Source organism: Pogona vitticeps, chromosome 2 (genome assembly GCF_051106095.1).
Source record: "Pogona vitticeps strain Pit_001003342236 chromosome 2, PviZW2.1, whole genome shotgun sequence".
Classification (NCBI taxonomy): domain Eukaryota; kingdom Metazoa; phylum Chordata; class Lepidosauria; order Squamata; family Agamidae; genus Pogona; species Pogona vitticeps.
The window spans coordinates 245625746-245769924 of NC_135784.1; the positions used below are offsets into that span (position 1 = coordinate 245625746).

The following is a 144179-nucleotide window of genomic DNA, read 5'->3' on the forward strand; positions in this document are numbered from 1 at the left end:
ATGCAGAGAATCTTTCACGATATCAACATCTCACATTGTGTTTCCATCCTGGGTTCTCTTCAAACCATAAAATATGCTTGCTTTTTTAGAACAGCGCTACGTTTTCGGACAGTTAACGTGAAGTTTCTTGCTTTAGCAGCCGTAGAGAAGCCTCTTATTCGGGAGTCAAAGAATAGTATCTCCCCCAGGAGGAATACGGGGCAAGCTTACCCACAACGACTCACTCTGCTACCGCCACCCAAGGCGAGAGATAAAGACTAACGCTACGTTCTCTTCATCTCCGAAAACCGAGGTAGCAGGCTGAGCCCGCGCAAGCGCGTTAGGGCTTCGCGGCCAACGGTGGGAGGGAGGTGAGCGAGGGAGCTCGAAAGCTCCGCTCTCCTGTCGCAGTTCAATAGACCAAGTGCGCTTGCGCGCCGAGGACCCGAGGCAGGCGGGGCCGCATGTTTGGAGCGGCTCACTATTTGGCAGGAAGGTGCAGAGGCCTCTCTCCTGGTAGCGGCACCAGCGCAAGCAGAGGGGAGCTCCCGATGTGGCAAGAGAGAGGAGGGCTAAATAGCAGCAGCGGCGGAGAAGGAGGGGGCCAAGGGAGACAAGGGGAGCCGCCGCAGCAACCGCCGCCGAGGAGCTGAGAGGCCTGGCCGGGCGAGCGGCGGTGGCCACGCTTCTGCAGCACTGGCACCCCCGCCGACGCCACCCCCCCGCCGGGCCCCTCACGCCCGCCCGGGTGGAGGCGGAGGCGGCGGAAGAAACGGCGAAGGAGCCGCGGGCAGCAGGTGAGAGAGCGCGGGCGGGGAGGAAAAAGGAAAGGCGGGAGGGGAGAGAAGAGAGAGAGAGAGAGGGTGGGAGGGGGGAAAAGAAGCAGGAGCCGGAGCTGCCGCGCCGCCCTTGGCCCGGCCAGTCAGTACCGGCCACGGCCGAAGGGAGTCGCTGTGGAGGAGTCGCTGCCGCCGCCGCCACTCCGCTCCCCTCCCCTCCCCTGGGGCTGGCAGTATTTATTATTCATTCGCAGCAACCCCGCGTTGCTGTTGCTGCTCCTCCTCCTTTCACCCCCCCCTTTTCATTCCTCACAGCATTCTCCCCCCCCGCCGGAAGCTGTTGCCATGATGGAAAAAGGGAGTGAGGCCGGAGGGGAGCCCTGAGTAACCTGGGGGGGGGGGGAAGTGGCAGTTGACCCTCCTCCCCTCCCCTCCCCGGGCTCCCTTCTCTAATTGCTCCACCTCGGGGGAGGGGAGGGGAGGGTGGCGCCAGGCTCTGCTCAGTCCCTTCTCCACCAACCCCCCCCTCCGCCACAACCATCACACACACACACTCACACACACGCCCTAGTCTTTTCGCCTGAATGTTCTGGTTTCCTCCCAGCTATTGTGTGTCGGGAAGGCAGGGGCCCCTGCAAAGGGTTGCCTCGGTTCCCCTTACGACCAGCTCGGCTCTCTTCCCTCCCCCTCCGCCCCCTTTTCTCCCTTGATAGTCCCAGGACTTTAAAAAAAAGTCTCCTTCAGCGCCGCTGGGGGAGGAGGATTCGGTGTTGTTCTAGGCGGGGAAGGGAATCTGTTGCTACTGGTGTCTGTGAGAAAACTCTTTTCCCTCCCACCCCCTTTTCACTAGATGGCTGAATAACATAGGAAAGGAACACACTCCACAGTCCCTGACACAGCAGCTGTGTGTGTGTATGTGTGTGTGTCTCTCAGGCTTTGCTGAGTTCCTTTGTCTGCTGTTGCTGCCTGTCCTCTTTTCTTTCAGCTTTTCTCCTTTACTTCCTTGTCGCTCTTCCTTCCCCTCCTCCTTTCCCCCTTTTTCTCTACCCCCTCCTCCCTCTCCCCCTTCCCTCCTCTTCCTTCACAGACTCCAAGAGCTGCTGCAGCTGCAGGTTTGTAAATATTGGAGACACACACACACACACACATTGGAGACAAACACACACACACACTCACTCACACACTGGAGACACACACACACACACACACACGAGACACACACACGAGACACACACACACACACACACACACACACACACACACACACACACCAAAACATGGCTGACGCTCTGCTTTTTTCCCCCCTTGCCAGAGCTCATTCTCTCTCTGCAACTCAACCTTTCATCCACTTGTGCCTTTCCCTCTTTTTAGTTTCCCCTCCCCAAAAGGAAGGAAAGGCAGCTCTGCACCTTCCTTGATGTGTTTTCTGTTTCTGTGTGGTTGCATATCTAGGGTAAGGATCTTTACTCTGAAGCTTTCTCCTTTTTTGATTTCTTGTGCACAGGGTGATAAACTAAAAGTCCAAAAAGATTGTGGAAGCTTAGTGAGGCCTTGTGGAGGGGGAGGGGGTGAGTGGGGCGACCTCTACTGAGAAGCTTGACTGGAATGTGCGTATCTGCCTTTCCTGGATATGGGGGCAGGGAAGCTGATGCACCAAATGGTTGCTGATGATTAAATAGGTATTACATTAGCAGAATGCTCAAGACTATCTCTTTCCTTTTAGGATATGCTTCATTACCTGGTGTCAGGCAGTGTGTTCTCTCTGAACAGGCTGCAAAACTGCAATATTTTTATAGCCTGAACCATTTCTCCTAAGGCTGTATCTGAATTTTACATAGTTCTTGCGCTATGGAAAACAAAACTTTATGCCACCAAACAATATGTTGTCCTATTAAATGATTCGCCCAATTAATGACTATGAAACCAGAAATATTTGTATACAGTACTGTAGAGTCCTGTGTGGTTCTTAATGGTTTCAATGAGTGCAGAGATCAGATATTCTTAAGGGGCTTCTGATCCAGTAACCTGTGTACATGTGCAAAATACTCAAAAGCTGAATACTTTTCACCCGGGATATCTTAGTCAAGAACCAGCATCCCTTTCTGGCTTTCACAGAACTTCAGAAAACAGTTTTGAACAGCATGCATGGAGATCCTTAGGAGGCAATTTTTTTCCTCTCAACATATTTCTGTGATAAAATGACCTTGAATATAGTTGTATGTTTATCTCTGAAGGATGATAATATGCAAGAGTTTTCTTTTGATTGTTGCGGGTGGTATAACCACTGAAAAGAACTATTTTCTTATTGTACTTCTGTCTTACAATTCATAACTAGAAGGTATTAACAATTCTTAAAGTCCAGTGTATGTGGTGGTCTTCTTTCATCCCAGTGTTTGAATACTTCTTTGCTTTTTGCATAATTCATTATCAGTAACATGAGTAGGATCCTTGAAAAATATGAGACAACCATTAGGAACTTTATAAAATTGTTTTGAAATTGTAAAGCAGATTGAGGGATTAATAGCCATGGTTTAGCAAAGAGAATTGTTGGATTAGTTATGAAATGACAAAGTGGTATAATCGGGAACCCTTGTTAGAAATGTTGATTACATATTAACATAAAAATGCTTTCAAGGTGCACAGACTGGAAAAAAGTTTCTGAAAATTAAGCACTGCAACTCTGTTGAAATGAATGATTGATTAGTTGTTGTCTACCAGTGGGGGGGAATGTGAAATCTGTTGGAGGCCATGACTACACTATGGAGACTAGTTCAGTTCCTGTTAGGCTTCCTACCCAGCATTTGTGCTACAGTGCTATCAACCAAACCACTTGTTGAGATAAATAGATAATGCTCTGCACTCTGTTCTTCCTTCAGTGTAATTAAATCTGTGAGCTCAATGATCAGGGTATTCTCTTTGCTACCACAGTTAATAGCATTCTACCTGAAATATATATTTTTCTTTACATAGAACTGTGCTGTAAAGCTTAATAACAGACATATTCAGATGGTGGCTGTTGTATTACAATTACTTTAATGTGCCCTTATAAATTTGTAAAATGTAGACTTGTATGCACAGGTAAGGACCTTTACTACAGTTGGAATAGTTTGGGGTTGCTTCCCCCCCCCCAGAGAATTGTTTGTGAAATCTGCATATTTCTGACAAGGGTCAAATTTAGACTGGGAGTGTTCACGAAAAGAACATTCAACTCCTAAAACTTGAAAGAAAAGACTGACCTGGAAGCCTAAACCACTGGGCTTTTTTGTGCATGGTGATTAGCAATGATTTGTTCTGATGTCACAGTTTGGAATTAGGTTCCCTTTTTGAGACAGATAATTTGATTTGATGATTACACTGGCAGTCCAACCCAAAGATCTTTAATTAGCAAGTGTTGGTTTACTTTGGTAACAAATCCTGGTTGGAAATTGTGATCTGAAGTCATCACTTGAACCCTAGTTTCTTTTTAATCACGTCTTCAAACATTACTTCTCACCAGGGTGGATAAAAAAATTAATGATTTCAAAATCAAATTGATTTAAATCCAAAATTAATTTTTTTGATTTAAATAATCAAAACTGATTTTTTAAAAATTTAAATTATTATTTAAATCAATTTATTTCAAATCCATCCTGCTTCTCATACAGAATCATGGATTTATTTTTGTGCCCCATCTAAGCCTCTCACCAATCCAGGAATGTGTATAACAAAGGGAAGTGTCAGGTTAAACTACTGCTGCATGTTTTTTTCCTGAGCCACTCATCCCAGTTGCTCCCTGCGTACAAGCCAGAGGTAGAAGTATGACTTCCAAATTTAAAACCACATACAGTGGTGCCTCGCTTAACGACGATAATCAGTTCCAGGAAAATCGCCATTAAGCAAAAACATTGTACAGTGGTGCCTCGCACAGTGAGGTTAATCCGTCCCGGATTAACCCTCGCTGTGTGAAACATCGCTGAGCGGGGCAGAAAAGCCCATTGGAACGCATTAAACATCGTTTAATGCATTCCAAATCGGCTGAAAACTCACAGTTCAGCGATGCTTCCGGGGTCCGGCAGCCATTTTCGCGCCCTCGCCTCGCTGAATGAGGGCATGAAAATGCTGCGCCCGGCCCTTTCGGCTGTTCCGGCGGCCATTTTGAAGCCGTGGAACAGCTGATCGGCGGGTCGCAAAGCGAAGGTCGGTAAGCGAACCGCTTACCGACCTTCGCTCTGCGATTTTCGCCCATTGGGGCCATCGCTGTGCGATTGCATTAGCGATCGCAAAAGCGTCCTCGTAGAGCGAATTCATCACTCTGCGAGGCGCTCGTGCAAGGCAACACTGTAAAGCGAAATTAAAAACCCCATTGAAACGCATTGAAACCTGTTCAGTGCGTTCCAGTGGGGTAAAAACTCACCGTCCAGCGAAGATCCTCCATACGGCGGCCATTTTCGCTGCCTGTATAGCGAGGAATCCATCCCTAAGCACAGCGGGGAGCCATTTTAAGCACCCGGCAGCCATTTTGAAAACCCGACGATCAGCTGTTTTTGATTGTCGTAAAGCGAAAATCAGTTCCCGAAGCAGGGAACCGATCATCGCTAAGCGAAATTCCCCCATTTAGACCATCTTTTTGCAATCGCAATTGCGATCGCAAAAAGATCATCGTAAAGCAGATTCGTCGTAATGTGGGCCAATGGTTAAGCGAGGCACTACTGTATTTGTTCATCTGCAGTATTACCTGCAATATGATATTTTAAAAATCAGAATTTACATGTTGTAAACTCTATTCTCTTTTATGTTTTATAGAAGAGAAACTGGTGGTGCCAGAGAAGTCCATATAGGGGAAAAACAGCCCACAAAAAAACTCATCCATCACATCAAAAAACTCTACAGATGCACAGGTAAAACATACCTGACTGAAAACTATTAATACCAATTCATAGGCAAGATACACAAACACAGAGAGCAAACAAATATCACAGTGTACTGTACACAATAACCCCAGAACACAAAACCCACAAAATAATAACAAGCCTTACAAAGATTTCCTAAAATTCCATTTCCTTTCCAAGTTCCCATAAACATACAAGCAGTCACCTATGAACAAAAACGCTCATGGTGACCAGCAGAAAGCTAGAATGGCTCTTTATTATTATTAGAGCATTTGGAATAACAAACTGGGCAGAATAAGATGGTGGAAAACAAGACTAGAATTGGCTGAATAAGCCATGATGGTTTGTCTTGGCCATAAGACAGACTCAGCCTTATTCAGCAAACCATGATTTAAACAAATCTTAACTTACCCTTATATGTGGATGCAGCCACTAGATTTGAAGGGGCTTTAAAATATAAAAATCCAGTTTTGCGTATCCTGTCAGTCACTATAGGCAAAGAACAATGAAACTTCAGATAATTCTGGGAACAGGTTGAGAGTAGTATGTGAGCTGAGAGTTGCACAACAGGATTTGGGTGAATACTGTCTAATGGACTGCTTTTGAAGTTACAAATGTGCTGTATTTGATAAAGATATTTACTGTAGATTTATTACTTTTTATATGGATTATTTGTAAGCAACCTCTTGTAGAAGGGAGAGATGTAGAGAGGTTGTTCTAAACTGAGGCAAATGGAGAAAGGTGTGTGGTATTGTTTTGGCAGAATTTATCAATGAGAAAGAGAAGGAGTAGCCTTGGTAGCTGAAACTATTCAGTGGTTTTTGGTTTCACATATCCATTAGCTCTTGAACCAAAAGGAAGGGGTAATCAGCAGTTCGGGACTGGGCATGCATAGCTGCTTTCTTGGGCTCATCATTTCTGTGTCTGTAAAACAATGTGCTCAGCCAAGAAATAGCACGGGCTGTGTGGGAACTGCTCTTAAGCCAGAACTTTTGGCATGGTGAAGGGCAGGTACTATCATGTAGAATACAAATCTGATTGCTAGAAGTACATGGCAAGCTAATTTGGGAATCCATTTCTTAATACTTTAGTATTTTGTGTTGCTCTTGTCATGATTTTTTCTGAAAACTCCTACATGGCATTATGCATATTTGCTTTGGATTGCATGAGGTGTAGCTTAGTTTTCAATACACAGGAAGATCAATCTGTTTCTAGAAAAAAAAATCATCTGTCACTCGTAAAGGCAAACTTTCATTTGATCAAATTAGGCTATAATTATTTTGTGCTGCAGTTTCCATCCAGTCCTCAGTTTGAGTCAGTAGTCCAATGCAGCGGTCGCCAACCTTTTTGGGGCCGCAGACCGGCTGGGAGGAGTGAGCTCCATGCGGGGGAGGCGTGGGCACCCCCGCACAGTGGCGTGTCGCACTCACGTGGGGGGCGTGTCGCGCTCATGCGCACGAGTGCGACACACCCCAACGAGAGTGTGACATGCCCCCCACAAGCCTGGCACCCCCCTGCACGAGCGATATGCCCCCTTGCGAGCGATACGCCTCCCATGAGTGTGACATGCCCACCGTGCGTGCGTGTGTGTGGGGATGGAGATCCGTATCCGCGGCCCAGTTCCGGCAGGGACCGGCATCGGGCCGCAAACCGGGGGTTGACAACCCCTGGTCTAATGTATTGCATGCAATTTCTGAAATTTCCAGTTGAATGCTGCAACATGCTTCACAATGGAGCATGTTGTGTACACATCTCTTCTGTGTCAGCATTCTTTTCATTTTCTTAGCCATCTTAACTTAGCCTGAAATGACCTAGTTGTATGTCACATCTCCAGACATTTTAAAATCAGTGTGCTTAATGCAAGAAATGCAGAGTTCTCATTCCTTGATGCAGTTTGGTCAGTGCTGGTCTATTCAAATGGTCAATCATTTGCACAGTTTGTTAATATTGATGCTTGACAAGTTTTGTAATTTTGCAATTTACTATAACTGCCACAATTCAAAAGAGGGCTGAATATAGAAAAAGAGAGATGAGCTGTGCAAAGAAGTTAATAGTTCCTCATTACTGTTAGAACCTTAAACTTCAGTGACATTCTAATGGAACTCACATTTCCAGATGGGTGTACTCCAAGCAAGGGGTAAATAGAAGTACTGTATCTAGTTTGCATGCTCAGACCCATCTGTGACTAATGCAGAATTAAACACTGATTCAAGGCTATACTACAGTAAGATCTTTCAGTATTGTAATGTGATTTTTTTAGTACATCTCAATAAAACACTGGCTAAATTGAGCTTCTGCTGAATGTATCCCTAGAGCAGAAGTGAACAACCTGTGGCTCTGAAAATGTTGATGGACTACAATTCCTTCACCATTGGCTATAATGCCTAGAAGTTGATAGTATTTGTTGTCCAAAAACATCAGGCATGTTCTCTGTGTTCCCTGATCACATCCTAGGGCATTGATCTCATGGGACCAGTAGTCAAGACGCTCCCATTCTGCCAATTTAGAAAAGTGGATGTGACAAGCTTTCTACCTGTTTTCTAACATCAGTTTATATTCTGGTTATGTTATCTTAGTTTTATATTTGTCCTGGACATTTCCACAATTAATCTGTACTATTTTATCTTCATGTATAATTCCTGTAAATTATCATTTGTTGCAAAAAATAAACTATTAATCATAACTTCTGTGCACTTGATTGGTGTCCTTAAAAATATCAGTAAAGCTAATTAACATGTAATCTGTTTCTTGTGGTTTAAATTTTAGTGTTAGGATTGTGGGCCAGTAATGTGCTGAATAGGTCAGTGAGATAAGTATCTGGCTGCAGAGCTAGTGGTTGGGTGTTCAATTCTCCACTATGTATCCCAGAAGAGCTTTTGGCAAGCTGCACAGTCCCAGGATGCCCCCAGAAGAAGGAAATGGTAAACCACTTCTGAGTACAGTACTCTATCTGGAAAACCCTGAAAAGAGTTGCCATAAGTCAGAATCGACTTGATGACACACAGTTATTATTTAAATCCACTGGAATACTTTAAAAAAATAGATGGGTTTTTAATTATTTAAATATTTTTTAAAAATTTGAATCAAATTAATATTTTTTTAAAAATTGATTTTATATCCAGAGACCAAAGTTCCTTAAATAAACAGCAGAGAAGGGAAAAAAAGACATTTTATTATGGAAGAGGCTAAGAAGTAATGATATAGAATTTTGCTACAGTAAACCACACAGTTGGTTCCATCTAGCAAGCTGAAGTAGGATTATAATTGGATAGCTGTCAAGGTCGCTACTAACCTTTACCTGGCTAAGGTAAAGGCTGCCAGTCGAGCATACTTCGCTAACCGGATAAGCGAAGCGTCCAACCAGCAGGCGGAATTATTCCGTATAGTGCACGACCTATCCGGAATTGGTCTGAGTGATGGGCCTCCCCCTAGTTTTTCACCAGACCAATCTGCAGCATTTTTAAAATCTAAAGTGGAGGCCATCTGTCGGGACCTCTCTGCTTTTTTGAACACAGTGAGTCGAGCAGAGATGTCCAGCGCTCCATCTTGCCCGGTAACTTTTGACTCCATTCAGCCTGTTACGCCTGATTCCGTGGCCAGGGCGCTTGATCGCTGCTGTGCCACCACCTCCTCCCTTGACCCTTGCCCGGCCTGGCTAATCAAAGCAGCCAGGCCTACAACAACGGAATGGGCCACTGTAATAATCAGTGGGTCTTTCCTTGAGGGCAGGTTTCCATCTGCCCTCAAGGAGACACTCATTAGGCCCATTAGGAAGAAACCCAGTTTGGCTGCGGACGAAATTGGCAACTATAGGCCCGTCGCCAATGTTTCTTAAGCAAGGTGGTTGAGAGGGTGGTGGCCGACCAGCTCCAGGCGCACTTGGATGAAACATATGCCCTGGATCCATTTTAGTCGGGCTTCAGGCTGCGCCATGGTACAGAAACGGCATTGGTCGCCCTGTGTGATGACCTATTGAGGGAGGCTGACAGGGGCAAAGTGTCTGTGCTGGTCCTCCTCGACATCTCAGCGGCCTTTGATACCATTGACCACGGTATCCTCCTGGGGATGCTCTCTGAGCTGGGAATTGGAGGCCTGGCACTGGCCTGGCTCTGTTCCTTCTTGGAGGACTGCCCCCAGAGAGTACAGCTTGGGGAGAGTGTTTCGGCCCCGTGGAGTCTCAATTGTGGGGTTCCACAGGGGTTGATTATCTCCCCAATGCTGTTCAACATCTATATGAGGCCGTTGGGTGGGGTCATCAGGGGGTGTGGAGCATTGTGTCATCAGTACGCTGATGACACTCAGCTCTACATCTTCTCACCAACCACAGGAGATGCCGTTCTGTCCCTTCAGCGCTGCCTGGGGACTGTACTGCAATGATGCAGGAGAATGGGCTGAGGCTGAACCTGGACAAGACGGAGGTACTGAGGGTGGGCACTCCACAGTTAGGGGCCTAGGAAACTCCCTCTTTTTGGGGGGGGTTGACTCTTCCCGCCAAGGATTGGGTCCGCAGCTTGGGGATCCACCTGGACCCGGCGCTCACTATGGAAACTCAGGTGGCGTCGGTGGCCCGTACCGCCTTTTTTCATCTTAGGCGGATAGCCCAGCTGCAGTCCTATCTCGATGTTGGGGCACTCACTACCTTGGTGCATGCGCTCGTAATCTCAAGATTAGACCACTGTAATGCGCTCCACATGCGGCTGCCTTTGAGGCTGTTGCGGAAACTCCAGATGGTGCAGAATGCAGCGGCCAGACTACTTAGTGGAGTGAAAAAATATCAACACATCTCACCCACTCTGGCTGCATTGCATTGGCTGCCCATCTGGTTCCGCATCGACTTCAAAGTGTTGATGCTTACGTACAAAGCTCTAAACGGTTTAGGGCCTCGATACCTGGCGGAACGCCTACTCCCACCAAGATCTGCCCGTGTCACTCGTGCGAGCCAGGAGGTGAGGCTGAGGAGCCAAACGCAGAGGGAGGCCCGGAAGGAAAAGACAAGAAATCGGGCCTTCTCGGCGGTGGCTCCTCGCCTCTGGAACAACCTACCTCCTGAGATTCGCGTGGCTCCCTTGCTGGGTATCTTTAAAAATCAACTTAAAACATGGATGTTTCGGCAGACCTTCCCTCCAGTCAATTCCTGATCTCCTTTTCTCCTCCCCCCCTTTGTTTGCCCCCATCTTGTTGAAATGTGTTCTACTATGTAAAAACTGTGTGTGTATTGTGTATTTTTATGCTGTTAGATGCCTAGAGTGGTCTTAACCGACCAGATAGGTGGGTTATAAATAAAATAAAATAAAATAAAATAATAAATAAAGTAGATAAAAGTGTAGTCTATTCTATAATCCCAGAATCTGGGAGTCCTAGCAATTCCATCTGTGTTGGAAAGGTTCTCCAACCTTCAAAGGACAAAAAAATAGACAAGCAGCTATGTCTTTTCTGTGACCTATGCAATTGTGCAGTGTGCTAAAACAGTATAACAGAAACCCAGTGCTAAATACATTAAAATGTACTGTTGGAAAAGAGCACTGTGCACTATGTTTGCTTCTGCAGTTTTCTGTGTCCCTCAAAATCTTGGAAACCTGTGGTCTTTGTGACAAGCCCTTTTGTTGCCTCTTTTATATTCTGATTATCTTACTTGGCATGAATGTGACTGGATTTCTCACTTTTGCATTCCTTTTTGTACAATCAAAAACCAGCCAGAGAATCAACATTTGTTTGATCTGTCCCACTTACAAAATATTGGGGTGATTCCTGTGTTTTCCTACTGTAGACCAAGGTATTTTTTTTCTTGTTGGAGACTTTTGATCCTACAGAGCATTTCCATTAGCAGACTACAGAGTTATCATGGGTGATTGCACCAGGTTTGGTAACTCAGGGGTCAGAATGGCCCTGCGAACCCATTGAATGGCCCTGCGAACTCCTCTTATTATTTCTTAAAAACTGGAATAGGCTTCCTTCCCTATAGTCTTTACATTTACCATGGTACTGTTATTTCACCATCTTTGCCTAGTTTTGGTATTGTATGTTCTATTGCTTTGTGATTGCAAGGAAGGCACATTGAATTGTAGTACTGTATATCATACATTGTTCTTCCATATTTTCCTTTGTTTCATGCCAGTGCCTTACTTCTTTCTGTCTATACTTCTGTGTGCTGTGGACAGGGCATTTGGTGAGACTGTCTCCATGGGGACAGGGGCTAGTTCTCAGACTCCTGGCTCCCAAGGGAAGAAGAAGAAAGGGAACCTGGAAGGGGTATAGTTTGCTGCAATCTCATTATTTTACATAAGAAAGCCACAGTCTTGGATTGTTGGCAAGAGAGTGGAGGCAACAAAGTATCAAGCAGATTCGTGTCCAGATTTTTGCCAAGTAGTTGTTGCCTGAGTTTTGGTGAGGGAAAAGTAAAAGCACCACATAGGAAAAGGAAAAAAATTGGTGAGGAAGTATCAATATTGACTTGAAACTATATTGTGGCAAAAGTGTCTTGTAGTTATCAGTAGGGAACACACAGATTTCCTGACTTGATTTCATATTTCACATCTCTTGCTAAAACCAGAAATATAAAATAAACAGATGCATTGCTCTATATATTCATCTTGATGTTCAATGTTCAGTGTGGGATCCTCACCCCAGGGGGTTACAGCTGAAACTGGAGATACAGTGGTGCCTCGCTAGATGATGTTAATCCGTTCCACTCAAATCGCTGTTTAGAGAAATCATTGTCTAGCGAAAGCATTTCCCTATTGGAATGCATTGAAACCTGTTTAATGCGTTTCAATGGGGAAGAATCGTCGTTGTCTAGCAAAGATCGGCCATAGGAAAGACGCTTTGCGAACCGCTGATCAGCTGTTTAAATAGCTGTCTTGTGAAGCTTAGGTCCCCAAAACACCCATTTTGTGAGCGCGGAGGGAGCTGTCAAAATCGTTGTCTAGCAAAAATCAGTTTGCGAAGCAGGGACCAAACATTGTCCAGCGAAATTCCCCCATAGGAATTACTGTTTTGTGAATCGCTCTAGCGATCACAAAAAGTCAATGTCTAGTGAAAAAACTGTCATGAGGGGTAACTGTCTAGCAAGGCACCACTGTAAACGGGTGCCAACTCCAGCTGCCTGTGTGCAGCCCTGATGGTACTCCTTACATGTGTGTGCAGCTTAAAGGGAATGCTGTTGGTGTTTATTTTGGCAATAGTGCAGTCATGTTGTCTATAACTAAACCCATCATTTAACGGAAAACTGTAAAGATCATAAATTCAAGCCAACGAGACTTTATTATCTTGTTTCTGCCTTTGCTCGACATGGAGCCCTCCAGATGTTTTGAACTATATGTTATCAGCCCATTTCTGCCATGTTCAGTGGTCAGAAGAGATAGGAAACAGATTAAAACATCTGGAATGATCTGAGTTAGAGAGGGCTGGTCTAATATTAAGTTTCTTCGTTGTTCCTCACAATTTTTATCAGCTCTATTTTACTTTACCCTTTCTTCTAGAATCTCTTGTATGCCTTTCCTGTTGCTTCTGTATGTTGTGGGGTAATTTAGATTGAAAGATAGTGATTGGCCTAAGGATAGTTGGAAGATTTGATATATCTCATTGGGCCAGGAGCACATGGTTGTGGAGCCAGAGGTTGGGACTTTGAATCCCCACTGTGCATTTTGGAAGGGGAACCAGCGAGTATTACTCAGAGTTCATCAAGACCATGTGTGGTTGATGGGGTTAAAAGGCCTGCCACCTGAGCAGCCTTAGGCAACCTGCATGGCCCCAGAGTACCATCAGGAGGAGATATTTGTAAGCCACTCCTAAGTACTTTACACACAAAAAGAGAAACTTGTACTACATTGTCTCCATAAATGTGACTACAAATTCAATTAGGCTCATTTAAAGAATTATCCTGGGAACTGACAAGGATTTTGTTGGTCAGAAGTTTTTCAAACTGTTTTTACTGTTAATCCTTGTCCATTTCTTAGCTTAGGTCCAACATTCTCAGCTGCATGCATTGCACTGCATCGATCCCACAGAGCAAGCTCAATTTGCTGCTGATCTGCTTCCAGTTGTGGGTGGAAAAGAGCCCTGAGCAGCACTAGCAGAAATTAGAGGGAATGTTTCTTAGGGCTGTTTTATGGCTGTAGTGACAGAAAAAAAAACTGTTTTGAAAATGAGAGCCCATGTAGTGAAAAGTAACACATGTTTTATACAAACCTAGTTTATTAAAATTACATATTATACCATGCAAGCCATCTGGTGGACAGTTAGCTTCAGGATCCTGAGCTAGAATATGCTCCCAATATGGATCCCACACCCATTTTAGTTGAAAATTAATTCCTTCTGGATGCTTTTTTGTCACATAAGGTGAGGTCTACTGTGCGGAGCACTTTAGCAGGGCAAATAGCATGAAGGCAGGAGGAAAACTATTGCAGGGCTGGTTCTCCAAAATAAAAACAGCCAAGATAAGCACACTTTTTAAAACATATGATCATGGTTGTTTTGGCACTGAGCTCAGTTCATTACAGGAACAAAAAAGTGATCTAGTTACCATAGCTTGAAATTTGTTTCCTGCCTAGTAGTGCACCACTGCAATCCCATTAATGTAAATTTTACTCTGTTGCACATTCACTCTGCTTAAATAGGCCGATCCTTCTAAAGTTCTTCTGTCTGTTATCCTCTTGAATACTAGTGGTATTTCCCCAAATGACAAGTATTAAGCCGCCTTTTTTGTACTTTGTGATATTTGATGCTGTTTGTCTTTGGAACTTTATTTTCTTATCCTTTTAAACTAATAATTATCACTTGTTCTGAGGTAAGGTCCCATTTTCTTACTGTAATTTTTCATCTCACTTTGAAACTTAGACCCTCAGGCCTGAATGATTATATAGTATTAGGTATACAGTATAAGAAATTATTAGAATATTAGACTATAGAAGATAACAATATTGCCAACCAAAATCAACTGCATTGTAATCACCCAAGGTCTTACTCAAGCCCAGAGACATTTTTTCCTAAAAAGAATCATCCATCTTTAGTGTCTTGCCCATATTTTATGTCTATACATATTGTTGGAACAAAATTCTAGTCATCCATAGCTGGTATGACAAATAGTAGTCCAGTTGTATTAAGCAGACAATGTTAGGGAACAGAGCAGCATATCTAAACCTCAGAGAGCTTGCTTGATGTATCATCCTGGATAAGGTGTTGCATAGGGCAGACTCTAATGAAAACACCTTGAACAGTGACTCTACCCACCAGAAAATCCCATATAAAGTAAAGGGTCAGCAGGGTCTTCCTGGAAAATGAAGTATGAAAGGATATGTTCTTTTACTATTCAGTATCTAGATGGTGTGAGGCTTTATTTGAAGGTCAAAACCAGCATTCAACAAGCAGCTGACTAGCATTATGGATTTTAAACTACAGTTATCTGCTTCTGAAAAGCTGTGAACTGGACCCATGTTAACAGTCCAGTCTTAGTGCATTTTTTAGCCTCAAGCAAACTCCACTTCTAAATATGTTTGTAGAGGATTGTAGTGTTATACTGTGTATATACTTACAATGACAATAAATTATATTATTATTATTATTATTATTATTATTATTATTATTATTATTATTATTATTATTATTATTATTATTATTATTATTATTATTATTATTATTATTATTATTATTATTATTATTATATTATGAGTGACAGAGTGTGTGGGTTTCAGAAAGACTAGCACCCCAGGCCTAAAAAGAAGATGGAGACTTGCAAGGGAGCATAGGATGGTGAGCCTGATACAAATCTGCAAAGAGTTGCAAGAGATAAAGTTTCTATATCAGCAAGAAACTGCATGCGTGGGCGGAAGGTCTAAATTTGGACTTGTTTGTCCAAACAAGGAAGGGGAAGCAGGCTGGCTGGAAACGGGTCTGTAGTAAAAGACGCAAACTGTACACGTGCAAGAAGCATTTCTGCATGGCAACAACAGGAGTCTGGACCCTGCTTGCTTATGCCCACCCAGTTTCAGCTCATAGACGCAGCCCACAAGGAAGATGGTTACAAGAAGGATGACCCAGGAAGAGACTGTAGGCTTCGAACAGCGCTGCAACGTTGCTTCCATTGCTCTTACTGAAGGATTGATCAACCATCAGGGAAGAGTCTGGTTTTGTGTGTGACTCTGGTGTGCGTGTGAAGTGTGAAAGAGGCCTCTTGATACCTTTGTCTTATATTTTAAATGAATGAAAATAATAAAAGTTACATGAATAGTGTTTGAGCTAAAAATCTGATGTACAATCTCCTTGTCAGTACCCTGGCTGGAGTCTCTCCTCTCCTGGTCCCTCTCCCCAGGATATAAAGAACATTAATTCCTCAGGGAACAGTAGCATTGTTCTTCAGTCTTGCTTGCTGTGGCTGCATTGTCCAAACATTTTCTAGGTTGCATTAACATTGTTTTAGTTGGCTAGTACTGCTGATGCATTTGCTTGCTCAGAAAATCCATGATTATCAGAAAGTTAAGTACTGTATGATTAAAAATTTTTTAAAAAATTAAAAGATGTTCATGTGTCCCTCTGACCATGCCATGGGTTGTAATGCTAGAGCTGTGCCAAAATATGTTTTTCTTTCATTGTGACATGCAGTCAAAGGGATCTGTTTTGTATCCCTTTTGTAGCAGTTGTTTCTGTGTTAGTATGTGTTTGTCTCTTCCTCAGTAGCACTGGGTTTTCCATATGTTCTCAGCTACCAAAGCTTTTAAAAGTATTTGTTCCATGGGAACAATATCATCATGAGTCATGTTGAACCATCAAGGTCTTCATCCACATGGATACAGAAAACCTTTGAAGGAAATATGAGGAACAAGGCAACTCGGGTTTAATCCATGAATGCAGGATCTGTTGTAGGATGGTAAATTACATCTCCTCATACAGTTCATTACTTAGTTTTCAAATTGCTTGGTTTGTTGCATATTAATAATAGCTGTATTCTACATATGAGAGCCTGTGGTAGAGTAGGTGTATTTACACAACACAATTTAGGAATTGCAGGATCCCAGGATTTTCATGAACAAGTGGTGTTTTTCATGCAGACTGCTACTTAAAGAAATCATGGAGCTTCATTCTATGGTTGATTTATTCTGTCTCCTGGCAGCGGGCAACATCCCTTCTAGTTTTTTTCAGAAGCTTCCTACCACTAGGTGACAAAATAAACCAGCCGTGGAGCAAATGGGTTGTTTAACTGGTCCTACTGAAAATTGGACCATCTGAACAATAGTGCACTGGCAGACTGCTTGTTCATGACAAACCAGAGCTTTTGTTAATCCCTGGCCTGTTGTGTCATGGGAATACTATACATGTAACAGATTTCAGATTTCTTTCAGGAACAAGAGATTTACTTTGAGGTGAAATATTAAGGCATACAAACGAAACAGAAGGTTGGGTGTGATTATGTCTGTTTATATGGAAAATCATATATCAGGTACAGTATTTAAAAATATATTCAACATATGTTCATAGTGTTTTTGTAACCTGAAGTATGCTAGTAAAATAGTATTCTTCTGCTGTTTACTGTCTTGAAGAAAAGTGCATTAAGTTGTATCTGTTCATTATGTCACTTTCATGAATAAATTAGGGAACTAAAGGGTCTTTCAAGTGATGGGAGACCAGGAGCTTGGCACACTCAGTGGCTTTTCAGTTTTGGAAATGAGCTTGAACGAATTAAGCTGAAGTAGCTGAGAAGTTTGTAAAGCTAGGGCAACTCCACAATTTTTATCCTGATTGCTATTATATGTGTTCAGTCTTGGCCATGTTTCTAACAACATTCACCAGTTTTCTATGAATATTTTCTCTCAAACCAAAGCACATGTTACTTAAAACAATTGCTTTATTTTCTCTTTTTGCATAAATAACATCATTTTGTAATCAGTAAGAATCTGGTTGCTTGTGAATTTTTGCATTTTTGACCTTCTGTTATCAAGGTGAATGGGGTAATGACTTTCCTTAAAAATATATTTGCAAGATTCTTAGAAGCAGGATTAATGATCAGTGCAACATTGGGATGAATCTCTTAAAACACCCTATTCGGAATGGGTGCTGTAGGGGGTGGTTCTGATTTTCTTTGCCAAGGGCCTTTTCAAGCCTGCATCTGAGAATCAGTAAAAAGCAGGACATTTTGGAGATGGAGGTGGGAAAGAGAAAAAAATACTTATTTATTTGATTGGTTGATTGTTATACCATCCCATTAGTGCAAGCACAACTCTGGGTGGCTTACAAGTTAAAACTTAAAAATCCCATAGATCCACATAGGAATACATACAACAATATGTTGTTTTTTAAAAAATCATGCAAAAAAGAAGAGAACAAAAAAGTTTTAAAAAATAACAGCATCAGGAAGACTCAGTTGTTGTAGGCAGCTTTTTCAACAGTTTCTTGAACATAAAGAGCAGGGTGGATTTGATTTAAATTATATCCATTATTAGTGTTTTAAATCAAATCATGATTTAAATCATGGTTTTCTATATAAAGACTCATTCTTGCTGATATAATCTTAATATTCACAACCAGATGAAGGTTTCATTTTTATAACTTCTACAGTTGTCAAAGTACTGATTTGGTTATACTATTAGAAACACGTCATAGATAGATACCCTGTTTCCCTGAAAATAAGACCTACCCTGAAAATAAGCCCTAGTATGATTTTTCAGGATGCTCATAATATAAGCCCTACCCCCAAAATAAGCCCCAGTGAAGTGAAACCCCACCCCCCACCATTGTGCCGCATTGTGCAGCGACCAGAAGAATATGACATGACAGTAAAATAAAAAAAGCCCCTGAAAAGCCCTAATGCGTTTTTGGAGCAAAAATTAATATAAGGCCCTGTCTTATTTTCGGGGAAACATGGTAACTATGAAGTTATTGTGAGGTGAACTATCTCTAGTTTAATAGATTAATCTTTCATATTTGGACAAGTTATCTGCTGTACTTTACTGAAGGAGAAAAATAATTATGTTAATAACAATTTGAATAGTTTTATTTAACTAAGTATATCACATGCTTTCTTGTGTTGTTAACTGATGTGGTTAAACCAAATATCCTTTTTAAAAAAAACACAACCTTAGACTATCAGCCCGGTCCACATATAAAAACCTTAAAATACTGTCCTCTGTAGCTCATTTATCTTCATATTCTTGTTTATTCATCTAGAAAAGAAACACTAGCTTTCATACTTTATTTGGTCCCAAACATTTTCTCAATTTAGAGTGAATGAGTCCAAAGGAAGAGAATATTCTTTCTGTGCCAGCAGAAGTTACTGCAATTAAAAGTGTTTCAGTGACTTACACCAGTTCACTGGTGTGAGTTTCTTTAAAACGTAATCAGCATATATTTCTTGAATAGGTTCCCCCTTAACTCTGAAGTTTATTATAGTTGGCATTACAGATGGATGATTGCTGGATATCCATGTCATAGCTGACCTTTGTTCCTCAGCACTTAAGGTTTGACCCTGGTACCAGATATTGACAATATCTGTAAGAAAATGAGTTGGAGACAATGCTTGCCCAATTTGTTTTTTTAACACTTGTAATCTAATTCTATCTTTCCAGCTCTGCAGTTCTAAGATGAGGGTGAGGATGATGGTGATGACATAGTAATTTCAATGGCATTAGTCTCTATTTCTGGAAGACTGAAATCTTTGGCTAGGAGGTGCGGCTAATGAGCACAGAGTGGGTAAAAATCAATGATTTTTTTAAAAAATCAAATTGATTTAAATCATGATTTGAGTAAAAAGAATTTTAAACAATCAGAAATCTTGATTAATGATTTAAATTGTGATTCTTGGCCTTTGGGCTAAGATCAAGTGTAGTTATTTAAAACAAATCTACTGTGACTGTAATCTTATGTTATTAGCTTAGTATTCCCTTTCCTGTTCTTCTAAATTTCTTCTTGCCTAGGACACATTTGCTGCATTGTTTGTGACCAAACTGTATTAGACATCTGAATTTTTTTCACATGTTGTTATAGCTTTTGCTGCCACTTCTTGTAAGTATTCTGCTATGTATACATGTTCTGTACATATCAATTGTTTTTGTAAGGAAGATGTTCCCTTCATCTGTTGTTATCCAAGGACATACAATAGGGTCATTGTAGACATTATTCCACCCATCAGGACTTAGGTTAACAATTTTAACCTCTAGAGCAGGGATCTCCAAACTTTTCAGAGAGCCACAACATATGTGTTCAAGATTTTCGAGGGCCGAAGGAAGACACATGCGTACAGGCGCCCACAGATGAAAAGGCAAGGCGGGCTGAATGTGGCCCATGAGCCATAGTTTGGAGACCTCTGCTCTAGAGCTATTGCACATTATTCCATTTTTCCATCCAGCAGTTTCCCAGCATCTGCTCTGCTGGGTGAGCTGTATCCTAATCTCTGTGGCTGATCCATATTAATGAAGTACAGTGGTGACTTGCAAGACGAAAGTAATTCATTCCATGAGTAGCGCTGTCTTGCTAAAAGCGGTTTCCCATAGGAATGCATTGAAATGCATTCCTATGGGAACCTTGCAAGATGAATGAATTATTTTCGTCTTGCGAGGCATCGGTCTTGCAAAAAAAAAAAATATATCTTGCGAAGCACGGCCATAGAAGAAGCCGTCTTGCAAGGCACCACAGCAATCACAAAAAACATTTGTCTTGCGGGTTTTGTGTCCGGCGGGGTGTTCGTCTTGCGAGGCACCACTGTATAGGTTTTCAATCAGACAAATAGAAGAATTTGATGCATAAACAAACCGGGCATTTTTTCCATCACTTAATTTTTTTCTACTGTTTTTTATCATAAACATATCTATGGTATTTCCTGCATGGTTGGATTTTTTTTCTCTTTCATACTTTGGTTGTGTGATATATATGACATAACTGAAACACTATCCTGGACAGATAACTCTGAAACTGTAGAACAGGAGAATGGTGATCTCAAAGCTGAATAGTTTCCAGAATCCTTTATATTGATGATGGCTGGAGTAATAAAAAAAGTCAATGCTTGCTGTTAATTTATTATTTATACAATTTTTGGTCACTTAGTATTATTCATTGTGTTCATTGCCACTCAGTACTGCCCAAAAAAGGAATATTTACTAGTTTCAACTCTTTAGTTCTTCATAGCAACTCTATCAAATGACAGTAATGTGCAGTAATAATAACAAATACAATTTTGCTCAAACATGAACAAACAGTTGCTCAAGGCAATCTTTTAAGAAATATGATGAAATGAAAACATTTACCTGCCTGAAGAATCCTGCCTATTCAAACATGTTGTCGTCTTCATAGCACATCTCTCAATTTCATTCAGGCCACCAGGTCTTGCATTTCCTTGTTCCAATGTTTGCATTTTGCACGCATACCTTAATGAAAATATTAAAATACTTAAAATATTCCCAAACTGAGCCTTTTTCCTTGGCCTGCTGCCCTTGTATGTTTTCTCCTCTGGGGAAAGAATCATATAATTAAACTCAGACTATACACAAAAAGATCCAAAGACTTGTGAAGTATTGTGCCCAAAAGGTTTCACTTTCATTTTTACGGCTTGCCCCTCCCTCCTTATGCTTAAATTTCTTCTGTTCATTGAATTTTTTTGAAACTTAGCTCTTAAGAAGGAAGGGGTTGATTCTGGAAACATACATTTCCAAGGAAACAATTGGATTAACGTCTTTTTTTCAACTCACTGAAGAGTAAGCAATATGCTAATAGCACTCAACTCTACCTCTTGTTTTCCACCAATCCAAGTGAGGCGGTTTCTGTGCTGAACCTGATAATGGACTGGATGAGGGTTAATAAATTGAAACTAAATCTAGACAAGACGGAAGTGCTGTTAGTTGGTGCTTCACCGGACAGGCTAGAGGGTCATTTCCCTGCCCTGAATGGGGTGCACTCCCTCTAAGGGACAGGGTCCACAGCCTGGGGGTTCTCCTGGACCCCAGTCTAACTGTGGAAGCCCGGTGGACTCGGTGGCCAGGAGCACCTTCCTTCAGCTGCAGAAATTATACGAGCTATGGCCCTACCTGCACGAGCAGAGTCTCATGACAGTTACTCATGCATTTACAGATGGTCCAGCAACTGCAGTTGGTTTAGAATCGAGCTGCACAGATGGTGAGTGGTGGGGCCATTATGGATCCCATCAGGCTGATTCTGTTCAAATTACATTGGCTACCAGTCGCTGCCCAGGCCCAATTCAAAGTGCTTCTTTTGACAAAAAAGCCCTAAACGGCTTGGGCCCTGGATACCTGAAGGACCTCCTCCTTCCATATGGACCTAACCAGCAATTAAGATCTAGTCAGGGGGTCCTCCTGAAAGAGCCATCCCTCAAGGAGGTAAGAGGGATGGCTTGTAGACAAAGGGCCTTTTCGGCAGCTGCCCCCAGACTATGGAACACCCTCCCGAGGGAGATTCGTCTGGCGCCGACGTTGATGACGTTTCAGCGCCAGGTCAAAACCTTCCTGTTCTAGAAGGCTTTTAATTGAAATAATATCAGCTGTGAGTCCTAATGGCAATTTTTAGAGCATTATATTTTAATTGTATTTTTAAAAATCTTTTTATTGTATTCAAATTGTAAGCCTCCCAGAGACCTTTGGGTAGTTTTGGTGGCATATAAGATAGATAGATAGATAGATAGATAGATAGATAGATAGATAGATAGATAGATAGATAGATAGATAGATAGATAGATAGATAGATAGATAGATAGATAGATAGATAGATAGATAGATAGATAGATAGATAGATACGATAAATTTTGTAACATTTTTGCTGCGAAGAAGGGGCATGTGATCTCTGCAGACACAAATTCAGTTTTGAGGAATGCAAAGCCAGGCATATGTGATATTATCTTCTAGATACAAGATTGCTAAATGGTCCCACAGAAATGTCTGGAAGACCATGGCATTCTAGATGGATTAATGGAATTTATTTCCAAAAAAGTGTAAACATTGCATGAAAATACAACAATCTTCTTCAGGTTGCGACCCCCTTTTAAAATAGCCAAGTAACCTGTGACCTCCCCATGACATTTGCATAAAAAGACATTTTTAATGGATAAAGTTATCTCTTCTGAGAAAGTAAAGACTTCTTTTTCCCCCAAAGGGCCTGCTTCTCATACATACGCATATACATTAACTTTAACATTCGGCTCCAAAAAGTCAAGGAAGAAATTATTTAATAAGTGGTACAACACGACAACACTCCAGATAACACTTTGCAACACCCATGGGGGGGTCATGACCCCAAGTGGGAAACACTGATATACAGGTTGATGCTACGTAATTAAAAATGAATCCTTATTTCATGATGAATCACCTTTCAACTACAATTTATCTTAAATAGAAAACTGTAGATAGATTTTTTTTTCTCAAAAATCATTGTTACAAAATAAATTTAAATAAAAATGGATTTTTAAAATCATTATTTTTTATCTACTCTCATAAGGAGTCTGTAATATCTTTGTTGGTAACCCATTTCAGAGACTGGGAACCACCACCAAGAAAGCCCAATTCCTTGTCTTTGCATTTCTAACTTTTCTCGGTGTGACCACTTTAGCAACATGGTTTGAGAGGAAGAGGTGAAGCTGATAGCTGGTTTCAGAAATACTTTCCAACAAGTATTGAGGTCCTAAACTATTAAGAACTTTATGAATAATTACCAGCACCTTGAATTGAGCACAGAAATTGACAGGGAGCCAATGAATGCATGCAAGAATCAGCAATATATAATCAAATTTATTAAGACCAGCAATCAGTCTGGCTGCTGCATTTTGGACCTGCTGAAGATTCTATAGTACTTTCAAGGGCGGCCTTTCATAGATGGCTGTTCTTCAGATTACCAATATGTGAACCACTGTTAGCAGGCATTTCCTATCTAGGTAGGGGTGCAACTGGGCAATTAACCAGATTTGATAAAAGGCACCCCTGGCTATTTGAGCCTCCAAATAGTGCCAAGTCCAGGAGCACTCCAAGCTGCTAACCCATTCCTTCAGGGGGAGTGTAGCCCCATCAAGGCCACGTATGTTCCCCTCTAACCTGCCCAACAGTCCTAATACTTGGATCTTCATCTTGTCTGGATTCAATTTCAGTTCATTGGCCCTTGTCTAGTCCACTATTGATGCTAGACAGTCCTCAAGAACCCGTACAACATCACCTGTAGATGAAGCAAAGGAGAGAGCTGTGCATCTTGTAAAAGAAAATCACTAGTCATTCTAATTTAGCTAGTTATGTATTACCAATTTGAATAGAATTTACATATGCAGATTACATTATAGAGGTCATGGTCTGACAGCATTTTGGCCCTCAGTTCAATGTTATTGGGAAAATGTGAAGGAGTGGCAAACATATATGGAAATAATGAAGTTTGTAGGGGCCTATAAGGTCATCAGATCCAACCCCTTGCTCAGTGCAGGAATACAAATCAAAGAATATCTGCCAGGTGGTTGTCTGAATTTCTCTTGAATGCTTCCAACATTGGAGCACTCACCACCTCTCGAGGTAACTGGTTTCATTGCTATACTGCTTTAACAGTACATTTTTCCTATTTAACCGAAATCTGGCTTCCTTTAACTTGAGTCCATTTTTATGTGTCCTGCATTCTGGGATGATAAAGAACAGATCCTGCACCTACTCTGTATGACAGCCATTCAAGTATTTGAAAAGTGCTATGATAGCTCCCCTCAGTCTTCTTTTCTCAAGGCTATACAAGTCCATTTCTTTCAGTCTTTCCTCATAGAGCTTTGTTTCCAGCCCCCTGATCCTCTTTGTTGCCCTCCAATTTGTCAGCATCCTTCTTAAAATGCGGACACAATACTCAAGATGAGGCCTAGACAGTACTGAATAGAGGGGAACTAGAACTAGCACAGTGGTGCCTCGACTTACGAATGTCCCTACTTACAAACATTTCAACTTACGAACAGCTCCAGTTGCAACATTTTGCTTCAACTTGCGAACGGAGCTTCCACTTGCAAACAGAAACAGGCAGGGAAAAAAGGCGGGCAATTCAGATTTCTAACTGTAGGTGGTGATGAGGCTGCTTTGTACTGTAGCGCTTTCACTTCCATAAGTTAGAGAGTGTGTTGTCATCATTGGCTTGGGAGAACCTCCTGCTTTGGAGTGAGTGCGTGTGTATGTCTGCAGGGAGTTAAGCTGCTGTTTTCTCATTTTTAAAAATACAGTGGTGCCCCGTATAGCGAGGTTAATCCGTTCCGGATTAACCTTCGCTATACGAAAACATCGCTGTGCGGGTAAGGAAAACCTATTAAACCTATTAAACCTAAGTTTAATGCGTTCCAATAAGTGTGCAAACTTACCCCTCCAGCGATGTTTTCGCGTCCGGCGGCCATTTTGGAGCCGCCGATCAGCTGATCGGCGGCTCCAAAATGGCCGCCGGATGACCCGAAATGCCCCCCCGCAGCGTTTTCGCGACCTCCGTAAGCAAGGGGAGGGCGCGAAAACGCTGATAGGGGCCATTTCGGGTCATGCGGCGGCCATTTTGGAGCCGCCGATCAGCTGTTCGGCGGCTCCAAAATGGCCGCCGGAGCCCCAATCGTCGCAAATATGGGTTTTTCGTTAAACGGTGCACTCGTTAAGCGAGGCACCACTGTATTCTGGGTGGGTTTTGGCTGGGGCGGATATGTTTCTGTGCTGTGTTGGTGGTGGCTTTGCTGTTTATTTTTGGAGGTTTTTTTCTTAAACTTCAGCAAGGGAGGTGGCTTTAGTATTTGTTTTTGGAATTTTCTTCTTCTTCTTAAACCTCAGCAACAGACCACTTTCCAACCGGGCTTGCTGTGTTCTTTTAATTTTTTTGGTGATTTTGTTCTTCGGCTGGAACGGATTAATCGGTTTTCAGTGCATTCCTATGGGAAATGGTGCTTCGACTTAACGAACATTTCGACTTACAAACACCATTCCAATACAGATTAAGTTCATAAGTTGAGGCACCACTGTACACCTTGTGGGATTTGAATACTATACAGTACTTCTCTTAATGCAGCCTACAGTAGCATTTGCCTTTTTCTGTAGACACATCACACTGTTGGCTCATATTCAGCTTGTGATCTATGGTGATTCCATGATCCTTTTCACTTGTATTGCTGAGCCAGGTTTCCCTATATTGTAACAGTATGTTTGGTTTCTCTTTCCTAAGTGCAGTACAGTGGTGCCTCGCATTACAACGTTAATTTGTTCCAGCGAAATCGCTGTAGAACGAAAACGTAATGCGAAATAAAAAAGCCCATAGAAGCGCATTAAAACCCAATTAATGCGTTCCTATGGGCTTGAAACTCACCGCCCAGCGAAGATCCTCCATAGCACGGCCATTTTTGCTGCCCGTGCAGCGAGGAATCCATCCCAGAAAACAGTGGGGAGCCTTTTTTTTTTTAACCCAGCGGCCATTTTGAAACCATTGATCAGCTGGCCGAAAATAATCGTTTTGCGCAAATCGGTTCCTGAAGCAGGGAACCGATCATTGCAAAGCCAAAACCCATTTATAACATTGTAAAGCGATCGCTTTTGCAATAGCAAAAAGTTCATTGTGATGTGATTTGTTGTTAAACGGGGCACTCGTCTGGCGAGGCACCATTGTACTTTGCATTTATACCTGTTGAATTTCATTCTTTGTTTTCAGCCCAGTCTTCAAGCCTGTCTAGATCATTTTGAATTTTGTTTGTCTTCCACAGTATTAGCTATTCCACCCAATATTGTGTCATCTGCAAATTTGATTAGTAAATTTGATTAGCATATCCTGATCCAGGTCATTAATGAAAATATTGAAGAGAACTGAGCCCTGGGATACCCCACTTATTACCTCTTCCCAGTTTGAGAAGGAGCCATTGATCATCACCCTCTGAGTGAAATTCTGTAGCCAACTATGTATCCACAGTTCTATCCAGCCCTCACCTATTCGGCTTGCTAATCAGAATATCATGGGAGACTTTGTCAAAAGCTTTGCTGAAGTCAATATATACTGTGTTCCCTCTGCCTGGAGGATTCCTTTGTAGACAGAGTATTAGCTAGCAAATCAGAAATTTGCCTTAATAACCCTGAACTTGAGTTGTAAATGAGTTGCCAAACTATGTTCCTCGTTGTTCCTGTTTTCTTCCTGCCAACCTCATCCTTCTTTGTCTTATTTCACTGCTTGCTATGATGCTTACATTTATTTTAAATACTTAAATTTCCCTTGTATTGCTCAAGAGGGCACCCATCCTTCCTTTTGCTAGAATCAAGGCCAGCCTTATTTGCTCCCACTGTCTGATTTCTATTCTATCTGCTGCCACCTATACCTCATGACAATAATGCTGTACCTCATTCTGGCAGTAGCTTTTCTTCTAGCTTATGCTGCCTTCCTATTATATGGAGGTGGCAGCTAGAACAATCAGAAACAGTGCAGCCCAAGGATTGTACAGTTTAAATTGAAATAGGGATGATAATGGTACATCATCGCTCCAACATTTATGCTCATTGTTTGGAGACAGACTTGTGGCTATGATATAGTATTTGTTTGATTAATTCTAAACTTTTCAGAAAATTGAAGAGAGATGATATTGTTAACTGTAGTTGTTAAAAGCTTTCAGAGGCTTAAAATCCTCTGTCGCTTATATTGTGTGCTTACCATTTCATGCAGTTTGTACTTTTCTACTAAAGCTTTTACACCTATTTACCCATTTCCTAGAAATGCTGAATCTGACTGCAAACAGACATTCTTTGCCATGTAATGTTTAGACTTCTGTAATAGTCTCTGTGTGGGCAATATTTAGAAATTTCAGGTCGTCGGTAACAAGATCATTGGAAATACTACAGTCTCTTATACTATACAGACATCCCCTGTTAAAGATCCTTGAGAGAAATCCTTTCTATTCTGTTGATATCTGAAGGACATCTAATAAGAATTCAGAAGAGGGCCTTCCTAGATGACTGTTCGCATTCTTTGAGTCTTTCGAAGAGAGACCCTGCCAGCTCTCTCTCAAAAGGTTATCAATAAATTTTTATCTTTACTGATATCCTGCATGCTTTGTTTTAAAATGATTTGTTAAAACATTTTGGTTTGAACATCTTTGGTTGGGAAAATGGTGTAGAAATATAACATACATAATGGCTGACATCCTTTTATGCAAACAATGTAACTTTTGAAAGTAAATTGCATAAGTTAAGACATTTTCATGAAGATTATCTGTTGTATGATGAATTTTGCAGCTTTGCGTGCAACAAATAATGCCTACAGAGATTTTTTTAATTTCATTCTAGAAGCTATGTCATTTCCATAAGAATGCAACAGGTTTTCATCCAGTAATTTAATCCAGTGATATGCACATTTTGTGCAGAGATCTTTGGGTTATTCTCTGTGTCATAAGTGACTCCTGTTTAGTGTACAAAAAGGTCAGTGAGGCTTTCGCTGTTCTGAAATGACTTGTGGCATATATACATTAAAAACCCCATGTATCTCTTGAACATTTTGTGTGTGCAGTCATTATGAGCTCCGTTAAACAAAGAAGGAGAAGATGTGAGATGAAGTATAAAAAAGGTTAAACTAAAGAGCAAAAACTGAGCAAAAATGAAAAAAAAGCAAGGCATACAGCTCATATACCGCCCCATAGCACTTCAAGCACTCTCTAGGGTGGTTTACAAGTTAACTATGCAGGCTACACATTGTGTCCCCCCCCCCCCCCCAGCGAGCTTGGTATTCACTTTACCAACCTCGGAAGTATATAAGGCTGTCAACCTTGAGCCGGCTACCTGGAATTGAACCCCGAGTCTTGAGCACAGTTTTGGCTGCAGTACAGGAGTTTAACCACTGCGCCACAAGGCTCAAAAAACTTGAGGTGTCTGATCATGCAGAATAATCAGATCAGCCAAGTTGATTGGCTCTAATAGGATTTCAAGCATCAAGTGAAATAGCTGTTGCTATTGTGCAATAATGAATAATTTGATGATGAACAAGGCTTCTCAGGAACTCTTAAGGAAGGATATGAAATAATAGTGCACTTTGACATAAATTAATTGCTAGGATGTTTATGGATTAATTTTGTTTTAATTGTATTTGTTCTGTTGTTAGCCGCTCAGAGTGGTATAATTATACCAGATGGGCGGGATATAAATAAAATAAAATAAAATAAATAAATAAATAAATAAATAAAATGCTTGGGCGGCAGTTTCTGTCATCTGGAGTAGGCAAGTTACCTTAAGTCATTTGAACTGCATTATAAATTATAAAAGTGTATAACCATGGTAGTTTACAGTATATCTCTCCTATATAAGTCTGTTAAATGCCTTTTATATTTGGTATATATGAATGTTGACACTTTCTTGGCTTCAGCATTTACCACAATTCTCTAAATCCAGGCAGAGGACTGTTATTCTGATAACTGAAAAGCGGTTCTGGTTAATCCCTCACTTTAAAATTTTTTAATCCATCAGCACCTGTATCGTTAATTAGATGTTTCTGTGTGTCTTTGTCTTTTCTTTCTAGTGTCAAATGACTTCATGCAGACCAGTCACCAGGATACGGTGTGGTGTCATGACCCAAGTATATAAATAACGTTTTTGATTGTATCTTCTGCAGACTGTTTCTTTTAATCACTTTGTTAAGCAGGCTATGTGCAAAATATCAATAGAATCAGAAATATGCAAAAAGGCCAATAATATGTACAAATGCAACCTGATAAGATCTGACAGGTGGATAGTTTTAATCTCCTGAGCAAGCAGCAGAATCTGTTCTCAAATATGTGAATCCTGCTGTATTCGTGAAGATGTAAAATTTCCAGAAATCTTGAAGGTGTGGAACAAATTGTTGTCTTTTGAAAGAAACTGAGATGAGGGTGGGGAGAGTGAAATACAGTGGTGCCTCGCTTAACGATTGCCTCGTTTAGCGATTAATTCGCATAACGATGTGTTTTTTTAGAAAATAATATGCACCGTATAACGATGTTTCCTATGGGCGATTTTCGCTTAGCGAAGTTTGGGACCATGCTTCACATAACGAATGCGATTTTAGGTCCCCTGCTTCACTTAACGATGTTTTTTTTTTCAATTAAAAAAGTGTCTTAGAAGGGTCAAAAACGGTTCTAAATGCTTGGATTCATTAGAGGACCCCTTAAGTCATGAGCAAACCTGATTTGGCTTTGATCTGACTTTTCGTTAATTTTTTGTGAATTTTTTTTTTGGCCCATAGGAACCAATGGACCTGTCAAAATCTGACAGCTCCATGCTTTCCTATGGGGGAGAAAACAATTTACAAAAAATTAACGAAAGTTCAGATCAAAGCCAAATCAGGTTTGCACACAACTTAGGGGGTCCTCTAACGAACCCAAGAATTTAGAACAGTTGCTGAGTCTTCATTAATTTTTTGTGAATTTTTTCTTCCCCCATAGGAAATAATGGAGCTGTCAGATTTTGACAGCTGTCAAAAGTTGGGGGAAAAAAATTCACCATTAATTAACGAAAAGTCAGATCAAAGCCAAATTAACTTTTGCATCCGTTTTAGAGGGTGCAGAAGCTAATCCAAGCATTTAAAACCATTTTTGACCCTTTTATGACACACTTAATTTTGCAAAAATTGACTTCGCAAAGCCATTGAAATGTATTGAGTCAGCTACAATACATTCCAATGGAGGAAACATTGTATCGTTTAACGATGTTTCCTATGGGTTTTTTCGCTTAAGGACGGCAATCCGTGCCTATTGGAACGGATTAACCGGTTTCCAATGCATTCCTATGGAAAATGGTGTTTCGCATAACGATGTTTCACATAACGTTTTTTTTGAACCAATTAAAATCGTTATGCGAGGCACCACTGTATATGTGGTTCTTATTTTCCTATCAAATCAAATACTCTACTGTTCAGTGTATTTATGGTTGTTTTTTTTAAAAAAGCTTCATAGAAGCAAAATTGGCAATATAATTTTACTATATTTTATACTTAAATTAAATAAGTTAAAATTTACTCATTACTAAAGAGAGAGCTTCAGAGTACTGTACCAGCTTTTGCTATTGAAATACATCTTTCTTCAGTTTTGTCTTTTGAGAAGTAGGGTCTGCAAACCAGACATGTACAATATTTGTTTGGCTGTTGCTCACAGAATTTGCCAAACAACATGACCAGTGACTGTCCTGCCTGGGAAATTTTGGGAGAGTTTTTTTGTAATGCAGAAACACAAATATGCACACCTCCAATAAAAAACACAAAACACAGCCTTTTTTGCAAACAAAGTGAACTGTATTATTTGGACAGAAACAGTGTTGCTTCTGCTCTCTATGTCTTCTCAAAGCTGATACTGTACAGAGGTCTCCAGAAGAATCTAAACTGGAACAAAGGTCACCAGAAGTATCCAAAGTGCCCATCATGCGGTTTTATGATGAAGATAGCATTACCTACTAAATTCACAGAAGTTTCTTATATTTAAGTTCTGTGTGTATTTATAATATACACAGGAATTGTTGTTATTGAACTTTGTAGACTATTTCATATATAAATCATCACACTATACAGTTCCTGGCATTTTGCACAGCAGTAGGTAAAAGTTCCCCTTGACATTTAGTCCAGTCGTGTTCTAGTCTAGGGCACGGTTCCCCATTTCCAAGCTGTAGAGCCAGTATTTGTCCAAAGACAGTTTCCGTGGTCATGTGGCCAGTGCAAACTAGACTTGGAACGCCATTACCTTCCCACCGAGGTGGTACCTATTTATCTACTCGCATTTTTACATGCTTTCGAACTGTTATTCAAACTGCACAGCAATATCTTGTCTTAAAAAGTATTTGCTGCATTTCAAAAGAGAATATTTTATTGAAGTATTTTTCTACATTCTCCAGATTTAAGTTTTCAGTTCATCCATTAGGAAAAAAATGAAAAGTTCTCCTTTGAAAAAGATCATCTCTCCCCCCCAAATATTTTTCCCTGCTTTTTCTTTGCTTTTGTTTTGTTTTTTGAGCCTTGATATTTTTGCCTGCCTATGAAGCAAAGAAGTATATCTTTGCAATAGATACCAAAATCTTCCTACATGCCAGATCCAGGTATGGCTTTCCAAAAATTGTGAGGTTTTCTATTGTCTTCTAAATAGAATCAGAGAAATGGAGTCAACAAAGGTATCTTACTGCTGTAAAAGGCATAGGAAATTGGAGGCTGGACTGACTAACATAACCACTTTGCAGTTTCTGTTGTGAACAAGGCTGCACTTCTGTGACCAAATAAGACAAACACAGCCAATGGTTATATACTTTTATGATCCGCATCTTCAGCAAGACACTCTTTTCTAATTCTAGGCAGGCAGATCCAGCATTATCAAGCTTTTGATACACAACCATATGTACAACCATATGTGGGCATTATTTGGGTTGGACTTGTAAGGCTTTTTGCTTCTTATACATTCTTGCTATAGTTTCAATTTTTAAAACTTCAGTTACTCATAGTAAACAGTTTATAACCAAGATGTCTTACCATATCATCTAGTTTTATGTTTGCATGTATTGCAACCACATATTTGTGTATCCATACTGATATAAGTCTTCCAAATAAGTCCATCTAGCATTTCCATGAGTAGATGATTTTTCAGATATGGTCATTGAGTGAAGGGTGTATGTACTATATATGTTTTCACGCTGCCATAGGAACATACTTGCTGATTGTTTTCTAAACCCAGTTTTTAGAAATGGTAAAAGATAGCAGAGGAAATGAATCTATTCCTGTTGCTTACATATTTTTGTTGCACTTTTAGGTTTTGTTGGCCAGAATCAAATTGAATATATCTAGTAAACCAATGTACATGCACTGGCACATTTTGGAGTGCAAATTGCTACTAGTTAATGACGCTCCTATTGAATTCCTAGTTTTGCGCTAGTTGCATAACCCAACATAGGGCTAGCAGTTCAATTGGGGATTAAACTATTAGTGGCTGTTTGCCACTTCAAGTTACAACATTGCACACAATGCCAGTGTAGAAATGTTTATTTGGATTCTGGCCACGAAAAATGTTCATCTGGAAGATCTAGCATCCATAACGTGTCTTTTAGGTGCCATAGGATAAATTATAGCAGGGGTGGGCAATTAATTTCTATAGGGGGCCACATGAAAAATCTGAACTGTGTTCGGGGGCCGAACCAACTTTACTTAAAAATAAAATGAAACAGTGATGTTATGATTGTTTTTATTTTAAACTTGTTAATCTTCACAAATACTAAAGAGGTTTTTTGCAGTATGTTAAAGATAAGCAACTGATCAACTTTAGACAATAAGTTATAAATGGTTGTGATGTTCAAAACTGTCTGCGGGACGGACAGGAGCGGCTCACGGGCCGTATGTGGCCCTCGGGCTGCACTTTGCCCAGGTCTGAGCTGCAGGCACTCCACAACCAAGTTCACTTCCTATGTCTGGGTCATTAAGTGAATTGGTAGATACGTGAGGAGCAATAATACTGTATACAAGAGTAATAAATCACATCTGAGCGGTCATTGAACAGGTAGGTTGTTCAGTGAGGAGTGCCTGTATTGCTTGGCAATAGAAGTCTTATTTCCCTTATGTCTTAGATTAGTACTGTATAAACCAGTATAGGCCACAGCATATATAATGAAATACATAATATAAACAGGGTGACAAAGACACATATATAATAAATTCCTTGATTAATGAACTTCCTATTAACAGATCTACACAATAAAGTTGTCTGCCTTTTTTGTTGGGCATGTTAGCATGCCATTTAGGTTTGGCTGTGGAGAGCCACAAGGTACTGCTCTTGCTGATGGTTGTAGAAGGAGGTAGTTTTCATGAAAAGAATAGCAGTGTCTGAGATACTGGTGGATGGAAGAGGAATGAAGCATTAAATGATTTCAAGAGGTACCAACAGCTGTGGAGGGGTTGATAAATTACGAACTAGAACTACAGAACTGAAATCAGAAGGCACAGGTGATTGAGGTTGTTCAGCATTTCCAAGGGTTGGGAAATCTTCCTGTAGAAAGGGACTGACTAGTCACTGGGGTTTCTTAAGACAAGGTGGGTCTTTGAAAGTACTGCATAGATCCCTGAATTTTTCTTTAAGGGGACATGGGACTCTTTGCTTTTGGCAAGGGTAAGCATTGCCAGGCAGGCTATAGTAGAAAGAGGAAGCAGTTGGGAAAGTAAGAGCTTTCACCATATGGAAAGGGAAGTCATTGGAAAGATAATAACTGGAGATGGTGATGAAGCACCAAAATGGTGCTTTGTTTTGGTTCGTGGGTCACCAAACTTGACAACCCACAAACCACGAATTGCCCCACAGTGGCTCGACAAACCACAAGTCAGTTTGTCAGTTCCTCTGGTCTTTTTTTAAAAAGACAGCCCATGGGGCTATCGGGGGGGGGAAGCCCCCGCCCCCGCCCCCGCCGCACAGCCTTCCTATGTTGCGCGTTATCGAAAGAGGCATGAAGGAATCAAAGCGATCCCCCAGCCCCGCCACCTTTGCAAAAGCAGCAGAGCTGCGGGATGGCTCATGTCTCCCTTTCCTCCTCTTCCTATGCCCACACTGCATAGGAAGATGAGGGTAGGGATTAAAGCGATCCCCCAGCCCTTCTGCAACACTTCTGAGTAAGTGGAGATTGCAGAATTTGAAATTGTCGTTATCAATATGAACTGTTGTAATGATGTATTACTAGATGTCTTCCCTGTGTGTTTTTTTAAAAACTTATCCCTTTTACTACTCCAGAGTCTAACACCATGTGTCAAAAATTATTCTAATATTAGTTTAAAAGGTGCTTAACACATATTTAGCCTTTTAGAGCAATCCTTTACAAAGCAGTACAATGAAAATGAGAAACAGAGTCCTTAAGTTCAAACTGGAACTGATTCACATGTTGTTGTTTTTTTAACTTGCAAAGTGTGATGCAGACTAGTCACACTGGATTCTTGAAGCTTCTGAGAGTTGGCCCTCTGGGTCTGTTTAAAAAAGACTTCTGCCCACTTGAAAGAGATCTGCCTGCTGACATGGACAAGATGGCATTATGATACAAAAGCTTTCTTTACTACTATCATTACTAAAGAGCTGCCCCCAAGATGAACTTTGACTTATTCATATTCATTTCAAATCTTCGTTATTTGCATAATTTTTGACAAGCATTTCCTTCTCACCAGCATACGGAATTGACAAGAGTAGAGTGGACAATATGTAGTCTGCAGGAGGGTGGATTTGATATCAAATTGATTTAAATCACAATTTAATCAAATTGATTTGCATCATAATTTAAATTTATAAAAATCTGATTTTTGATTATTTAAATAAATACTGATTTTTAAAATTTAAATCATTGTTTAAATCAACTTGATTATTTAAAAAACCATTGATTTTTATCCACCCTGGTCTGCATGTTATGTGTGCTCCCTCCAAAGGCATTTTGTGTAGATTGCCAGGTCCCCACAGAAATATTTAATTTTCATAAACACCAGCCTGGTGGCATAGCTTCCCTACCTCTTTCCTGAATTCAAAGCAGTTATTGAATGTTTATGTAAACCAACTTAGTAAGTAAACGTTTGCCACTTTTCTTCTGGGGTAAAATTACAGCCCTGGGCATCAGCGCAGTTGTATCAGTGACCCATATAATCGTATTCTAAAGAGACTAGAGTCTTGGTAGATTCACTAGCCGTACCAGAGATGTCAGAAAATCAACCAGATTTCCAAGATCAGACCATTAGAATAGGGTTCCTGTTGTTTTCACAGCAGTCCCTATAGGAGTCCAACACATTACACAAACACTAAGCAAACAGTGTGTGTGTGGTGGGCTTCCACATCCATGGATTTCCTCCCTTTACCCTTTTCAGTCAAAACAGCAAACCAAGTTCAATATTGTAGTTAAAGGAGGAGTACTGTAGCTGTGTTAGCCTATGCAAGTACTATAGGCAAAAGCAAAATACAGTGGTGCCCCGCTTGACGATTACCCCACTCCACGACAAAATCGCTTCACAATGAGGTTTTTGCGATTGCTATTGCAATCGCAAAACGATGATTGAATGGGAAAATCCTTTTTACAACTATCGGTTCCCTGCTTCGGAAATCGATTCTTCACATTATGACGATCAAAAACAGCTGATTGTCAGGGTTCAAAATGGCCGCCTGCTGTTTTCTGGACCTATTTCCGGAAGACAGTAACCGAAAATGGCTTCCCCTATGGAGGATCTTTGCTGGACGATGAGGTATTCTGCCCATTGGAACGCATTGAACCGGTTTTCAATGCATTTCAGTGGGTTTTTTTCTTTCGCTTGATGACAATATCGCTTAACAGCGATTTTAACAGAACGGATTATCGTTGTCAAGTGGGGCACCACTCTAGAAATAAAAAGTAAAAGAAGGAAAAAACTGTGGTAAGTCCAATATCTGTCATACAGCAAGCTTAGGGCTAGATATCTAGAGAACGCAGGTGGGACCCTTGAATGGGCAGACTGTTCCATACAGTGTCCACCAGTCTTAAAAGTCCCCCAGGTTTCACCAGCAGAGGCAGGAAGACAAATGGGCTAGACAGTATACTAACAGAAATTCAGTCCTGCTTCAAGAATCCAGTAGTGAATTGTAAAGGATTGGTCCTACCTGCTCTAATTCTTCCATTCTCATTTACTTATTTTATTTATTTAAAATATTTGTACCCTCCCTTTCTCCCTAAAAAGGACCCAAGAGGGTTTGTATCACAAAAAGACATTATTTAAAGCTAAACTCAATGTTAATTCAAGTCTCTAGCATTTATACAAAAATTCAAAATTGTATCAGAATGAACCCTTGTCCTGTGACACAATCTGTAAATATTGATTACAAACTGTCTACACCATGTCTCCACAACTCAGTTTTCTCTAGTAAAGGTAAAGGTTCCCCTTGACAATTTTTGTCCAGTCGTGTTCGACTCTAGGGGGCGGTGCTCATCCCCGTTTCCAAGCCATAGAGCCAGCGTTTTGTCCGAAGACAATCTTCCGTGGTCACATGGCCAGTGTGATTTAGACACGGAATGCTGTTACCTTCCCCCCTAGGTGGTCCCTATTTATCTACTCGCATTTGCATGCTTTCGAACCGCTAGGTTGGCGGGAGCTGGGACAAGCGACGGGCGCTCACTCCGTCGCGTGGATTCAGTCTTACGACTGCTTGGTCTTCTGACCCTGCAGCACAGGCTTCTGCGGTTTAGCCCACAGCGCCACCACGTCCCGGGCAGTTTTCTCTACCAAATCATGTATAGGGGGATTGACAATAGGCTGTACAGTGGTGCCTCGCAAGACAAATTTAATTTGTTCCGCAGTTAATATTGTCTTGCAAAAAATTCGTCTTGCGAAACGTGTTTTCCATAGGAATGCATTGAAGTCTAATTAATGGGTTCCTATGGGCAAAACAGTCAGAACAAAGTAAAATTTGGTTTACGAAGGGTTTATTAAGTGCTCGTAACATAGGAAAACATTTAAAATCACCAAACATGAGGCAGGAACAAAAAACGGAAAATATTCTTCATGTGAAGCACAGCCATAGGAGCATTTGTCTTGCGAGTCATCAATCCCATTGCCAAAACCATTTGTCTTGTGAGTTTTTTGTCCTGCGAGGCATTTGTTTTGTGAGGCACCACTGTAGTCTTTTTTCAAGGAATGAAGGAGGGTTACTTTCACTATCTCTTACCCATACAGTCAAGACTATCAAAGCTTGTAGACCTTAGTCCTTGTTGAAATGTTTGAGAGCTTATACACAATGGTTCAAGCACAGTATAAAAAACCACACAGACATTGAATGGTATTCCCACTTCTGTGTACCAGTAAATTGAAATAATCTTAATTTCGTCATGGTAAAACTTTAAGAATGTTTACTCCATAACATATATGTAGAATAAAATAACAGTGGTTGAAACATTTTTACTTGATATAGATTTGTACTTGACAGACTTACAATAGTTTCAAATTATATTCTTATCAGACATGTTGTTGTTGTTTAGTCGTTAAGTCGTGTCTGACTCTTCGTGACCCCATGGACCAGAGCACACCACGCCCTCCTATCTTCCACTGCCTCCCAGAGTTGGGTCAAATTCATGTTGGTAGCTTCGGTGACACTGTCCAACCATCTCGTCCTCCGTCATCCCCTTCTCCTCTTGCCTTCACACTTTCCCAATATCAGGGTCTTTTCCAGGGAGTCTTCTCTTCTCATGAGATGGCCAAAGTATTGGAGCCTCAGCTTCAGGATCTGTCCTTCCAGTGAGCACTCAGGGTAGATTTCCTCCAAAATGGATAGGTTTGTTCTCTTTGCAGTCCAGGGGACTCTCAGGAGTCTCCTCCAGCACCACAATTCAAAAGCATCAATTCTTTGGTGGTCAGTCTTCTTTATGGTCCAGCTCTCACTTCCATACATCGCTACTGGAAAAGCCATAGATTTGACTATACAGACCTTTGTCGGTAAGCTGATGTCTCTGCCTTTTAAGATGCTGTCAAGCTTTGTCATCACTTTCCTCCTAAGAAGCAGGCGTCTTTTAATTTTGTGGCTGCTGTCACAATCTGCAGTGATCATGGAGCCCAAGAAAGTAAAATCTGTCACTGCCTCCATATTTTCCCCTTCTATTTCCCAGGAGCAAAGCAAAGCGTGCTGCTTATATACTGGGCCATAGCACTTCAAGCACTCTCTGGGCGGTTTACAAGTTAATTACACAGGCTACACATTCCCCCCCCCCCCCCCGCGAGCTGGGTACTCATTTTACCGACCTCAGAAGGATAGAAGGCTGAGTCAACCTTGAGCCAGCTACCTGGGTCGTGAGCACAGTTTTAGCTGCAGTACAGCAATTTAACCACTGCACCACGAGGCTCTTCACGAGGAGGTGATGGGATCAGTGGCCATGATCTTTTTTTGATGTTGAGCTTCAGACTGTTTTTTGCACTCCTATTTCATCCTCATTAAGAGGTTCTTTAATTCCTCCTCACTTTCTGCCATCAGAGTGGTATCATCTGCATATCTGAGGTTGTTGATATTTCTTCCAGCAATCTTAATTATGGCTTGTGATTCATCCAGTCCTGCCTTTCACATGATGTATTCTGCATATAAGTTAAATAAGCAGGGAGACAATATACAGCCTTGTTGTACTCCTTTCCCAATTTTGAACCAGTCATTTGTTCCATATCCAGTTCTAACTGTTGCTTCCTGTCCCACATATAGATTTGCCAGGAGATAGATAAGGTGGTCAGGCACTCCCATGTATTTAAGAACTTGCCATAGTTTGTTTTGGTCCACGCAGTCAAAGGCTTTTGCATAGTCAATGAAGCAGAAGTAGATGTTTGTCTGGAACTCTCTGGCTTTCTCCATAATCCAGCACATGTTAGCAATTTGGTCTCCTCCTGAAATCTGGCTTGTACTTCTGGGAGTTTTCGGTCCACATACTGCTGAAGCCTACCTTGGAGGATATTGAGCATATCCTTGCTAGCGTGTGAAATGAGTGCAACTGTATGGTAGTTGGAGCATTCTTTGGTACTGCCCTTTTTTGGGATTGGGATGTAGACTGATCTTTTCCAATCCTCAGGCCAGTGCTCAGTTTTCCAAACTTGCTGGCGTATTGAATGTAGCACCTTAACAGCCATGCTTTCTAAGGCCCACTTGACTTCGCTCTCCAGGATGCCTGGCTCAAGGTCAGCAACCACACTATCTGGGTTGTCCGGGACATCCAAATCTTTCTGATATAATTCCTCTGTGTATTCTTGCCACCTCTTCTTGATGTCTTCTGCTTCTTTGTGGTCCCTACCATTTTTTTCCTTTATCATGTCCATCTTTGCACAAAAGGTTCTTTTAATATCTTCAATTTTTGAACATATCTCTGGTTTTTTCCTTTCTATTATTTTCCTCTATTTCTTTGCACTGTTCATTCAAGAAGGCCCTCTGTCTCTCCTTGCTATTCTGTGGAAGTCTATGTGACGATTGCCCCATGTCACTCCTGTCACTCATAGCCAAAATCTCATTTGCATGAGCCTATGAGAGGAGTGAAGGGGCAGAGTCAGGATATAAGAAGGTTTGGGAGAGAGAGAGAGAGAGAGATAAAAGTTGCAGAGTGAGAGAGAGAGGTAGTCAGGGAGATAGTGAGAAATATATTAATAGAGACAAGCTGGTCAAGGTTAATAGATAGAGCAGGTGGTGATTATGTGGGAAGATATATGATATTTTAATGATTTGATTGTATGCACTGAATAAAGAACATCTGTGATTCTGATTTAATTTAATACACTTCAATAAATAAGTTCTGTTGGCAGTAACCAGACAAGTGTCTGACTAAAGTATTTTATCTTGTAGATAAAGGAAACCCACTGGTGGCAGTGAGGAAAAGAGAGAACATCACAATTGGTATCTGCTGGTGGGATTACATTGTGTGAGCTCTTTGTTTGGTGAAACAAGCAAGGGTCACGTGGTAACTGTTACAGTTTTCTGTAACTTTCCCTATCTCCCTTGCATTTTGTCTCCCTTCTCTTCTCTGCTGTTTGTAAGGCCTGGTTGGACAGCCACTTTGCTTTCTTGCATTTCCTTTTTTTGGGGATGATATTTGTTGCTGCCTCCTGTACAATGTTACGAGCCTCCATCCAGTTCTTCTGGCACTCTGCCCACCAAATCTAGTTCCTTAAAACTGTTCTACAGTTCCACTGTTTATTCATAAGGGATTTGGTTTAGATTATACCTGACTAGCCCAGTGGTTTTTCCTCCTTTGTTCATTTAAGATTGAGTTTTGCTATAAAAACCTGATGATTAGAGCCACAATCAGCTCCAGGTCTTGTTTTTGCTGACTGTATAGAGCTTCTCCATCTTTGGCTGCAGAGAGTACGGTGGTGCCTCGATTTATGAAATGAATCCCTATTGAAACGGTGGCCGCATCTCAAAATTTTCATAAATCAAGTCACCATTTCCCATAGGAATGCATTGAAACCATTTAATCAGTTCCGGCTGTTTTTTGTTCTTATGTAGAGGCACCGTTCTTAAGTTGAAGCATTAGTTCCCATAGGAACTAATGCAAAGCCGGTTAATCCGTACTCTCCCACTAGGCGAGAATTTTTCTTCTTTTGACCTAAGATCAACTTAGGTAAAAAAAAAAAAGGTCAGGAAAGGAGGGAAGGGGGAGGGAACACCTTCTAAACAGAACACCTTTAAAACAAGCACCTTTTAAACCAAGCCAAGCACCTTTTAGATTAAAAAAGGCACAAGCACTTCATTAGCTCTGGAGCTACTTGTACTTGTCCTCCACTCTTCCTCAGTAGCATGTTGGACGCCTTCCGACCTGAAGGGCTCATCTTCCAGCGTCATATCTTTTAACGTTTTGTTTCTGTTCATGGGGTTTTCTTGGCAAAGATATTGGAGTGGCTTGGCAGTTCCTGCTCCAGGTGGATCGCGTTTAGTCCGAACTCTCCACTATGACCTGTCCATCTTGGGGGTCCCTGCATGGCATAGCCCATAGCTTCTCTGAATTACTCAAGTCCCTTTGCCACGACAAGGCAGCAATCCGTGAAGGGGATATCAGGCATGGTAACATAAAAATCTTATCATAACAGAGAGCCAGAACAAGCAGAATAAATAGAAGCCTAACTGTCACTTCTTTTTCTGTCTGGCAGTTAACCCCTTCAAACACCCGTTGGCTAACACCAGACAGAATCTGATTGGTTACTTAAATTCTAATATGTAAATTAAAAATCTCAAAATCTTATACAGTACGAGCATGTATATATATACATGCTGGGTTGCACAGTTACATATTTCAACAACTCACTCTTACCCATACAGTCCAAATAAATTCCTCCTGAATTACCTTTCCTCTTGAGTTTCAGGAGCTACTCCTGGTTTGGTCTCAGCCTTGTCAATTTCCTTAGGGTCCTCAATGGTGAGCCTTTTCAGCCCTTAAAAGGGGAAATAAAAATCCAAAGGAGAACTACCTTTGGATATTACAAAGCCAGCGTAAGCTGCAGGATTAGGCAGTTCTCCACTCTGGGACATCTGGCCAATTTTCCACCTCCTCTTCCTTTCTGTTGTCCCCACCTTTTCGTCAGTTTCTCTTTTATCCTCTCCCTGGTGGAAGTTTGTTGGCCCTTTGAATTGAAACAGGCCACTGGGGTTTTAAATCTGGTTGTTCCTTCATGCTTCTGCATCTGTTATGCTCTTTTGCCTATTATTGTGGGATGGGGGTGTTGTGCAAGTGTTGCTCCTGCTGCTCCAATTTTATTTCCTCAATTATTCTCTTTTTAACTATAGAGCAGCGGTTCTTTTCTTTACCACGGACCCCCTTTAAATATCTTTTGTTGCTGTAGACCACTGGTTCTTAACCTTTGTTACTCAAATGTTTTTGGACTGCAACTCCCAGAAGCCTTCACCATCAGCTCTGCTGGCTGGGGTTTCTGGGAGTTGCAGTTCAAAAACTCCTGAGTAACAAAGGTTAAGAACCACTGCTGTAGACCATGAAGACTTAAGATTTAAAACCCTAAAGTGCATCAAATATTTATTTAAAGTTTCTCATGAAGGGTTTCATCGACAATAATCCTTTCTATAATCGAGGCACTTTTTAAGATAACTGGAAGAAGCTTCATTTTGCCTTGAACAGGATGCTCTCTCATCAACATCAGTTCTTTTATGTTTCAAATTCAGCCAACAATCCATTCTGAAGCTCAGCCAAAATGTATTGTTACAAAATTCACTGCAATAATATTGAAAGTTACTTTACCCAACAATAACCAAACGTTTTTATTAGCCAAAATTGAAGAAGAAACACAATCGTAGTCCATCCAAACACTCACTTGCACTGACACTGACTGACTCGGACTCTCTTCCCACCACTTCTGACAGTCTGTGCAATAGCAAGAAATGTCACTTGCTGTCTCTCAGCCCCTCAGTGTCATTCACTTGTATGTTCACCGTGTGTAGAAATATCAAACAGTTACTATCAAACAGTTGTTTTCATAAGTGATTATTACTTTTGTTTTTTTAATGGAGGCAGGTTAGAAAAGCCAAGTTTTGCACAAACAAGCAAAAGAAATTAAGATTTTGTTCTACATTTCCTTTTCTTCTTTCTTTCATTCATTCTTTCTGTTTTAACTGCAAAAGATCATAACATTTCTTCGAACCTTCACTGACCCTTTGTGAGGACATTGCAGCACCCTGGGGGTCTGCACGGACCACAGGTTAAGAACCTATGTATTATATGATATTTGGGGGGGGGGTTGGATTGATTCAAGGCATCATTTTATCTCTTATATTTCTGTAGTAGATTTATCTTCAGTTTTCCTATCTATTCTAATCCATTTAGATACTCAAATTTCTTTTTGCCTTTCAATATGTCAGCAACAGCTCACATTCTCCAGAATTTCAGAGGGATTTATGGACTTGCCTTCCATTTTACCCCTGAATTTGAACATTTCCCCTGAATTTGAAAAAGGGAAGAAGTTGGATTTCCAGGAAATCTGTCCTAACTCAATATACAGTATAGATGATTTTCTGTTAGCCTGTCCAGCTGTAGAAGCTTGTAAGAATGTTTCATTGATTTTCTGTTAGCCTATCAAGCTGTAGAAGTTTGGTACTTTTGAAAGCTTTGACTGACAAAGGTCACAACATTTCCAAGGAAAAATTGCAGCTAGGCCAAACTTGTGTTGTTTATTTGGGAAATGATATTTCTGGTAGTACACAGCATTTTCTTCAGTCCAGGGTAGACACTATTTTGAAGCTTCCTCTGCAAACCACATAGAAAGAAATGTGTTCCTGTTGTAGTGGATCCTTGGTTATACAGCTCTAGTGCAGTGGTTCTTAACCTTTTTGAAAGAAACGCCCCCTTGAGCCATTGAGGAAGTTATCATCGCCCCCCTCCCCGCGGTGATATCTTATTTATTTATTTATTTATTTATTTATTTATTTATTTATTTATTTATTTATTTATTTATTTATTTATTTATTTATTTATTTATTTATGACACTTAAATCCAATGACCCCTGAAAACAAAATTCAATTCCAAGAAAATGAAATGCCCCCCAAAAGTAACATTTAATGATTTAGTTGCAAGCGAATTTTAAGACTCAAAAAGAAATATTAAAAGGGCATAAAAACAAACCGCAATGCAGGAACTAAAAATTTCAAGATGAAAACTCTGAAACTAAATTAAGATTGGAGGAAAATATATATTCATGCACATTGTAAAAAGGCTGCAGCCATCTTCACAGGTTTGGCTTGCTGCAGCACCCCCCTACCACCCCCTTCTCCTCCAGCGCCACCACGCCGCCCCTTTTCGTTCTACCGCCCCCCTGAAAAATGAAATCGCCCCCTGGGGGGCATTATCGCCCACGTTAAGAACCACTGCTCTAGTGTACCCTCTCCAGGTCCATACAGGCCTGATATCCCAGAAACTCTTCAGTGGACATTTGATGCTGAACAAGCTTTTGTTGCTCTTAAACAGACTGTTTCCTTTGGCTTAGCTTTGGACTTACCTGGTTATACCAAATCTTTGTCTTTATTCTACCATGAGAAAGATAATATTGCTCATAATGTTTCACCCAATGTTTTCCTCCAACGATCTGTGGCTTATTATTCCACAACCTTGGATCCTGTGGTGGCTGGATTTCCTCCTTGTTTAAGGCAGTGGCAGTTGGAATAGTCAGCAAACATTGTCCTTGGCCACTCTTTGATAATGGCAGTGTGTCATGCTGCAGCAGCTTTTCTGCTTAGAGCCAAAATTCAAAATATGTCTGGGGTTTGCTTGACCAGGTATGAAGCCATTTCATTTTCTTATCCATGTATCACTTTGAAGCATAGTCCAATTTTGAACATGGCTTCATTTCTTCCTCTTCCGTCTGATGGTGAGCCTCATGATGCTTTCATTCTGTCTTGTCTAAACCACAAACTTTCGTAGATATATCCATGTAGAATCCTCATTTAATTCTTTATGTTGATGGTTTATGTCTCCAGTACCATCAAGAGTAATTTGTTACTGGATATGCTGTTTGCTCCCAATTCAAAGTCATTGAAAGAAGGTCTCTCCCAAGTATTCATTCAGCTGAACTTGCGGCTCTCACCAGAGCCTATCATTTAGCAACAGGATGCACAGTAAACCTCTATAAAGATAATATATATGCCTCTGAGGTTGCCAACGACTATGGTCGGTTATGGAAATACTGGAGATTTCTCACTACTGAAGGAGCTCCTATTAAAAATTGCCCTTTTGTTGGGGCCTTTTAGAAGCAATTAGCTCCCTAAACATCTTGCAGTTATCAAATGTTATGCTCACCAGTTGACAGATGATGTTGCTGAGGAAATGCTCTGTTGAATTCCTCTGCTAAAACTGAAACCCTTTTCATGCTTTGGAGAACATTCGTTCTACCTTAAGAACCCACCTCTGTTGGCCCCTGTGGCAGATTTGATTCAGATTCGATCGTCTGCTCCTATGAGTGAAAAGCACATATGGAATAAGGCTAGGTGTTACAGAGATAGAGAGACTATATGCAAGAGTGCAGGTGGCCTATTGTGGTTCTGCACTCTCTTTTGCTTTATCTTGTTTGAATCCAACGTAGCCCCTCCCATGTTGGACAACAGGAAATCATATCGGCAGTTTGTAAAGAATGGTTTACTCTGGAGGTTTGTTCTCTGACTCAACAATTGTGTTCCATTTATGCCATATATTTCAATGTAGGAAAGGTGCTGTTGACTCAACAAATGTCCCATCCTCCTCCATGGTGACCTTTTGTTCATATACAGATGGACTTTATTCACATGCCAACATAGCACTTATTTGAATATATTTTGATGACAAACACACAAACACACAGATACATGCTCTGGGAGTGATGTTCCCAAGTATGCAACCAGTAAAACAATCAAATACAAAAAGTCACAAGGCCAAAAGGACATCTTTCCTGTATAATGGATAGTATTGATTATGGGACACTATATTACCAGGAGTAGGTATTAACATGCTATCGGAAGAGCTGTTTTTCAAATTTTGGCTAACAATAGAGAGGATGCATTAAGGAAAATTGCTTCTGAAGTGGAAGCCATGAAAGAGTTTTGCAGAATGCAGTTGCCGGTGATTTTTGTTGGCTCAAGAGGGTGGAGGCTGCAAGTTAATTGGTGAAAAGTGTTGTTTGTGTACCCCGATGGTAGTAAGTCATTTTTTTGAAAATGTGGGCAAGATTAAAGCAGAAGTGAAAAAATATGGAAAAAATACACCTCGATTCAAAAGTTTAGGTAGATGTTTTTTCCTCATAGTTAATCAGTATAGTAGAAACTATATTACAGTATATCATAATTATTATACTCATTTTATTAGGTATTTTCATAATTTTCAAAGTAGGTCAGTGTTGCATCAGAATGATTTTGAGGAAAGCAGAGCAGTTGCCAAATGTACTTATGGAAGAAATAACAATTATACCAGACTGAGAGGTAATAGACAATGATGACAGCTGCTCAGAAGTACCTTCCTTATGAAACACATGTCCATAGGAAGTGAGATTTCTAGTACAGATACCACATATGTGAAAATGAGAGATTGGGAAAGTTGGAGTGACACAAATAAGCATGACCAAACTAGATTTGTTTGAATTAGCAGATGCATATACAGGGAAGTTGATTGATCACAAAATACATGAAACAGCATTTGATATGGAAAGGAAAAAATGGAAAAAGATATTTTGGACTGGGTTGGATTTAATTTAAATCAGGATTTAAATTTTAAAAATTGATTTGAATTTTAAAAATTGATTGTGTTTTGACAATTTAAATTTAAAATGATTGTTGATTTTAATCTTGATTGCAATCAGTTTTTTTTAATTATTGATTTTTACCCATCTTGATTTGGGTATCACAACCTATTTATAACCCCAAACAGCAAATCTAACAAAGAAATACTGTATCCCTGCCGACTGACTAACTGAAGAAAAAAAAGAGTGAACATATAAAGAATTGCATACTTACGCTTGATATAACCAATAGTTAGCTTGTTGCACAGTTCTGCTCATAAAACTCCATTGTGCAATCACTATATAGTTATGAAAATGGACCTTCTTTAACCATATGTTAAGGATAGTTAATTGAGACTACATAGTGCACCATTTTAAATCATAAGTTAAAAGTTGTTTAGTGTATTAGAATAAATTAGTTTAAAATGAATGAGTTCAGGTATTTTATTGACAGCTGGAACCTGTGGGTAATAGAGTGGAAACACATCAAATTGACAGGTTGCTGCACAATTTGTACTCTTTGATATTTCACAATAATTGCAAAAAGGAGAAACTCTGAGAGAAAAATTGTTGAGAATATAAATGAGGAAACTATTACAAATGTCAAGGGCACTGTAAGAGAAGAAGGCACAACAAGATATACCCTAAAAAGAAGTTGTTCAATGATTAGGACAAATGAAACTATAATCTGTCTAGTTCTGTGTGCCTTTTCCCTTTGCACTCAGAGACTCAGTATCTCGTTGCTTTAGTTGCAGCCTAAATAAAGATTCATATCAGTTTTTATTACAGTCAACCCTTGACTTACGAATTACAAACTGAAAAAAGGCAGGGGGAAAGGGCGGGAAATTCGAACTGTTGGTGGTGAAGAGGCTGCTTCTTTGTAGCTCTTTCACCCCAACGGTTAGGAAAAGGGAGGCTCAGCCTCTCTGGCTTCCACCGCTGCTGCTACTGGCACTGGGAGGCAAGCCGTTGGGCCATCCTGGCTGGGCCCAGCCTCCTGGGCCGTCCCACTGCCGTGATCACCGCTGCCAGAGGCTTCCCCGGCTTCCCTGCTGCTTTTCTCCGCTACCGGGCCTGGACTTCTGCCGCCGCTACCGGGGCTGCTCCTGAGCGTGGGGGGGGGGGAGAAGGCTGGATCACCTTTCTGTCCCGCCCCATGACTTCTCCCAAAGGGCTGCTCCAGAGCATGGGGATCCAGCCTTTCTGTCCCCCCACGCTCGGGATCAGCCCTTTGGGAGAAGCTGCAGGGTGGGGGAGAAAGAGCCTGGCCCTGCAGCGGTAGCCCTGACCCGGCGGCAGTGGTGGAGCCCTGGCCCGGCAGTGGAAGTCCTGGCCCGGCAGCGTCGGTGGAGTTAGGTGCTGCTTTTCCTTTTTTTATTTTGCAGGGTGGGATTGGGCTGGTGGGGTTGTGTTTTGCAGGCCTAGGGGCTTGCAGTGTTTGGTGCTTTTTATTTTATTTTATTTTATATTTTTTTATTCAGCTGGTGTGGATTAACGGGGTTTCAATGCATTCCTATGGGAAATGGGAAACTGACTTACGGACTTTTCAACTTACAAATGCTGATCTGGAACGGATTAAGTTCGTAAGTCAAGTGTTTACTGTAGTTACAGGAACAGGTCCTCTGCCTTTCCCCTCTCAGTCCTATAAGGATGAATTGCAATTTTTAAATTACTTGTCACCTTGGAGCCCAGCTAGTTTTACTGGAATTCCTCCAGAGTCCAGGAGGGTAGGCAGGAGGAGAAAGCTTAGGTCTTTGAGAGAAAGCTTGTATAAATGAGCACAAGAACTCAGTCTCTGCAGCTTGTCTCTCTCTGTCCCTTCCCTCTCCAAAGCTTGGGAAGCATGCAGGCTAACAAGGCCTTGTCCAAACACATGGCTGAATTTTCCAATGCCTGGCTCCTGACACAAGCCAATAAACCTGGCAAGGATAGACAGGCCCTGTCATCCTCTTGTACAGTGGGGTCTCGACTTACGAACTTAATCCGTATTGGAAGGCAGTTCTCAGGTCGAAAAGTTCTTAAGTCGAATCTGCATTTCCCATAGGAATGCATTGAAAACCATTTAATCCATTTCTGCTCTTTTCGTCCATAGAAACTAATGGGAAGCTGCTATTCCACCTTCTGCCACTAGAGGGGGATATTTTTTTATTTTTTTCCTTTTAACCTAAGATGATTTGGCTTTTAAAAAAAGGAAAAAAAGAGTTCGTAACTCGAATCTAAGTTCGTAAGTCGAGTCCATATAGTCCTATGAGAGTAGTTCATAAGTCGAAACGTTCGTATGTCGAGCCGTTCGTAAGTCGAGACCCCACTGTACATCCTCTTCTTCCAAGATAGGTGTCGCGTCTACCCAGTGTCCTTTGTTTATTTTCCCTTAACACAAGTCCACCCTCTGGATGCATTTCCTCACTTCACACTGCCATCAGGTATCATTCCCTCAATACCAAATAGATCTTAGACGTGTGCTGCCAATACAGCAGATTTATTTATATTATAGTTGTTATGCAAATCACGGGAGTAAATCACAGATTTTTAGGATTATTCATTAAATATCATTTGATGTTATTTTGGTTTGTAGGTATCTTTATTCACTTTTACAATATTCATTGACTATTTATTCTCTATATACTTTTGAACTCATTCCTATTCTCTCTAGCATTCCAACTTTCCAATTTCTGACTTTTTTCTCAATTCAGTCTCCTAACTCTCTCTGGTTCTTCTGGTTCTGCCCCTCCTGTCCTCTCATAGGCTCCTGCCCTTGAGCTCACCATGATGGACAAGCATGACATGGGGGTTCCTCCACAATAGATGACAACAATTTCTTCCCAGTTCTGATCTTTTATTCCCCTGGACCCTGTTTCCTCCAGCTGTCTCTAATCTTCTGCAGCTGCAGGGAGTGTCTCCAGCCAACCTGATCCTGTGGAAACTCACCCTCCCAGCTGCCTGCTACCTGTGTGCTGGGGCTAAGGATGCACACTTGCACAACCTCACAGAGTTATTGAAGAATTACTTTGTTCTTAAGTAGATTTAATGGGAGGAGATTGTGTGCACTGGAAACACCCAGTTAGGGGAGGGAAGTGAAGAAGAAATATCCTTGGTAACCTGGACACTAAAATTGATGGAAGGGGTACTGCTTTCCTCCCAGTAGGTAGGTGAGAGCTAATGGTGTATTTTGTGAAGCCCAAGCAATGATGAATAAGAAGGGCAGCAGCAACTGTTATTTATGTTGCTAGACTGTGGCTAGTGAAGGGAGAGGTTGGAGGGAATTTGCACTGCTTAGAGAGAAAGGACAAGCAGAAAGCTTTTTCTGGTCCTTTTAAATACACAGAGGTCCCAATTACTTTCCTACAGTCTCTATAGGACTACAGATTAGCAGTCTCTTATCCCTCTCTCTTTCTCTTGCAGATTGTTGTAACTGAAGGCAGATCTGCTCAGTTTGGGGGAGAACAACAATTCTGATTTGACATCTGTACTATTGCATCTGTTATTCCAAGACTGGGAAACTTCACAACGGCTACTAGAACTGGATTTTCACCCTAGTTCAGCAGCTTTGCTGCTCACTTAAATACAGATGAATGAAGACCCCATTTGGGAAGGCACCAGGTCAGCGATCCAGAGCTGATGCAGGTAAGTGGTGTATTGGCACATCCCTCAAGTGGATAGCAGATGCTGATAGCTGAAGATCCATATGTTGCATTGTGGTGCTTCTAGGTGATGGAGGCCAGATCCCTGGACTCAAGAATTCTGCTAATTTCTTGCGCTTGTCACACTAAACTTCTTCTGCAAGTGTAGACTGGCACATTCATACTGCGAGTGCTCATTATGGAGAGAGGGACGTAAGATCAATTATTATAAAGGGTAGGTGGTGTTCCTACTGTACATTTGTTAGTTGCTAAAGAAAAAATATAAACTATATGCTCAGAAGGTCTTTGAAAACCATCATCAATTTAAGGCCTAACTTAATCTAATTTTTTCAACAATATTTCTGGTTATAAAGTTGTAATTAAATCAAGTGACTGTGTTCATCATCTTCAATTTCTTCATATATAAGCCTGTCTTACAATTTAGGCATGTCCTTAATTTTGCTTTATACTGATGATTTATTGGTTTGGGTTACACAAAAGACATACATAGATATGCTCTCATATTAAGAGTGGATGGTAGAGAAGATCACCATCATGATATCTCATTCCATCTTGGTGCACTAGGCATCCTTTTGTTAGAGAAACTGCATAGAAGCTTGTGGGTTTTTTCTGTAATTTGGCACATACACAAATTTGGGTCTGCTTATTACTGTCTCTTTGCATCATCCAATGTACACACTATACTTAGTATGTGTTATGATTTTCCCATCACTTTGTATAGTTCAGATTGTCTCCACAATGCTAAAAATGTCTGGTTTTTTTATTAATCTCTTGCCCCCAAACTAATATAATGTGAGTAGCATGATATATCTTGCATTATCTTTCCCTGCATTCATATGTTTTAGAAAGGACATATGTACATGAATACAAGACAGATCCCATCTACAGTATTTCTGTGCGTACAAAAAAGAAGGGAAGAGGGGGAGAGATTTGTAATTTTTTGTTAAATGTTTCATATTAGCATTAGTTCATCAGTGAAAAAACTGGTTGAGTATCAGCTTACTAAAGGAACTCATCTACTTTTGCACTTGGACTGCATTCTAGTTTTGATTTGAAGCTGATGTAAAATATCTATGCTATACTCCAAATGAAGATACTACCATGTTTCCCCGAAAAGAACACAGGGTCTTATATTAAATTTTGCTCCAAAAATGCATTGGGGCTCATTTTCACGGGATTTTTTTTTTCATGTACAACAATCTCCATTTATTCATATACAGTCATGTCATCTTCTTTTGGTTGCTGTACAATGCTGCACAATGGTGGAGAGTGGGGTTTCACTTAACTGGGGCTTATTTTTGGGGTAGGGCTTATATTATGAGCATCCTGAAAAATCATACTATGGCTTATTTTCATGTTAAGTCTTAATTTTAGGAAAACGGTATGGACCAAATTGAAGAGACTTCATTTCCAGAGTACACAAAGTCTGTGTTTATGCAAACGTAATCTGTTGCATTTCTTTATGTACCAAATTTTAAACCATAGAACATGAATTAAGAAACCACAGTTTAACCCAAACAATAGGAAGTGGCCCTAAAGTACAGATATATTCACTCCGGTGGAGTGGCAACTAAGCTGATTTTGTAAAAATGTTCACAACACCATGAGATCTGATGTTATTTTTAAAATTCTGATTTTAAGAAGAACATGGAATAAATTCACATTGACAAAACGTCTGGATCACTTAAGGTGCTGATAAGAGTGCATCTGTGTGATATCTGACATCAAAGAATGAATGCATTCTTGGTTGAGCATTACTGCTAAATTACATAAATGCAGTGATAACTTTCTTTTGGGGTTTTAGAACAGATAGATAATGGAAGTTTATGCAGCGAAAGATAATTGCTCAGATTTTTTATATTTTAAATTCATTTGAATTTAAACAAAGACACTGTTTTTCCTGATGTTTTCTGTATCTTTTCTCTTTCTTATGTTTTGTGACTTGTCTTTCTTCCCAGAAAATAACATTTAGCTCAGCCTGCATCCAGAGGTATTTTGTTTATGATTTAGAGATGAATTGTTACACAGTTCAGGAATGTTTGCATATAACACCACAATTTAATTTTTAATTGTATTTCTTGGTGGTTATAGGAACAAGAATATTGGTTCCTAGCTTCCCATGAGCATTGTCTGAAGTTTTAAGGCACTTTAAATTCAGTTCTTGACCAGCTTTGATTTGTTAAGAAGTTACTAAAAATGTGGGTGTCTACCTTCAATGTCTTCTGTAGGAGAGACAGTTTTGTGCATGTTGACTTCCTCAAGATATTTTTTTTAAACACCCAAGTAGAAGACAAATTCTACAGGCTTGGTGCTAAATGTCTCTAATGTCTCCAGCCACTAATCCTTATTGCTTTTCCAGCAACTCATGCCTGTTAAGTATGAAGAGAGAAGTTTTTTTTTTTCAATCATTATATTTATCAGTCATGTACAGTATATAAATAAATACTGGTACACAAGCAGGCAAATTCTTTTGATCTTTTTTAAGATAGAGACCCATTTAATCATTTTTACAGGTCCATTGTAAGCTCTATGGAGTTATTATTTGGAATTGTTTGTTACTTATTTTATATACATTTTAAGGATTTGAGCTATTTTATCAGCTTTATGGTTTACACACACACACACACACACACACACACACACACACACACACACACACACACACACACACACACACACACATACATACAGTGGTGCCTCGCATAGCAATAGCTCCGTTTAGCGATGAAATTGCTTTGCGACGCATTTTTTTGCGATCGCAAAAGTGATCGCTTTGCGATGTTCCCTATGGGGGAATTTCCCTTTGCAATGCTCGGTTCCCTGCTTCGGGAACCAAGCATCGCAAAGCTACAATTTTAAAACAGCTAATCGGCAGTTTCAAAATGGCCACCGGGTAAACAAAATGGCCACCCGCTGTGTTTAGGGATGGATTCCTCGCTTAAGAGGCAGCGAAAATGTCAGCGCTATGGAGAATCTTCGCTGAACTGTGAATTTTAAGCCCATAGGAATGCATTGAAGGAGTTTCAGTGCGTTTCTATGGGCTTTTTAATATCGCATAGCGACATTTTCGTTCTGCAGCGATTTTTGCGGAACGAATTAACATCGCAATGCGAGGCACCACTCTGTGTGTGTGTGTGTGTGTGTGTGTGTGTGTGTATCCAATTGTCTTTTTCTCTATTCCCATAACTAGAGTTTATGAAAGAGTATTTCACTACAGAATATATCAGCTATTTCTAAATAATTAAATATATTTGGCATCAGGTTTTTGTCCTTTTTCTTTGTGTGGGTTTCTTCCTTTGCTGCCACACGAAGATTTGAACCACACAAAAACTTTGTACACTGCTTTTAACACTATCCTCAGTCTTTCTCAGGTTGAATACTGCATTAACATTATGCCCTCTTTTAAAACAAGGGTATGCAACAGTTATAAAAGCATTTCCAAAACATAGAAAAGAATAGATTTCCCATTATACTTTCTTTGTGTGTGCTGGGGGATTATTTATTTATTTTCCGTATTACAGCAGTGGAAATTTCTCCCTGTATGTTTTTTCCTGTTATCATCAGTTGTTTTTAAACAGGAGCAAGACTCACACAGTCAAAATATCTGCAAAAACGGGGTTTGCAAGAACTTTTACACATTTTTCTATCAAAACTTTAATTGACCTACAGCAGGTCCATGAAGAGACGAAGTCTTATTAGCAGACATAATTAAGAGACACCTGTTTATGCAAAGCCATCATTATTACCCTTCATGGATTGCTGCCTTGTCGTGGTGAAGGATGATGCTGTTAAGGTGCTACATTCAATATGCCAGCAAGTTTGGAAAACTCAGCAGTGGCCAGAGGACTGGAAAATATCAGTCTACATCCCGGAGGCGGGGCTTTGTTGCGGTGCTGCCAGTAGCTCCAGAGAAGAGCTCTCTGGAAAAACTGGAACCCGTCCGGTCCGGGATCCCCTTTTTGAAATGGGGATTGAAAGAGAGTCTAGGAGAATTCTCTCTGAAGCAGATGGTGAGCAGCGGAAGGAGAAGAATGGGAGGCAAACCCAGATTGGAGGCGGGGAGCCATATTTGGCACTGAGCCGTGAGTAACCCTTTACTGGGGGAGAAGAGAACAACCAATATAAGCTTAAAATATATAACAACTAAATAAGCTGAAGCGTTTGATTTATGAAACAGCCCCATTAAGCTGAAATAAGAATGAAAATATTTGGCTGAAAGAAGAAAAGCAGCGGCGAGCCTATCTTATCAGTCTGCCTCAAAAGCGAAACTAACTCTTAATACAGCAGACTGATTTCAAAGCCGAGAGAGTGAGACGGAAAAATAAATCTTGTGTTTCTAGAAAAGAATCCCAGACAGTAATACCACTGGACAGGATTCAAGAGACTTGAGTTCTGTGAATACAGTTTGGTTTGGACGTATTTCTCTTTTCTCTTTCCTGGACTCTGTGAACATTTGATAATAGAATCTGGTGGTTTTCTGGAGAAGAAAGAAGGAGCTGAAGTGGTCGACTGGACTGAGGAGTATCAATGGGTTAATAGAAAGATCATAAGACGGTCTTCAAGGACAACTACTGGACAGTCTGAGATTCTGTGATTGTTGTTTTGCTTGTTGGACTGTGTGGGAGTTTGAGAACAGAAGCTTGCTAAACTCGGGAGAAGAAATAATTGTGCCACGGTTCTATTTGACTCTAAATTTTGCTGGGTTAAAAGCTGGTTTTTATATTATAATATTTGGATAAAGATTGGCGGGAGATCTAAGGGGAGGTTTATGATGAGGGGTTTGGATTGTTGATAAAATTGTGAAAACTGTAGAAGAATATCTAAAAGGTGATCACTGTGGTTAAGGGCATAGTATCATCTATACAAACCCCAAAGTCTGAGATGGCCTCCAAAAATTTAAGACAACAAATGGAGACTTGGTCTGTTCAATCCCAAAGTTTTGGAACAGTGGTACAAGAAATAGAAAAGGAATGGCAGATTACTATGCAAAAGACAATAATAACAGGGTTTCAGCAAGTGAATGAAGGTCTTAGCAAAATAGAAGATCTGATGAAAGTGATGAAAGAGGGGACATTAGATGCCAAACAACAGTTAAATGAAGTTGCACAAACTTCAGAACTGACTTTATTGGGCATGACACCAGGTAACATAGATGGTATAAAGAGTCATCCAGTGACCTATGCAGCTTCCAAAATTAAAAAGCATTATGTTAAAAATCTCAAGAAAGCAGAGATACTGAAACAAGAGAAACTTATTGGGGAAATATGGGAAATGACAAAAATGGATATCCTGTCAGATGGGCTGAACAAATGTTCAGTTGAAAAGAAAACTGAACGATGGGATGTATTGTATAAATGGCTGCAGTTACCAGATAGTGTTGGAATAACATAGAATCAAACTAAAATTGAATTATAAGATGAAAGCAGGAGGGTAATCAAATTGTGAAAAAACAAAAAGTTGATTTGCTATTGTAATATGAATTGATTCGATGATTTTATACTCTGTGTTCTCCTATCCCCCTAACCCCTTTTCCCTATTACCCCTTACTTTTTGTATACCTTACCCTGTCCTTAAATAAATATTCAAAAAAAGAAAAAATGAAAAAGATCAGTCTACATCCCAATCCCAAAGAAGGGCAGTGCCAAAGAATGCTCCAACTACCATACAATTGCACTCATTTCACACGCTAGCAAGGTTATGCTCAAAATCCTACAAGGTAGGCTTCAGCAGTATGTGGACTGAGAACTCCCAGAAGTACAAGCTGGATTTCGAAGGGGCAGAGTCCAAATTGCTAACATGCGCTGGATTATAGAGAAAGACAGAGTTCCAGAAAAACATCTACGTCTTCAGCATGGCCTCTGAATGCACACAAAAAGGTTAAATCAGCACCTGCGCTGGACCTCTCGGAATCTTCTCGAGCTTTGAATAGAAAAATAACAAGTTAATTTGCCTCTAATGCACATGCTCTGCCCGCCAAAGCCTCAGTTCCATTTTTCCGCCGAGCGATTTGGAACCTCTCACATCGAGCTTGCTATTTTTTTCAATTTTCTGACTGAATTCTACGGTTTTTCGATCTGGTTTCGTCCTCAACTATTCTAATATCTATTTCCCCAACATGGACTGTGTTTTGACCACTCATGCTGCTTCGCTCTACTAACTTGGTCACTTCGGATTTTTTTCCTATTCTTCCCACCTTTTCACTCCGCTGTGCCAAAGTTCCAAGTAAGACAAAATTGACTTTCGCTACCTTATGTCCCCCTCAGGTCCATTCAGCCGCTGCGTGGTTTGCTCTAGAAAACTTCTTTTCCATGACAGACATGATCATTGTCTTTTTTGTTTAGGAGAGGCTCACCTAACTCAGTCCTGCAAACATTGTAAAAGCTTTACCAAAGCAGTTTTAAAAGCAAGGCAGTAGAGACTTAAATATCACATTTGGGACTCTACTTTATCATCATCCAAACTGTCAGAAATGGAAATCTCATCGCCTTCGGCTACCCCCCGTTCAGATGCCAATGTCTCCCTTCAACCTTCAGTTAGCAAAACTTCAGATAAACCACCTAAGAAATCAATTTCTGTGAAGAAATCTTCATCGATGCCGAAATCCTCTTCAACTACTTCTTCAAAACCTGCAAAACAAGCAAAGACAAAGGCTCCAGTTAAGGCAAAGGAACACCTTAAGCAGTTACCACCAGTTTCGGCTTCTTTACCATCTTCTATTCTAGAGGACTCATCTAGAGACAGAGAATCTTTGTCGGAGGCAGCTCCCTCCTTGACAAGCTGAGCCAATTCCTTCTATAGGCGTCTCTTCTCCGACGCCGAGCCAGCTTGCAAGTACCACTGCAGGATTCCTTTCTGCCCGTCATAGCCCTGTGTCAACCAGGCCAGCGTCTTTGGCTCCATCGGTGTCGTCAGTCGCTTTGAGGCTGAGCTCTCCGCCTTGAAAGCATACAGCAAAGTCTAAGCACATGTCTCCAGATCAACGTCAATCCCCTCGCTGTGAGGTGATAGTGCTCCCGAGGTCATCTCGACATCAACATAGGGATCACTCGGATGAGTCCGACCAATATGGGTCAAGACACAAGAAGCATCAACGTTGACACCGAAAGGATTCCTCTTCATCAGACACTTCTTCAACGTCGACTGATAGATGTAGACGAAAAAGGAAGGTGAAATATATTTACGATTCTTCTTCGTCAGCATCCCCTTGTAGACATCGACATCAAAAGCATGTTGAGAAGAGAAAAGACTTTGCCACGACCTCAAAGAAGTGTCCTGCGTAGTCAGCTCCTGCTCTTTCGGCATCAACGATTGTCCCATCTTCAAAACAGACTGCTTCTTCTCTCCATGACGTCGACAGATATGCTCACAAGAAGCCTCACCACTTTTCTACTTCAGAACAGGAGGATATTTTTTCAGATGATTCTTCTGCTCCTGAAAATAATGTTCCTCAACAACCATGCAAGGATGATTTACCAGAGGGAGAAGTGGTGGAATCAGATATGGCTGACAACCATGGTTCTTCCCCCTCTGAAGATTTTTCTTCTTACACTCAAATGCTTTCTAGACTGGCTAAGACCCTTAAGATGGAGATTGAGCAACCTACTCCACCGACAGAGGACCTTATATTCGGTGACATAAACCAGGAAAGGTCCGCACCACTAAGCCTTACATTTATTCCAGCTCTACTAGATATTATCAAAGACACCTGGAATCAGCCTTCCACATCAACTCCCATGTTCAGATGCATGGAGAATTTGTATCGAGTTCATGGGAGTGACACCAATTTTCTGCTTAAACATCCGATACCTAATTCCTTGATTGTGGAGACGAGCTGCTCCAGACCCACAGGAAAATCACATGTGACTCAAACGAATAGGGAAGGCAGAAAATTAGAAGTTCTCGGGAGAAAAATTTACTCGCTTATATCTTTCCTTTTACGGGTAACAAACTACCAGACAGTGTTAGGAGCTTACCAAAGACAACTCTGGCTTTGGATTTTGCCTGGGCTTAAAATGATTCTTGAAGATGTCAGACAGGGCTTCTTAAATACTTATGAAAAAGCCCAAACAGTTTCAAAACATCAAAGACTGTCTACCAGGCATGCTGCTGAAGCTGCATCCAGGGTACTTATGTCAGCTGTCACTCTACGTAGACACGCATGGTTGAGAGCAGCTAATATAATGGAGGATGTTAAAACAAGAGTGGAAAACTTACCCTTTGATACCAAGGGACTCTTCAATGAGAAAACCGATGGAAACCTGGAAGAGCTGCACAAAATGAAAAAAAAAAAAACAAGTGTTATTCCATCCAGACTCAGGCCAGATACAACATACACCCAGTACTCTCAACCTGCTTAACAGTACAAGCCTTTCAAAAACTTACCTCAACACAGATCTTCACAAGCCTCTTCCTCGACTTCCAACTACCGTCCTCAGTCATTTCATCATAGGCAGTCTTACAAGCCTCCTTCCAAAAAATCCAAACAGTACCTTTGATTACGCCATCACACCATTCAGAAAGCATTTCACGACAAGATTACAACCCTACCTTCCAAATTGGACCATTATCACAAAAGACTCCTGGGTCTTAAAAATTATACATTTCAGCTACCAGCTGGAATTTATAGAATATCCTCCTCTAGGACAGGTAAAACATACATCATTTGATCCTGCTCTAGAAGAAAAAGTTCTGTCTGTTCTAAAGAAAAAAGCTATTCAAAAGGTTCCCACAAGGGACATCAGAAACGGGTTCTACTCCCGATACTTCACCGTTCCGAAGAAAGGAGGAGGAATCGGACCCATTCTGGACCTAAGAACTCTAAACACTTGCCAAGACGCTTCCGCATGGTGACGCTGGACTCCATAATCCACCTGTTAAAGAAAAACAGCTGGTTTGTGGTGATAGACCTAAAGGATGCATACTTTCACGTGACTGTACATCCCAAACACCGAAGATACCTCCGGTTCATATTTCAGGACAAAATTTACCAGTTTCTGGCCCTCCCATTCGGGCTCTCGACAGCACCAAGGACATTTACCAAGTGCATGGCACCCGTAGCCGCTTACTTACGTCTACAGAAAATTCAGGTCTATCCTTATATAGACGATTGGCTTGTGGTCTCTCCGTCAAAACATCAGGCTCAGAAAGACACAAGATTCATACTTCACATTCTGAGGAACCTTGCTCTAAATCTTTCCTGATATCATTTGAGAGCATGTGCTGGGACTTTGAGATTAACGATGGTGAAAGGATGATAGTTTTGAGATCACAAATAAGTGAAGATTTAGATGAGCTTTATTCTCAGATGCCTCTTGAGCAAGCTCGAGATTTTGAGGCATATAGAAAAATGGTATATTCTAGAGTTGGCATAAATGCAGAACACTTTAGGAGAAAATTTTGTTCCCTTACCAAAAAGCCTGAAGAATCTTATGCCCAAGTGGGGGCTAAATTAATTCAATGTTTGGACAAATGGATGGAACATGAAAATGTCACTTCCCTAGACCAAATGAAAAATGTAGTTGGTTTAGAACAATGTTATTCCATTTTGCCTGGGTAACTGTGTTATTTAATGAAAGGCAAAAATCCTAAAAACATATTACAGACGTCTGAATATGCTGATTCTATTAGTGAAATTAGAGATCCTGTTTTCTGAGGTAAAATTTTACAGGCAGAACTGGGACAACATTAAGAAACCATTCAATAAAAATTACATCAGTAAAATATCAGGGAAAGATGACCAGCTTAGTACCTCACCTAAGTTGCCAGGCCCTAAGTCCGCCGACAGAAATGAACCCTGAGGAAAAGTTTGACAGATCTCCTCAGTATGATTGAAAGACTTACAGTCTTATAATTGTAGCAAGTTTGGCCATGTTCAATCAAATTGTATTGAAAACAATAAAAATAAAAATGGAAAAGATGATAGTCAAACCAAAAAGGATTTCTGTATAAAACCACTGGAAGCCACTGAAGGAGTTTGTAACAATGGTTCTGTCTCCATGGCAACTAGCACAACAGAAAATTCTGATCTGCCACAAGCCAGAGTCATTCAGTGCTTTCTTATAAAGGCAGATATTTTACTACAGAACTCTGGTGAGAAAATTCTTATTAATGAGACATCTTATGTTGGAATTGTAGATACCTGTTCTCACATAACCCTGTCTCACCCTGATGTGGTTCCTAAAGAACAAATACTTCCAAATCAAACTGTTACCATCAAGGAAATAAGTTCTATGCCAGTGATTTTACCTATGGCTAAAGTAAAGATAAACTATAGAAACTAGGTTGGATTTTGGGATGTAGTAATTTCTGATCAAATACCTGCACCTTGTTTGATTGGATTAGATCTCACTAAGCATGTGCAGAGTGCTTTTGTAGTAACACATTCCCAGGGGGAGCAGTTAACAATCCCTGAGGGAAAAATGAAATCCCTAACTTCTGAAAGTAACCTGGAAAGCCCCAGTTTAAAAGAAAACTCTGACGTGGATGAAATGGCAGAAGTTATATTTATGAAAACCCCTAATAATTCATCATTTGATAAGGAACAGAAGGAGAATACCACCCTTACACAGTGCTTTGAGAAGGCTAATGGAACTCCCTCTTCATTATTGCCTGAATACCCAGAGAGAGATATAATAGATAACGATCTGTTATATAGGGATGTTTTGTTAGCACCTCAGAGGGATGGATGGAGATGGAAACCTTAAACAACTGATTGTGCCTGGAAATATAGAGCCAAAGCAAGGCGCATAGTGATGCTTTTGGATCTCACATGGGAATATCGTGTACCAAACAAAGGGCTGCAAGGAACTTTTACTAGCCAGCAATGTGTCAGCAGGTTAAGCAGTTTTGTCAGGCTTGTGATACGTGTCAAGCAAGTGGTACCGTAAATGACAAAAATAAAGCTAAGTTATGCCCATCACCAGTGATCTCGACCTCTTGCCAATGCGTGGGTCTGCAAAAGTCCTTAGAGATAGCAGGACAAAGCTTTGGGGGATGCTCAAGAAAAGAAGAGGGGCTGGTGTAATGAAAAGGCCCAGGAAGAGCGATCTGTCCTGAGGATATAGTGGGGGTGCTGAGACTCACAGAGGGGAGTGAATTGCAGTTAGCATGGTCAGGACCTGTAGATGTGTCACAACAGTACTGGAAAGCTGAAGGGACTAGTACTGGGAAGGCTCCTCATGCAGCTGCAAAGGCACTTAAAATCTTGCTAGGCAAACCCTTGCCCATAAAACCAGATGATGGAAGTCTCAACACCTCTGAAATAACCCAAGTGTTTGAGATTTCACCTAAAAGAAATTTGTTGGTGAATCTTGAGGTGACCCATTATAGTGTTTCCTCACTTAGTGCAACTAAATTTCCTGTTGGTGAATTTATGGGTGAGAGTGAAAGCCAGAGCAATAAGATTTCAAAGAAGGATGCAGCCATAGATGTTCTGGAGGAGGAAAAGAAACTGCCTACCTTTCCCCAGCTGAGAAAGTGAAGCCATGAGCCAGAAAGAAAGCAGGCTTCAGCCGGAAAAGGTGAGTGGGGGGAATCCAGTGGACGTCAAGAGTGCCAGGTGATTGTTGATCATTGGAAGAGAGTGTGAACTTCAAAACCAGTGTTTGGTGCGCCAAACTCAAATTGGGAATTCCTCAGCTGTGTGGGTGCATTGAGCATCGGATGTGGAGGTGAACTGTGCCAAGTGGATAACAATGAGCGTCTACGCCCAGTGACTTTTACCAGCAGAAGAATTCAACCTTGTGAGAGACATTTGTCTGCCATTGAGAGGGCATACCTGTCTATTGTATGGACCTGGAGGAAACATAAGCCATACAGATGGAGAAGAAAGTTTACCCTGTACACTGACCACTCACCTTTTAAATGGTTGAGAACTTTGCAAATGAACATTAGCAAACTGACCAGATGTTCCTTGATTCTCCAAGATTATGACTTTGAAATTAAAAACATCAAAGAATCTTTAAATGTGGTAGCGGATGCTTTGTCCAGAAGACCTAGTGATTAAGTGTAAATGTAAATGTTTATGTTTTTATCTGTAATGTGTGATTTAATCTAACGAAAGTGTTTATGAATATATGGTTGTCAGAATGATATAATGAGGTAAGTTTAAATAGTAAATGTATTACTTGATAGAATCCCCTATGGCAAGTATGTATAAGTATTGGTAAGTTGTTATATGTGCATGCAAACTGTTGGGTTTCCCCTCATAGAACAAACTTTTTAAGGGGGGAGGTATGTAGCGATCACCCTGCTTTGGGTCAGGTAGAAGATTATTGGCATGTACCAATGAGAGCTGTTGGGAGGCGGAGCCAGAGAAAAAAATTATATTAATTTTTGCTCCAAAAAATGCATTAGGGTGTATTTTCAGGGGATGTGTTGTTTTTTTCATGTACAACAATCTACATTTATTCAAATACAGTTGTGTCATCTTCTGGTTGCTACACAGTGGTGGAGGATGGGGTTTCACTTGACTGGGGCTTGTTTTTAGGGTAGGGCTTATATTACGAGCATCCTGAAAAATCATACTAGGGCTTATTTTCAGGTTAGGTCTTATTTTCAGGGAAACAAGGAAATTCCTTGAATATTAGGTTTTGTCACATTGATTTGAAGTCCTTGTTCTATTTATTATTATTATTATTATTATTATTATTATTATTATTATTATTATTATTATTATTATTATTATTATTATTATTATTATTATTATTATTATTATTATTATTATTATTATTATTATTATTATTATTATTATTATTCCAAGTGAGTTAATCACTGTTGACCTCTTTCTTGTAGGGCATGCAGGTGTGTCTGCCAGCATGATGAAGAAGAGAGCTTCCCACAAGTAAGTGGTTTTAGAATCTTTAATCCTATGAGATCAGTAGCCAGAAGTACTAGCTTCATAGAGATTTGCTATTTTGCTGTAGGAATTGTGTGACTATTTTGTTCTTAAAGATCTAGTGAAAGTTAATCACCTGCATCTCTCATAGAGATGTGCCTCCCTTGTTCATTTGTTTTTTACTCTAAATCTGAGAATTCTCCATTCTAAGAGTTCCATGTGCCAGACCTACACTATATTCTAAGACAGGCAGAGCTCTGGCCTAGCTTCCTGTTAGAAAAAGAAATTGCCCCAAACCAGAAGTTGGCCTATTCTATTCCAGATTGCCCTTTTTTTCACGTGAACACAATTTAGGTGTGAATCAGGCCAGTAGAACTCCCAGAATAGAAAATTCTGCTTTTTGACATTAAATAAAATGAGCATGCCTAATCCCTAGTATGTATTTAAGCAAATAAAACTAAATTTTTGTACATAACAAAAGGAATTAGGGAAAATAAGCATACTTGTAGATCATCTATTGAGTGCTATAAGTAGAGATAATTATTGTCTTCTCTGATCCTATATTTCTGCTTCTGCTTGCACATACATTATTTAGAGGCGCTTATTGATGCAAGCACTCCCTGCCACCCCCTAATGTGCACTTGAATGAGCCAGCAAATGTCCAACTGGGCCATGTAAACTGTTGTGCTCTGTGTACTTCCAGCCATGAATTCCAATCTTTCCATTGCCAAAATATGTGGTCTCCTTGGCTTGCAAGTTATGTTGTACTTACAAAAGTTGTAGATTTGGAGAACAGGAAGTTACAGGTATTGTGTGAACCAAATTGAATTTCCATGTAAAACATATAAAAACTCTGCAGTGCTATGGAAACATCTTGCATTGAAGAAGACAAATTAGTAGCATTAAAAGGAAACTGGATGATCACATTTCAGTACTTCAGTACAAACAGCCTTGCAGTTTACTGACAAAGGCTTATTAGCTAAAAAATAGCTATTTTATATTATAGCTCACTCGTAATAAGTCTTATCTGTTTCTTCTTCATGGTCCCTATGACTCACACTTTCCCTCTGCATATTTGCATTTCCCAACTCTCAAACTGAGCTGTTGAGTTTTGGTGGGAGCTGTGACTTGGATCCCAACTTTCACATGTTGGAGCAGTAGGCACTTTTACTCCCCTTCCCCAAACACACACACACACACACACACACACAAACACACAAACACACAAACAAAATTACTGCAGGAAGTTTCTCAACTGCTTGGAAAACTTTTTGAAGGATGCTGGAAGCTGGTACAAGAATATTGCTGGGAGACAGCAGTGTGTGGAGTGGACTAGCAGAAGCAACTGCGTATTATTTCGGAGCCAAACCAGAGTTAAGAGAAACTCCTTGGTTGCCAGGTGGATAATTAGGAAGCTGAGGGGGTGCTGGTAATTATTGAGCCTTTCCCAGAAAAAAATGAGCTAGGAAGCTGTAACTGCCACACTATTCTACATATACGCCTAGGAAGTCAATGCACTTGTAACATCTGTCCTGCAACTTCTTAATTCCCTGCAAATAAAATTCTTCCGACTGCTGGTGTAACCACTCATTTGCGGCATTAGTTGCCTCCAGAACACTCCCAAATCCCTTTAGATGTTTTTTGAGTTTGTGGAACAAATAATAGTCAGAAGGAGGCAGGTCGGGAGAATAAGGTGGATGGGGCATCACTTGAAAGCCTAAGGATGTCATTTTTGCAATTGTTTCACCTGCAATGTGTGATGAGGCGTTGTCATGCAACAGGATGACACCTTTGGAGAGCTTTCCTCGACGTTTTTCCTTGATGTTTTGCCTCAACTTCGTCAATAAAGCACAGTCATATTTTGCCTTGATGGTTGAACCCTGTTGGAAGTAGTCCACCAGCAGAACTCCCTTCTTATCCCAAAAAACAGTTGCCATTTGCTTCTGCATCGACCTTTGCACTCGGAACTCCTTTGGCCTGGGGAAACCACCATGCCTCCATTCCTTAGACTGTTCCTTTGTCTCAGGATCATAACAGTAGATCCATGTCTCATCACCAGTTACCAGTTTGCCCAGGAAATCTTGCAAAATGTTCTAAAACAGCCACCAATGACTCCACACGTTTCCTCTTTTGTTCGGTTGTCAAAAGTTTGGGGATCCACCTTGCTGCCAGCTTTCTCATTTCCAAGTCGTTGTGGATAATGGCAGCAACTCTCTCATGTGATATTTTCAGATATATAGCAATAGTTTTGACTGATATTCGGCGGTCCTCCATGATCATGTCATGGATGGCTTTCACATTTGCAGGCACAGACAGAAGCAGGCCTTCCACTGGGTTTCTCACTTTCAACACTGAAATGGCCAGTTTTAAAATTGACAACAACGTTTAACTGTTGCACATGAAGGGCCACTGTCACCCATAGTTTGTGATATTTCATCATGGATCTGCTTTGCACCTTTCTCTTGGAGAAACAGGAACTCTTCCATATGCTCTTCCATATTGAACTTTTCTGGAGGTGCTGTCATGTTTACTTTGGATCTGAACATGAAAGATAAGTTAAAATCATAAGTAGTTGACTTTTGCAGCATTGAATACAGACAAATAGGTCAATACACCCTGCAATTTATAGCTTCCTAGCTCAGTTTTTTTCTGGGAAAGGCTCAATACTTATCAGCACGCCCTCGTACATATACAGTCATGCTTAGACAGCTTCAAGTTTCCATAACACAAAGTGGTTGGGATAGATGCATTTCTGAAGTTGACCCAGGGCCTGCAGGGAAGCATGGAGTGGCCATGGTAGAGATTAAAATCTGTTCACCTTCTATACCTGGAAATATTTGACATTAAAGAAGTATGTATTGTAATTATCTTAGTGCGCTATGCGGTCCCCAACCTTTTTGGGGCTGCGGACTGGCTGGGGGGAGCGAGCTCCATGCACGGGGGGGAATCACATTCACGCAGTGGGCGTGCCACACGAGCGTGACATACCCCTGTGCAAGCATGACACATCCACCACGCATGTGTGGGGGGTGGAGACCTGTATCCGCGGCCCAGTTCCGGCAAGCCCACAGACCGGCACCGGGCCACGGACCAGGGGTTGATGACTCCTGTGCTATAGTATAGCTCAAGCATTTCCCAAAAAAATAAGTCTAAAATGACCATTAAAGATAATACAAAAGTGTAGTTTGAAGTGCTCTAATCTGTGGAATATACCATGCAATTCCTCACTGAAATTTATGGCCTTATTTATAAATACAGAAAGCATCGAAACAACGTGGGACCAAGCAAACCCATTTCTCAACCCAGAAGAAACATTGTAGGCTGCAGAATACAGCATGGATGGAAGGAAGGAAGTGGACCTGTGACACAGTGGAAAGGCACAGTCCTAGACCAGGTTCCTGTAAATCCCTCTCTCTATCTTATTAAATATGATGGATTTGATTGTGTGTATGGACTAGAACTGCACAAAGATGAGAGAGTTTCAGCACTTGAAGTCCTTCCAGATAGAGTTGGTAAGTGTCTTGATGGGCCTGAATATGTTGATTTCTAAACATTTTCAAAAGCTGAATAAGTGGATGGGTGTGTGTGTTTTTCTGCAAAATTAAACACTTGGAGAGGTGTCCAGCTAATTAAAACTAAAAGAATGCCTTTCAAAATAGCCAAAATCATTTGGAAGCAGTTCTTAAAACTTGCTAACTTAAAAGATGAAAAATAAAGGAGAATCTCAGACATTTTAAAAAACTCTTATTCTAGCAGATTTCAGTGTCACTACAAACATATCACTCGTTAAATACTGAGGGCTATCCTTTCCCTAGAATATATAGAGAAATAATCCCCCCCCCCAATTGATTGGACACTCTTTTTGGTGGGACATGTTGCAGGGTACCACACAGAAAAGACTATGTTTCTTGATAAGTTAGTGTCTGGCAAAGGTGGACAACCTTTAGTGATCACAGTAGAGTAACAGGATGAGGAGAGGTGAACGCCTAAATCTGGGGAAAGTGTGGACTTCAAGATGTTGTTGGACTATAATTCCATTCTTCCCTAGTCATTGATAATGCTGCTTAGTGCTGCAGAATTATAGTGCAGCAAGTTCTTGAGGTTCATACCTTGCTTTAGGCTAAACTGCACCAATCTCTTTCAGTTATTCTGTTTTGCTTCCCTTCTCAAACTCCTTGAATGATAGCTCAACTCAGACAAGGAGGCAAGGCAGTTAAGCCAGTGCTGCCAGTGAGTGGGCAGTCATGTGGAGGAGGGAAGCATCCTCCTGCTGGTGAGTGAGTAAATCACCCAAAGGAGGTGGGAGAGGGAAGCACACTGTGCCTGTGAAACACCTGTGTGGGAAGCACACTGAAGCAGGCGAAGCCACCAAACCAAGGTTTGTGCCCATCTCTAGTCCCCAAATGTTCTTGGACCACAACTCCCAAAAATCCTGCCCAGTACAGCTAGGTCCAAAATCTAAAAAGCCACTTCAGTTGCACCCTCAGACTCACATGTAACATTTGTTATTTTATTTTAACAGCAGAACAAATGCTGCTTTAGATGCTAGTTAATTTTCTGCCTCAGCATTAACAATTCAGTACTCTGTAGCTATCTCTTTATTACTGCTGTCTCTTTAAAAAGAGTGTCTTATTCCGTGTCTGATCTGCTGAATCCTTCATTGTATCTAGTAAGATTTGTTTTTCTTTAGCCTCTGACATGCAATTACGTACTGTTGAAATAATTTCAGCAGCTGATTAAAATGGTGGGATTTTGTTCTATATATAACTGTGGGCAGAATAATATACTTCAGCCTGGATAACCTGGATAAGGTTTAAATTTGGTGAAACATTTTCAGCCTGTTTTTCTGGCATCTTAGAAACATAGTTGCTGAGTTTCCCACAAAGTAAGAACCAGGTGTCCATCTTCCTCTTCCAGCTTCGTCTCGAATTAGTGATGCCCACCTGGCAGACACAATGATTGGCAAAGCAGTGGAACATATGTTTGAAACAGAAGATGGCTCAAAAGATGAATGGAGGGGAATGGTCTTGGCTCGAGCACCTATAATGAACACATGGTTTTATATAACATATGAGAAGGATCCTGTCTTGTACATGTACCAGCTCTTAGATGACTATAAAGAAGGTGATCTCCGTATTATGCCTGATTCCAGTAAGTTGATCCTCTGTATATATTCATATAGTTCCATTTATATTATGCCTTTTCTCCAGTGAGCTTAATATGTTGTATTAGGTTATCCCCCTTCCAATTTTATCCTCACAAAAAGCATGCAAGGTAGGTCATACTTGGGGTATATGATTGTTCCAAAGTTACTTAACAAGTTTCATGGTTAAATTGGGATGGGAACTTGGGTCTCCCAAGCCCTAGTTCCACACTTTGATCCCTAAATCACATTGGCTATATAATGGAAGAAACTAGTGTATATAATGGAGGAAAAATTAAAAGTTATAGATGCTTGAAATTTGATTGACAGATGAGGTCTAAATCTAATTGGTAGACCTATTGAAGCTGAGGAGATACATTGAATTAATGGCATACAAGGTTTAATTTACTAAATTTTCATTGGTTCAGTGTGCCTCCTCTAGTTGGGCCTAACAACTGGATTATACCATCATAAATCAATCAGATTTCAAGCACCAGAATATTTTAGATGGTTTCCATATTAGACAGTGCAGTAAAGATCCAAAATTACAGTACATTTCGCCTATTTTTTTTTTGTAATTTTGTAGCTCTTCCATTACTCAAATTTCTTTGGCCAAAATCAAAAGGCACCAGTTAGTCAGAATTGATGTTGAACTTATCTCTCTCTCTCTCTCTCTTTCTTTCTCCCTCTCTCTTTCTTTCTCCCTCTCTCTCTCTCTCTCTCTCTCTCTCTCTCTCTCTCTCTCTCTCTCTCTCTCTCTCTCTATCTATCTATCTATCTATCTATCTATCTATCTATCTATCTATGCTCCCCATTAGTGCTGGAGCACTACTCTGGGTGATTTATAATAATATACAAACGAAACCAAAATGAAACTAAAACTATTTAAACCAAAATAACAACTAACCAATAGAACAAGATGGCACTAAAACTGTAGAACAGCAAAATGATGAACAGTAGACCGGGGTCCCTGGTCCATGGCCTGGGCCATGGGGACAGATCTCCCACCCACTCCCGCACAGCCCCTTTTTGCATGTGCTCACGCTTTTTGCATTGCACATGCGAGCACCCCTGCCTCTTCACACATGCATGACTGCCCCCTCCCCTGTGTGTGCATTCCTCCTTCATGCATGTGGTAGGATATACCAGATGGGCGGGATATAAATCAAACAAACAAACAAACAAACAAATAAATAAAAGTGCACGAGCATGGGGGTGCCCAACCTTCCCCAAACGGACCCTGTCCTCCCCCAACCGGTCTGCAGTGAGAAAAAAGTTGGGGACCACTGCAGTAGACAGTTAACTAAGGTTGATGTGGAAAGCTCCCTGAAAAGCCACATCTTCAGTTACCTCCTGGATGTCCACAGGAGGGGGCCAGGTGAAGTCCCTCCAGAAGCTGGTTCTTCAAGGATGGGGCCACCACAGAGGCCCTACTTCTAGTAGATGACTTGCTGACCTCACTCAGGGTGGCCACCCGAAGGAACCTCACCTGTGATGTCAGTCAGGCAGATGACACTGAGGAAAGATGCTCCGACTAGAAACATGGGCCCAAACCATGGAGAGCTTTATATATGAGTGTCAAAACCTTGAACCTGATCAGAGACACAACAAGTAACCAACCAGTGGATGCAAGGCAAAACCAGGGTATACGGTCAAACTTGCTCACACCAACCAGTCCTTAAGTTTACTTATCCATATTCTCATGTGTCACTAAGCATTTTCATTCATTCTTTAACTAACATTTAATATGTTTTCATTCTTATACTATTATGAGGGAGGAAAGTTAGCAGTTTATCTATAATATAACTAGACATTCCAGTAAAACAGAATCAAGCATTCTATTTGAACACATGACATTTAGGTTAGTATTCTATCTACTGCCATAATGCTAAACAGCAATTCCAATTTCTAGGCAAAATAGTTCCAAGTGTAATGGAATGATCTGTATTGCTGTATTTAAAATGACTGTAACCTTGGAAACAAAACACATTATACTGAAAGCTGGACTAGATTCAGTTGAAGAAAGAGTGAAAATTGGTGAGAGAAACATCAGTAATTTAAGATATGCAGATAACACCATCATACTGGCAGAAAACAGCAATGACTTGAAATGATTTTAGGAAAATCAAAAGGTGATAAAATAGGACTGTAGTTAAATCTCAAGAAGACAGAAATCATGACTACAGAAGAGCTATACAACTTTGATTTTGACAATGAAGAAATTGAAATAGAGGTTTTTGTATACTTTGGTTCAGTCATCAATCTAAAGGAAGACTAGAGCCAATAAATCATAAGACAGACTAGGAAGGGCAGGAATAGAAACACTCAGTGTTAAGAGTGTCACTGGAGACCAAGATCATCGACACTCATGTACGTCCAATAACCATTTGTGGGTATGAAAGCTGGACAGTGAAGAAATCTGACAGGGAAAAAATTGATTTATTTGAAATGTGGTTCTGGAATACCCTGGACTGTCAGAAAGATGAAAATGGGTCCTAGAGCAAATCAAGCCTGAACAGTCTCTGGAGACAGAAATGTTGAAACTGAAGACTATCCAGCTTTGGGCACATCATGAGAAGGCAGGATTATCTTGACAAGACAATAATGTTGGCAAAGGCAGAAGGTAGCTAGGACATTGTTGGCTTCTATATCCACAGCTAGAGAATATCTATTATATACATGCATTTTTTGTCAGAATTACATGTTACAGGCAGTACCTGAAATATTCAAAATATTCAAGTAAAGGAACCACACCTTTTGAACACAGCTTTGTAGATATAGTACACTCATATTCCCTCCAGTGTTAAAACATGTTTCTTCCCTGTAAATGAAATGCAGTGTTCAGGGTTTTGCTTTCATTAATTTTGTCCTGTCTAAATTAATCTTGGGAAGGGGCAGTATTCTTTTGTACTGTTTTGCTCACCAGTCATCGATAACATTCATAAATAATTGTGACGTTTGCCCCTCGTGGCCCGTTTGTGTCCCCAAAACAGAGAGCTCACAAAGGCAAAAAAACACAAACAAAAAAACCACCTTTTCACTCGCTGCCACCAGTTGATTACTAAATCAACCTACTTTGCTTAGGAAAGACGAAGGTCCATTCATCACTGTCTTTTGAATAAAACAGGTTTATTGATTACAGATGTTTCTGTAATCGTAAGTATCTTCTTCAGGTTCATTAAGCATCAGTAACAATCTTCTACATTATCTTACAGGTTACTATTCACTCCTCAGACTAATCACAGATTCCCAAACTAACTCTACTTCTCCCTTCAAACTCTGATCCAGACTGTCAACTCTACCCCTTCTCCTCTCAGGCTCCACCTTTTAACATCTCTAGTGGCCCCACCTCTCAACCATATCAGCATAAAACATGAATAATGCATGACTTATTTAACATAATAAGGGTGAACGCCACAATAATATACTTGCAAGTAGACTTGCCTATGTTGTTGGGATTGGTAATTGGCATGAAAGGCTAATTACTTTTTTATTGGAGTTGCAATTTCAAGCTAAATGGGAGATAGTTCCATTATTATGATTATCATTTTGCCACTGTTAAATGCTTCTATTATCCTGTACTTCAGAGATGTTAAGTAAGTATACATATTTTAGTAAGTTCATGAAAAAGTGGGACTGCACTAGCTATTCCTTTTTTAAAAAATAGGCATGTCACAGTTATTTCAGAATATATAGTGATCACACTTCCTTGATCATATAAAAAACTGGATAAAATAAAGTCTTAAGTGCCCTCAAGACTGCACCTTGAACATTTGGTGTAACGTACTCCATTTGGTAATTCAGTTCCATGAATGTTCCATTTCTGTTACTCATTTCAGACTTTTCTGGTTGATTTAAGATGGCCAAGGCTCAGGTGAAATATGCATGTACTATTGATTTTCTGGTGTTTCTTTATGAAATAACACCAACTGTGTTTAGCACATAATATTTTCTGTCAAATAAACACTGTATCCATGGAGTTACTCAGTACAAGTTATGGATATGAAATTATTGGTTTAAAAAAAAGCACTGAACTCCAGTAGTCATGCATATTTTTATGGTAATGAAAAATTTAAAAAGCAAAAGAAACATATCGATGTCCCCGTTTTCCAACTAAGACTGGCTTTTATCCCAGGTTAAACATGAAGTTTGTTACACTGTTTATTGAGCATTGGTGATGTATATCAAAATACTGACTGTCCTTTGCAGCTGTGAATGAATAAACCTGTTGAAAGTATATATTGAAGCACTTGGGACAGCTAACCCAAAGCTCTACAAATTCAATCTGAGAGCAGCAAATACTTTTACCTGGCTTCCCATTTTTCTTTTCTGGATGTTTAGCATCTGATGAATCTCCAAGCTGTGATCACTCATGAATTCTGTTCTTATTGAAACTGTGCCTCTGTCTCTAAGGTTTTTCACATAGTTCACTGAGGTAGAGATACAGTGCTTTAAAACCCTGCTTCTCTCAAACAAGAAAATGCAGCCACAGTGGTTTCCTTGTGGAAAATTACCGTATTTTTCTGTGTATAAGACATCCCATGTATTAGAAGCCCCCCAGTTTTCTAACCCAAAATTAAGAAATCTAATCTTAGCAAGTGTAGAGGGAAAGGGATAAAAGCACTGCAGGATTGCATTGATCCCTGCTTTCTCCCTTTGTGCTAAGCCCTGTGGGGTTTAGCAAAAGGAGGGGGAAAGAGATCAAAGCAATCCCACAACTGCATGATCATTTTGATCCCTTTCCCCCTTATACAGCCATCCTGCAGTGCTTTGATCCCTGCTTTCCTTTTGCTAAGGCTTAGCAAGTGGAGGGGAAAGCAGGGATCAAAGCCCTGCAGGAGCACTTTAATCCCTGCTTTCCCCTCCACTTGTTTTTTCTCTCCTCAGCTTACTTCCGTGTATGACAATTTTAGTCTAAAGATTTTAGACAAAAGTATAGTCTTATACATGGAAAAATACAGCAAACCATTTTTGCCAGAAGCATTTTGCCATGCAAATCCAGTAAGCAAGGGTTTACTGATCAACTCCATGACAGCCATTTGAAAACTTGTTGTATAACATTCTCTTGTATCTTAAATCCTCCTTTCTGTTCTCAGATGATTCACCTCCAGCAGAGCGGGAACCTGGCGAAGTTGTGGACAGCCTAGTGGGGAAACAAGTGGAATATGCCAAAGAAGATGGCTCAAAAAGGACTGGCATGGTCATTCATCAAGTGGAAGCCAAACCCTCTGTCTATTTCATCAAGTTTGATGATGATTTCCATATTTATGTCTATGATTTGGTTAAGACATCCTAGACACCACCATGCGAACTTTTGCCAAACTTGTGGAACTTCATGTAAAATTTGTAGACTCAAAGACTTTACTGCTTTCCAGTTTATTTGAAAGCTTAAATGTCCCTGCGAGCCCACAATCTCTGCCAGGAAAACGATTCCATTGTGAACTATACAAATAGACTTTTATGTGAACATGACACATTTTGTGTAGGGGAACTCCTTTTCTTGAAGGAAGTCTTCTATGTTGGGGCGGTATGTGGATGAATTTAGAGAAAACAGCAGCTGCAAATTCAAGCTGTATAAATGGATCTAGCAATGTCATCATTAATTGATTTTTTCCCCAATTATAACTTTCCCTCAGCTTCTCACTTAACTGTTCAACTGCCACATACAAGTTTAGCTTGGTATTATATTGCTTTCATGTATGTAACATTAAGTTTTCTTGTCTGGCAGTCCTTGTTCCAGGGTTTGGGCAGAAATGATTATGAAATGTTTTAAGCAGTGTTAAGGACTGCCTAACCCAATTAACATCAGTGTACTGTGTTCAGATTAGTTGTGAAGCTACTATTATGTGAGTATTTTTTATATTTTAATTGCAGGAAAATTGAACATAACATACAGGTAACATAGTTGATGAGAAAAAAACAGATTAAGACCCATATTTGCACCTACATGACCTGGCCAGGGAATGAAAAACAAGGATGCCTTCAGTTCTCAATGTCCTATGGATTTTTGTTTCTTTTAGCAGACCCCTTGTTCTCGGTGCCATAGCAGTCTAGTCATTCATGTTAACATCAAAAGAATACGGCACAGCAACTACTGGATGTCTCAGTACCAAAACTGGCAACCTAAATATTTGTGCATGGACAGAACTGTTACATGTAAAGAGAAACCTCATGAAAGAACAGTACTGAGACATTAAAAGCTTGCATTTGCAGAGGAGGAAAATCATTGGTTGCCTTCTGTTTTGATCTGCTGCAGTCCTTCTCCTTTTATTATGTTTGGTCAAAGAAGGCATTTATTTTCCCCAACCTTTCTCCTTGGGAGTACATTGAGACAAGACACAACTCAGAACTTGTTGTCGCCTTTCGTGTTGTACATTGTATTTGCTTGAGGTATACGGTTTAATGTGAACGTCATTAAAAGAACACTAGGGTTCTGCATGCGAAACGTGTACTATCTAACGAACGCTAGGCAGTCTCCATGGTTCAGTCATATGCAGCAGATTGTGGATGTAAATAAGCAGCCCGTAGCCACAAAATTCACTCTTGTTTTTATTTCTTTTCTATTTTTTTAAAAGAGGTTGTAGTTTGGTGTGTGGCAGCTTTTTAAAGTAATCTGTGGAAAACTATTAGAACAGCAGCAAAGCTGAGAAAGGGCACTGCAGTTATTAAAGGACTGCTTTGCTTACATACATAAGAGCCAAACACCAATGTTTATACATAACTTAGAGCATTTTTTTAAAAAGCATTGCTGATGAGCTTTCTGAAGACCAGATTACCTCTGGTATTGAGTATACATATTAAACTCCATGTGGTTTAAACCCTTCTTTTTGCCTGAATTCATATTGCAGCCTTAAGGCTTGTGCCTCATTATGCTCTTTAATAGTAATAAATGCTTACCATACAAATGCAGTATCTTAAAATCTGTCGTCCATTGCTACTGTTGCATTACGTCCAGTACTTCATCACAGGCAACCAAAGGCAAGCTATTGTGTTTTCCACAAGGAGCTTCTCCAATGCAGTCCTTAAAGCCCTAAGTACCTGAGTCATAAATGTTCCTGTGTTCTTGAACAAAGTGAGCAGATTTGCAACCCAGTGTTTCTCATCCTGCAGATCTGTATGTTTTCTATTGACTCTTTAGAGTCCTGCATGTAAATCTCAAAGCTGAGCCTGGCTCCATGAGCCCGAGTTGGTATTTGTGGCACAAGAATGAATGAGTGTATTTGAACATACACAAGATACACACATTAAACATAGTACTCTGAAAACTGTGGGTTACATAAGTGAATCTAAGGTATGTCTCAAGATATTTGCTGAGGATTAAGTAGACTGAAAATGTTGCAGTCAAAGAGCTTGCAATGGGGGGAGGGGTGTTCTGTGAGTCTCTTGATACACCACATTCTGCCAGTTTAGAGTATTCTATATTCTGTATAAATTTTATGGTTTTTTAAGTGTCCACATTGTCTGCTTTTTTGATAGCGTAGGCCACTTTTTGCTTTTGTTTTTGGAGGCTTGAGACTAATTCTACTCCCTGCCCATCTGCTTTTGGGCTTTCTTTTAGGCTCATGTTTCAGATCTGCATGCAGTGCTTGTTACCCTAGTAACTAAATGTTGGTTCCTTGTTCTGGGGGTTCAACATGGCTTTCCAAGTTATGGGGCTTGTGGTGGCACAAGCTATGGATCTGTGTATAAAAGTTACTGGCCTTTCTCCATTTACCTGATGTAGTATTGTATATTGTGTGTTTTGCGTGATGTCAGGCTGCCCTGTACAATTTTAAACAAACTTAAATGCAGACCATCCCTTTTTTGCATGCTTAGAAGGTAGAATGTTCAGTGTAACAAACAAAAGTTGCATGTTAAAAAAAATGTTTAGGTTCTTAGTTTTTTTTATTTTGTGTTTTTTGTGAATTTGCTTATTGTGCTGTTTTAATGGTGGTTAGTAGGATTAAATGCACTGGTGAGGCAAACATAGTGCCAACAGGAGGTAACTTTCCAGTTGTATGTGTCATGCAGCGTTTGAAGGGACCATGTACTCTGCTCAAAGTGAAATAAAATCATTTGAATTCAATGCTATGCTTTTTTTTGTGCCAAATCCGAAATTAAGCGGAAGTAGAATCCTATTAAAACCCCAAACAATAATGGAAAAAGTCTTTTTTCACTGGATACACTGTAAACCTCCTTAAACTAGTAGGTTTTTAATATATATAAAGGCTTCTCTACAGAAACACTAATTGCAACCATTTCAGAGAACCTAACAGTAGTAAAGTTTCAAGTTTGTGGTTCCTTGAAAATGCTGTGCTTTTTGTAATTTACATCATTAGTGCAATTTGGATGGTTCTTGGTATGTGTATAGTTCAAAGGTCTTCGTGCTCACATTTTAAAATTAGGTAAATGAATTCATCTCTAGAGCTTGGTTTTCATTATTTTTTATTTTTAACAATGTAGACAGTTCCCTGTTCTCTGCATTTAGAAGTATAAACACTTTAAAATCTGTTAATTCTGTAAGTAATTTTTATAATTATGATGTAACTCTATCCTTAAAACATTTAAAATAAACCCTTTATGTGCAACTTATGACTGTAAATCTTGTTCTCATAAGACAAATGCAGTGATGTGTTGAAAAACAAACTGGAATTTATTCCATTTTATAATCAAAATTTTAACAGCATTTATGCTGATATACATACCGTATTTGCCAGCGTATAAGATGACCCCAACATTTCCACTCAAAATATAGTTTGTTATATACTCGCCGTATAAGACTACCCCCTCCCTCTGCCTTTTACCCCCCTCCGCCCCATAGCGAGGCATGCTGCGGATTGGGGCTCAAGCGACGGTAGGGCTTATCTGAGGTGGGGGAAAGGTCTTAAAGGACACAGATAGGTGGCGGCGGGGCAGACCGACAGGGTGAGCCCGCTTTTCATAAGATCCTCCACCCTCAGTCACAGCAGCCGGAGATTCACCCGACGAGGGCTTGGAAGCTGGGAGGGGCGGACACTGCGGCGGCGGGGCAGACCGGCTGGGGCAACTGCGCCTGAGCAATCCCAGGAGGCTTGTGTTGGTTGGAAGGAGGGGTATAGGAATGAAGCCTTGCCCCAGGACACCCCAGTTTGTCCAACTGGACAAACAGGCGAGAAGAAAGTTGAGGGGGGAAGAACAGCTTTGCGAACTCTTCCGATTACCCCACAAATGCCATGACACCACTTGGTTGCCGCAAACTGTTCCGGGTAATGTAATTCTCAGCGTTCAGCTTCGCTGAGGCCTTCTGGGTAACGTAGTCAGCCAAAGAAAAAGGATGAAGGAAGTAAGGAGCACACCTGGAGTATAAGATGCCCCCCCACTTGGAGGCATGTTTTTCAGGGCAAAAAAGTCTTATATGCTGGCAAATACGGTATATGCTGCCTAAGCAAATATGCTTATTAAGCAATACATTTTGCCAAAATGGTAGTTTAAAACAGTGGTTCTTAACTTTGGGTTACTCAAGTGTTTTTGGACTGCAACTCCCAGAAGCCTTCAGCACCAGCTGTGCTGGCTGGGGTTTCTGGGAGTTGCAGTTCAAAAACACCTGAGTAACCCAAGGTTAAGAACCACTGGTTTAAAATGTCCATTTAAACTGGACAGAATTGCTTGGCAATGCAACAATATTTTACTTTAAACTCTAAAAAACAAAGTGCAGATAGAACTGTTGGAATGTGTTATGGTTAACATTCAAATTGTAAGGTAAATATGTGAAACTGCCTGAAAAACATGTTTGTATTCTATCGTATGTTACACACATGGATTTAAGCCCACTATTGCACTACTGAATGTCTAGTGTTACAACAAAGTGATCTCCTTCCACATCCCTTTGCCACATCCAAAGGTTAATCCAGTCAGCTTTGAGAATGCACAGGGGGCTTGTAAAGGGGAGGAAACCCCCCACACACACACACACAATTCTTGTGACAGAAGCAGTTCTGTTAGTCGTCTTAGAAAATGTGTTGTTTGCCCACAGCAACTCTGATCATGAGCAAAGCAGTTATGAGAACTGAATACTAACAAACAGGATAAATTGTCGCCTATTAACTGCCTTTTCAGTAATGTTTCAAGATTTTATTTGAATCTCTTGTGTTTTAAAGCTAAGACTTCTTGAGTACAGTATCAAAGAAAGAAGAAATATTAGATGAAGCTTGAAAAGCTAGTTGTTCTTTGTAGTGGTCTCTGTGAATGCACACAAATGGGTTATCCTGCGCCTGCGCAGGAATGTCCGGAAGATTCTAGAGCTTAAGAAAAAAGTCAATTAGCTCCCCCGTGGGATATATAAGCCCCGCCTCCATCTTCCTTTCAGTTCCTCTTTTTCCGCCGTTCCTGTAGGACGTAGGAAGAGCAGAGCTATCGACCGTTAAGTACTTACCGTATTTGCCGGCGTACAAGGCGACTGGCCATATAAGACGACCCCCCAACATTTCCACTCAAAATACAGAGTGCACGGCTCTGCTGCGGCACCAGCGCTGGCTGCCTGGGGCTCTGCCCGGGCCCGCCCTGGAAGTTCATGGCCAGCGGGGAGGAGGGCAAGGAACAGGGGAAGAGGCTGCGCAGGCAGCGGGAGGAGGAGAAGGAGGAGGAAGAGGGGAAGCAGGTGGGTGGCGGGCGAGTACACACGCAGCTAGCTCAGCAGCGAAAGGGTAAGGAAGAGGGGAAGAGGCTGCGCGGGCAGCAGGAGGAGAAAGAGGGGAAGCGGGCGGGTGGCAGGCGAGCGCGCACAGCTGGCTCAGCAGCGAGGGTGGCGAAGAGGGGAAGAGGCTGCGTGGGCAGCGGCAGGAGGAGGAGGAAGAGGTGAAGCAGGTGGGGGCGGGCAAGCGAGCACGCCGCTGGCTCAGCGGCGGTGGGCTCTGGCCGCTCAAGCATTGCCGTCTCTGCTTCCCTCTCTCCATCCGGACAGACTGCCTGCCTGCCCGCCTGCCTTCCTCCCTGGCCAGCGCGGCCCCGCGTCACTTATTCAACGGCAGCGGTGGCGGCTCCTTCCTGGCACAAATGAAGTGCACCCGGTGTACAAGACAACCCCCCCCCTTGGAGGCATGTTTTTGGGCCAAAAAAGTCATCTTGTACGCTGGCAAATACAATAGCTAGCTAGCTACCTTTTCCTCTTTTATTATTTACTTTATCTTACTTTAACGGTTATTCGACAGAACTTGCTGATTTTAAGTTACTACTTTTGCTCTGTCGCATTTCCCCCCACCCTCGATCAACGATTTCCCCTTTTTCTTTTTTGCTTATGGCCCCTCGGGGCCTCAAGCAGTGTGTTGTCTGCTCCCAAAAAATCCCTTTATCAGATGGACACAATAAATGCTTGTTTTGTCTTGGAGAATCTCATCAAGATCAGTCTTGCTCTGCTTGCAAGGGTTTTTCAAAGCAAGCAATTAAGCTGAGGTGCCAAAGACTTCGAGCTTTCCTTTATGAAAAGACTCTGTCTCCAAACATGGAAAGCGCCTCCTTCACAACACTGTCCCCTCCGCATGCTGAGGCTTCTAAGCAGACTCTTCAGCAAACCAACCGCTGCTTACTGTCTCTGTGCCGGTTAAGGCTAAGGATGTTTCCAAACCACCAAAAACCAAACCGCCTTCGCGACCTGCAAAAAAGAAGGCTATCGATAAGCCTAAGAGAGCGAAGAAACTGGCTAAGTTGCCTGTTGTACCTCCTCCCGCTCCTTCAATATTGCTCGAGGAGTCTTCAAGGGAAGCAATTGGACTCTCTGATACAGAGGAGCACATTCCTTTAGCCCAGACGGCTCAGGAACATATGTGCATGCTACCAAACTCAGGCCGATTTGAGGCTGAACCAGACGCCAGCCAGGCCGTTGCCCATTCAAGCCCTCGATACTCAGGGCAGGCTGATACCGAGTATCCATCTGAACAGGAGTCTGATCATGAAACTCCTAGGAAGTGTACCGCAAAGCGTAAAAATATCGCTCCGTACCAGCCTCAGGATGGAGGTGATGGGTACCATCTGCAAGGACTACCACAGTTTGGCCACTCTTTATATGCTCCGTTCCAACCGTGTTCGTACCCAGGCTATGCCTACCAGCCGGAGCCTCAGGCACAAGTACCGTGGCACCATGCCATGGATTCCTCTATCCTGTGTCAGCCACATGCTCAACAGGAATTTTCTACACCTCAAGCACCATCTCGTAAGAGGCAATTTCCCACGGTACCTACAGCACTTCCCAAGCATGCTAGGTACAGTGGTGGACACTTTTTGGTTTGAGCCACAACGCTCTACTCCGGTCCTGATGCCCATGATACTGTGGCCTTTTCCCAGTCCACCCAATCGGATGTGGAAATGGCACCAGAAGACACAGTACCCCGAGGCATTCTCCTTCAATCGCCTCAGTCGTCTAATCCATCTACGGTGTCCACTGACTGACGCCCCTGACACTGCTGCCCAAGGCTCGTCATCTCAGCCCTCGTCAGAGGACTTTTCATGCACAGCTCATTATGCGGTTGGCGAAAACTCTGCAGCTCGATGCACAAATGCCTCAACAAGAACGGGACCTTGTCTTCCATGATATGGAGCAAGACAGAACCTTTCCTCCTAGTCTCAGTCTCATTCCTACTCTGTTTGAGCTGGTAAAATCTTCTTGGGACAAACCTCCTACACTGGTACAAGTGCCACGCAAGCTTGAGCAACACTGTAAGACTCATAGTTCAGACTCTGACTTTCTGGCCAAGCATCCTTCACCCAACTCCATTGTGGTCGAAACTACTCAGTACAAATCCTGTACCAGATCATCAGTTACACATGTTGACAATGGAAAGAAATCGGACACCTTTGGTAAGAATCTGCATTCGTTCGTCGCAATGCTGATGAAAATTGCTAACTACCTGGGCGCCTATCAGAAGCACTTGTGGGACAGGATAGTTCCAGTACTGCAATCACTACCTGACCCTGCAAAAGCAGAAACCCTTAACATTTATGAAGAGGCTAACACCCTTACCAGGCAACAGCGATTTGCTGCAAAACACACAGCTGACATCGCTTCTAAATCCATGCTGACTGCCATTGCTCTTAGACGCCACGCTTGGCTTAGAACAGCCAACATCCTTGAAGGGACCAAAACCAAGATCGAAGAACTTCCCTTCGATGCTATGGGACTATTCAACTCTAAAACTGATGAGACTATGGACAATATTCATAAGATGAGAGACAGAGAAATATTACGTACCATACCAGCCATATAGGTACCAAAAGTTTGCCTACAAAAAGCCACAGTACCAATCGTCTACTCAGTACCAGCCCTCTCGGTACAGTAAGCAACAGCACAACCGCACTTACCAAGTTCAGCAGCCTCCTACGCCGCTGTCCAAGCAACAATGCTTTCGTAGCCCTAAGCAGTCCTTTCGCAAGACTCAGTATAGGGGTAAGCAATTGTCATGAATCTACCTCCTATACGAGATTATCTCCATTCTTAAAAGAATGGAAAAACATCACTACTAATAAGTAGGTCCTTAGTATCATTCAACATGGATATAGGATAGAATTTTTCCACATCCCTCCACCAAATTCAATCAGGCCTAATCCCTTTTCCAAGCCGCTGCATTTGGAAATCTCATCCCTGTTATCTAAAGAGGCCATAATCCAAATTCCATCTGACAGTACCGATGGGTTTTTCTCACACTACTTTGCAGTCCCCAAGAACGATGGGAGCATAAGGCCCATCATGGACTTAAGAGACCTCAACCGGTACATACTTCACAAGAAATTCCATATGCTCACCCTTGACTCCATTCTTCCCCTCTTGTCTCAGGGAAACTGGTTCGTCACCATCGATCTGCAGGACGCATATTTCCATATCTCCATCCACCCGTCTCATCAAAAATTCCTCTGGTTCCGGTTCCACCACGATACCTTCCAATTCACTGCCTTACTGTTCGGGCTCTCAACGGCCCCCAGAACATTCACAAAATGCATGGCACCAGTCGTCGCATACCTACAAACCCAAAGGATAAAAATCTTTCCTTACATCGATGACTGGCTTCTGGTGGCCCGATCCTATCGACCACAAGATTCACCCTGTCCATTCTAAAGAAATTAGGACTAAAAATCAATGCAAAAAAATCCAATCTCATACCTTCTCAAGTAGTCTCCTACATAGGAGCAACCTTGGACTCTGTTCGGACAAAGGCCTTTCTCCCACCACAAAGGATTTGAAAGATCAAAGCAGCCGTGCGCAAGCTCAAGCCGTGTGCCATACTTACAGTGCACTACATCCAACATGTTCTAGGGCTCATGGAATCCACTACCGCGGTGGTACCGTACGCCAGACTCGAACTCAGACCCCTGCAGTCTTGGTTCATCACCCAGTCTGATCCCGTGACAGACCCGCAGTCCAAGAGGTTGACAATCCCTCCTCAGGTCACGCGGTGCCTTGCCTGGTGGTCCAGCTCCAACAACCTGTCACGGGGAAGACCATTCCACTCCCCTCACCTGTCCATACAGGTCGTCACCGACGCCAGCCCCTCAGGTTGGGGCGCGCAATGCCAGAACCTCCATGCTCACGGTCTTTGGACCCCAACCCAAAGGACCTTGCACATCAATCAGCTAGAACTGCTAGCCATCATGAAGGCTTTTCAATCCTTCCTCCCTTGCATCCAAGGCCATGCCGTGCAACTGATAACGGACAATACCACAGTGATGTACTACATCAACAGGCAAGGTGGAACACAATCACCGCGTCTCCTCCAGCTGACCATCAAGTTTTGGAAATGGTGTTGCTCCCACAACGTTTTCCCACAGGCGATCCACATCGCTTCCAAGGACAATTCTCTGTTCGACCACCTGAGCAGGCTCCCTACCAGGATGCACGAGTGGGCATTGAACCACACGGTCTTTCGCGATATCTGCATACGATGGGGACAGGCCACCCTGGACCTTTTCGCGTCCCACCGTAACACCAAGTGTGTCTGATACTGCTCCAGGGTGGGCATGAACGCCGCCTCCCCGGGAGACGCCTTCCTCATACCATAGTCGGGGGAACTAACGTACCTGTTTCCTCCAATACCGCTGCTTCTCAGGACTGTGACCAGGATAATGCAGTATGGTACAGATGCAATCCTCATCGCCCCTTGGGGGGGGAGGCAACCGTGGTTCGCTCACCTATCAGACATAGCACAAGAAGTTTACCACCTTCCTCAGATACCGTCCCTCCTGTCGCAGAACAGGGCTCTCCTCCATTCCTATGTTCGGTCCCTTCGCTTGACGGCATGGAGAATAACCCCCGCTTCTGTGAGGTGCAAGACCATGCACGAAAGCCCTCTACCTCACGCTTATATGAAGGCAAATGGAAAGCATTTACCAAGTTTGCCCAATCTAAGGGCATGACCACGGTACCAGCTTCTCTACACACGGCACTTACCTTTCTGCTGCATCTCTTCAATTTGGGATTTGCTCATTCCAAGACATGTAGCCTTGAGAATGTGAATGTTCTTCGTAGTGGTCTCTGTGAATGCACACAAAAGGGTTAATCCTGCGCCTGTGCAGGACATCCAGAAGATTCTAGAGCTTTGAAAAAGAAACAGTTTAGTTCCCCCCCCCAGGGCATGGTATAGGCTCCGCCCCCTCAGCCTTCCTTTCAGTTCCTCTTTTTTCGCCATTCCAGTAGGACGTTAGGAAGATCAGAGTGAATATCTGGCTAAGTATTCTAGCCTAACTAGTCTTTTTGTCTCCCTTTTATTTTATTTTGTTGTTTATTCAACAGAACCTGCCTTTACTGCTTATTTTGCCTCCGTTCTGTTGTGTTCCCCACCACCACCACCAACGGATTCCTCTTCTGTTTTATGGCCCCTAAGGCCTTTAAGCAGTGTGCCATCTGCTCCCACGAAATTCCTTTGTCAGACGGACATGATAAATGCTTGTTTTGTTTGGGTGAATCCCACCTCGATTAGACTTGCATTGCTTGTAGGGTTTTTTCTAAACAAGCCATTAAGCTCAGGCGCCAACGACTTCGGTCTTTCCTCTTCTTCCCACCATGGAGGTTTCTTCCCTCCCTGCACCAACTCCTCCGCATTCGGAGGTCTCTAAGCAGGTAACTTCCCCTGCTGAACAGGCAGCTCTTACCATCTCCTTACCTGTGTAGTCCAAGGAAGTCTCTAAACCGCCTAAAGCCAAGGTGCCTTCTCGTCTCGCCATTCTTACAAAAAAGAAAACCAACGACAAACCTAAAAAGCTGAAGAAGCCATCTAAGCTCCCAGCTTTGCCTCCTCCTGCTCCTTCGATATTGCTCGAGGAGTCTTCGAAGGAAGGAATTAAACTTTCTGATACTGAGAAGTACATGCACGAATAGGACCTCAACCAAGCGGTTTTTATGGACATCTGCCAACGCTGGGGACAACCCACAATAGATCTCTTCGCATCCCATCTGAATGCCAAATGCAATTGGTACTGTTCCAGGGTGGGCATAGACGCCTCCTCACTAGGAGACGCCTTCCTCATACCGTGGTCCGGGGCACTAACTTACCTGTTTCCTCCAATACCACTGCTCCTCAAGACTCTAACCAGAATCATTCAGTATCAAAAAAACTCCTCATTGCTCCATGGTGGCCACGCCAGCCTTGGTTTGCCCACCTATCGGAAATTGTGGAGGAAATACTCCACTTACCTCTAATACTGTCCCTCCTCTCGCAAAACGACAGGGCCCTTCTCCATCCTGATCTCTGGTCTCTTCACCTGACGGCGTGGGGGATAACCCCCAATTCCATGCGATCTTAGACCAAGCGCAAAAGCTGTCTACTTCCCGTCTCTACTACAGTAAATGGAAATCCTTTACTAAATTTGCCCAAGCTGAAGGTATGGTCACAGTACCAGCATCCATATCCACTATTACGCCTCTTCAATCTCGGACTGGCTCATTCCAATCTCAAAGTCTATATTTAGGCAATCGTGGCTCATCAACCTCCTCAATCTCACTCCACCAGGCTTTTCTCCGATCCTACACTTTAAAGATTCTTAAAAGGCCTCCAGAATGTCAGGCTTCCTTCACAGCACATTGTACCACAATGGTCCCTTCCACTCGTATTGGAAACCCTTATCAAGCCATCATTTCAACCTATGCCTACTTGTTCCGAGAAGTTGTTTCTTCAACGTGGTTCTCCATGAATCCACACTAAAGGGTTAAACAGCACTTGTGCTGGGCCCCTCGGAATCTTCTAGAGCTGTAGGAGAAAAGTAACAATGTTTTAGGTTGCCCTGTATAGCGCATGCTCCGCCCACCAACGGCTCAGTTCCTTTTTTCCGCTTGTGAAAGTTGGAACCTCTCAGATAGAGCTCCTATTTTTCGCTATATTTTCGCATTTATCATTGACTGGACTGAACATGGCTGATCTCCTTGTTGTTGCCCTGACTTCGGACTGGTTTTTAACTTCTCTCTTGCCTCTGGCGGTCTTATTCAGGCCTGTTTTGGCCTAATTGGCCTTCCAGGCCTCCCACTGAGGCGCCATGCACCAACCAGACTTGCCAATTGAGGCTAATTGGCCTCCTGCGGGGAGCCACGTGCCTACCGGATTTCTTCACTTCCAGACCCGCTGACTTTACCTCACCTTGGGTTCTTGGTCTACCTGCCTTTAGCCAAGCCCCGTCGAGCTCTCTACGAGGATTCAGGACTCTTGGTCTACCTGCCTTATACAGGTCAGTCTATGCCTCCGAAGGAAAAGCCATATCCGAGGAGAGGACCCTTTTGCCTCTGTACCGCCTGTTCCCGGAAACTTCCTTTCCAGGATGGACATTCGCTCTGTCTATACTGCCTTGGCGAATCGCACTCCGTATCTCACTGCAGACACTGCAAGCGGTTCACTAAAGTTACCCTGAAGGCTCGCCAGCAACGCTTGAAATACTCTCTCTGGAAGCAAACCCTGTCAGCCTCTCAACCATCCGATATGGAGGTAGCGCCTTCCTCCTCCACCGTACGGTCAGAGATTAGGGTAGTCCAATCCACCTCCTCGGAGACTCCTAAGGACATGCCCCCTACGAAAGCTTCTAAGGGCATGTCTAAGAAGAAAAATTCATCTAAGACAGTACTTACCTCGACTTCGACTGGTTCCGCAATCCCATCGACGTCCGAGCACCTAAAGAAGAAAAAGAAATCGGTGAAAACGGTGTCGAAATCGAAGGAGATTACCCTAGTGGTTCCTCCTATTTCCGCCTCACTTCCTTCACCGTTTTTGGAGGACTCATCCCGCGATCGAGAGTCCATGTCGGAGCCTGAAGCCTCTCTCCCGCCATGACAAGAACCACTGGTCATTGTCGAGAGGTCTCCTACGGCAAGCCAGATTGGAAAGATCATCTCTGGCTTGACCGATGTGCCCGAGAGCCCTATTTTAACCGGGCGGGCATCTCAATCCCGATCGTCTACACCGGGATCACCGGCCACCAAGTCTCCCATGCCTTCTCCGAGGAGACCGATGGAGCCGATTGAACCTGAACCTCCTCGACGTCCAGTATCGGAGACCGAGGAGGAGCCTCCGCCTAAGAGGCCCAAGCGCCATCGCAAACGCAAGCGCGTTTCCGACACCGATAGACGTAAGAAACATCGTCGTCGAGATTACTCCTCTTCGGACTCCGACGATAGTCGGGAGAGACGAAGGTCTCGACGGCGCCATCGACACCGGAGAGATTCCTCCCCCGATTCCTCCTCCACATCGAGGGATAGGAGAAGGCGACGGAAGAGGACCTATTACTCCTCCTCATCCACGTCCTCCACGCCTCCTCCGAAGAAACGTCGACATCGCAAACAGCCTGCTGTCGACGACGAGGAGCACGCTACACCGACAGGGGGGCGGCCTACTAAGCAGGTCCCCTCAACGTCGACCCCTCCCGATAACCCTCTGGTCCCGAGTAAACCACTCCGTCCAAAGCCTTCCAAGCCTACAGGAGGAACTCAGCAGTCTCTTGCGCCTCGGTCTTCGGAGGATGAGAATGACCCAGACTCTGTGCCCTCCTCAGACCAGGAGGAGGAGGGTACATCTGATGCCTCTCTAGAGACTCCCCTACCAGCTGAGCCTCTGGGATCTGATGCAGCTGACATCCACCCCTCATCTCCATCAGAGAATTTTTCATCCTACCCTCAGATGGTCTCTAGGATGGCTGCCACTTTGAGAATGGAGGTGGAAAAGTCTCCTTCGCGTGAAGATGACCTCATCTTTGGGGACATTCATAAAGAGAGGTCTCGTCCTGTTAGCTTGTCCTATGTACCAGAGCTCATGGACCTTATCACTGAATATTGGGAACATCCAGCTGATTCCCCATCTTTTCCAAGAAGGACTGAAAACATGTATCGGGTCCACGGGCCAAAGACTGAATGTCTTTTGAAACACCCGGCCCCTAATTCTCTTGTTGTAGAGTCCAGTGCGGCACGTTTACCCACCAAGGGTCATCCAACCCCTACTAATAAAGAAGGAAGGGATTTGGAGGTACTTGGGAGACGGCTTTACTCCATGACCACCTTTGCCCTTAGGGCCCTTAACTATCTTGTTGCTATGGGGGCCTATCAAAAGCAGTTATGGGCACGAGTGCTTCCAGCACTTCAGGTGGCACCAGAGGACATCAGATAAGCATGCCTTAATGCCCATGCTGAGGCACAGACTGTATCTAAGCACCAGCGCTTGGCCTTGCGCCATGTGGCTGATGCCAATGCTCAGAATTTGGCCTCTATCATCACATTGAGACGGCACGCTTGGTTACGCTCAGTAAATATAGTGGATGACATCAAAGCTAGAATTAAGAACCTACCTTTTGATGCCACTGGTCTTTTTAGTGAAAAGACTGACGAAAATTTGAAGACTCTACATGAGAGTTAAAAAGACGGCTAAATCCTACGCTATACAGCAACAGCCAAGGCCGTCTAAGCCTCTATGGCGTTCTAGAACACAGCAGCAGCCATACCAGCAGGGTTCAGGTTCGACATACCGTCAATTCAGACCCCAACCACCTGCAAGATCTTCTCAGGCCTCTTCCTCAGCCTCTAGCTTCAAACCGCAGAGCAACAAGCGTCAATCTTTCAAACCCTCTGGTCGGAAGTCTAAGCAATACCTTTGACTTCCCAGTCAGCATCCGGACCACCCACCATCCTACTCGCCTCTCTCCTTACCTTCAGAACTGGTACAGGATCACTCGAGACACCTGGGTCTTGACAATTATCAGCTCCGGCTACCGCCTGGAGTTTATAGAATTGCCTCCTCTAGGATGGGTCAGGCATACATCCTTTGACCCCATCCTAGAGGAAGAGATTCTCACCCTAATGCAGAAGCAAGCCATCCAGAAAGTACCTCACAGACACATCCTGAACGGCTTCTACTCCCGGTACTTTACCGTACCCAAAAAGGATGGAGGTATTCGACCTATACTGGACTTGAGGGATCTGAACACCTACCTCAATCCTTGAAGGTTCAGGATGGTTACTCTGGAAGGGATCATTCACCTGCTGAAGGAAGGAGATTGGTTTGTAGTGGTGGATCTGAAGGATGCTTACTTTCACATAACGATCCACAAGACCTACAGAAAGTACCTTCGTCTGATATTCAAGGACACTATATACCAATTTGTGGCTCTCCCATTCGTCCTTTCCACTGCTCCGCGGACCTTCACCAAGTGTATGGCCCCGGTAGCAGCTTATCTACGTCTAAGAGGGATTCAAATTTACCCCTATATCGACGATTGGCTGATTGTGTCAAAATCCAAACAGCAAGCCTACCAAGACACTCGTCAAGTTCTGCAGACCCTACAGGCTTTGGGCCTATCCATCAATTACGAGAAGTCTCATTTACAACCCTCTCAGGTGATGGACTACATAGGGGCCAGGCTGGATGCTGTGCAAGCCCGCCTGTTTATACTTCCAGAACGTATCAAGAAAATACGAAAAGCAGTTCTGAAGTTCAAGCCCAGAAGGACAGTCTCGGCAAGACTAGCGCAACATCTGCTAGGCCTCATGGCCTCGACAACGGCCACCCTGCCTCATGTGAGACTCAAGATGCGTTCTCTCCAATCTTGGCTACTGGCCCTGTTCAGCCCTGTGATGGACAGTCAGCACAAGCGCCTCAGGGTCACTCCAGAGCTTGCAAGCCAAATACAGTGGTGGCTTTTTCTTCCACATCTGCTGATCGGGAGACCTTTTCATCCTCTGCAACTTACCATACAAGTGACGACAGATGCCAGCCCAGTGGGACGGGGAGCCCATTGTTTACAGCACCAGATTCATGCTCTTTGGCCCCCACAGGAAGCGTCTCTGCATATCAACCATCTAGAGATGCTAGCAGTAATAAAGGCATTCAGGGCGTTTCTCCCTCTTCTCAGAGGCAAAGCGGTGCAAGCAGTGACGGACAATACCACCACGATGTACTACCTGAACAAACAAGGGGGCACAAGGTCAAAGTCTCTTCTATTTCTGGCAGTATACTTCTGGGAATGGTGCTACCAGATGCACATTTTTCCGGTGGCCATCCACGTGGCCACATCGGACAATCAGCTGGCAGACGAGCTCAGTCGTCGCCCTTTTCAATCCCACGAGTGGCAGCTGGACCAGAAGGTGTTCGCCACCCTTTGCCAAAGGTGGGGTCAACCACTGGTGGACATGTTTGCGACACAACACAGCACGAAGTGTCCACTCTATGCGTCTCGCGCAGGCAGAGGCGAAGGTTCTCTCGGAGATGCATTTATGGTGCCATGGACCAGAGGCCTTATCTACCTTTTTCCGCCTCTACCGCTCCTTCAGAGGGTCATAGTCAGAGTACTACAGATGAGGGCAGAAGCAATACTGATTGCCCCTTGGTGGCCACGTCGACCGTGGTTCTCCACACTGTCTCAAGCGTCAGTGGACAAGGTGACACTGCCATTGCATCCCGACTTACTCGCTCAGAGCGGAGGGAATGTTCTTCATCCGGACCTCGAGGCACTCCACTTGACTGCGTAGAGGATTTCCCATCATTGACAGAGGTCATTGACAAGGCACGGAAACCTGCCACTAAGTTACTTTATAGCTACAAATGGAGAAATGTTCTTAGATTTGCTGAGGAACGTGGACTACATTCCTCACCTGTTGCCTTATCGACTCTACTACTATACCTTAGACATCTTTTTGATTTGGGCCTGTCTAAGTCAACGCTGAAGGTGTATACTTCAGCTATTGTGGCATTTCAACCTCCGGGTTCAGAGTCATCCCGATGGTTCTCTCACCCAACCCTTAAGGCCTTTTTCAAAGGACTCTGCAACATGAGACCTCCGGCCAAAAGACCAATACCTCAGTGGTCGTTGCAGACTGTCTTGCACTGTCTTACCAAGCATCCCTTCGAGCCTATGGCCTCTTGTGATTTGAAGTTCTTGTCCTTCAAGACGTTATTTTTGGTAGCCATTACCTCGGCTAGGAGAGCTAGTGAGTTGGCTGGTCTACGTGCCGATCCTCCTTATTTGCAGTTTTTTAAGGACAAAGTGGTCCTTCATCCTGATGTCACGTTTCTGCCTAAGGTTGTTTCTGAATTCCACGTTAACCAACCGTTGATTTTACCAACTCTTTTTCCTGATGCAGTTACAGAAGTTGAGCGCATGCTCCATTCTTTAGATGTTCGTAGAGCATTGGCTTATTATGTCACCAGGACTAAAGACTTCAGAAAGGCCCACAGACTGTTTCTTTGTTTTTATGGGCCTCGTAAAGGTTCTCCTGCTTCGTCATCTTCCCTTTCTAGATGGTTGGTCTCTACCATATCTCTAGCATATGAACTGCTAAGGAAACCTATTCCTGAAGGTCTCAAAGCCCATTCCACCAGGGCCATGGCTACTTCTACGGCCCTACTCAGAGGAATCGACATTCAAGAGATTTGTCGGTCTGCTACTTGGTCCAATGCTTCTACCTTTGTTACCCACTACAAGTTGGACCTTTGGGCTAAAGCTGAGACTAAGTTTGGAAGGGCTGTTTTAACTTCACTATTCCAGTGACGGCCCACCATCCAGTAAGTGTGCTTGCTAGTCACCCATTAGTGTGGATTCATGGAGAACCACGTTGAAGAAGGACAGGTTACTTACCTGTAAACATGGTTCTTCAAGTGGATTCTCCATGAATACACACGTCCCGCCCGGCCTCCCCACCTGTTCGTCACTGGTGGGTGTTATAGGTTCCAACTCTCCATGTGGTGGACATGTGGAACTGAGCCGTTGGCGGGCGGAGCATGCGCTATACAGGGTAACCTAAAACATTGTTACTTTTCTCCTACAGCTCTAGAAGATTCCGAGGGGCCCAGCACAAGTGCTGTTTAACCCATTAGTGTGTATTCATGGAGAATCCACTTGAAGAACCATGTTTACAGGTAAGTAACCTGTCCTTTCTTAGCCGCAAGACCAGACCAGATGGGCGGGATATGAATGAATGAATGAATAAATAAATAAATAAATGAAGAAAGAAAGAAAGAAAGAAAGAAAGAAAGAAAGAAAGAAAGAAAGAAAGAAAGAAAGAAAGAAAGAAAGAAAGAAAGAAAGAAAGAAAGAAAGAAAGAAAGAAAGAAAGAAAGAAAGAAAGAAAGACTGCCTTTCTCATGGCTATCACATTGACCAGAAGAGCAAGTGAACTAGCCGCACTCCGGTCAGACCCTCCTTACCTCCAAATGCATCCTGACAAAGTTACTTTATACCTCGATGTCTCCTTCTTACCAAAGGTGGTATCAGATTTTCACATCAACCAGCCCATTGTGCTTCCAACATTATTCCCTTCTCCATCCGAGCCAACAGAGTGTAAACTCCATACCCTCTATGTCAGAAGAGTTCTTGCCTTCTATCTTCATTGTACCAAACACATTCGGCACTCACCGCGTCTCCTCCTGTGCTATCATAGACCACATAAAGGTGCTCCTGCTTCTCCGCAATCAATATCCAGATGGATTGTCCAGCTCATACAACTGGCTTACCAGCTTGCTAATAAGCCTATACCGGACGGACTGAAGGCCCACTCTACCAAAGCAGTCTCCACTTCGACAGCTCTATTCAAGGGTATTCAGATACAGAACATCTGCAAGGTGGCTACCTGGGCCAGCCCTCTGACATTCGCCAGACACTACTGCCTGGATGTCAGAGCCAAAAGTGAAGCAGCCTTTGGACGGGCCATACTGTCATCCTTGATATCATGACGGCCCTCCTTCCGCTGAGTACAGCTTGCTAATCACCCATTTGTGTGCATTCACAGAGACCACTACAAAGAAAGTTATGTTACCTACCTGTAACTTTGGTTCTTCTAGTGGTACTCTGTGACGGCGGACTCAGGGAACTGAAAGGAAGGCTGAGGGGGCAGAGCCTATACCATGCCCCGGGGGGGGGAACTAAATTGTTTCTTTTTCAAAGTTCTAGAATCTTCCGGACATCCTGTGCAGGCGCAGGATTGACCCATTTGTGTGAATTCACAGAGTACAACTAGAAGAGCTAAAGTTACAGGTAGGTAACCTAACTTTTTTCCACAATTTTTTCTCTCAAATCCACAGACAACTCTTTACACTTCATTCTTTTCTCCATGATCAGTGTCACACACAACACAAAGATTGAGTCAACTTTTATCCACCTTAACTCATTCCAAGTGTGAATTACAGTGGTGCCTCGCTTAACGAGCGCACCGTATAGCGATGTTTCCGTATAGCGATCCCTTTTTCGGGATCGCTATACGGAAACATCCCCGATCGTCGCAATGGGGAAAACCCGCATTGCGAAGATCGGGTATTGCGGCGGCCATTTTGGAGCCGCTGAACAGCTGATCGGCGGTTCCAAAATGGCCGCCGGAAGCCCGGAAATGGCTGCCGGCAGCCGTTTTCGTGCCCTGCCCTCGCTTAGCGAAGGCGCGAAAATGGCTGCCGGCATCTGGAATCCTCGCTGAACGGGTAAGTAACAAAGGTATTGGAACGCATTAAACGAAGTTTAATGCGTTCCAATACATTTCCCCTACCCGTTTAGCGACGATTTTGCATAGCGAGGGTTAATCCGGAACGGATTAACCTCGTTATGCGGGGCACCACTGTACTATATTGCCCACACCTCTTACTTACAACAGGTGTGTCTAAATACAAATTAAAGGAGCACCACATGCTTGAAAAGGAATTATTTCTTACAATTTAGACAGGGTGCCATTAATTCTGGCCAGTGCATTTTTGGGTGTTTGTGTGAGGTTATATCAGATTTGAGTTTTCTTCTCTGTTTTTTTGTGTTGCTCCAACACAAACCAAATGAGTACCAAAACATTTGCAACTGCAACCATTTTCTGAGAGAAGGGTTGCATTTTCTGACAGAATTGCAAGGGTGCCAATATTTTTGGCCATGACTGTATGACCATTATTCACAAATGTACACATTAATTGCAACAGATCATGTAGCTAGTCCTAAAATACAAAATTCATATCAGATGCATAATCTGGTAATATAATTCAATTCTTCAAAATCTCTGGTTTATTAATGTAGCATATTGCTACTGCATCCATGATTCAAAACTCCAGGAAATGATCCAACATTGCATTGCATTGCATTATCATGTCCATGCTGCCAACAGAAAAAAAGATGCCAGGCAAAAAAGATGCCATAGCAAAGGCCAGTCTGACAATTGCTGACACCAACATCAACAGTCAAAATGGCCTACAGGTTCCCCTCTTGTGCTCCCTACCTTTCACAAACAACACCAAGAAAGGGATAATCCCACAACCTGACTACTTTTTTTGCAAGCACGCCACATCTCACCCAAATATAAAGCAACTACAATGGCTGTTTTTACAACTGCGCTTGCCTGGAAATGCCTAGAAAAAGTACTGCTTTCAGAGCATGTGCATTTAGGTACCTGCCTTCTGAATTGGAAATTACTAGACTGCTATCTCCTTAAACAGCAGCATAGGTTTCAGGTGGTTCCACCCCATGCAACCCAGTGCATGACACTCCCAGACACTGGTATCTCTTTTAAAAAAACCCATCAGATTCCTATCTTGTAGCAGTGTGGTTACATCAAGATGCTTCTGATATATCACAATCCTAATCTGACTTTCAAGGTATTTTAGATGTTCAAGGATTAATTTACCTTTGACATGCACATCCCAGTGTGGTTCTGTGGCTAAGTAGGATATGAACCTAACTCATTTGACTCCAAGTCCTACACTATCCACTATACCACCCTAACTCTCTTTTGTGAAATATTCGATTATTTTTTCAAAAACACCCTCCAGTTTATGAATTTGGGATATTGTTTTTCTGTACTCATTATTTCAAATTTTTTGAAATAAAGTTGCCCACTCTGGTCTAAATATAAGTTTTCAGTTTGTAATAATGACCTTTCTTCAGTTCTATCCCCCCTACTTATTTCAGATTCAATTACAGTGGTGCCTCGCTTGACGAGGATAATCCGTGCCGTTGAAATCACTGTTAAGTGAAATCCTCATCAATCGCCCATTAGAATGCATTAGAAACCAGCTAATGTGTTCTAATGGGCAAAATACCTCATCATAAAGTGAAGATCCTCCATACAGCGGCCATTTTCTGGTGCCTGTCTTGCAAAAAATGCCTCCTAAAAACAGCGGGGGGGGCATTTTGAGAGCCGGTGGCCATTTTGAAAACCACCAAAACATCGTTTAGCGAAAAATCGGTTCCCGAAGCAGGGAACTGATCATCACTAAGCAAAAAAAAAAAAAATCATCCAAACATCGTTTTGTGATCGCAAAAACATCATCATGAAGCGGATTTATCATTAAACAGGGTAATCATCAAGCAGGACACGACTGTACCTATAAGGATAACTATGTGGAACAGGGTATCATTTGCTACTTGCTGCTCCTAATCAATTCCTCCCTTTCTCTTAAACACTGTTCCTTTATTACTATATTTTTATTCAATTCTTTTTTTAAAAAAAACCCTCTGGTTTTTGAATGTAGGATATTGTGATTCTGTACTCACAATTCAAAAAGCCAGGGAATGGCTCAATATTGCTGCACAATATCATGCCCAGGTTGCCAACAGGAAAAAGGATGCCAAGCTTTACATAGCAAACTGCAGCCTGAATGTTAGCAACCTCAATGGCTGCAGTCAAGATGGTCTACAGGATACCTTCTTGTGCCCACTACCATTCACAAAGTGACACCATGCAAGGGAAAATCCCTTAAGGTGACTCCTTTTTTTCATCAGTTAACCACTTCTCATCCAAACACAAAGCAACTCTCAGGACTGTTTTTCAAGAAGGGTGAATCGTAGTGAACAGAAGGGGGGTATCCTTGGGAAGTACTACTATATACACTTTCAACAATGCTCAGTTACAGGCGTCAGACTCCGTGTAATCCAAAATCCATATATATCTCTTATGTCTCCAACCATGTAACTATGAAGCATAAACAGTTGATTAAAACAGTGGTTCCCAACCTTTTCTGAACCGTGGACCAGTTGGGGGGGGTCTGTGCATGGGGGGCACCCCCCATGCTCACGGGTGGGCAGGATGCTCATGCATGCACAAGTGGTGGGGGTGCACTCATGCGTGTGTGTGGCTAGGCAGGGTGCACTCGGGTGGGCAGGGCGCACTCACAGGGCATACTCACACTCACGGGTGGGTGGGGCGCACTCAGGTGGGCAGGGAGCGCTTGCGTGCATGCACAAGTGGGAGGGGCACCCATGCGTGCATGTCGGCAGGCTGTGCATTTCTGTGAGCGTGCGTCAGGGAGTGTATGTGGATGCGCGGGACATCTGTCTCTGCGACCTGGTCCTGCCAAGACCACAGACTGGCACCGGGCCGCAAACTGAGGGTTGGGGACCCCTGGATTAACGTACACACACAAACACACAGACATACAGATACAGAACATATGAGCTTACAACATTCCCCAGCTCTTCTGTGGCTGCCACATGGAGCTGCCATGCCAGGGGAGGGGACTAGCACATCAGCAACAGCAGGGCATCAGTACAAGACCCACCCTTCACAGGCCACTTTCTGGATATGAATACCAGCACAGTATTCACTGAATGTTTTTACTGAAATATTTATTCATTCATTTATTTACTGAAATATTTATTGATAGAAATGTGGAAATATTCATTTATTTAATTGAAAAAATCTGTGTATAACCAAAACTGTGCTACTCTGACCCTGTGAAATTCAAGGGAGAAGTATAAAGAGAACAGAAGCACATGATCAACAGACGACTAAAATTCTAAACTGCCTATATGGAATACAGTATTTGCATTTAAACATGCAGAAAACTGCTGGGAGGTTCAAACAAATTGAAACCAACAGATCTAAAGTTGGGGATGACATTTCCACTGTCCAGCTTACATTGTGAAAACAGTTGTCTGGGTTAAGACAGTGGTATTACTGAAGTTTAAGCATAAAATACTCAAGAGGATAAACACTGTCTTTAACCAACTGATATAGGATCACAGAATTAAACTTTAGACAAGTTACTTTCTTCAGGGAGAGGACCAGGAAGGATACCTTTAGGCTTCAATGCCACACTCATTGGTGAGTTACTCCCAGTTAACTCAGTGGAGAAAGATGGGCTACCTACTCCCTTTATGCATTCAGATCAAACCTGTTCTGAATGTCTGAGAAAGGCTCAGGTCTGAACTGTAATGCTGTTCAGGATTTCTATGTGCTATACAATGCAACGCAATGCAATTCAATTTGTGTAGACAGGAAGTGCACTTTGTGCATTGGACCCCCACTGCAACCCCTTTAGCTACTGCACCAACCTCTGCACAGGTTGAAATAACACAATCAAACATAACTAAGCCAGACCTGTGTGATGGAACTTGTAGGTTCCCACCAGCACACCATGTGAGGAAGGGAATAGCAGAAGATCTTGGGAGACAGCCTGTATAGTCCCACTTTCTCTTTCTTATAGAGACAGAACGGCTGAACATTGTGCTGCTTTTATTTTATAATCAACAGGAAACATCTCTCAGTCCTTGACCTATTAATGCTGCATTCCTGTAAAATTTCAAAAGTGCTTAATCGGACTTGGGTCCTTTTAAGGAAAAAGGCGTGTTAAATATATTTTAAATAAATTGGATGCTCTTAAATAGCAATAAAAGTTCAGCTATTATAGTCTTTTCTTGCTATGTTTTCTCTTAGCTTTGAATCCCAGAGGTAAAGGTAAAGGTTCCTCTTGACAATTTTTGTCCAGTCGTGTTCATCCCCGTTTCCAAGCCATAGAGTCAGCATTTTGTCCGAAGACAATCTTCCGTGGTCACATGGCCAGTGCGACTTAGACACGGAATGCTGTTACCTTCCCACCGAGGTAGTCCCTATTAATCTACTCGCATTTACATGCTTTCAAACCGCTAGGTTGGCGAGGAGCTGGGACAAGGACGGGAGCTCACTCCGTCAAGTGGATTCGATCTTATGACTGCTTGGTCTTCTGACCCTGCAGCACAGGCTTCTGCGGTTTAGCCCACAGTGCCACCACGTCTTCTGAACATCATCCTAATACTACTTGTTTCAGCATGTCATTATACACATTCAAGGTAAATTTCCAAGTTTTGATTCCCCCATCCACATACTTCTCAGTTCTCAAGAATTGTGGTTTTGCTTCAGTAAACGACATCTCTGTTATAGTAAAAGAATTAATCACAATTTTAAAAAGACACTATTGACATACTGAAATATAAATGAACTCTGTTTGAATGCGAAATGAATTTAAACAATTGAGTTTGAATTTAAAAAACTGATACTTGACAGCAACCACACAGTGTTTACTAGATTTCCATCAGCTAATATGACTTCAAGCAAAAGCTAATTTGCTCTCTTGAGACCTCTGTATAAATAGTCACATACTGATAAACCTCAGAGAGGCTTAGGGAACTTAGTATCAGAAAAATAAATAAAGAATAAATAGATACAGATCTTGTGTTTGTTTATTACAAACAAGAGAGCTATATCTCTAAACTACAGCAGATTCAATGTTTTCTCTATGGGACTATTAGCACTTATTTATCCAAGATCATGCAAAATTCCTAGAGGAATACATATTCTCTGGTTAAATCAAAGAATGCCACAAGGCATAACAATGAGACAGGTTTCTGCAATAGTTAATGCATCACTGGAAATGTTTCAAAGCAGTGCTTTTGATTTCTCTTTATCAGCAATAAAAAACATTTAGCAGTCTGACACTTACATCCATATCCAGTAGTTATAGAACAGACCCTATATTGCCAAAGTCTATCTGTTTAGATTAAACAACATGTGGTGTGCATACATACACACAGCCATACAATATTGGACCACACAAAATGTAACCCCCAAAACTGCAAAACATCAGAAATGATTATCAATGGAAAGAATTATTATACCAAGGCACAATAAAATAGCATAACAGCAACAGACAGAAGAATATTGTGGAAGCTTTGAGACTTAATAAATTTATTTTATAATGAGTTTTCATAGATCATAATTCATTTCTTCAGATTCACATGCATCATCAGCATCAGCCATGGGTAAAATATATTCCATGTTTTTTCTTCATACTTTCATTCATCAATGCCGTTTTGAAGTAAGCCTGATATCACGCTTACAGACTGCTGGGAAAAAGATATGTTCAAAACCCCGCCAAAGTCACCTACACTGGAGTGGGGATTAGAGTGAAAAGAACAAATGCATAGTAACACTGATCACAGACATACAGCTATTCCTTTTTAAAACTTATGACAAATATCAACATGCAATTGCCTATTTCAATCTGATTCCATTTCTACAACTGTAGACTGGGAATACAGTGGTGCCTTGATTTACGAACTTAATCCATAACGAATGGTATTCGTTAAATCAAAACGTTTGTAAGTCAAAGCACCATTTCCCATTGAAATGCATGGGAATGGGATTAATACATTCCAGCATTTCAAAAAATACAAATAAAAATAAACAGAGCAAGTCCCACACTGGGACTGCAAAAAAAACCCCACAAAACACACAAATCCAAAAACAAAACAACACAGCACAGAAACATAATCCCCCAGTCCAAACCCACCCTCCAAAACCCACCCAGAACATTTTTTTAAAAAAGGAAAAAGCAGCACCTTACCAGTCCGAAGCGTCCCAGGCTTCCACCACCGCTGCCAGGTGGCCTCCTGCGCTTCCACCGCCCACAGGTTGCCTCCTGCTCCTCCGGAGCCCCAGCTTTCCCTCCGGGCAGCAGTGCTGCTCGCTTCCCAGCTGGACTCCAGGAGGCAGAGCCCGGCTGGGAAGCGAGCAGCAGGGACGGACCCAGCGCCGGGAGCCAGAGCCCAGCTGGGATGGGTCCTTGCCTCCCAGCTGGACCCCCACCACTGCATCCCTTTCCCAAACTGTTGGAGCGAAAGACCTACAAAGAAGCAGCCTCTTTGCCACCAACAGTTAGTATATTTGAACTTCCCACCCCTTTCCCTGCCTTTTTTCATTCATAAATCAAAGCTTCGTTCACAAGTCAAAGCAAAATTGTGCAAACGGAGCTGTTCGTAAGTCAAAATGTTTGTAGGTGAAGGCGTTCATAAGTCAAGGCACCACTTGACTTATGAACGCCTTCACCTGAGGCTTGAACAGTATACATGCTGGTAATCCATTCAAGTGTCTGCAAAAACAAACCTTTAAAGTGCTACAGGACTTCCCACACACATATTTTGCATTTGATCTGATACACAGGATTCCTTTTTTTTCAAAAACAAAAATAAGATGGCATCACAATTCCACAAAATATGTAAATGAAAACTCTGATTGATTTTACTTAATCACTGGTTGAAATCCTATTGCTTATTCTATTAAGTCACAACTAGATAGAATAGGCCCATTAAAGCTGTGGAGATTTGGTGAGTCAACTCCTCCATAAATTCCATTGATTCTATGGGCCTACTCTAGTTGCAAGTAACTAGAGTAAGTTTTATTGTTAGCTGCCCAGAGTAGACTTCGGTCTAGATGGGTGGGGTATAAATTAAATAAATAAATACATAAGTAAATAAATAAACTATGCTAAACAAGAGCATTTTAGCCAATGAAATTTAGCGAAGATTGACACCTACACTGCTGACTCACTGAACCTTATTGCAGAAAATCTTGAACAGGAGTCAAGCTAAAGTGAAGCTATCCTGACAAATCAATATTTTAAAAGTGCACATTAATGAAACAACGGTCTTGCAGTTTCTGAAAGCTAAAGGAAGCCAGTATCTGATCTGTAATACAGTATATGTAAAACAGCATGACTCTTTGCCCCATCGGAAATGCAGGGCCACACAGGAGTAGGCAGTGTGATGGGAGTTACAGTTCATCATCTGGAGAGCCACAAGTTCCCCACTCCTGGAATCTATGCACAGTTACCTGGAGATAAAACCCCTTCAACAAAATCTGTTATTGAATATTTATCTCCGAAGTGGATGTAAGTTCTCCTGCTTTGAAACAGTACAGACTAGTCTCCTGATTCACAACCTTGGCTCTCCACTAGAGATGGAAAAAGATGAAGAGCCACAAACCATGAATTTGGGAGGCGGGTTGAAAAAACAAACTGGTTTGTGGGTTTTCCCCCCCAGTTCGTGCCTCGGGGAGGGGAACCTAAGACCCTCCCACCCTCTCTGCCCTTCTTCCCGCCTCCTCCTCCTCCTCTTCATCCTCTGCTGCTGCTATCTTTAGAGATAGAGGCCCAGCTTCCCTTCTAGGAGTCAGGCCCACTGTCTCTGCACATGCGCACATCTATCAGCTGGCAGCAGCAGAGGACGAAGAGGAAGTGGCAGGACCAGGTAAGGAGGCAACAGAGGCAGTGGGAAGGGGGATGGGGCATTCATGTTGATGAAAACAAAGCACCAAGCAGAAAAAAATTCAGCACCTTGTTTTTTTGTTTCAGCTGAATGGGGTCCCCAAAACCAACTCCGAACTGAACCACAAAACAGCCCAGTTCACAGCATGGGATTTTTCAGTTTATAGTTTGGTTCATGCCCATTTCTAGTCGCCACATGTTCTTGGCCTACAACACCTAGAAATCTTCTCACTAGCTGTACTGGCCAGGATTTCTGGGAGTTGTAGCCCAAAAACATCTGGGGATCCAAGGTTAGGAATCACTGGGGTAATTCATCTGGGCAGAAGCAGCACTTGCCCCCTTTGTCTCCACTCTCTCCAACCAGTCTGGGCTCTTCCTTTGGCTCCACCCAGCTTTAGTGGGTGCACCCTCCACCCCAACAAACACAATGGGGCATAGGTGTCTACTTCTTTGAATCTATTACAAGCCAAGGTTTGGGGGCTTCTCCTCCTAGGCTTAACCTCTAGGTTGAAGAATGGGGATCTGGAAAGCTCTTTTACTGCTTTCAGATGTTCCACTTCAGGGGTGAAACTTCTGAGCTAACTTGGTGCTTGCCAATGGAGAGGTTGGTCCATTTAATGATTACAGTTAATAAATGGTGGCACCTCCAATTCTAACTCTAGAGGGGCCAAAGGTTCCCCACTAGCGGGGAAGAAGAACTATTTGCTCTATTTATTTTATTTATTATTTATTTTATTTATATGCCACCCACACTACCCGAAGGTCTCTGGGCAGCTTACAGCATTTAAAATACAATAAAAAGGCAAAATAAAAAGGCAAAATAATTAAAATGCAATTAACATATATATTCTAAAAATTGCCATCAGACCCACAGCTGATATTATTTCAGTTAAAAGCCTTCTGGGCTGGAAAGGTGAGAAACCTTCAAAGAGAGGGTTCCAAGCAACCGGCAGAGTCCAGCCTTGACGCCAGTCTCGCCGCGGGAAAATCTGCCTTGTCCTTTTTCTCCTCGGAGGTGCGCCAATGCACTGCTGCCTGCTTCGTCTTCGCCGGCGACCCTCTGGCTGCCTCCCCCGCCCGAGCGACATGGCCGCGGGAGAGGCTGCTCCGAAGGCTCCTCTTAAGTCGGGCTTCCGAGGGTTATTTTTAGAAGGGCTTTCTCGCGCGGCCAGCCCTCGCAACCAAGGCAGCGGCGGCAGCGGCGGCGTCACCCGAAGGCACCTGCTTTTCCGGGCGCTTAAGGGACTTGGGCAACCTTGGGAGGCTCTTTCAACTCCCGCCCTCAGCTCCCGCCTGCTTGGCCCGACCGCCATTGTCACGTCGAAGGCTTCCCTGAGGGAACCTTTGGGAAGGAAGGAGGGGAGGGGGCGTCTGCGGTCGACGGCCTTGGCTCAAGAGAAGCTTCCTTATTGTCTTCGAGAACAACCCACTCTTCCAGGACCCTAAACAGGAAAGGACAGCGAGGGCGAAAGAGGTCGGTTTCCCTCTTTCTCCCTTCCTTGGCGTCTTGGCGCCTCTCCAGAGACGTGCTCAGGAGTCTGGGTAGAAATCCCAGCGCCGCCTAGCTCGCACGTGGCTTGCTCCCGCCCGCTCGCCCGCCTGCCAGCCCAGTTAGTTGCCCTCCGTCGGTCGTCGGTTCCCGGGGGGGAGATAAGGAGGTCTTTCCTTCACCGACCTCCCCCCCACCCGACTCCCTGCCACGGGCTTGGCTCGTCGCTTCCCCCCTTCAGACGTGCGCCGTCTCTCCTTGTGTGCGTGCGTGCGCGCCCTCCCTCTTCTTCGGCGGCGCCCGCGGGCTCTCCCAGGATGGTGGACGTGTTCAGCGGGCGGTTCCTCATCCACAAGAGCGGCCGGGCGGTGGAGGCGGACCAAGCGCTGGAGAACAAGGTGGTGGGCTTGTACTTCTCGGCCGCGTGGTGCTCCCTCTGCCGCGACTTCACGCCCGTCCTGGGCGACTTCTACAGCGAGTTGGTGGAGGAGGCCGACCCGCCGGCCCCCTTCGAGATCGTCTTCATCTCCTCCGACCGCAGCGCCGAGGAGATGCTGGAGTACATGCGCGACATGCACGGAGGCTGGCTGGCCCTGCCCTTCCACGACCCTTTGAAGCAGTGAGTACCAGAAGGAAGGGCTGGCTGGGGAGGGAGGGAGGGAGCGGGCCGGCAGGGCGGGAGGGCAAGTGGCCCGCCGAGGTCCACATGCGTGTCAACGCCAAGCGCTCCCAGGTAGCTGGGAAAGTGGATGTTCCTTCGCTCCAGCAACTTTCCCCCCAACAGATCGGAGGCCTTCCCCTTCCCCGTTTGCCTAGTGATTGAGACTCCTAATTTAAAGCCCATTCCCACGTCTCTGAAAGAAGGAAAGAGAGAGAGAGTTGACCAAAAAAAGGTTAGTTACGGAATGCTTCGTATATATGGGGTTAATTCACACGGACGAGTATCACGTTAAACCGTTGCAGCCTCAGCGCGTGTAAACGGTTCTTTTTAAAAGTACAGTATTGGAAATCAAGAGATCCTGTCGAAGGGAAGGCCCGTAGGATAATGAAGGCGAAGACTTTGAAGCGGAACTTTGGGAGATTAATCATTTGTATTAAAATCCCAAGAATCCCACCCCTCGCAATGCTGGCTGGGGATCCGAGGATTTATTTTTACTTCTCAGGCTCTGTTATAAAGGTAGAAAGACTGGGGTCTCCCATCTGGAAACCACAGGTTGCCCTTCCCTGATTTAAAGAGCATTGACTTGTTAGTTCAGTACATCAAGCAGAAATTGAATCCTGGTCTTCCCTTTCCAAGGGGAAGTGGTACACTACAGCTCTTTCATTGAATGCTTGCCTCCACCAAGTATCTTTAGCTGTTTTGTTTTTGTTTATCTGAGTTTGTAATTACATGTCTCACTATTTTATTATAGGTTAAGGTACCCTTGCTTCAAAGGGAAATGGGTTCACACACAAATATTTTCTTTAAGAAAATTCTTATGCATTTGTTAGAAATTTATAGAATAGTGTGGTTATGGTACAGTGTGAAGGAACGGGGGTGTTCTTTGGGGGCACAGCATGTATCTCCTTTAATTTCCCCACCCCAAATTTTAAGGCTGTACTGAGATGCTACTGGAGTGGGGGGGGGCTTAGCCATCAGAAGAAAAATAAACAATCCCAAACAGTTTAGGTGCACTGGAGGAAGAACTAGTGATACTGTATTACCTAATCCCTAAACACCCATTACCCCCCTCCTGTGACCATGTCATTTTACCAGATAGTAGATTATTTTAACATTTGCACCACAGGTTAGACGTATGAATTACTGTGGGGAAAGCAGTCATTTGGCTTGTAGCTGTAGCAGAGAATTTGCAATGAGGATAATTAATCTTACCCTTGCATTAGGTCTTCTTAGAGATAATACCTTCAGAGCTCATTTTAGTCTCAAGTTTTCTGTGCAATCCAGGTGCTATTTTCGATTGTAGCAAGTTCAGAGCATACAGATAGTCCTGTAGTGTTCTTCATTGTGGATCCTGAAATAAATTAAGCATGGAAAGACCAGAGAACATATTCTCCTCAATGCTTAAAGTTCTGGACCGTTGCCAGACATAAATGGTCTCTGTCTAGACCCATAGGATGACACTCTGCATAAAATTTGCATTCACTAATTTACAGCTATATATGCAGATTTTAATGTAATTACTGGGGTTATTTAAATTGTACAGAAGTCATGCAAATAAAATTAGGAATAAATGCTTTGCTTGGCTCTAACGGGGAAGGTTAATTAAAGGAAGTGGGGGACGTAATACATACAGTTAGCTGTCACCAAGCTCAGAAGTCAAATCTGTTTACTTGAGGAGCTGTTGGGTTGATAATTGATGTTAATGTTAGAAACCGTAGGGCTGGCAGAATAAACTGCATGCACGTGGATTGTTATCCACAGAAGATCTCTCTGAAATAAATCTGTTAATCTTAAAAGTACCATAGTAATTCTGCTTTTATTTTTATTATGAAGAACCAATCGCATCTAATAGTTCACTTGATACAGTTGCCTACAAGACACTATTATTATTTTTTGCCTCCTCTGAAAGTGTTCTTTGAGGATCTTGAGTTGGTTTTTCTAGCATGACACTTTCTGGATGTCAACAAATACCTAAATTAAGTTGCCAGCTAGGAATGATGCAGTGTGTCATCCATCTGGAAAGTGCTTCATTGGAGAAGGCTTTGGTACATTTGACAATTGTGCATTAAAGTTATGCCATTCATCTCCGCTTCTTTTCTTCTTTCAGTTCCCCACTTATCATATACAGTGCACTTGCTCTTCACTTATTTTCAATCACCTTTAAGAGACAATGGCACCTTTAAAATAGCCAATATTAAATAACTTTTAAATTAACTAAAGTACATTTCTGTTACACCCGAACAACTAATGCTGTTGCCACTCATTGCCTTACTTTTGAAATGTAGTTCTTGTTACCAAAAATAAAAAAAAATTAAATTATTGCCTTAATTCATTGCACTGGTACGTTATTTTAATTCCATGTTTTACATTTTATGATGGAGGACTGGGGAGAGCACAGAAAGAAAAGAAGTCAGAGCAAAACCTTCATCAATTGTGTAATTCTGTTGGAAATCCTCCCTTCAAAGCTATGATGACTTTTTAAAAAAAAAAAAATTCCCATTGGCACCAATGAAAAGTGTTTTCTTCAGCTTCAGTTACCATCTGGATTTGTAGTGGTGATTATGTGTTGTTGCAGCGTGTACAGAGGGAGGGATAATCAGTTCATGTTTGGAACTTGAGGAGGTAGATGGATCCAAGACTGGAATCCAGGCTCATCAATTCACTGTCTAATAGGAGGAATTCACTGTTGTACGTAGGCTTGTTCCACCATTTACATTCAATATGGATATGTTTGAAAAAGATGACCTACTAATTGATTTTAGGTGGTCCTATTTCTTGTCAACATTCCATTGCTTGGTAATAAAAATATTTCTCTGGAGAAGTCTCACAAATGTACTTAAAGACAACAGAAAGGGAACTTCTTGAACGTGTACACGTTTTCTATAGTTCAGCTCCAGCCACTTTTTTGGGGGGGTAGTTTAGGGGCAATATGAAAGCTGGCTTACAGAATCATAGAACTGTAGCTTTGAGAGTTACCCCAAAGATAATTCAGAACATTGCAGAGCATCCACAGCTAAAAAGGCATCCTGGATAGATGGCCATCCAGCCTCAGTGTAGAAAAAAAAAAAACTCAGTGAAAGAAAATCCATTGCTTTCCAAGGTAATCTGTTCCACAGTCAAACAGCTCTTAAAGGTTCAGTCAGATGTTTTTGTTCAAAATCTACTTTTTTGGCATGCACTGGTTTATGCCCTGGGCCTTGAGGCAGCTTCGAACAAGCTCATGTTCCAAATGACATCCTACCAGATATTTAAAGACAGCTTGTCTTATCAACTCTTTATTTTTTCCTCTCAAGGCCAAACATAGGCAACTCCCTCAACATCTCACCTAGACAGTTTGTATCTCCATTTTGTCCCCGGGGTCTCAAATGTATCTTCCAGCACTCTTGAGGATCTCTGCATTCCCCCAAAATCTTTCAAAACAATATATTTTTGGTGGAAAAAAGCTGGGCTCAGAATGTCTTGTTATGCCTCCCTGCAGGCCATGTAGTCAATTTTGCCATGTGTCCATGTCCCCCAAGCACCCTTGGAGCCCCTTACACCAATTTTTAAATTTAAATAAATGGTTTTGCCACTAAAAGGAGCAAGGGGGATTTTTCAACAACTCCCCATTGTGTTACAGGGTTTTTGAGGTATAAAATATTCAGAAATTGTTTACCACCATGACCTTCCTCACAAGAGTTAAATTTAGTATTACTGCCATTGTCTATGAAGCATCTTCTGCTGGTGCCACCTTCCGCTATTGTTGCTGCTCAGTAGCTGCCATTTAAGAATTTATCCACCCCATCATTGTCGTAACTATCTGTTTTCTGTTCATGCAGCCATAATTTCTTTAACAGGATAAATGCCTCTTAGTCTTGCGTGTCAGACTAAGAGGCATTCCACCTTGGATAACCCTGCTAGGAATTTAGATGCATAATGCAATCTAACCTGACAATAGAGGATCAACTCAGTAAAAGAAGTCATGCTGTTTAGTTTGCAAGATACCAGTGCAGCCAATGTGCTTACTGTTAGGAGTTTGTAGAGGTCATTAATTGAAAGGTGGAAGGCAGCAAAAAAGGCTAATGTGGCTTCACAGAAAGCTCAGAGGGGACCTGAAGACTAAAAAAGGACATACATAGGAAGTGGAAAGAAGGCCACAAATTAAAAAATACAAGTACCGAATAATTGCAAGGGTGGTGTTAGGAAGCCAAAAGCTGAGAATGAGCTGAAGTTAGCAAGAAACTTTAAAAGCAAAACAAACAAAGCCCAGGTATATGCATAAGAAAAGACAGGGAAAAGAAATAGTGGCTCACCTACTCAATGGGGATGGAAAATGATAACAGACTATAAAGAAAAGACAAGAGTTTTCAATTCCTACTACAGTTAAGCCTTTTCCCAAAAGACAGTCTATGACCCTACAGGCAAATGTGAAGTACAAAGAGGGGACAGGATTGCAGCTTCAGATTGATAAATAGTCAAGGATTAGCTTATTTGAATGAGTTCAAATCCTCAACACTGGATGAATTGCATCCAAAGATATTTTAAGAACTGACTGAAGAAATCTCAGAACCACTGACTATTATTTTCTTGTAATCATGGAGTTGGGTGAAGTGCTGGATTATCAGAGGAGGGCTAATGTTGTTCTTATCTTCAAAAACGGGAGGAACCAGGGAACTATAGACTGGTCAGCCCAGGGAAAATTCTGGAGCAGATTATAAAGCAGTCAGTCTGCAAGCACCTTGAAAACAATGTAGTAATAGCTAGAAGCCAACATAGATTTATCAGGAACAAATCCTGCCAGACTAACTTTAGCTGATTTTTTTGGATCGAGTAACCTCCCTGGTAGACAGTGAGAATGCTGTAGACTAGAGATGTAAACTTCCAAAAATTTCCATTTTCCCCAGGAAAAAAGGGGAAACTTCAGTAAAGCCTTTGACAAAGATCCCTCATATTATTCTGATTAGCAAGCTAATTAGATGTGGGCTGGATAAGAACAAGTATCAGGTGGTTACAGAATCACACTCAAAAAGTTGTTAGCAATGGGTCTTTCTGAAATTGGGAAAAGGTAACAAGTGGGGTACCACAAGGTTCAGTCTTGGGTCTCGTGCTCTTCAATATATTTGTTAGTGACTTGGATGAGACGGGAAGAGAATACTTTTGAAATTTGCAGGTGACACATAATTGGATGCAATAGCTCATATTTTGGAAGACAGGAACAAAATTCAAAATGATCTGCATAGGCTTGAGCACTGGGTTGAAAACTGGGCAAAGTTCTACACCTAGTGGGGGGAAATGAAATGCACAATTACAAGATGTGGATACTTGGCTCAGTAATACTAGCCGCCTTGGGTTCTTGTAAGGACGAAGGTGGGATAAAAATATTTTAGATAAATAAATGAGTGAAAGAGGTTGGGATTCTTGTAGATCACAAGCTGATAATGAGCTAACTGTGCAATGTGGCTGCAAAGAAGGTCAATGCTATTTTAGACTGTATCAACAGTAGTCTCTGAATCCCATGAAGTACTAGTTTCCCTCTATTCAGCACTTGCTAGGTCCCATTTTGAGTACTGTGCCCAGTTCTGGACACCACACTTAAAAAAGGATGCTGACAAATTGGAATGAGTTCAGAGGTGGGCAACAAGAATGATCAGGGGACTGGAAACTAAGCCCTTTGAGGAAAGACTAATAGAATTGGACATGTTTAGCCTTGAGAAAAGAAAATTGAGGGGAGTTATGATATCACTTTTCAATACTTGAAAGGTAGTCATAATGAGGAGGGGCAGGATCTGTTCTTGATCACCCTGAAGTGCAGGACATATAATGAGCTCGAGTTGTAGGAAGTCAGATTTCGGTTGAATATCACGAAATTTTCTTAACTGTTAGATCAGCACTACAGTGGAACCAATTTCCTTCCAAAGAACTACAACACCCAGAAAGCACTGCAACAGCTTCCATTTTTGCACATTAACAGCAGCAAGTAGGCCCAGCTGAGCAAAACATAGATGTCTAAATGTGTCTGTAGGCGTGGGTATTGGATGAAGACCTTTTTTAAAATTTATTTATCCAGGCTGATTGTTTTTGTTTACTTGCTTTTCTACATATACAATATGTTGAGGTGCCTCTGAGCCTGCTTTTGTGTATGACACCATTTTCACTATATGCTCGGTATGCAACTAGTTAATGAATTTGCTATAGAAATAACCCATTTTAAAAAATAGAACCAAAATTGTAGATGAGGTTCAAAAGTCCATAAAATGAGCAGGCAACAGCAGAGTTGAATGCTAAGGCCTAAATCCAATTGTTAATCTCAATAAGGGTCTGAGACGGGGTGAGAGCAGTGCCCCTCTCACTGGCATGGAGATACAAACCACGCCCATCCCATCCCCTAAGAGAACGGAGCAGCCGGAGACAGACGTAGGAGATATAGAGGGAGGAATACGGAAGTTGGCAGTCAAAAGAATTGAGAGGAAAATGGCAGGAGTGGAGCGGAAGAGGAGGGTGGAGATAGAGGCGGGGGTAGCAGATATAAAGAGGGAGGAAGAACAGTTGCCGCCAGGGTGGGAGTGGGTCTGGATGGAGGATCCCTGGATCAAATTATGGGAGAGACTAAGACTCCCGAGAGAGGAGGCCGATTGCAGGAAAAGGAGACAGATTCCCCCCAGATTGGGGGGAGGCCGAGGCTAAGGAGTGGAGAAGACTAAGAGGGGAGAAGGTAGAGAGAGAGAGAAGAGAGAGACTCGAATGGAGGCTGAGAGGAATTAGGATGAGGGGATACGGGGGACCCTAGAAGACACACACATCCACCTGAGACCCTGTGTGGATGGACAGCGGGGACGATGACACTGTGCCCCTGCTGGAGGATGAGACAGGACAAACACTAAATCTACACCTATCACTGGACTGGCCGGGACCATGGAACTCGGGTGAAGGAAACCCATTCCTGAATGAAGACTGGAAACCCCTTGTTGACCCATTGTCAGAAGGAGATAAATGTTGGATTAATTTCATTGACACTGGTTACCTGTTGAATACCCCAATAAATGTTACACCTGTTTCAAAACCACATAAATCTCCTGATTTATTTGAGTGAAAAAAGGAGCCGGAAGTTGAACCCTCACAAAGAGTAGGCCTACCAACTTGGTGGGGACTTGGTAGATCAACACTTATGAAAGTTTGATTGATTAAATAGGACTGCTCTAATTGGGACTACCAGTTGGATCCGTAATTCTTTATTAAAAGCCTGGATAAAAAAAAATTTAAAAGGTATTCATCCAGTACCTAAAGATTATTAAATATGACACTGTACAGGCCTTCCTGGGAAATAACTGTTGTAGATTTTTCCACCCATTTTAGCCCATGGCCCAAGCGGAAAATCAGAAAGACAGATACAAATACAAGGTAGTTTTATTCAGATTTATTCAAAGAAACTGGCAGACAGACAGAGCTAGCAAATTAACAAAAAATTACAGAGTGTTAGAGTGACCAAACAATTTTTAAAATGTGATTTTCAAATTTTCTCCAATTCCCTATAGTTCTAAGTTACACCAGCACAATCATCATGTCCGAAATAAGTTTCTCCAGTCAAGAGAACAGGTGGACTCCAAAGCTGAAAATGTGAAATTACACATGTACTGTAGTTTACAACCTGTGTGAATCGGATAAGGAAGGGTGCAGAGGTCTGCAATCACATCCAAGTTTAGAAACATGTCAAAGAGGCACATAGATTAAGAAATGGTTCAGTAAGATAAGAGAGAGATGGGGAAGTTAATGAAGTTTTATCTAACCATCTTTATCTAAGCCAGCTACATGTTTCCTGTGTACCCATGTCAAAATTCATACTCCTGGTTTGTTCATCTGTGCCAGTCCACAGTGGGGGGAAAATCAACTTTATTCGAAGTTTTTCCTTTATCCTTTCCTGAGAATTTAAAACTTATGTAGTGTTATAACAATATTATAACGTAAGAAAATAATATTTGCAATTACAATAACTAGCTTGATTTAGTGATCAGAATGCTGGACAAGGCCTGGAGAGATCAGAGTTCAAAATCTCACTTAGCTGACAGTCAGTGCTGTCTTTCAATCTAACCTTCCTCCCAGTGCTATCATACATGTAAATTGCAACAGGTAGAGCATCATGTGCTGCCATGAGTTCCTTGGAGGAAAAGTGGTATAGAAATATAATCCTAAAGCAGGGGTCTCAAACACGCGGCCCATGGGCCAGTTGTGGTCTGCTGGATGATAGTTTGTGGGCCCTGCCAAGCCAAATTCAAATCACTTTCACACAGAGAGCCAAAGATCAGTTTTCCAAAAAAAGGAAAGAAAGAAAAAAAGTGGTGTGTGTGGGGAGGAGGAGGAGTGAGCGAGTGAGAGACAGATAGAGACACAGGCGCACCAGAGTCAAGGGGAAAAGAGCCCCGCCAAACTCAATGGACGCGCTGCTGCTGATGGTACTGCTGCTTTGGCTCCGGCAGTTCCCATTGTGGCCATTCCCGTGGCAGCAACCCCTGCCAGGCCCCTCGGCTGCCCAGGTCAGGTTACCGTGCCGGCGCTGCTGCCAGTGAGGAAAGAGACGAGCCCTGCCTGGAGGTGGCCGGGCGGTCATGGCAGAGCGGCCGAGAGGCCCGCCCTCCCCTTCGCGGGTGACAGGAAGGAAAGGGGCAACTCAGGAAGTTGGCGGGAGCCCCATGCACAGACGACAACGCCCCCCGGCAACGAGACTTGGGCGGGCACCGACCGCTGCCCCGCCACCGGCCAACCGCCATAGCCCGAACCCTGGTCCTCGCTCCTCCTTCCCGCCTTCCTCCTCCTGCCCCCTCGGCCCCACAACACACAGCCGCCGGCGAGAGGCTCCGGTTTCCCCTCCCCCATCTTGCAAGGAGCTGCAGCATTAGCAGTGGCAGCACCTCTCAGTTCCTCTGTGACAGGCCGTCATTGTCCGTCTCCTTGGCTCTCGCTCTCAGCCACTCGCTCCACATCTCCCTCGCCGCCAGTCAACTTCATTCACTTCAGTGCAACCTTGGCTTGGAAATGCCGGGGCAAGCTGCAGCCAGCCAGCAAGAGGCACTGGCACCCCGGCTTGAACTGGAGGGGGTGGGGGTCCGGGGAGCCGCCACCCGGTCCTCTGGCATGCTTGCTCAGAAGTAAGAGTTCCGCAAGGAAGGAGGGGGATGAGTCCTTCCAGGGGGGCTTCCATGACCCAGGTAAGGAAGCGGGTGCCCTGGAGAAGCCGCCGCCACAGCGCTGCTTGAAGGACATGGACGGACAGGGGCTGGCTTCGGCTGAGATCAAAAGGAGCCGATAATTCCCAATGTTCTCCCTCCCCGCCCCCCTGCTCAGCCGCACCTTCTTCTTCTTCTTCTTCTTCTTCTTCTTCTTCTTCTTCTTCTTCTTCTTCTTCTTCTTCTTCTTCTTCTTCTTCTTCTTCTTATTATTATTATTATTATTATTATTATTATTATTATTACTACTACTACTACTACTACTACTGCTACTACTGCTGCTACTACTACTACTACTACTACTACTACTACAGTGGTGCCTCGCAAGACGAATTTAATTCATTCCGCGGTTAATGTTGTCTTGCAAAAAATTCGTCTTGCAAAACATGTTTTCCCATAGGAATGCACTGAAATCTAATTAATGTGTTCCTATGGGCAAAAAAAAAGTCAGAACAAAGTCAAATTTGGTTTACAAAGGGTTTATTAAGTGCTCTTTAAAGCCATACATATAGTGCAGATGATTTTTAAAAATTCAATCAAAAACTTTAACTTTTTTAACATCATAGAAAAACATTTAAAAATCAGCAAACATGAGGCAGGAACAAAAAACGGAAAACATTCGTCTTGCAAAGCACAGCCATAGGAACATTTGTCTTGCGAGTCATCAACCCCATTGCCAAAACCATTTGTCTTGTGAATTTTTTGTCCTGCAAGGCATTTGTCTTGTGAGGCACCACTGTATTATTATTATTATTATTATTATTATTATTATTATTATTATTATTATTATTATTATTATTATTATTATTATTATTATTATTATTATTATTATTATTATTATTATTATTATTATTATTATTATTATTAAATTCTTTCATGGCATTTGGGCGAGGGAGCTCCTTCGAGTCCCCTGATCTCTCACTTTCTCAGCCGGAGTTGACTTTCTCACAGCTGCAGCCCAAGCGGCTTTTCTCCACAAGTCCGTCCCGGTGGAGTTAAGCAAAGCAAGCTCAGGCTTTCTCCTTCTTCTATCTCTGCGGCCGGGGCGGGGGGTGGGCTTTTGTTGTTGTTGTTGTTGTTGTTGCTGTTGTTGTTGAGATTTTTCAATCTGTCCCTCTGACAAAAATTCATTAGGTAGGGATGTGGTGGTGAGGAGAGGGAGAGAAGGAAACAGAGATTGGGAAAGTTGTATTTTTAGACTGCAACTCCCAAAATTGTCTGGATAGTATGGTGATTAGGAGTTGCGGTTTTTTGAGCTCTGACCTTGATGGTCCCTTTTCTAGAGAAGTTAGGCTTGACTGCACCAGAACTTGGAAAAGTTACTTTTTTGAATCACAGAATCCCTCAGTCACTAGCCATATTCCCTGGGGCATTCTGAATGTCAGGGTCTCAAACAGTAACTTTTACAAGTTCTAGAGGGAAAAAGTTGCCCTAACATACAGTACCAACTTTTGCTTAGCATAGCGTCACAGTTATGGGAGACCTATTTGAATAAATAGAATTTATGGAGTTGACTTACAGTCATTTAGCCTACTCTAGTGCAATTTATTGTGCTAAGCAACAGGATTTTGGTCACTGAGTAGTCTCAGACATGTTGCCCCTGAAGAATGCAGCAACCCTCAACAGGAAAGGTGGGGGAGGGAGGATTCTCCACCCCTGATTTAAACCACATCTCATCTGGAGTTTGTCTCTGAACACTAATTCTTGATGTAGTTGGTTACTTGTTCTCCCCTTAGGTTGATCACTTTGGAGGAGAATAGCATCTTCCATCTCATCCCATTACATGAAAGCATTTTCTGTTCCCCCCCCCCAAGCGCACAGAAAGAAGAAAAAGGGGGCTTTCCCCCCTCTCTTAAAAAAGACATTCCCACTCTCTTTCTATGCTGTACCAGGGAAAGGAGCAGAATGGTAATTTCATGATCATAGTTGGTAAAGATTCTGACTCCCATAATCCCTGATCATTCACCACAGTGGCAGGGATTTGTGGAGATTGTAGTTGAGATACATGGAGATCATCTAGGTGCCTAATAGCATCAACTCTCACATGACCTCTCATTAAACATGCAACGTAGGAAGCTGGCTTTTGCTGAGTTGGACTGGGAGCCCATGAACAATGTCCATCTCAGTTAGCAGAATCTCCCCAGGTCTTTCGGTCTTTTGAGACTTTCGCAGATGCTATGGGCTGAACTTGAGACTTGTTTTCTCCCCAATATTTGACTGTTCCCTGTGAAGTAGCATGTGCTTTTAGATATGTCAACCAATATTTTAAGGACGCTTCATAAATATTAGTTTTTCTGCCTAGATGTTTACCTATATTAAGATGCAGCAAGCAGCCAGAAGTGTTTAAACTGATTAGGGAGCTAGTCTCACACGTTTTTTCTCAAGTTTAAATGTAATTGTGTCCTTGATCACATACAGTACATTGACTTGTCTGGATTTAATGTGCTGTCTTTACTTATTTTCTTTTATCCTCCTTTCACTTTGCAAAGACACCACCCTCCCTATTTTGTATATTCTCCTGTGCTCTGCCACAGGAACTAGTGATATTGGTTAGATGCATGTACAGTGTTGTTATTTGAAAAAAAAATGTTATGTGGTTCACTGTAATATTATGGAAGAAATGGTGTATCAGATGGGTGCATTTTTAAATTGGGAAGAAGGTAAGCCCCTACAAATGATATGAGATCACTGTTAATCTGCCATAAGCTTACTCAGGCTAGTAGAACATTTCCTCTAGCACAGAACTTAGTAATTTAGGTGAAAGATCCTATCTGTATATTACACACCAAGTTTTAAGGCATATCATGTGCTTAGAGCCAGTGTGGTTTAGTTTTCAGAGTCATGATTTGAAACTTGGGAAGCCCAGTTCAAGAGTCCATTCAGAAGTGAAATTCTTTATGCAGGCTAGAGCCGGTTACTCTCTTTTTATCTGACCTTATTGCACAGTTATTGTGAAGATAAAATGGAAAGGAGGAGAGGCTTGTATGCAACCTTGAGTGCATTAGAGCAGGGATCCCCAACCCCCAGTCCATAACCTGGCAGCAGTCCGCGGCCTAGGCAGGACCGGGCCACGGACACTGATCACCTGCCCCCCCAGCAAGTGCAACACGCCCCCCCCCCCGTGTGAGCATGTCAGCCCCCCCCAACCAGTCCACAGTTGGGAAAAGCTTGGGGACCACTGCATTAGAGGGAAGGTGGGATTCAAATGAAATAAATACATGTAATACACTCTATATTCCAAGGAAATAAGCATTTGTAAAATAGCCTTAGGAAACAGGCTAAAGTATATACTGTACCACTTTTACAAGACTGAGTACTAGCTTATATAGGCAAAAGGTTGCATTTTGAAATCTCAAGATTATAAGTAGAGCAACAGGCCTTATCTTGAAAATTGCTGGTGAAATCTAAACCCTCCAAATAGGACATCTAGAATAGGGTTTGTCTGGGGACACACATTCTGGCTGTAGTGCCGTGTCCGTGTAATTTGGGGGTATGTCTCACTAAATGCAGTAGGAATTACTTCTGATTAAGTATGCAGAAGGAGGTGCTGCTAATGGAGCTTCAAGTTCTGGTCTTAAAAGCACTGAATATTTTGCAGAACATTGTTGGCTACAGACAAAGCATGTAGCTTTTTGAAGAAATCAGAATTTCCATGTAATACCAAGTTTTTTTAAAAAAAAGATTCATATTTTTATAACTTAAATGGATGCTTGTGTGTTTTTTTAGAAATATCAGCATTAATTTTTTGAGGATTTGAAAAGCTTAAACCAAGTGTGTCTATTCATTTTACTTTTTTGCTTTATATACCACCCCATTAGTGTGATGCACTGTTCTGGGTGGTTTGATCAATAAATAAAATGTGGTAATAAACAACAAATAAACAATAAGAAATTAAAATATTTAACAATATAAAAACAAATGGCACCAAAGGCAAATTCTCTATCTGGTAGCAGAACAGGAGGCATAAAATCAAGTGGGGTCAATGTGGAAGGCCTCTCTGAAAAGCAGCATTTTAAGTTGCCTTCTAAACCAGAGATCGTAAACCCCTGGTCTGTGGCTTGAGCCCAACCGGGCCGTGAAAACAGACCTCCCGTCGCCCCCCACATGCACTGCCTTCCCCACAGCTGCTTTGCGCACGCACACGTGTGCCAGCACCAGTGTGAGCGTTCCCTCACCCTTTCAGGCATGCGCCCGCGCAGGCAAAGCAGCTGTGGGGAGGGGAATGCGTGCAGGGGGGAGGTCTGTCTTTGCGGCCCAGCATCGGGAGTGGCCCAGAGTCGGGAGGCTGAGCATGGCCGTGTGCTCCAGCTGCTGGCCTCCTGGTGGCGGTGATGGGGTGGTCAAGAGTTCCCCCAACCTTTCGTGCATGCGTCCGAGAGCACGAAGGGGCGCCTTGCCTCCTTCAAAGACTCAGCCGGTCCGCGGTAGGAAAAAGTTTGACGATCTCCGTTCTAAACGATAACAGGGAGGGGGGCAGGCATAACTCCACCAGGAGCTGGTTCCACAAAGTCGGTGCCACGATGAAGAAGGCCCAATATCTCATGGATAATTTCCATGCCTCCTTTAGGGTGGCTACCCAGAGGAGCGTAGCCTGGGAAGATTAGAGGGTCAGACCATGACCTTGGGGAGAGACGCTCCAACATGTAGTGTGATCCCAAACCCTGAAGAGCTTTATACTTAAGCATCAAGTAAGTTGTTCAGGTGTTTTCTGTTTGCTTATAGATTTGATACCAATCTGCTTAACTTCTCCCATCTTTTTTTTTTACAGTGAGTTGAAGAAGAGATACAACATTACAGCCATTCCTAAACTTGTGATTGTTAAACAAACTGGGGAAGTCATTACTGATAAAGGAAGAAAGCAAATACGGGAGAGAGGGCTCAATTGCTTCCGAAACTGGCTTGAAGGGGCCAATGTATTCCAGAATTTCTGTACCTGAGCCAAGGCAGGATTTGCAGGCAAACTAATTTGGCTATATCTTCTGTTATTTCCAGAGTTTTCATTATGACAAATGTGTCCTTAAATGGGAGAGTGGCATTATCTTCATTTTAGAATTGTTTTCCATTATTTCAGAGTGTGTGTGGCCAGCATAGCTAAATCTAATTTGTCCCAATGCATTGTATTATAGTTGTGTCTTTTTATATTAATAAATTACAACAAAAGCAGTTTTACTAGAACTAAAGAATTTAGTAAAGGGCAGCTTTTTCTAGTAAAGAAATTTTGGCACTTCACTGTGCCCTCTTACATCTATGCAAGGATTTTATTTTTACAAAGGTAAAAACATTACAGGGAAGACTATATATTTATTGAGAAAAATACCTTTTTGGAGTATTTGTCTATTCATACTACAAAAATCAGAAATAGTACTTGCTTTAATAAATCTATTTGTAACCTACCAGCCTTTCCTTGTATTCTTTCACAATATACAACATTGAAATGAAAAATGAATGGCATGTTAGCCAATATTTCTCTGGTTACACATTCGGAATTATTCTATCCACACAATACTAGGCCTACACTATGAGCCCTAAATACAGTTGTGCTATGCCTAATTAGAATAGATAGAGTGAATCTGCTGCTGGATACTAAAGCAGCCTATATGTAAATTAATGAGTTTATTTTAGTTATGATTAGCAGATGGATTTGGAGCCATGTTTCCTTCACTGTTTTGTACTGTGCAGTCAACCTGTACAGCATACCCACTTCTGTGAATACCACTTGCCCTGCCCTCTTTCATCCTAATCAAAACAAAGAGAAGACCAGAAGTAAGTGAAGAAATGACATAAACAGGAAAGAAGGAAAGAAAAATAGAAAGGGAAACAAGGGGGAAAATTACAGAAGTGAAAGAAAATGAGATGCCTGGAAAGGAATGGAGGAGTAGAGAAGATTCTAGCATACCATTGGTGTAAAGTCATGAAAGCTAACAGTAAACAGTAGACATCTGTATTTACAGGTTCTTTTTATCTTATTCCACTTCTCTCATCTATTTTTTGCAAAGAAACTTTAAACCCTGTATGTTCCGCCATCCATGTGTTCCTCTTTCCAATCCTTGCATGTATTTTGAGAGCCAGTTTAGTGTAGTAGATAGTGTTGGATTAGGACATAGGGTTGAAATCCCCACACAACCATGGAAACACACAGAAGGAGCCCTGGGAAAACCACTCCTTGAATATTTCACATACCTCAGAAACTATTAGGGTCACTGTAAATGGGAATTGACATTTACAAGAGAGAAAGTGTTGGTGTAAGTGCATGTTACAATAAATTGCACTCTACTCAATAGGAAAGACTATGTGGTGGAGCTGCAGTAAAATACTCTTGCCAATGATACCTTGTATTTCAGACATCCAGAGCAATAGAAAATATTTAGGGTCCCTTAAATTGAAAATACATTTTACCCAGTTATTTTTGGCTAGCTAGTCTTCATAAGTTCTCTTTAAGAAAACTGAGGCAAATAATCGGTAGGTTCTTTATTAATAATTTGTTTTTGCATTCTTTCCATCCTTAGCATAAGGAATTTGGCCCTCCAGAGCTGTGAATCTGTTAGAGTAACTGCTTCTTGTATCATTTTGTAGTCCATTACAGAAACTTAAATGCAAAATATACACTATAAAAATGATCAAACAATAGAAGGTGCCCACAGAGATGAACACAGCACACTATTTTGTTCTGTTTTTTAAAGTGCAGGATTCCACTACAGCTGTCAATAGTATTTCCACATGCTGTCTTTTGTCAGGGCAATGTTTATTAATGTAATGGAGCAAAGTATTAACTTTCCATTTTCATGATCTTGATTTCTTTGTTACCAAATGTCCAACAGGCAATTCACATTTACAACCTACAATCTGTGCATGTAGTAAATAAAAGGCCTGGACAAGAGGCTGTCTCCTCTCTCACACAGATACCAACCTCTGGAGGTTTAATTGAGGTGGATGTGGCCTCTGGTGAGCCACAGCCATCTGTGCACCAGGAACAAAAGGCTCATATTTCTCTGGGAAAGTTCACATCCAATATTGTTGATCAGAGGCATTGCAACCAAATATTCAGTGCAGCCAAATAAAATACACTTCTGTGTAGAAATATGTGCTTAGTTTTTTAGATCCTGAAAATATGAATTCAGTGCCTTTATGAAATACAAAAAATCTGAAGAACTGAATCAATAAAATCAATACTCCTGTATCATCTGCAAAGAGATTTATTTTATCCTCTCTGGTATCTATGCCTTTAATTGAACTATCATTTCTGATTACTTGTGCCAGCAGTTCTATTACCAATGTAAATAGATTTGGAGGTAAGGGGCAGCCCTGTCTCATTCCTCAGCCATGAGTCACTCATATCATTGTTTATTATTATTTTTGCAGAGTTCTGTGAATATAGTTGTTGGATTATTTGTCTAAATTGGGTGCCAAATCCTGCTTAATCAAGATTTTAATGCATCCCATTCAACTGAATCAAAGGCTTTAAAAATGTCTAGGGAAACCACTCCTGCTTTACATTTTGATTCTTTTGCCAGGTGCATTAGATTAAGCACCTTTCTCATTTCATCTGACATCTCTACCTTGTATGAATCCGTTTTGATCTTTCTCAATATATTTCCCTATGAAATTTTTTAATCTTGCTGCCAAAATTGCTGTGAATATCGTAGCATCTTGATTTATCAGTGAAATCGGCCTGTAAGATTCCATATTTATAGAGTTTTTACCTATAAATAGTTTAAAATTAAATTATTAATGATTCCTTCAAAGACTAGGGAATTCCTTCTCCATTTAATATACCATTGTATAAATCCTTTGTATAAAGATTTTTTTAAGGTCTTGTAATACTCTGCACCTAATCCATCTGTGCTAGGTGTCTTCTCTAACTTTAACTTATTTATAATAACCTGTCTCTTCCTCTGTAATTGTTCTCTCCATTATTTCTCTATCCTCATCTGTTAATACTTTCTTAACATTGTTTTTCATATATTCTTGAAAAGAATATATGAAAAAGAATGTTAAGAAAGTATTAACAGATGCTGACCCAACAGATTTTGCTACCTGAGGCAGAGGCCACACTAATGCCTAATCTCATTGCCTGTTTAGAAGTTGACCAGTCTGGGTTAGATATTATGGTGATAATGAGCCCAAGTCTTCTACTCTATTTCAAGATAGCCGGTCACATGATCCACCTAGCTCCACCCTCCAGCCCACTGCTGCCATTCTATGCTCAGTATCTCTCCTCCCCTCCAAGGTTTCTGCCTCACTCTGGCCCTGTTGAGAATGTGGGAATAGACTCACTGATACAGAATTTATCATGTGGTTAGTAGTCATGTGATCGTTTCACTATGTGACTAACAGGTTTACAGTGGTGCCTTGAGTTGTGAATTTAATTAGTTCCAGGATGATGGTTGTAACTCAAGTTGGTCGTAACTCAAAGCACCATTTCCCATAGGAATACACTGAAACGTGAGGAATCTGTTTTGGCCGGGGGTTTTTGTTGTTGTTGTTGTATCTCAAGGCTTTCGTTGTGTCTCATAGTATTAAATGAACTAATGCAGATCGGTTAATCCGTCCACTGGGGGAGACTTTTTTTTAACTTAAGATGACCTCTTAGGTTAAAAAAGTGCAGGAAAGGAGGGAGGGAGCCTTTTTTCCGGTCGTATCTCAAAGTGCCAATTCCAAGTCAAAGCAAAATTTTGCGACAGGAGCTGGTCATAACTCAAATTGGTCGCAAGTCAAGATGTTTGCAAGTCAAGGCACTCCTGTATTTACATTTCCCAGATGAATTAGAAAACAGGGTGGATAGATGGACCATAAAAAGTTATCAATGTCTTTATCGATGAGCAAAGTGTGTCCTCAATGTCTTTATCAATGAGCAAAGTGTGTACTGAAAATATATATATATAGTGCTTGCTATTAGCCACAGTTTTCAGTATCTGATATGGGGGTCCTACTATATACAGAGTGCTGAAATTTCAGGGCACCCCTGAAAATGTAAACTTTTTAAAAAAGGTTTTAACAGCCATTTACTGAAAGCCAGTGCAAAACAATCTGCCAACTCTCCAACCAATTGTGGAAGCAGGGTTACTGTACAATAACATTGCCTTGCAAAAGAATCTCTTTCATGCCTGACAAATGGACAGTTTTACAAATGATTTTTTTAAAAAAACTGAAACAAAGGAGAGAATTGGAAAAGTATTGAAATAATTGGTTTTAATTTGTATAATGTTACAATGTGTTAAATGTCCTGCAGGTGGCTTTGCAGTTCCAGTAATGTGCTCTGCCCCTATTTTACTCCTTCAAGTGATTTACACCCTGGGCTAGCTTAGCAAGCCTGAACGCCTGTTAGTCAAAACAATAATTCTTATCATCATGGTGGCAACTGCCAGATTCTGATTTACAGGAATTGTTTTTTTACAAAAGTTGTAGAAGCAATAGAAATTTATGTTATAAATTGTTTTACTGTGTATGGCTGGATGTGTTTAGAGTAATTGTGTTTTTTTATAATATGTTTAAAAGCTAAGAAATGAATTTTGCTTTATATACTCTTACATACTTGATATATCTTATATATTTTGGTTTATATACTCTGCCATTTGTTTGTGACTTTTTAAGTGATAAGCACTTGTATTTTTAGAATGTACCATATTTTCCATGAATAAGAGGCCCCCAATTTTTCTAACCACAATTTTTTTCTTTGCAAGAAAGTGGAGGGGAAAAGCGATTCCTGCTTTCCCCCTACATTTTCATTGCAAAAATCAGCTTTCCCTCTTCCATGTTTTTGCAAGGAAAATGGAGGGGGAAAGCGATTTCTGCTTTCCCCCTACATTTTCATTGCAAAAAGCAGCTTTCCTCCTCCATGTTTTGCAAAGAAAATGGAGGGGGAAAGCAATTTCTGCTTTCCTCCTCCGTTTTCTTTGCAAAACATGGAGGGGGAAAGCAGGGATCAAAGCGCTTTGATTCCCCCCCCCCTTAGTTCTGAGTATAAAATGACCCTCAATTTTTCCTTTAATTATTTTAGGAAAAAGTGTCATTTTATACACAGAAAAATACAGTAATTAAAACATTATCTTTGATATTTTATTGTACTTTTATTATACTGTATTTTGGATTGAAATCCAACTGAGGTATTTAAGTGCGACTTAAGTTTATTTTTCATATTTTTAAAAGAGTTTTTCTATAGTTGTAAGACCGTGGGATGTTTTCAACAACTTTGGAGTACTTTTGTGCATGTGAAACATAGAAGTGATGTAGATAAATACACTTGTAGAATTAGATAATCTGGTGATGCCTGGAATCATTGCAACAATTAAAGATTTATATCTTGATACCTGGATGAATATTGATATGCGGGAAATAGGTGTCTAATTTCATTCCGGATGTAACTTTTCGGGATAAGTGCCAGTTGTGACAAACACAGGCTTCTGGATTTTTCCCTTGAGGTCTATAGAACTCTTAGGAGGATGATCAGTGTCAGACTCCCAAACCTGACATATGTTGCAGTCCAACAACATCTAGCAGGCTATACTTTGTCCAGGTGCCCGCCCCTACCTATTCTGAGATTGGTTTGAGGATCTATGCTGCATTTGCTACTATATCAACAAACAGGGCCATTCTCCTCAATGCTGGCTGAGGACTGCCTGGGAACTCTGTGTGAGGAGAATGGCTCATTCTAATCAATAAAAGAAGGAATGCTGCCCAAACTGACAGCTCTAGTCTAGGCAAAGTTCATCCCTTCCATAATGTGTAATCAATGTTTCCTTGTCATCCTTGACAGTGGTGGCAGCTACTCCTGTCAGGGATCTGAAGTGAAAAACATAGTATGATGGCATCAGGATAGAGTAAATTCTGTTGTAAATTATGTTAGGGAACAGCAGAATTTAATATCCAGGTCCTGTGTCCAGTGGCACCCCTGTGTTCATCATAATGTCCAGTTTTGCTTCCATATTCATAATGAAGACGTGGCACTTTATGTGTTGTGTTCTGTTGTATTGTGTTGCATTGTCCAAAAAAGTAACTTCCCCCAGTTCTTACAGCCACTATTATAATGTACAACTTTTGCATTTGTTATTCTAACTGTGATGAAAATCTGCTTTGCTTTTTGTATTTAAAAAAAAAAGGAATCATTGTGACCAGGGAAACTTTCAGAGTGCACACATTGCTTTCACTGTTTACTGGGTGAAGGGATTTGTCAGCTGCAAACATGAGGAAGGATTAACTCAGACAGATATTTGTACCAAGCAAAGGTTAAAGTTGAGGCTTTTCCCTAGCACATGAATGTGTGGGTGGCTACAGGTTCTCTGCTGTCAACTATTACAAAGGCAAACATGCAGATGACTGAATCCTATTGACAGTATCATTTATTGTAGTCCTCTTTCTCTTTGCTTCACTGTGTAATATATTTAATATAAACATCTTGCACATAAAAAATATTTATGATTATTTTCTTTGGCTTTAAGAAATGATTGATGTATTTGTGAGCAGGGCAGGATTAAGACCTTTAGGGGCCCTAAACACTGAAAGGATTACAAATAAAATTCATGGCAAGTCCCATAGCTCGGGGAAAAATATATGTATGAAAATACAGTAATTTAATTCTACAGCACGTGGCAAAAAAGAACCATGAATTATATGCAAAATTATACGTACACTCAAATTATCAGCCTACAGCCAAATCTTGTGCTTTCAAGCTTTGATGAATGTAAACAGATTTTGTCAGAATCTGTAAACTGAAAAGCTCAAGCAAGATCTTAAAGCCCCATTTGGGGTGTTTTTAACAGTGACTGTTATTTCTTTGGCTTGCACATATAGTGCAGAGGTGATAGGTCATAGGTTTAAATGACCAGCACCTCTTTTTATACTTATTACTACCCAACCTCTCAAAATACAGATTTTTTTAAGTTGTGATGATGATGATTGATCATTTCACTCAAAACATGAGTTTTCTCACTAGGTGAGTTTTTATATTTTTTTTTTCAGTTTTTACTGGTTCATGCTCAGTTACTTTAAGTAGGGAGGTGGTTTTCTTGTGGGCCTCTTGAGGGAGGATGGGAGAGAGCAGAGGGATTTGCATAGATGGATGTAGTTTGTTAAGGAGTGTCCACCATTTGCACCATGATCATAGTAAATCCAGCACTAAAAAAATTCTGTGGTGCCCTCTTCCCTTTTTGATGCCTATGCTTATTTTGCTTAATGGTTAATCCGGGGCTGTTTCTGAGCGGAAGGTAAAAACTGGAATAGAAAGGTTATTATGGTGGCTAGTCTTTAAGGTGTCGCAGATTCTTCCCTCTCTCATTTTGTATTGTTTTGTTTCTTTGGATTTTGCCTTATATATTTGCACAGACCAACCTGGCTACCTCTTCTAAAGCTTGCCTAACAATGTAACGTACCTTGAAGATGCATCAGCTGTAGGGGTTTGGAATAGACAGAAGCTTCTTAGGCTAACAAAAACACTCTTCTGCTGCTGGCAGAACCCCCTTCTCCTGCCAGACATCTGCCAGCAGAAAGATCTGCTAGAAAAAAATGGACAGTTGATGAAAATTTGTTGGCAGAAGAGTCAAAGAAAAAATGGGGAAGAAGATTGGGGGGAGAAATGAGTTATGTCAGATGCAAACTCCCCCATCAGAAGGGCACTGCCACTGTGCCAGTACAAAGTTAAGGCAAGGTGAGTTCTAAATGATTTCCAAAAATCTTAGACTGGAAGGAAGTGCAATTCAGCACAGCTTCAGCTTATGCTGGCTCATTTGGCCCTTTGGCCATCTTGACTAATGAGGATTATTTTTTTTATTTTTTATTTTAAAACTACTAGGGATAGGGTAGGGAATACAAGGGGTGAAAGGAAGTGGAAGGGATGGGAAAAGTGGTCCAATGGTGACTGACCTTGAGTCGGTACCCTTGTCATGGTCGGATCACCACCTAATAAAGTGTACCATTAAAATGGCTCTCCCCCCCCCCCCCCCGCAGGGAGCAGGGATCTATTGTTATGGTCCGCCCTCGAAGGCTACTGGATCCTGTTGGATTCCAGGATGCCATGAGAGGTGTTACGGCTGACCTGGCTGGCGCTCCTGTCGAGGCTCTGGTAGATGGCTGGTTTGCCGCTGCGACTAGGGCTGCTGACATGATCGCACCTAAACGCCCTCTCCGCCGCAGAGATCGCCCGGCTCCCTGGTTTAACCGGGACCTCCGGGCGAGGAAGCGGGTCAGGAGATGGCTAGAGCGCAGATGGAGAGGGGCCCCGACGGATTTTAATAAGATAGCTGTCAGGGTCGCTACTAACCTTTATCTAGCTAAGGTAAAGGCTGCTACTAGATCATACCTCGCTAACCGGATAAGCGAGGCGTCCAACCAGCAGGCGGAGTTATTCCGTATAGTACGCGACCTCTCCGGAGTTGGTCCGGGCGATGGGCCTCCCCCTAGTTTCTCGCCGGACCAATTTGCAGCATTTTTAAAATCAAAAGTGGAGGCCATCCGCCGGGACCTCTCTCCTTTTTTGAGTACAGTGAGTCGAGCTGAGATGTCCAGCGCTCCGTCTTGCCCGGTGATCTTGGACACCTTTCAGCCTGTTACGCCTGACACTGTCTCCAGGGCGCTTGATCGCTGTCGTGCCACCACCTCCTCTTTGGACCCTTGCCCGGCCTGCCTAATCAAGGCTGCCAGGCCGTTAACAACGGAGTGGGCCACAGCTATTATAAATGGGTCTCTCCTTGAGGGCAGATTTCCATCTGCCCTGAAGGACACACTCATTAGGCCCATCAGGAAGAAACCTAGTTTGGCGGCGGACGAAATTGGCAATTACAGGCCCGTCGCCAATGTTTCCTTCCTTAGCAAGGTAGTCGAGAGGGTGGTGGCCGACCAGCTTCAGGTGCTCCTGGAAGAAACAGATGCCCTGGACCCATTCCAGTCGGGCTTCAGGCCCCGCCATGGCACAGAAACGGCTTTGGTCGCCCTGTGTGATGACCTACTGAGGGAGGCCGATAGGGGCAAAGTGTCCCTGCTGGTCCTCCTCGACATCTCAGCGGCCTTTGATACCATTGACCACGGTATCCTCCTGGGGAGGCTCTCCGAGCTGGGAATAGGTGGCCTGGCATTGTCCTGGCTCCGCTCCTTCTTGGAGGACCGTCCCCAGAGAGTTCAGCTTGGGGAGAGAGTCTCGGCCCCATGGAGCCTCAATTGTGGGGTTCCACAGGGGTCGATTATCTCCCCAATGCTATTTAACATCTATATGAGGCCGCTGGGTGGGGTCATCAGGAGGTGTGGGGCTTCGTGTCACCAGTACGCGGACGACACAGTCCGGGATTTGGGAAACTCCCTCTCTTTTGGGGGGGGTGACCCTCCCTGCAAAGGATGGGGTACGCAGCTTGGGGATCCATCTGGACCCGGTGCTCTCCATGGAGTCACAGGTGGCGTCGGTGGTCCGCACCGCCTTTTTTCATCTCAGGCGGATAGCCCAGCTGCGGCCCTACCTGGAGGTGGGGGCGCTCACCACCTTAGTACACGCGCTCGTAATCTCGAGATTAGACCACTGTAATGCGCTCTACGTGGGGCTTCCTTTGAGGTTGCTGCGGAAATTACAGGTGGTGCAGAATGCGGCGGCCAGATTACTCAGTGGAGTGAAAAAATTCCAAAATATTTCGCCCACTCTGGCCGCATTGCATTGGCTGCCCATCAAGTTCCGCATTGACTTCAAAGTGCTAATGCTTACGTATAAAGCCCTAAACGGTTTAGGGCCTCGATATCTGGCGGAACGCCTTCTCCCACCAAGTTCTACCCGGGTCACACGGGCGAGCCAGGAGGTGAGGCTGAGGAGCCTAACGCCGAGGGAGGCCCGAAAAGAGAAAACAAGAAATAGGGCCTTCTCGGCGGTCGCTCCTCGCCTGTGGAATAATTTACCTCCTGGTATTTGCGGAGCTCCCTCGCTGGGCACTTTTAAGAATCTACTAAAGACCTGGATGTTTCGGCAGGCCTTCTCACCAGATTACTTCTGATTTTCTTATCTTTTATTGTTTTTTACTTTTATCTGTTTTGTAATTTGTTGTTTTATTTTTATTGTATTCTTCCCTGTTGTAAACCGCCTAGAGTAGTCCTTTGCGACTAGATAGGCGGGATATAAATAAAATAAATAATAATAATAAATAATAAAAGTGTTTTGAAGATAGGAAAACACAGAATTCCAATCTATTCATATTAAGTATACAAGCATCCAATCTATTCATTTTTCAATAAAAGATCAACTTTTTACTTCTTTTTTTTTAAAAACTGTTTGATTACCTTCTAGCTTTCAAGTTACAATTATGTTTTGGTTTGAATCTAAGTTACTCCAACACTATCAGGAAACCAAGACCAATTGTAAAATACATCCCCTCTTTCAATTTCCTTTTGTCTTGGACATACATTCAGCACAACTGAAAAAGTATACATTTCAATCACTTCCCATATTTTCTCAATATGTTTCTTTTGTTTCCATGGCTCTGTTTTCTTCCATTTTTTTAAGAGAAGGACAAATCCAGGACAGTAATCCGATTTTTAACCTCCCATTTTCTGACTGTTGTAGCTAAATAGCTTACTGGGTAACACTTAATCCCACCTGTATTACCTGGCATCGCACTCAGTGAACACAGTTCTGGAGTTAATACAGGTTCCTTTAACTGATGTTTAACATTGATTATTTCTCTTCCATCAAATATTCGATCTGGCTGAGACGCTCATTTACCTGCTGAAATCCTGTTATTATCTTTTGCATGGTAACTTGCCATTCTCTATCTGGCAGTCTCCAACAGTTGATATCTAATTTTTTCAGGGGCCATTTCCATCTTTCCAATGATCTGTATAAATAATGCTTTTTAGTTTCTTGACTAACGAGGATTATGATCCCAGTGGTTTACAACAGGAACCTCAGTCTTTTGCAGTGTTTGTTTGGCTCTTTGCCCAATTTCTGCATTTCCCATTCACTTGAGAGCATATGTTGCTGACAATACTTCATAAAACTACACTAAATAGTATTGGAGGAACTGCAGGCAACATGGAGGGATACAGCCTTGAAAAAGCGTATTCCTCGTAAATAGTAACAGGAATGCATCAACTGTAAATATAACCCAAAGAATTTAGGTTTGGGATCTATTCTCTCCTGAGTGGACTGATGTGACTGGTGAGGAATTATCCAGCACTCTGTTTCTTAGTTACTTATCCGAGGGATTTTCATTTCAGACACTTGTTTTTTCAAGGCTCATAAAACAGATGATTTTAATCTCAGCAGACATGAACTTTCCACAGCAACTGTTTCTCCTCAGCTTGTATAAAGATTTTCACCATACTAGTGGCCATAGAAGACTTCACAAATGTTTAGTTTTTTCTGCTTATTTTTAAAATAAAGATAATATATAAAAATAATAACAGTAACTGTTGTTTTTTTTTTTTAATAATTTATTAGCTCTTGTCATAGTGCAATTCTCCTATACACTTCTAGCCAGGGCAGAGGCTTGCTTTCATCTGGAGCAGAACGTGTGTGCCCTTCAGGAGCTACCTTTGTGGCCTGCTGGGTAGGTTTTGCCCCCATCTTATCCCCTGACTCACAACTAACATTCCTCTTTTTCTCCCTCAGCCCAGCTTGTAGCCGCTCCATGCTTCACAATGGCTTTTGCATTACCGATGTGTTACAAAAGAGAAAAGCTTGCCAACCTTGATTTTATGGAGGGACCAAAAAGAAACAGTCTTCAGCATGTGGTTTCAAATTGATATCATAAAAACCGTCCCAACAACAGAAATTGTGTCTGTTTCTGTTATTCTGATGCTAAAGACATTTACAAGGGAATAAACAGTTATTTATGGTGGAATAGACAGAGATGGGTTTTATTTTAATGGACTCCAGTACCCCAGCTAGCAGAGCCTGTTGTAGCTCTCCAAAGTGACTTTACCCATCTTTGGAAAATAACAATAAATTGTTAAAAAAAGATGTTGGTAACTCTATGTACCTGTTCTGCTGATTCTGAAAGGTTTTTTAAAAGCAGGAAAAAAAACAAGGAAAGAATACTGTGACAAAGAGAGCAATATTTGCTGTGCTCCAGCCAGGTGCTGATACCACCAGACCCATCTGCCCATCTTTGGAGTGTTCATTTGGGAGGCCTTAACCTGTCCATCCCTCGCTTGGGGACCTGGCAGTTACTATCAATGTCTACTCTTGTTATTACCTCATCTCTGGATCTTTGTAACTGGCTGGATGGCATATTATATTAGAAGGAGAGCTTGGCAAAATTACTTCCATGGATTATGATTCCCAGGACCCCTCAGCAATGAGGACCCCCAGCAGACATGGCTAGGCTCTTCCAAGCTCTGGCTAGTGACGATTAAACCAGAAGATGCTTCTTAGAAGGAATAAGCAAGAGAGGGGTATTTGTCACAGGCATGATCATAGCTGAGGTCCAAGGAAGCCCATCAATTCATACAGTTGTAATAGTCCTATAATTTTTGAAGTTCTTCTCTTCTTTTAAGAGAAGCAATCTAGCCAAAATACATATCCTGATTTCCAGTTACCGTAATTAACCTGGATAAACAATGAGACACTTATGAGTTTTAGCATGCAGAATTTTCCAGCTAGCAACTTTAATTGTACATATAAATTGGCTACAGAAGAATATTAGTAAGGAATAGGAATGTGAACTGTCTTTAGACAAATGTGTAAATAAGATCCAAATCAGATTTATTTGTGCATTTCCTGGATAATCACAGGGTAGAACAAAGATCCCAGGGCATTTATGGGATGGATGGGCAGCCTTATGGATCCCTCGTGTTAAATCTGATGTTTACACATCATGATTAGAAGTGGGGAAAGGGAAGGAAAAACTAAAGAAGATGTTGAGTTGGTGGCAACAGAGAAGAAATATAGCTTTTTACCTTAGTACTCCTTCCTTGCCATAGTCTGTACTTTGGCTGCAGCACTACAGATTATAGACCTCTGAGAGAAGAAAGGCACGAGAAGAGAGAAAGGACAGCAAGATTAGGCTCCTTACATTGCCCTTTTAAGAAGAAATTAAAGAGGATTAGTGCCCGTTGCTCTTTTAAAGTCCCTCTCTCACTCTCTGCTCTATGGCTGCCCTAGGAATCTGCCCTGGTCACTGGTGAGACTAAGGTTTTCTTCGGGCAGCTGCAAAAGGAAATGGAAAACTAAAACTTAAAACAGGAATACAACCGGTTGTCAGTTGATGCTGCCCTGCCAGAAACACTTCTGTTCTGCTTGCACCATTCAGTCTATGACTTGTTCCTTGATCTTTGCATTTCCCCATTCACAGGAATGGACTTTTCATGAAGCCCTAGAAGCATATAGATTTCATCACAGACCCAGACAAGGATCACGTCAGAGTGTCTCTAAAACAGCACAGAATGGGTTGGGCAGCAGTCACTATTCAGGCATGGAGCAGGTTGAGGAGGGCAACTTAGTAATTAATACATCCAAATCTGTGTTCAGGGGACAAAATACTATCATAAGAAGGGAAAACAGGTCTAATGATGTCAGTGAGTCACACTGTGTGTCACAGATAACTCACTGTTAGATCTGAAATCACTTCAGTGTAAAGAGATGTGATTTCTGCAGTCCCATGTGTCTGAGAAATCACACTTAAAAAGGAAGAATCTGCATATGGCCTGAAGACAGATCACAAAACAAAACATGCTAAATTGAATTATGGAAGCTGAAATTATGGAAGATGAGGGAAAAAATGGTAGGTAATCCAATCACGTGCCATCAACACTTCCAGGAAGCTGTTATGTGGGTCAGAAGCCATCCCTGCATCTTTCTAAGCTGACCTGCTACCCTCAGGTGCTGTGGGCAGCAGTGTGCCCACATCCATGTAAGAGTGGTCCGTCTATACAGTGGGAGAGGCACCAACTTTGTCTTTACCTTCAGGCAAGCAGAAAGTTTTGAGAGTTTTCAATGCATTAAGAGTTTTCTGCCCCCTTGTTATTCTTTTCCCCCAGAAACTAGTATTTGCTTCTCACAGATCTCCTCTCAGATTTGAAATATAGATCCTCTAATTCTTTTGAGACATTTCCTGATATTTACAGTTACAGGTGAGATACACAGCTGTCAAAGAGGTTCCTCACAGTGGTTTGGTACCCAGTCCATTAGTATGAAACTAATGAAGCTTAAGTTTCAGGGCCCCACAGTTGCACCACAACTAGTGAATGTGTTTTCAGTGGCTTAAAAAACCAACCACTTAGAATTGGAGGAAATGTCCATTTTGTCCTAACCACATATGATTCTGGTGCATGTGGAGGGGTGGGACTCTGTTTGTATTCTAGCAAAAAATATTAAATAAATCACTTTGTATCAGCTTTAGAAGGCCAAAAAGGAACTTGCAGATGTGTTTTAGTTGCCAAGTCATTCCAATATCCTTTTGATGACATTTTTTTGGCAGTTCCCTCATTAATGCAAATACATTTCTTTTCAGTGGGATTTCAGCTTTCTAACTCTGATAGGATTCAAGATTATTTGCTCTTCTCCGTTAGAGTGAATGAAGGTGGTAGTATCCAAGAAGGTGCCAGGGTCTCCCGTGTTGCACAACAAAATGCACAAACCAAAACCTTTGATTCAAGTCTTTCGGCGCTTACAAGACTTGCTTTGTAGTTGGCTACATTTCAAATGAGAACTAGCTTATGGATCAGACACGAGTAAACATTGCCTGTTCTTTTCAAAAGTTCACTTCACTTCTTATCCAGAAGAGGGCAATATCATTCCTGAATTCAACATTTGTTAGGGTGGAAAAAATGCCCCACTGATCTGCACATCTTTCAGATGACAACACTTTAGTTTGGTAATAATAGTTCTTTAAAAAGTTGACAATCATTAAACTTTTATTACTTTATTAACAACATTATTTTAAGTGTAGTGTGAAGGAAGCATTCAACTTATATGCGGAAAGGTGAATGTTTACAACAGTGTAACTATAATCAGATGTGAGTTGCTGAAAGCATGTTGTAACTCATTCAAATAACTTGAAAAGAATGTATTCTTGAAGGCTTTCACAGCCAGGATCTGATGGTTGTTGTGGGTTTTTCGATCTCTTTGGCCATGTTCTGAAGGTTGTTCTTCCTGACATTTCGCCAGTCTCTGTGGCCGGCATCTTCAGAGGACTGGAGTAGGAACTCTGTCCATGCTCTATTGCTGTTTGTTGGATAGTTAAGCATTTATAGCTATGGGAACAGCTTTTGTCCTTTTCAGGAGATAGAGTGATCAATGTGTTTTTGTTGTGGATATATTGTTGTGATAAGTGGAGAGATTATCTGTCACTGTGGTTGTTTGGTGTCTTTAGCGGGTCTTTTTTGTGCAATGACCCCTGGTCCTTGTGGCTGGGTAGAGTTTGTTGACCTTCTGCAGGCTGTATTTTCAAGTGCTGGAAGCCAGGCCTTGTTCAGTTTCAGACTTCGCCGCCATCAGAGACCTCCCAGGGGTCCCTCACCACTGCAATCGGCGCCCTTAGGCTTTCCTGGGGAGTAGACCGGGCCTACCAGGGGAAGACCTCCTGGGGTCCGGTCTACTCCCTGGGAACACCTGAAGGCACTGATCACGGTGATGGGGGACCCCTGGGAGGTCTTGCCCACCACCATGGGAGATCTCCCTGGGGGGTCCCTGCCACTGCGATTGGTGCCTTTGGAGGTCTCAAAGGGCTTTCCCCCAAACATCAGAGGAAGCTGTTTGAGAGCTCCAAAAGCAAAAAGGCAGGGGGAAAGGGTGGGAAATTCGAATTTCCCACCCTTTCTCCCTGCCTCTTTGCCTACGGAGGTCTCAAACGGTTTCCTCCGATGTCGGGGGGAAAGCCCTTTGAGACCTCCGAAGGTGCCGATCGCTCTGTTCGCAAAAAATGGCATTGACTTGCGAACGGAGCCTCGACCTCGTTTGTAGGTTGAGGCTCCATTCGCAAGTCGATGCCAATTTTTGCAAACGGAGCCGTTCATAAATCGAAAAGTTTGTATGTAGGGACGTTCATAAGTCGAGGGCCCACTGTATATAGGTGTTATTGTATTTTGTACTGTTCTTTAAATTATGATGCTAGTCTACATATGTTTATAAATATTTATAAAGGCCAGCATCCTACTGAGAAAAACTATATGCATAAGGATTATCAAGCAGTGGCTTTTCCTTCTGGCTTGCTATCCATTATATGAATAAGTAAGTGACTGGTCTCTTGTGATGGCCAGCCAGAAGTGCAAGTAGATGCTCTTGCTTGATCACTTACTTTACTTATGCAGTGTAAATCAAACTGAATTCTAAAATCAGAGATCAAAATGAGTAGCCATTTTCCTCCCAGTGGGAAAGGCTGAGTTCAAGGCAGGAGACATTGCTATATATCCCTATATTTGGGTTCCAGAAACTCCCCAGACCTGCACTTTCTCCTGATGTACAGAAGCATAGAATATAGAAAGCTTCCAAGTCCCAAATGGCTGCTTTGGGAATAACCACTGAAACGGATGCTTCAATCTGTGAGCAGCTTTGCTCCTCCCCATTGCCCCACTTTGGGAAGGCAAGGATACGTCCCTGGTTGCAGCATCGATTGGGAGCTCCAGCTACTGTTCTGACCAGCAAATCTGTGACACCGAGGGCACAGTCACACCTGGAATCATGTTCTGGTTCTTCCCTTTTGCAATCAGAACATTTCTGGCTTTGTTGGAAACTTCACACTGTTTTTCTCCTGAAGAGCACTTCTCCTTTGCTCCCTTTATCCTCAAAATTAGGGTTCACTGGAAACATCACCTTCAGACTCAGGCACTGGGTACAAACAGGGATCTGTTTTCAGGAGACAAATATGACGGGCTCTTGATTTGGACCAGGAGTGCCCAGATGCTTTTCCTCTAAATAAAAATCACCAGGTTGTGTGTGCTTGTTCAAATGCATGATTCATGTCACGTTTCATGTTTGACATTGGATGTAATTAGGCCTTTATGTATGGAATGTTCGTGAAATGAAAAGTCTGTTATTTCTTTAAGGAACTGCTGCTGTGCGGCTTAAAATGCAAGCTACATTGACAAGGGAATTCCCTTTCTACTAAACCAGGGTTGTTGTACTTTTACAAAGAGGAGGGACGTTTTACTCTGGTTTTTATTATGTACTTCCCAAGGTCACCTGTTTCTTACTGATTCTGCTGTGACAGTGGACTAACACACGCACTCACACACACACACACACACACACACACACACACACACACACACACACACACACACACACACACACACACACACACACACACACACACCAATCAGCACACTCACCAGAAATTATCGAAGTTTTCATCCAACACATTTGGAGGGCACCGGATTGAGGAAGGTGGCACTCCTGCACTGTGTTGTGTCAATGGGCATCTCAGCTGCCTTGGGTTCTTTTTAAGAAGAAAGGCTGGGATAAAAATATTTTAAATAAATAAATAATAAGAGGGCTAGAAAGACAGGTCATGGTTTGAATCACTGGTATCTGAAACTGCTTTGTGTGTGCCAGAGGGCAGATAATGGAGAAGCTCTTAAGGCTAGTCCAACAGGCCTCTACTGCTTACACTGAGAGTTCAGCCTCACTGACAATCAAACCTACGGTTGTTCCGGGTTCTGCTTTTTTAAAAAAAAGATTTAAATTTAAGCGCGCACACAAGGCATATCCATACGTGGACTACAGTGCCAGGAAAGCGAGTTTTTCTGATCCTCCTTTTGTGGCAGATGCAGAATCATTTTATTGGAAACATGTGAGCGCCCCATCCACTTTTTAAAAAAAATCCTGCTATCTGGTGCAGTACTATACCAAGTAGCAGGAAAGAAAGAAAGAAAGAAAGAAAGAAAGAAAGAAAGAAAGAAAGAAAGAAAGAAAGAAAGAAAGAAAGAATGAATGAATGAATGAATGAATGAATGAATGAATGAATGAAATGAATGAACGAACGAATGAGGCATCACAGTCCACTTGCCTTCCTTGCCCCCTCACTCACTCAGTTGCTCAACTGCTTCCCTGACTGCCCCACTGCCACCTGATTGCTAGCTCACCCCCTTACTTGCTGGATCACTTGCTCACCACCTTATCATCTTGCTACTAACCTGGTCACTTGCTCACCCACCTGCCTGCTCACCCTCACTCACTCACCTGCCCTATCCACCCAATTGCTCAGTTCCCACCACCACCAGCCATATCACACTGCCCGCCTGCCTGATTGCACCACCCACCTGCCTGCTCGGTTGCCAATTCCCCCCATTCACTCTAAGGTTAAACTACTACCCTCAGGTGCAATGGAACATGCTATTCCAGTGGCAGGACTGAAGAACAACTGGATTGACTATCGAATAGGTTTGGTATCAATTTGTTCTTGGATTCATATATGTATTTGTATGTTTCTGGAAATTGAGGAGGAAAGAGCTGCAGAATGGAAAAACAACAGACCAATGGCAACATATAATAATTTTATTCTGACTTTTCTTTTTGCCTCAGGCATTTTTGGCATTAAAAAAAAAGCTGTACATGGCAGGTGGTTAAAACGTGCCAGCTTTGTTTACAGCTCTTCAGGCAACTGTGTTATAGAAGCCCTACTTTGCAAATCTATTTCTGATTGAATTCTGCAACAAAATGCTGCTCTAATATACCAAACTGTCCAGTCTGCCTGGATGAGGGTTAAAAATCATTTAGTATCAGTGTAATAATCACAAAAGCGGATGCCAGGCTGATGTCAGACCCATTGCCTGGCTGGACCTCTCCCTCTTTGCCATAGACTTCATCCTGACAACAACCAGCAACTTCCTGGCGGTAGAGGAGCCTATGGCAGGACCAGGAGTGTTATTGGACATACAAAGGAAAAAGAAGGGATTTGCTGCCCCCATATTTTCTCTACCACTATCAATACATGAACATTTTTGTCTATAGGGTGAAAAAAAATTAAGAGAGGCGTGGAAAAAATTCACAGGACGTGGATTGTGCTTCAAAAATGAAGTTTGAACCGCAGTTTACTAAAAGCCACTACGAAACAGCCAGCTGTCTGGCCAAGTCTGGAAGCAAGATCAATGTACAATAATATTGCCCTGCAAAAGAATCTCTTTCATGACTGATGGCTGCCCGTGAAAGGGTACAGCGGGTCGTCGTTGTTTAGTCGTTTAGCCGTGTCCAACTCTTCGTGACCCGATGGACCAGAGCACGGCAGGCCCTCCTATCTTCTACTGCCTCCCGGAGTTGTGTCAAATTAATTCTGGTAGCTTCAATGACATTGTCCAACCATCTCATCCTCTGTCATCCCCTTCCCCTCTTGCCTTCACACTTTCCTAATGTGACGGCTGCAATGATGTCACCTGCCTGTCATTGCTATGGCTGGAGTTCATCTGCCTATAGCAGGACAGGAGGTGGGACTTCAGAGGGAGGAGCTAAGGTATATAAGGGGGAGTGAATGATGTGTGAGTCAGATAGGGACTTGGTTAGGGTCTTGTTAGGGACTTAGGGCATGTGCAGGTTATGAGGTACTGTGTTAGTGAAGGTCTGTGTGAGAGAGTGTATGAGGGGATACTTTATTATATTGATTGCCTTGTTTAGTTAATACAGTGATTTACTATTACTTATGTTGTATCAATAAACAATCATTTTATTTTTAAAATCCATACCATTGTCTGAGGAGTCAGATATGTGTGTGGTTGGTGGCAGCGTGTAAAGTGTGTATGTAAGAGTGACGTGACACCTCCTTTGAGACGTGAGAGGAAGCTGTCACACCTAACATCAAGGGCTTTTCCAAGGATATGGCCAAAGTATTGGAGCCTCAGCTTCAGGATCTGTCCTTCCAGTGAGTACTCAGGGTTGATTTCCTTTAGAATTGATAGGTTAGTTTTCCTTGCAGTCCAGGGGACTCTCAAGAGCCTCCTCCAGCACCACAATTCAAAAGCATCAATTCTTCGGCAGTCAGCTTTCTTTATGGTCCAGCTCTCACTTCCATACATCACGACAGGAAAAACCATAGCTTTGACTATTCGGACTTTCGTTGGCAAGGTGATGTCTCTGCTTTTTAGGATGCTGTCAAGGTTTATCATCGCTTTCCTCCCAAGAAGCAAGCGTCTTTTAATTTTGTGGCTGCTGTCACCATTTGTAGTGATCACGGAACCTAAGAAAGTAAAATCTGTCACTGCCTCCATATCTTCCCCTTCTATTTCCCAGGAGGTGATGGGACCAGTGGCCATGACCTTAGTTTTTTTGATGTTGAGTTTCAGACCATTTTTTGCACTCTCCTCTTTCACCCTCATTACAAGGTTCCTTAATTACTCCTCACTTTCTGCCATCAGAGTGGTATCATCTGCATATCGGAGGTTGTTGATATTTCTTCTGGCAATCTTGATTCTGGCTTGGGATTCCTTCAGTCCAGACTTTCGCATCATGTATTCTGCATATAAATTAAATAAGCCGGGGGACAATATACAGCCTTGTCATACTCCTTTCCCAATTTTGAACCAGTCAGTTGTTCCATATCCAGTTCTAACTGTTGCTTCCTGTCCCACGTATAGGTTTCTCAGGAGATAGATAAGGTGGTGAGGCACTCCCATTTCTTTAAGGACTTGCCATAGTTTGTTGTGGTCCACACAGTCAAAGGCTTTTGCATAGTCAATGAAGCAGAAGTAGATGTTTTTCTGGAACTCTCTGGCTTTCTCCATGATCCAGCGCATGTTAGCAATTTGGTCTCTAGTTCCTCTGCCCCTTCGGAATCCAGCTTGTACCTCTGGGAGTTCTTGATCCACATACTTGAAGCCTACCTTGGAGGATTTTGAGCATAACCTTGCTAGCGTGTGAAATGAGTGCATGTCTCTTTGCCTTCCTGTATTTATATTTCAGCAGGTAAGGAATACAAAACAATTGAGGGGTGAAAACCCTCCTCATGTGGATAGAGCAAACTGCCACCTGACCAACCTTAGCACTCAACACCCACAGCATTTTGGCTACCCAGTTACATGCTACTTAAGCCATTTACTATTCCTGCAACTGCAGAGATCCATTTAGCCAAAAAATAGGGATCAACAAAATTCATTTGTTTACAGTTGAGGGAAAATGTAAATAACTGAAATACAAATACAGGAAGGCAAAGAGACATACAAGAAGGTGGCATGCCGCACACGCACACACCGGATACCAACAACACTGATACTGAGCACCAGACGTCAAAAAGCAGCAACAGGTAGCGGCACAGCTTGCAGCAGCACCCTGGAACAAAGACAAAGACAACATGGATTCTCCTCCATAGATTCAAACTCTCTCTCTCTCTCTCTCTCTCTCTCTCTCTCTCTCTCTCTCTGATTCTGGTTTCATCCTGGAATTAGCTCTTTCTGGGATAAATGGCAATTGTGATGAACATAGGCTTCTGATTTTTCCTATAGGTTTATAAAGTTATATCCGGCTCTCAGGGTGATGTTCAAACATCAGACTTTCTTCCCAGACACCACCACTGTGAACCAAGCAGAATATGGAGAAACTGTAGCAACTGAAAGGCAGAGAAGGTCAATTTATCAAGAAGTGTTGTGTCTTCATTGCCTAGACACCAGACATGGAAGAGAGCAAAGCACACAGGTGGAGAAGGAGAAGGAGTGCAAGTCAGCTTTGGCCAAAGGGAGAAGAGGCCAATGTTTTCTTGACGGAAAAGAAGAGTCTCTGGACTTGCAGCTCCAGGACAACCAACTGAGAAGGGAAGAACTTGAGAGCAGGACAAGGCCATGACCTCGCTTGACAGGTCCCCACAGATTCCCAAGGAGATCATCCCAGGCAGCCTGCCAAACAGCTTTGGAATAAACCCTCCTTCTGGAAGTGTGGGAGAAGCACAATTCAGAGGCCACTGAAAAAGACCAGTGTCCTGCAGATACATGGCTTCCTGGTTTTGCAGACTTAGAGTGACAAAGACCTCTGACCAAAGGCAGACCAAAAAAAAAAAATGAAGAGAACTGTGCTAGTATTTACTTGTACCCAAAGTGCTATGAGCATTTGAACTGAGTTGCAGCTGCCTATTTATGAATAAAGGGAGATGTGAGGCACAATTATCTGTGCCCACTGTTGGCAATTCCTTGGACTTAACAACATTCCCTGCTCACTGACCTGAAGAGGTGGGCTTGACAGAGGGACTACCCAGGCACTGTGTCTTTCAGATTCATTTGTTTTCTCTCACTTCTTACATGGTTAAATACACACTGGATTATTTTTTTGTTCCTCTCCTCCATGAACATATTTCTCTTATCTTTATTTTAACCCAGCACAGTCACAAATCTGCTATGACTTAGCCAAATGACCGTTCTTGAGTGCCTAACCACTGATGCTTTCCCAAACAAAAGCATTTTCTTGTCTCAACAGCCACCTCTCATTAGATCTCGGAATTCATGAATCTGATGAGATTCCTGACCACAAAATAGTTGTTCATCAAAGAGGAAGAGTGCTATTTTTGGTCTCTTTTATATGTTAAGACAAGCTGTAACTCAGCCTAGGCACTGTCTGTATGTGTTAAAGTGGAATGACCAAGTATGCTTGACTTGATCTATCGTACATTTTACTGGAAGAATCACTCTGTTGTGACCTTATAAACTTGTAGGTCACTGACATGTGGGAAATTATATTTAGATTTTCCTGTGCATAAAGAACAAGGCATTTATTTGTAAAAACAAACCACAGGCATTTCCTTTTAGGGTGCGAAGAATATGTAAATAATATAGAACTTGCAAATCTGAAAGAGCGGAAGACAAAGAAAGGGTTTCTAGTAAACAGCTGTTTATTGTTTTCTACCTGAGCTGAAACCTGCCGAATCACAGAAGAAAGAGACTGTGGGTGTGATGCTCCAGATATAGGGGCACACTTTACCTGGAACCTCTATGTTATGCCTTGTATGGGCCCCAGTATGAGGAAGAGAAGTTGAAAGTGGCTGTCCTCTTCTCTTGGTGATGCTGTTTGGCAGCCACAAAGGCCACACTACTCTCTGGGTCAAGCTCTGCTTTGATTGGTTGCTCTGGACTGGGAGGAGGGACTTCTGAGTGCCAGTTACAATGCTGTCTCCTCTTAGATCTTATGTATCGCAAGTGTAGCATCAGTTATTTGTTAACATTTGCTGGTGTCACTTTGAAGGAGTAGAAGAAAGAGGAGGTAGATGAAGAAGGAGAGCAAGACATTGATTGTTGGAAGAAGATAAAGAAGAGGAATGAGATGATGGATGAAGAAACCAAGGAACAAATATGACTGGTGATGCATGGCTTACCAGCCATGAGCTTGGCAGCAGCAGTAGATATTTCTTTGAGCTGAAATTGCTAAGGTTCCAGGGACCCAAGAACTGAAATCACTGTGTGGAGCGGGAGAGAAGGCTGACCAGAAGTGATGGGCAGAAGTGTAGCAGTTTTGGTACCTGGGGCAATCAGCACCATCCTCCATCCACTCTGCTCTGACACATTGGTGGGAGCTCCTTAAAAGAAGAAGAAGAGGTGCCTTCCCCAAAGGGAATGTTTATGCTTCCCCCTCAAAAAAGAGAACGTGAATAGTGCCAGGAAGTCTTGGCATTTGTTTTCCTAACATTCATCAGGAGAGTCACCTCTAAATTTCAGTGCCCTCCAAATGTTAGTGCCATGGGTCAAACCATCGGTTGCTACACCCTAGTTATATTATGGGTTTGGGGGCCCCTGAATTGAGTTTATTCTAACTGGAAAGAGCTTTACAACAAATTTAGGTTCACTGGGCCGGCTTGCTCTTGGGCTACTTGACGGAACTAGCCCCAGTTCAATCTTGGTTTTCTCTCCACCCCAGGTTAACGACACTGGGGTGGGTGAGTTTATATGACGATATGGGACACCATGTCAGCCTAAACCTTGACTCTTGCAAAAGCAAGGGCTAGTATGCCCACAGTGAGGGCAGGGGCCATGCTGTACCAGGTTCATGTTTCCTTCTCTGGCCAGGTCCACATCTTGATCTGCTTCACCTAGAGATGCTGCTGCCTCTCTCACTGAAACTTTCCCCTTTAGCACCACAGTTGGCATTGGTTCTCCCTTAGCACTGGAGCTGGCACTGATTATCCTTTGGCTGGTGCTGGTTCAGTGTCAAGGTTCTTTCACCTCAGTAGTAAGGATGCAGAGGAGGGTTAGGGTTCTTGTACTTTTTTTCCTCCCTTTCCCCAATCGAGAGCTCCTCCTTTGTTATATAATCCCATTCACTGTGGAGTTCTGGTTCATCTTCCCTGTTTTCCACAGCTTGATAGATATCCCACAGTTCCTCTTGGGCATCTCCCCAAACACTCTCATCCTCTTCCTCCTCATCTTCTGAGGGCCTTGTCCCTACATCCTCTGCTGGTTCAGTCTGAACGTTCAAGTTGGAGACTTCTATTCTTCCCTTCTCCTCCAACTCTCAAGTTTGCCTACAGCCTTCAGTGCCTCCTTTAATTCTCCAGTCCCCAGTTACTGCCTGACCTGTTTTCCCCCTCTAGAGTCCCCCACCTCTGGCTGGGGTCTGTTATCATGGGCAATGTCTTCATCTGGGGTTGACTACTGCAGGTATGAGACTCCCACTGTTGAGATTCTTGCCCAGTGGCAGTGGGACTCATCTCCCTAGGACCTGAGTTGGGGGTCAGCCTGGCTACATTCCTCCAGCCCTGGGCTGAGCTTTACCAGATCCACATCCCCACTGAGTTTCTGTGGCTGAGAAATGGATTCAAAGCCAGGCCTCCTGAATTCCTTGCTCTGTCCACTACACCACACTGGGTATCTCCATCCTGTAGAGAGGACAGTGTTTAAGATGAGAACCTGGCGAGTGTAAAAAAGGTGGCAACTCAAATTCAGAAACTAAGCAAAGTACACAGTGATTCAAGGCCCACCTTTTAAAAACTACATGTGTCAAGCCCTTGGCCTAGCCCTAGATGAACAAATCAGCCAGTTTTATTTTCTCCTTTCCTGTTGGACACAGTCTTTGGGTACCTGGGAAATCAAGCTACAGATTGAACTATAGAGAGAACCCATTGTTCCTTAACTGCTAGAAGTATGTAATGGTCACAACAGGAGTTGTGCTACCTCACTTTGAAAGCTAAAGAAAGGCTTTGTTTGCAAATCTGATTTCTCAGACATAAAAGCCTGCCTAAATTGCAACTCTGGAACTCTTACATAATCTTGATATGAACCTTACAAACCCAGATACTGATGGGTTACCTGTAATGTATAGTTGCTCTCTTGGTAGCATGGAAATTAGATCCCAGAGCACGGCATACTTTGCTGTCAGAACAACTAGATAGAAAGAGGAACCACAAATCTACCAAAGTAATAAGTGCATATGGCTGGACAACAGACGTCAGGTGATCAGAAAAAAATTAGAGCCCCTTCCTGTTCCATTTGCCCCATTTGCAGTGGTGAAATTTAAGAATCCTACAGTGCTTTTTCAACTGGAGTTTGATATTTGGGGTAAGACAAAATTCTATGCACCCTGGAATCTTACTTCTGGAATCTGGCACTTTATTCCCAGAATGCTCCTGGAGGACACAATGTAGGGCCATTCCAGAAGAACTGGGGATGGGTGGGTAAAGGAATACTGCCTTCACTGCTGCAAACCAGCCAGCCAGCCAGCCAGCCAACCAATCAACCACTCTCCAGCAAAGTTACACTGTAAAAATTAGGTCTTATATTCTGGATTTTGGATGAAAAGTGTTACATTCTTCTGCTCCTTGAATTTTGACCTGAAAGTTTACACCTGTGAATTGCTTGAAATAACTAATCACATCCTACTCCCCCTTATATAAAACACAAGAGAGTGCCATTGGTTTTTATTTTATATTTCTTATGTATAAATTACATTTCTATCTTCCCCTCAAAAGATCTACTACCGTCAACACACTCTTGTCTGATTTCATAAATTAAGCCTGATCAAGCCTGATTGACACTCAGAAGGGGAACCACCAGATAATACCATGAATCTTTAGGGAAGGCCAAGAGACCTGCCTGAAACCCTGGAGAGCTGTGGTCAGTCAGAGTTGATAGAACGAGGCTGGATGGGCCAATGGTCAGCCTTTGTATCAGGTGGCTTCCTGTGTTCCTGATAAAGAAGAAGTTATGGTGGTGGACAGCCCACACGTCACTCCTGTCAGTCATTTTAGAGCTCCAGTGTAGGGGCCTATGACTGGACAGGAGGGGCGGAGTCAAGAGAACTGGGAGTGCCAGGGATGCAGTTAGAGAAGGACAGAGAGAGAGAGTTAGAGAAAAGATGGTGAAGTGTTTAGACAGTTAGAGAGACGACTGGGAAGTGTTTAGACTAGATATTGGACAGTTGGTTAGTTAGAGAATAATAAAGAGTTAAAAAAATTAGAAATACATTGACAGTCAGAATATATTGAGACCTTGAGTAAAGTAAATGAGTGCAAGCAAGCTTATAAGTAATCGAATCCACGTTTAATGAATAAATGATAAAAGAACATCCATGATTTTCCTTCTGTGATTCACTTATTTATCCTTAAATAAACCTTCTTTTATTTGGCAGCAAGAGTGTGAGACTCATAATTGATATAGTGAGGATAATATCCTCTGGTGGCAGCGAAAAGAAAGGGTAAAGAACAAGTGTCCAAAGGTGAACTTGTGTGAGAGGCAAAACACACAGGGGTCACTGGGGGGGGTACGCGACAGTTATGCATGGCTCTTCTCCTCCTGCTTCAACAGCCCTGAGAGTTGGCTTATTTTGAGTCACAGCAACTGATCCAGGGTCACACACTAAGTTTCATATACAGTAGTGCCTCACTTAGCAATGTTAATCCATTCCGGAAAAAACATCGCTAAGTGATTTAATCGCTAAGCGATATTAAAAAGCCCATAGGAACGTATTAAAATGCGTTTAATACGTTCCTATGGGCTAAAAACTTACCTTAAAGCGAAATTCCTCCATAGCAGTGGCCATTTTGGGTGCCTCTAAAGTGAGGCAAAACAGCGGTGGTCATTTTGTTTTTGTGGCGGCCATTTTGGAACCGCCAATCAGCTGTTTAAAAAAGTTCGCTTTGCCTTGATTGCTTCCCCGTGATCCTCGCAAAGCGAATTTTAGCCATGGGGACATCGCTAAGCAATCGCTCCAGCGATGGCCAAAAGTCCATTGCAAAGCAATTTCATCGCTCAACGGAGCGATCGCTAAGCGAGGCACCACTGTATTGGTGAAGACTTTGACATACTCTTCCAAATCTTAGTTATGCACCCATGCAGGGTTGCTCACATTGCCAGCTTCCTGCCCACCCATTTGCTTCTGTTTACCTCAATAATCTTGATTGCTCTTCAGGGCTCTGACTTGCTGAAAGCACATCCCTCCATTGCCTAAAGAT

General features: G+C 42.2%; 2 protein-coding genes and 2 long non-coding RNA genes across 17 annotated transcripts; 2 read left to right on the plus strand and 2 right to left on the minus strand.

Annotated features, from left to right (window-relative positions):
• The first annotated feature begins 483 nt into the window (after positions 1–483).
• SPIN1 (spindlin 1) lies at positions 484–75925 on the plus strand. Of its 11 annotated transcripts, none has more exons than XM_072992367.2 (8): positions 486–776; positions 5541–5635; positions 29072–29109; positions 49644–49865; positions 62675–62723; positions 65976–66229; positions 67635–67868; positions 72957–75925. In XM_072992367.2, the coding sequence occupies exons 4-8, from the start codon at positions 49814–49816 to the stop codon at positions 73154–73156; spliced, it is 789 nt and encodes a 262-aa protein (XP_072848468.1). In that variant the 5' UTR covers positions 486–776; positions 5541–5635; positions 29072–29109; positions 49644–49813; the 3' UTR covers positions 73157–75925. The 11 variants fall into 11 exon arrangements, with proteins under 11 accessions (XP_072848470.1, XP_072848468.1, XP_020652238.2 ...); XM_078386190.1 differs by lacking the exons at positions 486–776; positions 29072–29109 and adding exons at positions 1088–2211; positions 19180–19299; XM_078386192.1 differs by lacking the exon at positions 486–776 and adding an exon at positions 1831–1870.
• On the minus strand, positions 51060–62469 carry LOC144586979 (uncharacterized). Its single transcript, XR_013542094.1, has 2 exons — positions 58097–62469; positions 51060–56508 (listed from the first exon to the last, which is right to left on the minus strand). It is a non-coding gene; the product is annotated as an uncharacterized LOC144586979 (long non-coding RNA).
• On the minus strand, positions 75347–86470 carry LOC144586978 (uncharacterized). 3 transcript variants are annotated; one of them, XR_013542092.1, is made up of 6 exons: positions 85910–86468; positions 83249–85043; positions 82879–82989; positions 82092–82684; positions 81610–81823; positions 75347–79465 (listed from the first exon to the last, which is right to left on the minus strand). It is a non-coding gene; the product is annotated as an uncharacterized LOC144586978 (long non-coding RNA). The 3 variants fall into 3 exon arrangements; XR_013542093.1 differs by having other exon boundaries at positions 82092–82287; positions 85910–86463; XR_013542091.1 differs by having other exon boundaries at positions 82092–82989; positions 85910–86470.
• Positions 86471–101540: 15070 nt separating this feature from the next.
• Positions 101541–117320, plus strand: NXNL2 (nucleoredoxin like 2). Of its 2 annotated transcripts, none has more exons than XM_078386195.1 (2): positions 101541–102688; positions 102854–109964. In XM_078386195.1, the coding sequence occupies exons 1-2, from the start codon at positions 102387–102389 to the stop codon at positions 103020–103022; spliced, it is 471 nt and encodes a 156-aa protein (XP_078242321.1). In that variant the 5' UTR covers positions 101541–102386; the 3' UTR covers positions 103023–109964. The 2 variants fall into 2 exon arrangements, with proteins under 2 accessions (XP_078242321.1, XP_020652245.3); XM_020796586.3 differs by lacking the exon at positions 102854–109964 and adding an exon at positions 116696–117320 and having other exon boundaries at positions 101665–102688.
• Positions 117321–144179: the final 26859 nt, after the last annotated feature.

Bases quoted from the DNA above. Each gene is read 5' to 3' on its own strand.
- SPIN1 (XM_072992367.2), top strand. From the start codon at position 49,814: ATGAAGACCCCATTTGGGAAGGCACCAGGTCAGCGATCCAGAGCTGAT. The intron at 49,866-62,674 runs GTAAGTGGTGTA...TCTTTCTTGTAG, and splicing joins GCGATCCAGAGCTGATGCAG to GGCATGCAGGTGTGTCTGCC. The intron at 67,869-72,956 runs GTAAGTTGATCC...TTCTGTTCTCAG, and splicing joins CCGTATTATGCCTGATTCCA to ATGATTCACCTCCAGCAGAG.
- NXNL2 (XM_078386195.1), top strand. From the start codon at position 102,387: ATGGTGGACGTGTTCAGCGGGCGGTTCCTCATCCACAAGAGCGGCCGG. The intron at 102,689-102,853 runs GTGAGTACCAGA...TCCCCCCAACAG, and splicing joins TTCCACGACCCTTTGAAGCA to ATCGGAGGCCTTCCCCTTCC.